The following is a 122,149-nucleotide window of genomic DNA, read 5'->3' on the forward strand; positions in this document are numbered from 1 at the left end:
ATTCATATAATTGATAACAAAGTTGAATAGGGCAGGTAGAGGCAGATGCCTTTGTGACATCACTCAAAATCGTTCTCCTAGGTTTAGTCATATTCATTAATAATGGTTTCACGTAGCCTATTTCTATTTATTTTGCCCACAAAAACATATTAGAGAACTTTGAAATGCCTTTCTCAAGCATACTATGATGTTTCTTAGATTTATTGCCTAGTACTCCTTAACCCTCAATGAAAAAAGAAAATTTTGTTTTCCTGATTTGTTCTTAGTGAGCTACCCAAACAACTTTTTGCCAAGACATTTTGAATACTACCCTTATTTCTTAAGACCTAAAAATACATAATAAATAAATAAATAAAACTACCTACTAAGAGTATATGAAGTGATTTATTGATATTTAGATCCATTATATACAGGTAGAAACTTTCCAAATTGTACAAAGAACCATTAAGCATATTGATAAAGACAGTTTTATAGACAAAACAACTGGAAAATAGTTTTAACATACACAATATATAATTATGAAAAAAAAAGTAGAACACATATTGCTCTACCAGATAAATCCCAAGGTTATTAAAAGTCTGCTATGCAAACCTTAAGTTGAAAAATGTGTTCAATGGAGTTACATGGTCTTAAAAAATTAGGTATAATGTAAAAATTAAGCTTTTTTTTTTTTTTTCTCATTGCAATTGGGAGAGGAACTGAGACAACTTTTTACCCCAAATCTATACAGTTTGAGAAATAATTTATATGTCTAGCACAAAGAAAGAAAATTGAGAATGTTTATGGTTCTGTAAACTTTGCCTTTTATGAAATGCAAACCACATCAGTTTTAAAAATTAGAAACTGTGCAATCAGAAACAGACTGTTCCCTTTATGGTACCATTGTACCTAAATTGGCTTTTTATACCTGAGCACCAAAGCTGAAGTTCTAAATGCCATCTCTTCTTGAAAAGTTATTCTGAAAATGAGCAAGAAATCAAAACTAGCCTATTATCATCTAGAAAATTAGGCACCAAGAAGGAGGTTATCTCCTTAGAAATGCAACATCAGTGACAGAAGTTTCAATTAATTAAGCAGCTGACAGATCTCCTTGTGAACACAACAAAGGAAATCCACATAAGAAGAGCCTCCATAAAGTCCTTTGTCTTCTACCAGGAACTGTCGGAAAACCATTTCTGGCTGTTCTCGCTGTTTTACAATTGTGAGCTAGGGAAAAAAACAAACAGTAACAGCACCTGGTTATAAACATTATTTGAAAATGGCTCAATTTTGTCTATTTCAATTTTGGCAAACATTATTGAATGTCTATTATGTGTGAGGCTATGGAGGATTATGGGAAAGTGCCTAATATCTAGAGTGGAAAGAGGCATGGACCCCGAAACCCCGAAACCCAAGACATACAATTTTAAGTGGCAAAAATGAAACCTAAGCAGAGTGTTATGGGAAAGCTTCACAATGATAGTAACTGTCACCTGAGCCTTAAAGGATAGGGGTAGGGCTAGAGAGTATTCCATACTGGAATACATGTACCATGTACCAGAGATACAATTATGGCTGGCATGTAAATTATCACAGGCTTCTAAAAGGGACAAATTATCATAATAATGAGTTTGGGCTTCTGTAGGAAATGTGATCCAGTGAAGGTGCAGAAGAATGAAATGAGACAATTAAGTGGCAGCAGTATGTACAATACAGTCGTGAGACAGGGACAGTAGATAGGAAGTGGTTTGAAGTGTCTGGGTGGGAGATGATCAGGTTCTGAATTAGAGCAGTGGAGGTGGAAAGGGGGTGGATTGGGGAGATGCTAGAGAGGTTAACATGCAGGGAGAATTGGGAGAACTTCTGTCCTTTGCTCATCATGATTCTCTAGACCTGTGCTGTCCAGTACAACAGCCAGCCACACATACTATTGAGCACTTAAAAAATGTGGCTCATCCAAATTGAGATGTACTGTAAATATAAGACACACAATGAATTTCTAGACTTAGTATGAAAAATAAAATGTAAAAATATCTCAATAATTGATACAGATTACATTAGAAATTATATTTTGGATATACTGGGTTAAATTAATTATTTAAATGATTTTTTTCTTTTTAAATGTGGTTGTCAGAAAACATAGAATTGCATATGCATTTGCATTACTGGAGAGTGCCGTTCTAGAAGCAGCCCACAGGGAAGAAGCCCAGAAGAGAGCCAGTTTTGTCATGAACACTTTGAGCCCTTCTTTCTACACCTGTATTCCTATTTGAGGAAGTCAAGGTAGATGATCTGAATGGTCAGAATTTCATATTTATTGCACCACAAGTGGGGTTAACTGATCTATACATGCACAAGAGTGCTTCTCCACCTGCGTCCTATATAATTAAGAGGAGCCAGCGTACTTCTCACTTCTTCCTCTCAGGAGGTAAACCCACCAGAAAGGCCTGCAATAGGGAAGCACATGCAGTTAGCCCCTTCACCAGCTGCAGCAGGGAAGGTATGTGCAATTTTGGCTAGGAGGGCAGGGCCCTCCCTACTTTTGCATTCTATGCTTTTTAGTTATGAAGTAGAATAATTCTGTCACCACCACTTGCTTTTTTCTTTTATAACATTTTGGCCTGGATCCAAGTCTGTTAAGTTTTAAATTGCTCCTGACCTAGTAAAAATAATCATACATAAGAACAACTGCTGCTGCCACAACTCAGCTAATTCCATGTGGATGCAGATATGTGTGATGCCTTGGCTTTTGGATGTCAGCTCTAGGTACTGGGAGTTGGCATTGGAATAGCTGTGTGCATAGGCAGATTCCACTCCTACACGCTCCAAAGTTTAAGATTTGCCTCCTGATGAACCTGAAGTCAGGATTCTTTTCATTTTATGTTTTATCCACCCTCTCCCACATGCCACTACAACTTTACTATTGTCCACGATTGGTAGGGGCAGTGTGGGTCTAGCCTCTGACACAACTCGGGCTGAGACTGGGCAGGATAAGACACTGAAGGAGGAAAGACTTGAAGTTCCAATTTCTTTAGAATTTACTTTCTTTATGGAAATTAATAGAAATAAGTTCAGGTTGCTCATCTGAGGTATTTTCTATTGCTGCCATTCACTTGGGTTTGTTTTTGTTTTTGTGTGGTGCTCATTGTACAACTTCCTCTGACAAAGTGTCTGGCTATGAGCTGAGGTGGTAAGTAGAACAGGGACTGGATTTCAGCCTTGGGAGAAACTTAGCTTTAAACTACAGTGATTAATATCCTACCCCACCATTTGACTGTCTACAGATGTCTGGATGACACAGAAAGTATAGTGGAAGGTCTCAGGGGAGTGGAGTCATGGAAGTGGTGTTGGCCTGTCTTCACACAGTGATGGTCTCTTCAAGGGGCACACCCACACCAATAAAAGGAAAGCATGCTGGTATGGATTGGTAGATCCGTCTTTATGTCCCCGCTTTACATTTCCGAAGGGGGGGATGGCCCTATAGAGTAAGGAGGAGAGCATTAAAATAATCACTGCTTGTCACCTCCTTGCTTCTTGTGTGTCCTCTCCAAGGGAAGACTGGCTAACTCTGAATGTGACATTCTCTGGGTCACCTTACCAGAAGTCTTAAAGAATTAATGTGCTTCAAAAGCCAATCTCATCTTTCATTGGCTGACTCACAGGGAATCGCTAAAGCATGGCAGTGATTAGGAAGGCCCAGGTAGAACATGTTCAGCGAGAAAAGAGCCATGGTACAACCTTCGGGGAATACCAACTCTTAAGTGGCAGATGAATGAAGAGAAGCCAATGAAAAAGAGTCACTGAGAAAGAAGAATCAGGAGCAGGAGATGTTTTAAAAGCTGACAGGAGAGCATTTGAGGAAGTAGTCAACCTTGTACATGCTGTAAAAGGATTGAGAATCAATTGTCTTTAGCAAGTTGGCAGTGTACTGAGAACTGGAGAGATGGGAAGGAAAGAGCAGTTAATAGAGACTTTTTCAAGGAGCTTGGTTGTAGAATGTTTGGGGTGTTGCCAGTGTTCAATAAATACTTGTAGAATGAATGAGGAAAGGGAAGCAGAATCTTGGAGAAGTGGCAACTTCTATGAAGGTAGATTTGAACAGCTTGTAAACTGTGGAGAAGGGCCAATGGTAAAGGAATACTCTAGGCAATACAAGTGAAAGGAGAGAGAATAAAAAACATTTGCAGAGAACCGTGCAGGGCAGGACTAGAATTTATCAGGAAGGCACTTGGTTTCGGTCATCTGTAGACATACTGTGGTAGAAATCTTTTTTTTTTTTGTTCCCCCACATGTATGAGAATAATCAGACAATAAGGTCTAAGAGGACTGAGTTTTTGGAAAAGTAATTAGCATAATCTGGAAGGTAGCAGTTCCTTCTAGATTTGATTTTATTATTCTTGATCCTTCCATACCAACTCTTTCCTCCTACTTAATCTTAACGCTTTAAAAATATGTTTTCATTTCCTTTGTTGAGTCAGTTTTCAAGTGTCAGAGAAAAGATGGAATGCTAAGCGCCCTGGGACTAAGCAGAGAGTACAAGCCCTGTATCTGCTATGATCCAGCTGTGAGACCCTGACCAAGCTAGTCAGCTCCTTTGAGCCTCACTTTCATGTCTGTGATGTGCAGGTAGGTATAGGAAGCCAGGTAATCTCCCAGATTCCTTTCAACTCTGACGTCTGTGGATTTTAAATATTTCAAATTCTTTATAGAGATAGCACTCTATGAACAGATGGATACATTTGCAGGTAGTACATAAGAAAATATGATTCTTTAAGTATTCAAGCTAATAATTGTTTTATCACACAGGTGTTTAATATTTTATTCACATGTAATATTTGAAGCTCATCCCCAGATGGTTTTATAACCAAAGCTGACATAACTTTGGTAAGAGGTTGGAACAGGTGGGAGAAAGCAGAAGAAAGTTTAATGTTTTTCCCTGAAGGAGGAACTACTGAGCACAAGGATGATCTCCATGCTCAGTCCTGCCTCTTCTCTGCAAATGGCCAGTTGGAGGGATGCAGTTGCTGCAGCTGGGATGAAGGTGAATCATTATTGCTGTGCATTCTAAATACTAGTGGCTTTCAATTTGCATTTCATTGGACTCAAGATCTGGTTACATGTTTCTAGGCTTAAACTGAACCCACATAGGTGCTGTGTGGTATGAAAACTGTTCTAGAAAAGTTGTATATTCATCCAGATTTACCTAAGTTCAATTTACCTAAGCTCTACCTAAAGTTGATGTTTGCATGCATGAGTTACTTTCACAGTTACGAATGTTGGTTTAGATTGACATCACATTTACATTTCAGGAGACAATTGGCCCCATAAATACCCTGGCACTTGTAGACACGTGCCTCCAGGTGAGTGTCTTATAGCTCTTCAGTAAGCAGTGTTACACAGCACATCATCATCTATACATTCTAGATCCCAGGAGACTCTAATATTGAGCTTGGGAAGGAAAACAAGTAAGTATCTGGAAGGTGGCAACAAGATATAATTTTTCTTGGGTTCTAGACATATTAAATTTTTTTACTCAAACTCAGAAAAGGCTAGAAGGGCTTGGAAGGACAGGAATAACAAAACTTTTCAGAGATCATAAATTAAACATTGTAATAAATCAAATTTTACAAATATTCTAAATGATACTTCCATAATTAAGTAATTTTAGGCACCAGAAGAAAAGTCATTTCCAAGTCTGTTAATGATACCAAGTGCTATTAAATCATGAAGTTAATACTGACTAAGATACCCCATAGTTAACCCATGGTAATAGCTGTTTATGTTTGTGACTGATAAGTAGGTAGATATACTTAGAGGTTAATGTGAGGGTTTTTTTAACTTTTATTTTAGATTTGTGATGGTGTGAGTTTTTAAAATCAAAGATCACTTCATAAAAACATGGGGTGTGCATTTTACATCTTTAATGAAATTTTTAACACTTGAATAAAGGGAAAAATAAAATCGCTTTCTTACCTTCATTGAATATGGCCTCTTTTGTTGGATAATACCCATTATCATTCTGAGTTGTTGAGAGTATGGGTTTCCCACTTCAGGCAGCAATGTCTTAAATTTAAGAAAATCAAAGTTTTAGTACAGTTTATAACATTTAGATAGAAGTAGCAATATGAGATTAGCATAATGTTACAAACATCCTTCTAAAACCATGTACTTGAATATTGGTGTGGTTCATTACCTGAAAACCAAAACTGTGGGGAAAATGCAGTAAAAATTATTATTGGCACCCATTACCATAAATGACAGAAGACAATTTCTGTCTTTTGAAAAAAACTCTTCCTCTGGAATTTGACACATGCACATCACTGAAGTGACACAGCACAGACGTAGTCAGCCCTCTGTATCCATAGGTTCTGCATCCATGGATTCAACCAACAACAGACAAAAATAATATTTGGAAAAAATGCATCTGTACTGAAAAGGCATGGATATTGGGTTTTTTTTTTGTCATTATGCTGTAAATAATATAGTTCAACAAGTATTTACATAGCATTTTACATTGTATTAGGTGTTACAAGTAATCTTTTTTTTTTTTTTTTTTTTTTTAATAGAGGGTCTCACTATGTTGCCTAGGCTGGTCTCGGACGCCTGAGCTCAAGCAATCCTCCCTCGTCAGCCTCCCAAAGTGCTGGGATTATAGGCGTGAGCCACTGTGCCCAGCTGGTGTTATAAGTAATGTAGAGATGATTTAAAATATATGGGGGTATATGCACAAGTTATATGCAAATACCATGCCATTTTATATCAGGAACTTCAGCATCTGTGGATTTTGGTACCTATAGAGAGTTCTGGAACCAATTCCCCATGGATACCAAGAGACAATAGTATATGTTTTATGCAAACAACTTCCTGTGAAAGTTTTATCCCTTTTCAAGATTCAAGGCTATGTTGTGAGAGAAAAGAATGTACTTTATTCCTTCAGTGGATGGAAAATTCCATCCAAGTACTACTGTTCCAGCATTAAAACAAACTACCAAATGTTGATTTCTCAAAGGGAATGCAGCCTCTTAGATATCCCAGAAATCTGGTTAGTGGTCTACAGGCCAATCCAGCTGCACATGGCATCCAGGAGATATGAAGGATTTTGACTTACATTTCTTCCATTAAGACAGAGTAAAATGCTAATGTTTGCTTCTCAGCAAGATGCCAAGAGCCAATGCATCATCGTGAGTTAGCCAGAGAACATGTGAGTTAGAATGTTTCACCATAAACCTCAAGTTTCAGGAAAAGTTTATGGTCAATATTTTTCACAGGAGTAAGGAAAACAAAAAATTCATTATTTATATTCACACTCCCATCCCCTATATGCATTATGTAGCATATTATGGTAGATCTATTTATTCAACAAACAATATAAGTATTCTTCATGTATATGTTTTAAAGTGCCAACTGCCTCTAAAAAGAAAGTAGCTTACATTTGGTTTTTAACTTTGTTTCATTTTGTTGATGAAAGTCAAGGAAATACCGGTATACTGATATAAGCGCAGACCTACCAATCTGCTGCCTTGTGATAGAGACACTGGCTATTTCCTGTGGATGTTCAGTTCAGCAACTATGCATTCAGCATTTACTATGTCAATATATTACAAGAGGAAGCTTCCTTAACTTTTATATAAAAATTCTTCATAGTTCTTTGCCTACTGAATTTTTTTAAAGTTGCATTTATAATCATTTCTTAATTTTAAATATATGCAGATATCAATTTCCAAATCTTCATCTTAAAACCAATCTCTAACTGGAATATGGATACCCTTGAATTCTCTTCAAAATACACTTTTGACATCCCTAATGAATATGCAGCTCTCTAAACTGATCACCTGTCATGGCCTTGAATTTTAATCCTGCCTCTTCTGTGAGAAAATTTATATATTGATAAACCGTACTTCATACAATTGGGTTCAACAACTAGACTTAAGCCATCTTGCCACAACGTAAGTGAGGCTTCAGGAAACTATCTGCTGAGCTCTACTGGAATCCACTATCAGGGTCAGACAACGGCCGTCTGGCAGTGATGCTCACACAACAATGGTCTACAAATAAGGTTTGCAATAAATGTTGACTCTTGTACAAATTATAAGCTGGGTTTTCCTAAGATACTTTAAAATGGTCATTTGTATTAATTTAACATCAAACTCACAATTTCTTTTGTTATTGCAACAAAGGGGTGTATAGTCTGTTTTTATGGAATTATTATTTGTTAACTCAGTAATCTGATTTAGTCTGTAGCCAAACACCTATGAAAGATTTCTACATTCTTTTGAGTATGCAGTTCAGCACCAGGGGTGAGTCCAGAGCATAAGAACTGAATTCAGTTCCCACCTCTGCCATTTTATTACCTGAAGGAACTTGTCTCCAAGCCTCAACTGATTCCTCTGTAAAATGTTGAGATCATATCCATCTCACTAATTTGTTACGACAATTAACTGAAATGGTATATTTAAGTATTTAGAGTACAGAGACTGGCACACAGTTAATGATCTGGAAGTATTAGCATTTTCTATTAAAGTCACATATTTTAGTTGTTTGAAAGTATACAAATAACCTTATACAAGCTAATTGATATTGATCAAAACATGAAATTCTTTCATATACAGAAATATATGCCTTATTATTTTTCTTTCTATAATACTTCACTGCACATAAATAAAAACACTTGTGGTAATATGAAAAATAATTTTATAAAATAAAATATAAATATAATATAAAAATAAAATATAAAAAAAATGAAAAATTAAAAAAATTATTTTTCATATTACCACAAGTGTTTTTATTTATGTGCAGTGAATAAAAATACTGCAAAAGTATTTTTAAAAAGCAATGAAAAAAATACTTACCATATCTGTGTTGATATGTGCAAAAGATGGCACATTAAATATTCCTTGGATCAGTTCTGGTGGGCTGCTTACTCCCAACCATAGGAACATGTGTAGGCCATTAGCCAGTAAGAATATTCCTTCTTCTGAAAGACGGGACTCAGAGCAACGAACAGCAGCAGGTAACATTGTACTCTTGACATCTAACGTGTGCTGGGCAGGCACAGACGAGAGTTAGAAACTCCTTTCTTCCCCTTCTTTTCCCTCCTTCCTATCTCTTTTCCTTTCCTTTTTTCTCCCCCCACTCCCTCAGTGCATATTTAGTGAGTACCTATTATGTGCCAGACTTTATTCCAGTCATTAGACAATAATCCCCACCTTGGGCAGCAAATGGTTTTGTGCAGGAAGAGACAACACATAAAATAAGTAAAATATACAGAATATAGATGGTGTTAAGAGTTATGAAGAAAAGATGCAGGAAAGTGGGATGGGGTGTGTCACTGGTAAAGGTGGGGACAATTTTAACTAGGGTAGTCCAGGGAGCCCAAGAACTTTTAAGAAGGTAACCTGAGGAGGTAAGAGAAGGAGCCATGGGGACAACTAGAGAAGACCATTTCAGATGGAAGGAAAAGCTAGTGCACAGGTCCTAAAGCAAGGGCCCGACTGGAGTGCTTGAGGATCAGCACGAAGCCCAGCGTGGCTGAAGTGGGATGGGGAAAGGGAGAGTAATAGAGGATTTCTAGAAGCGAGGGGAGGGGAGGACACACAGCACTGGGCCAGAATGGTAGGAACTTTGGCTTTTACTGAGATGAGAAATCCTGGAGTGTTTTGAGTGGAGGAGTGATACGAGCTGACAATTTTTTTTTTTTTTTTTTTTTTTGAGACGGAGTCTTGTTGTGTCGCCCAGGCTGGAGGCACTATCTTAGCTCACTGCAACCTCTACCACCCTGGTTCAAGCAATTCCCCTGCTCAGCCCCCACGAGTAGCTAGGATTACAGGCGCATGGCACCATGCCTGGCTACTTTTTTTGTATTTTTAGTAGAGATAGGGTTTCACCATGTTGGCCAGAATGGTCTCAAACTCCTGACCTCAGGCAATCTGCCTGCCTTGGCCTCCCAAAGTGCTGGGATTACAGACGTGAGCCACTGCACCCGGCCAGAGCTGATAATTATTTTAACAGGATGCCCTAACTTCTGTGCTGAAAACAGACTGAAGGAGATGCAGAACTCCTCAGATTCCCTCCCCTCACCATAATGAGCACATACTGATGCACATAAGCAACTTACAGAAAGAGCCCCTGCTCGAAATCCCACACCATATATTTTGAAGGCATTTGTGACTTTAACTTTCCTCTTAAGAACAACATGTTTCAGATATAACATATGGGAAAGCACAAAATATGATTCCCTTCCAGCCTCCTCTAGGAAATGCACCACCCCAGCATGCTTACTATGGGCAGAAGTTGTGGGTAGAAGAAAAGCTGAGAGTCAGCCACACCCATGGTCATGACCAGCTGTCTCTGGTATGCTCGTTCATCGGTTGAGATCTCTGGTCTGCTGAGTAGCACACAGTTTTTCAACAAGCAATTCATGTACACTGGCAATACTTTCATGGAATCTGGTAGAATAAGCTGAAAAAGACAGTTTTTTGTTTCATATGCTTGATCTTTACTGAGAATAATCCCCTGAGCTTCATCTGTAAGACTGAAACATCATTTGCTTTTGAACTTGTAAGGATGTAAGGATTAACTGGTAAACCATGTAAAGCACCTAGAGCACACAGTAACTGGCAGAGAGTGGGCATTCAAAGAGCAGCAGTTGTTTTTATTTTATCTAGTGTAGGTGTAGGTGTTATCAGCACTACCCGCTCACTGCTTAGGATGCAGTCCCAGCTCTGTCTTTTAGCAGGTGTGAGACCCTGGGCAAATTACTTACCCTGTCTTTTTCTCTTTTTTTTTTTTTTTTAGCTGAATATGGAATAGTATAGCTACTTCATGATAATTGAGTTATGCGAATTAAATGATCTGTAAAGCACAATAGTGCCTAGCACATAGGATGTACCATATATATATATATATTTAGATGTATACATGTTTAATAAAATTTTTTAAAAAGTTACTTCCTAACCTATGTTTCCACTTCAAGAATAGCATTTCTAACTGCCCACAGGATATCTCTTCCTTTATGCTTTTCATGCATCTTAAACTCATCAAACAAATATTAAATGCCATTGTGTCATAGGTTCTGTTCAAAATGTCAAGGATATAAAAAGGAATAAGGCATAGTCCATGTTGTAAGATGCTTGAAGTTCGCTGGGGATAGACATAAATACATAAAACATAATAAAGAGATTGCAGTATTATAGATTAAAAAAGGAAATGCTTCATGCATTTGGATATGTCACTACCGAATGATAACCTGCAAAATCAAACTCCTACAATTCCACAAACATGTTCTTCCTCCCATATTTCCTATTCAGTGTAGAACTTCCAGATGAACCCTAATTCATGTATTTCTTTACCCTCAATTAATAAACAAATCCTTTTAACCACCTTCATAATCTACCTGTACCTTCTCTCCATCCTAACTTTGGCTCACATGACCTCATCTAACTGCCCCAAAGTATATGCCCTTGTGAGATACTACAACCTAACACAATGCAGCAATTCTAGGAACACAACCTGATGATTTAAGAAATTATAGATATGTCCTGATAATGTCCTATATTGTTTAACTTTCTCCTTAATCAATATTGTAAGAATAGCTAATAATCAAGTTTGATCTGAGTGTCACTTCCTTCCACTTAATAGCACAAGTCAGTGAACAAGGACATATCCAAAAGAAAAATTATACATACGAGATAATAATAACTTGCAAACAGATAAATGAAATATCTGATCTATAACCAAATGGTTTCTTTTTAGCTTTCTCTTTTTTTTTTATTTTTATTTTTTGAGATGGAGTCTCGCTCTGTCACCCAGGCTGGAGTGCAGCGGCACAATCTTGGCTCACTGCAACCTCGCCTCCTAAGTTCAAGTGATTCTCCTGCCTCAGCCTCCTGAGTAGTTGGGATTACAGGCATGCACCACCACCCCTGGCTAACTTTTGTTTATTTAGTAGAGATGGGGTTTTGCCATGTTGGCCAGGCTGGTCTCAAACTCCTGATCTCAAGCAATCCGCCCGCCTCAGCCTCCCAAACTGCTGGGATTACAGGCATGAGCCACCATCCCTGGCTTAGCTTTCTATCTTAATGATCAAAATGGATATACAGTTATCAGAATCCACACTGAAAAGAAAATGTCCTTGAGGGCTCTGTGAGAATTTATTCTGCAACTTAAATTTATATCATAAGTCTCTTCTCATGGTGTACTAAGTAAGGAATGTGTGGGACAGAACTTTCTAACTGGCTCAGGCAGACGTATTTCAGAATGATTCTACTTTGCAGTTTGTTTCCCCTATCAACTTCTAATCTCCTTTCAAAGAACCAAGGACAGTTAAATGTATGTTTATTCTTAAAAGTAGAACACTCTCTTCTTCTAATTTTTTCTCTAGCATAATATATCTTCACTTAACAACATTTGGTACTGGATTACTTTCTCAGCCAAGGAAAACTATGATAAAAAGATGTAGGAACAAGATCATGGTCATATTCCAGAGCCATGTGGCCCCGATGCTATTTCTGATCTAGTTACTAGTTAGGCATTTTACATGTTATAAAGATCAAGGATCAAGAATGTTCTTAGATTCCTGTATAAAGCATGTCCATTTGGTTTTAAAATATCAGATTGAAATGTCACTGGTTGCTTCTAATTAATGAGGTCATATTAAACGAGTTCAGAAATCTGTGATCCTAAATACCACAAAGGGGGGAGGTTGGCCCACAATGACACTATTACAACTAAAAAGTCTAATCAGAGGAGGTTGGATTGTAGGAGGCAGAGGGAAGAAAAACAGGTGGTAAATGAGAAGGAAAATCTAATCATGAAAACAAAAAAAAATGGAGTTAAAGAATGAAAGAAAACAAGAAGACAGTCTTATTCAATGTTTTTGAGGTGAGGAAGAAAATGTGCCACGGATTACCACTATAAAATCTCCCTACCCCACCGACCCCCTCCATAAATAACTAAATTATTCTTTGGGAGTAAGGTATGAGTGAGGTGGGAGCAGTAATTCATGTAAGTTGAGCTTGCTTGAATTTGGAAAATTCTCTTCTTCTTTAGGTTCTGAAGTGACAGAAGTGGTAATAAGGTTTTTTTTTTTTTTTTTTGAAAAGCTTATTTTGCAGTTAAGGTCATTTGACTTGCCTTTTGAAATCAATGCACTCCCATACGATATTAATATATTTAAGCTAGAACAGTGAGCTATTAGATTTACTAAAAATAATCTACATTGCTTATGTAAGCCTTATAAGCCTTAAAGTTTGCTTTTTTTGTTTGTTTGTTAAAGATACAGGGTCTCACTTTGTCATCCAGGCTAGAGTATGGTGGCACAATCATACCTTGCTGCATCCTCGAGCTCCTGGGCTCCAGGGTTCCTCTTGCCTCAGCCTCCTGAGTGGCTGGGATTATAGGCATGTACCACTACACCTGGATAAGTTTTTATTTTTAGTAGAGGTAGAGGTTTTGATATGTTGCCCAGGCTGGCCTTCAACTGCTGGCCTCAAGCAATCCTCCTGTCTTGGCCTCCCAAAGTGCTGGGATTACAGGTGTGAGCCACTGCACCCAGCCTAATTTATCTTGTTTCTAGTTTCTAGTTATATGTCTTTTTTTTTTTTTGCCCAGGCTGGAGTGGAGTGGCATGATCTTGGCTCACTGCAATGTCCGCCTCCTGGGTTCAAGCTATTCTCCTGCCACAGCCTCCTGAGTAGCTGGGATTAGAGGTCCGCGCCACCATGCCCAGCTAATTTTTTGTAGTTTTAGTAGATGCGGGGTTTCACCATGTTGCCCAGGCAGGTCTTGAACTCCTGACCTCAAGTGATCCACCTGCCTTGGCCTCTCAAAGGGTTGGGATTACAGGCATCAGCCACCATGCCCAGCCATATGTCTTAACCCAGCATCTATCATATGATCCTCAGAGTGACAGTTTCCTTAGATTTTGTACCCTAATTGCCTTTTCTTGCTGCAGCCTAGTTTTGGCTTCAGCAATTCAGTAAAAGTAGTTCTACTGAGGTCCAGTATCACATAATCCAAATAGCTCCTTGATGGTCTTGCTTGGGTCAAAGAAACTTTGGGCGCTATGGTAAAATACTGGAATTCCTTTAGGAATCTCTCCATCTTCATAGATACTATTTTTCACAAGTGAACTGTAGGAAAGTACCAAGTTTACAGTTAGATTTTCTGAACAGAATAAGTCCAACTATTCTATGTTTTCAGACAATACTGTTTTAGAATCTCCACATTTTCTAGACTCCATGATGGTTAATCATAAGGTACTTAAGTTACATTATTTTTTTAAAACATACCATTGGTTGAAAGGCACACTTGAAAAGTACTAATGGAAACACCTTATTATAAGAACAGGAATAATCTCTATCAACTTATTCAGAGAAAATTTAACATCATAATGTTTTTACTCCAGAAATAATTTAATTTTGCAAACAGGTTATCCAGTGGTAGAGACAATGCTTTTAACTTTTAAACCAGAATAAAATGACAGGTTTTATTTTCTTCCATAAATAGGCAGTAAGTTTGTTTTTAACTTAAGGTCTTTGAATCCAGTTGTTTCAAAGTTAACAAATGAATGTCCAGAGAGGACACTAACTGTATCTGCACTGCTTCAACTAATGCTCCTGAAGTGTGAGATACTCCAGAAACAGAATCATGTTTCTGTAGCTCTAAGACAAACAGTAAAATGAGGTCAATGTTTACAGTGCTCATGATTGGACTACCTTCTGGCTAGACTCCAGGTGTACCTGGTGGGTTTTGTGTAATTTGAACAAGCATGCTATGAAATAGTACTGATATCTGAGTTGACTAAAATGGCAAATCTTCTGAATAATAAAGAAGACTGAACACTTATATAGATTCAGGAGTTGCTTATATGATTATCAACACAGGAGATAAAAGAATGGATGACTAATTTAATCACTTTGGACAGCGTGGAAAGGAACTTTTATGAAAAGTCCATCTGGTAAATGTGTTTGTTTTGTTTTCCTTCTTTGCCCAGATTGCGCATTTGGGCCCAAAATTTATCTGTATTCTTTTCTGCTGAGGATTTACTTTTAGGTGGGGCTTCCGATGTCCTCTCAGCACTCACTTTTGACAATGAATGAACTAGAAAATTTTCCCATCTGTTGCTGTTTTAGTTGAAATTCTATATTCACATATTTGATACACAGCTATAAAAACGCCATCTAACTTTTATTGACATAGACAAGAATGTGAACAAGAGAGCAAATGCAAAAATAAATGTGGACTTGAGGTTCTGCTTTTCCTTTTATAGGAGAGAGACTAAATGAGGTTTATTCAAAGAATCTTCTAAAATTTCAAATTACTAAATGATGGAGTCAATTCTTTGAAAACTCTTCACACCTATTAATAACTTTTAAATGTAAAGAATTCCAGTATTTATAAATTATATTTGTTTATAAAATATGTTATTACTGCCATCAGCTCATGTCAACTTTGTCAATATGCCTAAAATACATTTAAGCATACACATTTCATAACAAAATACCCATCTCTGGATACAAAAGAGAATCCTGTTTATATTAGGACACTTCTTACATATAACATTCTTTTGTTTATACATACCGCAGTGACTGTCAACTAAATATGTACATCCATTTTTTTGTTCAAATTTTTAAATGTTGGCTATAAAAAAAAAACCCACAGCCCCCCAAATTGCATTCTTAATCTTCTCAGCTACACGGTTTACTATAACAGCATCGAAGTGCCTGCAACATCATAAGCCTTCAATAGCTACGTGCTGAAGAAATGAGTAGTCGTTTGTAACACTTTAACATCTATGTACAATAGGTGCTCACCTGGCTTGCTGCAGAAGGACTCGCGCAGTTCTTCCGGTAACATGCCAACATATGGGCAGTCTGATTAACTAGAATTTCCCGGATGACCTTCAAAGGCTGGTGGAGAACTGCTTTAAAAGCTATGTGCACAAAACAATGAAAAGGACACGAGTTTTAGCTCAGACACTGGTCTCTTCAAATAATCAAATAAAAAAGAACAAGTTGCTATTATCTTCAGACCACCCAGCAAGAATAATAGCATTTAAATCTGTTCAAGTCATTTGTTAATGGTCTCCTCTTGACTAAATATGATGATCTAACTAATGGAGAACACTGGTCTACCTACAGCAAAAGGTTATATTGGCCAGATTTATCTTCAGAATATTAGAATTGTACACACAGAAAAAAAAAAAGACAGGCCAATTAGTCATTTTTTGACGTCCTGACTTCTTACAGGCTGGATTGCTATGTTTTCCAAACCTTAGTGTAGAATTTCTCAAGGAAAGCCAAAGAAAATTCCACCTTGGGCCCATTCTATTTCATAGTTATCATGGTATAGATAAGCAAGTTGAGTCTAACATTAGAGACGGTCTCCATCCATTAACCCAATGTGTCAGACGGCATGATCACATACCATAATAAGGGTCTAAGCATAATATTCCTAAATTTCAATTCAGACTGCCACTCCACAAGTTAACTTTAAGTAAGTCTGTATAGCCTGGCCCTGAACTGAGTTATCTCACTTATTAGAGTTAGGAATGCTGACTATTCTCTCTCAACCTTTGCTTTTATTAGTTCTGAATTTACCCACCAAAAGGTTGCAAAACTACAGTGCTTTTCAGCTACTGACATATCTTGACTGAATTACTAAGCAAGGTTTACTGAACCTCAGGATTGGCAGTGTTACCTGACTTGGCAAAGAAGTTGATAAGAGCATCTGTCTCACAGCTCTTATAAAGATCAGCTAGCTGGGAGCTGCAGCTTAAGCCAAGATTGTGAATCCGAAGTCTTCTTTGACCACTGATTGTTGTGTAAAGCACAGCACACTGTAGAAGCAACATTGAGGTCACATGTTTTTCTGATTAACATATCCACCCAAGCTAGCTTGATCTTATTTGCATTTACAAAACACTGTGTACAGATAGATAAAAGACCTCTAACTATTTTTCCACAGTTTTTTTTTTTTTTTTCTATTATTGTTAAAGAATGAACAACAGGAAGTATGGGAGAATAATGACCCATCCATTTGCTGGATTTCAATGTAGCACTTCACTGGTTTAAATTGTTGAGTGATTCACATGTAAATATCTATTCACATTTCTACAACTAGTCTGCATTTTTCATAGCTCATGTTTTATTACCAGGGATCCAGGTCCCCAAACAATACCTCCAGGTGCTCAGAGCCCTACTCAAGGCTCACTGTCTTAAAAACATACAACTAGCTTTCACAATGGACTTAGATCTTATGCTGATGATATACATTTGAAGAATGCATAGATAGAAGCACTTTCCCAAGTATCTGTGATTAAAAAATACTTTAATTAAAAGTTCTTCCTCAACCTAATGCCAGCCTCTCTTCATCCTTTAAAGATGATGCTAATGTTTGAAAACTATGACCATGTATATCTCGTGGTCATAGTTTTTCTTGTTTTAATTCAAAGTCTCCATGGCTTCTAGTTAGTTTCACTTTAAACAAAGCCAAATCCTATTCCACTTGCTTATAATATGACAATGTACTTAACATAGTATTATGGGCTGAACTGTGGCTCCTCAAATGTCCTAACCCCCTAGTATCTAAGTATTTGGAGATGAGGTCTTTAAAGTAGTAAATTAATTAAAACGAGTTCATTAGAGTGCACCCTAATTCATTATGACTGGTGTCCTCAAAGAGGAAAAACTTTGGATATAGACATGTAACAGAGGGAAGATGATGTGAAGACACAGGGAGAAGAAAACCATCTACAAACCAAGGACAGGGGCCTGGAACAGATCCTTCCCTCTAGGCCCTCAGAAACCTTGATCTTGGAATTCCAGCCTCCAGAACTGTGAGAAAATAAATCTCTGTTGTTTAAGCTGCTCACTCTATAGAAGCTCTAGCAAATTAATATACACATGGTAGACGTAAATAGGTGCTGAAGGCTAACAGAAATGAATCCTGTTGGAAGTCAGTTTGCTAATGCCTGTGATACTTACCACAAGTTTGCTGGACTTGCACGCAATGACACATAATTGTCACTTCATGTAAGTAGCAAATATGAATGAGTACGGAGAATCCTCACAACTGAGTGCTTTAATCTACTGACTTTTGACTTTGGAGAAAGATAGCTGAGTTTTTATGAAGAGACTAACACATCTGATGGTATTTCAGTCTCCCCACTGATCACTGTCGGCAACAAACAAAAAAACGAAAGATGGGAATAAACTTTCAGTCACCTGGATTAAGGCTCCAGTGTCTTCACTGAGTTTGTCATCGTGCTTGAACTCCACGGTCACTGCCTTGTCACAATCGATGGCAGCCATTTCTACATCGGTGGTGTTGTTCATCAAGATTCCACCAAAGAAATCAGTGGCTCTGAAACCTAAAACGAGAAAAAGGGAAATTTTCTCTTTATTTTACTGTTATTTTCTTTGTTGGCCTGTTATTAATTTGAAAAAGAAACAATTATACAAGAGAGACTTGAAGAATTGTATAAACGATAATTACCTGTGCTGGTACGAACCCTCATAATAGCATCAAAGCCTATTTTCTTTTCAATATCATTTCTGAGGTCGTTCAAAAATTGTTGTCTATCCAAGTGCATCTAAAAAATAAAGTCTGATCAATGTCCACCAGATGGCAGTAAAATACTTAAAATAACAGTTCTCATTTTAATCCTGAGGTATTTTTTAAATCCTGATTTGGCATATTTTTGTATATATCTTATGCTTCTTTGGTTAAAGAAAATATAGCATCTTTGGAGACTGTTTCTTAACTTTTGAAACTACAATCTCATCTATTATTTTCTTTCATTTTAAAATTTGGATGAGAAAATCGATTATTAATTGCAAATGGGAAAATTAAGACAGCATAAGTGATCCACTCAGTGGCTTAGGGTTAGAGACAAGGTTAAGACCCAATGTATAATACCCGTTTAATGAGGCTGGGGAAAGGCCTTGCAATTGGGGCTTTTAAAAACTCTGACCACATTCAGAGCTTTGTGAAGCTATGTCAGGAAAAGTAGAAACCCTTTCTCCTAGCCCTGTTAACTACTCTACAATCACCATATTTCTGAAAACTGTCCACATTCCACAACTAAGCAACATTTATATAATATGCACATGTGCACAGTACTGAGCTCAGAGGTCACCCAAGAGAGTAAACAAATTAGCTGAGCTTCTAAAGCTTCTCATCTGACCTTGTCAGTGAAGCTCTTTAGGAAATTCTCACTACTATTTGACACTGACACATGCATCTCATCCTTTCCCCCCAGTCCCAAACACGAAGGGAATGAAGGAGGAAGGGAAAGATGGAGATTACAGACACAATCTTTATAATAATCCCTGTAGTTGCTTACATACAACTGGGTGCTGCCTGCACAGTTCTTGATCATCATTTTTATCTTATAATGTTATTGAATGAAAAAGACTATTAAGGTTTGTGTTGTTGAAGATGAGAAAGAAATGCTATGTAGGATTCAGTTTTGCAACAATTGGAGTAAATATAAACAACTGAATAGCAGCATAGGCAACATTAACACTCTTTTATTATAAAATATTTTACTGCCTGTTTACATCTTATAGGCTTTTCCTCTGCTGGATTATAACATTTCTTTTTTAGTAAGATTGAAGGAATCAGTAATAATTATGAATACATTGAGGTACAAGTAAATATTCCTTATTATATCAGAAAGTACATGGAGTTGGCACGTAACTCAAAAACGTAAAGAAATAGGAAAAAAAAAAAGTAATAAGCTTGGATGATTACACTGCAGAGCACCCCCTGCCTACACATCACTTGGTAGGCTGCTCTTTGAAGCCAAGTCACTACCAGGTAGATGATCACACCAGTACATAGCAAACAACCTAGCAAGAACCCCAGTACAATTCACATATGCCAGGAATGGAAGATGATCAAGTCCTTTTTGGAAAAGTGGGAAGAAAAAGCTTCTATGAAATTTATCCCCCTAGCTGGAAAAGGAGCTAAAATTGATCAGCACGAGAGGCTTCATGTACCTCAATACCCAGAATGTGGGTAGAATGAGTAAGGGTTAGAATTCTGTATGATTATTAAGAGTTTATTTTGTAGAGTGTGCCTGAAAAAACATACTTTTATCCAGAAGTCTTAGAAAGAGTTGTTAAAGCTTTTTCAATTTCATTTCATTTACAATCTTTGGTCTTATCAAGTCCCTTAGTTTATAATATAAATAGGTAACTGGTCTCTATTAATAATTTTATTGATGATTAATAAAAATAGATGATGACTAACATTTGTCATTTATGTTGGAGAACACACCTTCCCAGTCCATGCCTCCATGTCTGCCCAGCCACACACATTAGAGGCACACCCCTGACCCCTTCTCCTTAGGTGAGGGGGAGTGACTCATCCGATTAATAAGTTTGGGAAAAGGAACTGAGTGGGCACAGCTGAGCCTCTTCTGGGTCCTCTTCATAGGAAGGCAGCTTGCCTGCAGGAGGCACATATTTTCTGTCCCTCAATACAGTACGTTTTCAAGGCACATGGATCCACAGGAGAAACTCAAATTGTGCCCACTGTGTGCCTGGGTGTATAAGTTTGTCAAATTCAGGGGTGAATCAGCAAGCCCACCTGCCTGCAGACTCAGGTCCATTACAGTGCTGACATTTTGATTATCTCTTGAATCTCTCTCAATTCAGGCTTGGAAAAGAGAAGTGTAATGAATTGATCCCTAAAATCCCAATAATTTAAAACAAATATGCAGTCACTTCAAAAAATATTATCTTAAGTATATTTTACATAAAATATATTTTCCCCATTATGAAAGCTCATATTGATATTTAACTCTGAGGACGAATGAGCTCATTCTATCACCAAATACTTAGGAAGTATGGAATTGCTGAACCATAAATATATATGGTTCATACACACACACACACACACACACACACGCACAGTCGTCTCTCGTTATCTGTGGGGGACTGGTTCCAGAACCTCCCACAGATACCAAAATCTACCAGATGCTTAAGTCCCTGACATAAAATGGCATATTTGCATATAACCTACACACATTTTACATATCCCTTAAATCACCTCTAGATTAGTTATTTTTAAATTTTTTGTAGAGACAGGGTCTTGCTATATATATAGCCCAAGCTGATTTTGAACTCCTGGCCTCACGTGATCTTCCCACCTCAACCTCTCAAAGCACTGGGATTATAGGCATTGGGCCACTGCACTCAGCTTACATTACTTATAATACCCAATATAATGTGAATGTTATGTAAATAATTGTTATACTACAGGGGATAATGACAAGAAAAAAGTCTGTACATATTCCGTATAATGCAATATTTTGTTCTGAGTATTTTTGATCCGAGGTTGGTTGAAGCCAAGACACAGAACTCTCCTGATAAGAAGGACCAACAGTATACCTTGTTTTCCATCTGCTCTTGAATTTGTATGTGTCATCTACCAGGGAACACAGCTTTTTAAACCCATAATCTAAACAACTAAAATTAAAACGGGAGTACAAGACCAAGGTGAACAAATTGCTGGCATTTACCTGGAAATTGTTATATTTATAAAGGGTTCCTCCAGTGAGCTGAGGAACCAGCCCCAGCGAGGCCACATCCACATACTGACTAGGAAAGAGGAAGAGTGTCACAGAGCAGCCGTGAGCCACGCAGTCCTTGGCCAATGAGTCATAGACGTTTGTTTGGGGCTGGAAAAGTATCTGGAAAAAAGATGCAAAAAAATAAAAAATAAAAAATAAAAATTACAAAATGTTTTTGGTTTAAATTTTAAATTTCTATTGAATTCTTACTGAATTTTCAAAATGGAGAAATAGACATTTTCCCATTAAGTGAACTGGGCTAAAGAAACACACTGTGGTCATCATCAGTGCAGTGGCCACCTGCTGAGCACCCAGTCTGTGCCAGGTCCATGCTGTGTGAAATAATTGTGTGTTCAATTTTATTTGATACTCCATCAATCCTAATGGAGCTGATACTGCAGCTCTTACTTTACAGACTTAGATGAGGCAACTTGTGTGTTGTCACGTAAGCACTAGCTGGATCCCTAGAGCCGTAACCTTATCTTTCCCACAGACGTTCCCCTACACAGTCAGGGGTTTTAGGTGAAGGCATATTTTGAGATCCCCACACCTGTGCTTCATGCCTCAGGCCTCTGCCTCCAAAGGGTATTGTCAGATGGTACAGTCTAGATTCTTCTTCCACCCTTTATCTTCAATCTGCTGTTTCCCCCACTTCCTCCATTTCTATAATAGTCTCATCATTCAGTCTCTCTTACACTGATTATCCATGAAAAAGTTTGGGACCCTTTATTTTTTTAGATGGAGTCTCACTCTATCACCCAGGCTAGGAGTGCAGTGGCACGATCTTGGCTCACTGCAACCTCCACTTCACGGGTTCAAGGAATTCTCCTGCCTCAGCCTCCCAAGTAGCTGGGATTACAGGCACTCGCCACCGTGCCAGGCTAATTTTTGTATTTTTAGTAGAGACGGGATTTCACCATGTTGGCCAGGATGTTCTCGAACTCCTGACCTCATAATCCACTCGCCTTGGCCTCCCAAAGTGCTGGGATTACAGGCATGAGCCACTGTGCCTGGCCTGGGGCATTATTTTAATTTACATATTTCAGACATGGTTTTTCTAGGAATATAAAATATTTTAAGTTGTTTGTAATCCAAAATATTCCTTACATGAAGAACACATTGCCTCTTTAACATCTCTTAATAACTGACATATGGATACTCAAAGAGTAACTGTTTACAAAGTACCTTCTCTTTGTCTGTATTAACCAGTTTTTTGTCATCTCTGTTTTTGAGCTTCCCTGGTGCTTCAGCAGTTGGCAAGGAAGAATGGAAGATGAACAGCTTCCCAGGACAGTCTGCTGCCTAAAAAAAACCCAAAAACCCACAGAAAATGGCTTGAGTAGGAACATTTTAAGAGAATCGGAAAACAAAATATAAGTTATTTCTATGAGCTAAGCACTATATTCATTTAATTTAACCCTCATAATAACCTTTGTGTCCTTGGGCAGGCACTATTCTATTTTATAGATTAGAAAACTGAAGCTGAGAGAGGACAAGCCAAAAGTCATACAATTTGTAAATGAAACAGAGCCAACATTTAAAGATAGGTCTGTGTATCATGACGCTTTAAGAAAACTATTAAAATGATGTATTACAATGACATACTTTCTTATTTAGCCTACAGTACAGTCTTTCAGGACCAGGTAAATCCCATAATATAAAGTAGATGGTAGAAATCCCAGGATGATGATGTAAGAGAAGCTCTTATTTCAAATCTTCAGTAAACACGGATTAAAGCTACAGTGGTATTCTGAGGAAGAATGCATAAGAACGTAGTGGTGGTGTGGCAACAGTAGACACCAGGAACCAGCTACGAGGCAGGATGCCAAAAGGAAAAGTGTGGGATCAAGATTATATACCTGCAGTCTCTGGGAAGCAACAAAAAGAAGAATCAAGCTCCATGACAGTCAAGTCAGCATTAAGAATCAAGATTTAAAATCTTATTTAAGGAGTTAAGAAGTAACCTACTAAGCAAAATTTCCTGGAATTAAGTATGATTCAATATATTGTCCTTCCAACCCCTGCCTTTCACCAAACCACACTGCACACTGCTCCAGAGGGCTGCCTCTGAAGTGGAGACAATGGCTCTGATCAGATATGTGGCTTTTATCCTTACGAATCCTGAAGAGCTGAGCACAGTAGCTCATGCTTGTAATCCCAACACCTTGGGAGGTCAATGCTGAAGGACTGCTTGAACTCAGGAGTTTGAGACCAGCCCAGGCAACATAGTGAGACTCTGGTCTCTACAAAAATAAAAAGATTAGCTGAGCATGGTGGTGCATTCTTGTAGTCTCAGCTACTCAGGAGGCTGAGGTGAGAAGATTGCTTAAGCCTAGGAGTTTGAGGCTGCAGTAAGCTATGATCGTGCTACTGCACTCCAGCCTAGGTGACTGAGCAAGACCCTGTCTCAAACAAAGGAAGGAAGGAAGGAAGGAAGGAAGGAAGGAAGGAAGGAAGGAAGGAAGGAAGGAAGGAAGGGAGGGAGGGAGGGAGGGAGGGAGGGAGGGAGGGAGGAAGGAAGGAAGGCAGGAAGGGAGGGAGGGAGGGAGGGAGGGAGGGAGGGAGGGAGGAAGGGAGGGAGGGAGGGAGGGAGGGAGGGAGGAAGGGAGGGAGGAAGGGAGGAAGGAAGGAAGGAAGGGAGGAAGGGAGGAAGGGAGGGAGGGAGGGAGGAAGGAAGGGAGGGAGGGAGGGAGGGAGGGGAAGGGGAAAGGGGAAAAGAATCTTGAAGGTTTTCTAGTACAGGATAATGTCCACAGTCCTTTATCTGGGTGGGAGCAGGAAGGGTGAGAAACAGTGAGATGAGCTGCTACCAACATTTACTGCATGCAGCTCTGTGCCACGCTCTTCACACGTATTTTCTTTAACACCCACAACCTTGTTCAGCAGGTACTATTGTTTGCATTTTAAGAATAGGAAAACTGAGACTCATCCAATTTGCCCCAGGTCACACAATCAGTAAATGATAGCTTTAAAGGCCCTTTGAAGTTGAGTCTGAATCTATCTTTCCAGTCTTATTTCCAACATGTCCTTACCCCTGACATCTGCTTGCACTGGAAGTTTTAGCCATACAAGCTTCTTGCTTTCCTGGGATACACCACATGCTTTACACACCTCCATATCTGTGCACATTCTGTTCCCTTGGCCTGGAATCCATTTCTCCAGCTCTCTGCCTGCAGCTGTTATTTGCAAAGGCACAGTTGCAAGATGTGCAGTAAGTGCTACTAATAATAAGGTATTTAGGTTTGTGAATAGCTCTCTTAAAAACAAAGAGCGAGAATTCAAGGTCAGAATTCAAGGTCAGAATCCCAGTGTCTCTCTCAGTGAGTGACATTCTAAACTCTGTGGAGTGGGTCAGAGAGGTGAAGACCCAGCTGACACACTGAGAAGGGGTGTAACCTGGGGCCTGCTGTCTTGTCTCTGCTATGGCCAGTAGTGAGCAAAAATGTGTGTGCTTTGATCTTATTGTTGCATGTATCTTTTACTGAAAATTACTGATAGATGCAGCATTAATAAGAACATAAGGATAAATGAAGAAGCATATGTACGAATCTACAGGTATATATACTGCATAGGAGAAAGAGACTAGCAAGGTTTTGGCCAGTAAAGACATATTAGCTCCAATGACCAAATCAGAGTAAAATTTACAATAATATTGATTATAAAATGTTAAGCATGTTGAAAACTCTGAAATTCTATGACTGTGAATTTATCATTTCTGTAGCTTTTGTTTGTTTGCTTGAGATGAAGTTTCACTCTTGTTGCCCAGGCTGGAATGCAATGGTGTGCTCTTGGCTCACCACAACCTCTGCCTCCTAGGTTCAAGTGATTCTTCTGCCTCGGCCTCCTGAAAAACTGGGATTACAGACAAGTGCCACCATGCCCGGCTAATTTTGTATTTTTAGTAGAGATGAGGTTTCTCTATGTTGGTCAGGTTGATCTTGAACTCCCAACCTCAGGTGATCTGCCCACCTCGGCCTCCCAAAGGGCTGGGATTACAGGCATGAGCCACCATGCCCAGGCCTGCAGCTTTTATTATTATAAAAATACTTTTTAAAAAAATTCAAATATCAAAGAGGGTATAAAGCTTTAAACAAGTCTACCTTCTCCTCAACTTTTCTTGCCTGGCCTACCCAATTCCTGTAAGGCATTCACTGTCAAAAATAATATTCATTTAGATATTCTCTACTCATATTAATATTGCCATTTTATACTACAGCAGTAAAGAACATGGGTCCCACCTGCCACGATCAGAATCAGCTATTTTATTATCTGAATGACATTGGACAAATTACTTAACTTCTCTAATTCTCAGTTATCCCACGACACAGGCAATACATTAAACTATACAAAATATTGTTGGGATAATTCCATCATCCAGTACACGGTATTAATCATAATTAAACATACTTGATTATCTTGTTAATATTACCTACAGTAGGCTGGGCATGGTGGCTCACACCTGTAATCCCAGCACTTTGGGAGGCCCAGGCTGTCAGATCACGAGGTCAGGAGATCGAGACCATCCTGGCTAACACAGTGAAACACCGTCTCTACTAAAAATACAAAAAATTAGCCAGGCGTGGGGCGGACATCTGTAGTCCCAGCTACGTGGGAGGCTGAGGCAGGAGAATCGCTTGAATCTGGGAGGCGGTGGTTGCAGTGAGCTGAGATCATGCCACTGCACTCCAGCCTGAGTGACAGAATGAGACTCTGTCTCAAAAAAAAAAAAAAAAAAAAATTACGTATAGTAAAACTCTGAGGGGAAAAAAAAAATTCAGGGCCCACAAGGAAAAAAGGTCTATATTGTTTAAAAAACAGTCATATTTATTTATTTTTTCCTTATAAAATGGTTAATTTTAGATCCATAATTTCATAAACACACCACTATATAGTCTTTTAAGTAGCAAATTAATAAAAGATAAAGCTCCTATGTGTTAAATGTTTTATTCCCTACAAAAATTTGTGTTTTCACCAAAGCCTGACTTTGCCTATAGGAGCGACTCATACAGAATTAATGAATACCACATATCATTCTTACCATGGCAGAAAATAGGTTGAGAGAAGCTGGCCTGGAGAACTCATAGTTTGAAATTCAGCTCTGACACCCTTTCCTCTGAGAGACATGTTATTAACACCCTCGACAGAGCTTATTATCTCCATCTGCTCTTCTTTATAGAAAAGACTATTCTAGAATTAATTAAAGGCATTTGTATCACAACTTTAAGTATTCTACTGTCTTCTCTTGTAGATCAAGGGCTCCCTGAACAGGAAGGACCTTGATTTTGTGTTTCTCCAACCCCCATTGAGACTACCACTTTCCATTCTATGGTGCTCCATAAACCATTGTGCAAGGAGCACTGTTTGTGATGCATTCCCCTGCAATCACATTTAGTATGTATTATGGATAATTGAAAGATAAATTCCCCCCAACTCGTCATGTATTTTAAGCATAACCACTGAAGGTCATTTTCCTATCATTTTTTTTTCTTCTTTTTTTTGGCCAAATCTTACCCCCAGCTTTATGGTGGAAATAATAGCTAACTCAGAAAACGGTTCTTTGGCCAAGTTAAATGACAATGCCAGCACTTCATGTATAGTTGAGTTATGAAGGTCAGATTTTGAAATAAATGCAGATTTTGAAAGACTATGTGGGGAAAAAAGTGCTATGAGTACAAGATGTTATGGATATGGAAGCATTTACAACAGAAAAGAGTACACTGAAGCCTTTAGCTGGATATTTCAAGGACTTTTTGAAAAGACACATAAGAACTTTCCAAACAGTTGCTGTTTATCTTCATGACAAATTAGCAGTTTTTGTCTACTCTGTTTGCTTCAAGAAGTTTACTACTCCTGATTATATATAGATTTTACTTGGCATCTAGCTGATAGAAAATAAAGCTATAATTCAAATAGGGGAGTACAGTTCTGAGATGTTTTCACTTGAATACACAATAAGAAAGCTTTCACTTTATGTTCTTTCTATTTCTACTCCCTGTGCACAGGGGATGAGACTCTCATCTCTGGTCTTCCGGGCAGAATATCCTGAGTTAGTTGGCTGACCAGCCACAGTCCTGGGCTTTCCAAAGTTACTCTTTGCCCTTCTCCCACCCCCATTTAAAAAAATATAACCAACGAACATTACGTTTTGTATTACAGAGTTACATCTCTTCCAGCACACTGTGAGCAGCCTCGGGGCAGGGACAGCGGAGCATCACGCAGCCTCTGCATGAAACTGGCACTGGGGAGAACAATGTTTACTTTGCCAGCAGGGACGGTAGTAACTGCCATTGACATTACGTCCAACAGTGTCGCTTTGTAAAGGCAGTTCCTTATCTATTTAAAAAGAGTTACGTACCTTTTATAAAGATAGTTCATTCTACTTTGTAAGAACACTATTATACTACACATTAACTTTGTATTTATGAAGTTATCATGAGTTGTTATATATTTAGATATGTTTATTCTCATTTTTAAATGTCAAGGTAAAAATATACATTACTATAACAATAAAATTGCAGATATAACAAAAAATAAGATGCAAAAGATATGAAGAAACATCACATCGGCTGAAAAGAGCTGGACTCTAGTAAACTGGCTGATAGCTGACTATACTGATTGCTGCAGTCGTTGGACCGCAAGAGCAACCTTGGAGAACATGGCTATTAAGAACATAGTGCTTTTCATAATGTATCATAATTAGTATCAAATTTCAGATACATAGAATGCATGTACACAATGTGCTTTATATATTTTTCCTTGTAAGCTGTCAAGCAGCCTCTAGACCTCTTGTGGACTACCAGTGTGGAAACCATTGTTGTAAGACAGCATTGTTCCCTTTTAGAAATGAAATATGGGGTTGAGCTGGGACTCTACATTCAGATCCTCTGGCAGCCTGGGCTGTACAATTCTACTTTACTATGCTCTCTTAATTGGTGAAATAGTAGCTAATGAATATCTACTCATCCTTCCTTTCACACACTAATCCATGAACGTAATATTATTCCCAGTCCTGACTTCTTAGAGTAGAAAGACTTGTATGGTGATGTATGACTTATTGTGTACAGGAACATTTACATATGCATTTCTAGATAACTTACTGGAGGAGAGAAGAACAACAAAAACAACCCTTTCAAACTGAAACAGAAGGTACTTGTTTGTAGTAACGTGGAATAAAACAAATTCCCTTCTTTCTGAAGACCAACCAATTATTTGTTTGCTTCTGTTAGGTGAGCCCTAATATCTTCAAGTTGCTTTATGATATAATATTTGTTATTAATTTTTATGTTAAATTAACATATATTCTGAGACTTTTTGAGTGATACCCACAATAGCCTTTGATCCCATAAATGAATACTCTTGCAGATTAAAAAAACCCAACAAGAATCACTGTCTTAGAACCAAGTTATGCATTTAGATAAAAAATTATGTGGGAAGTGTTTCATAAACTCAGTTCTGTAATACAGTCGTTGCTGTTTATTTTAAAAGTTAATTTAAATTTAGCTTTAACAACAACATTTTAAAATTAATTTTAGAAACTAGCTGTCATGGCCAAAGTGGTTTGACTCTTGTGTTAAGGTAATAATGATGATTTAGAGTGAGGGTTTTTTTTTTTTTTGAGATGGAGTTTCACTCTTGTTGCCCAGGGTGGAGTACAGTGGCACGATCTTGGCTCACCACAACCTCCGCCTCCCGGGTTCAAGTGATTCTCCCACCTCAGCCTCCTAAGTAGCTGGGATTACAGGCATGTGCCACCACGCATGACTAATTTTGTATTTGTAGTAGAGACAGGGTTTCTCCATGTTGGTCAGGCTGGTCTCGAACTCTCAACCTCAGGGATCCACCTACCTCGGCCTCCCAAAGTGCTGGGATTACAGGCGCGAGAGTGAGTGCTTTTTAATCATTATGGCTTCTTCAGTTTACTGTCTTCATTACTATGAGAATGATCAGAGTCATTTTGGGCTCCGCTTCCCAACTGAAGACATGGCCAACCTCTCATCTGCTTCTGGCAATCAGCATGCACATCTCTGTCATTGGCTGTCACAAGACCTTGGCCTGGCATGTTTGCAAATTCCATGGCTGTGGAGGGTGATATGGTAATCTGGTAGATCTGATACTGTTGGACTAACTTTAAAATAGACCATATAAAGTTCATATAAAAGCCAGAGGGAGGAGCTAAACTGGAAATCCTGGCAAAATGAGTTGCTCAGATGCTAACAGTGCTGGAATGGACACGCTGGGGGCAATCTGTGGTTTTGGCCGTTTCCTCCTGAGATTTGAGTGGAAGTTTGGAATAGCCTCTAGTGACCCACGTGTTTTAATGAAGACTGTATTTTCTTTCATAAATGAAACTTTCTTTCTTTTTGTCTCTCTGTTTTTAAAATTTATTTACTAGTAATCGGAAGTGGCTTCTTCTCACCTTTAGTGCTTCCATGCCAGCCTGGATGACAGGAGCGAAGACAGTCTCATTTTCATTAGAGTCTGCAAACATGTCTGGAATCTGGTCCAACAAACTAAAAGACATGAGTAAGCAAAAGGTTTGAAATGTTTAGCATATTTTAATACATTTCAAGCATTAAATCACTGACATTTCAAGCCTCAACACATATGGTATTTATTTGACACCAACACCTATAGGTAATTTTCCTTAGGAAATGATATCTTAGCATGGCTTGGCACCAAAATCTATGATTTGAATGGAACATTTACAAAATCACTCTTTGTAGATATTTTTTCTATTCACTGCATTACTGATCTCTTAGACCATAAATTCTTGGAACAGTGGCTATATCTTCAGTTATGACCATCATCATTAATACATTCATCCACATACAGGAAGTAGCTCCCTTGCAATACCTTTCCAGAAAAAGAGGAAGAACCGATAGGGTTGAATGTGAGTATTTAAAAAATTCTTTCTCTTAGATACTGGTCTATATTTTAAAAAGACGGACTTAACACAAATGATAGAGTTTAATAATCCATGTCTTAAAACCCCCTTGCTAATGATAAAACAATGTATGATTGAATCAAAACACGGTGCAATTAAAGACAGACACCTGATTCACTTTTAAATTATAATACACTTGATATTTACTTATGAATCACAGATTGAGATTCTTGATAGTTGACAAGGAAACCATCCAACAAAGGAACAAAGACTTCTCCAACATCAGTCACCACCATCATCTGAGGCTGGGCCAGATTACTCTTCACATTAAAGAAATGGAGAACTTTGTTATACGTGATAAAACCCACTCGAATTGCAGACATCTCTTCTTGCTCTTCCCTGTAAGGAAAAAAAAAAAGTTTTTGAGATGCTTTATAAATTTAGAATGAAAAGGAGGTTTCTATCTGAAATTCAGTAAGTGTGTCTTCTATAAAATACATAAAGACATGTTTAAAGTTTTTGTCTTACTTTCTGTTACCGGGTGTAAACAATACTAGTCATGGCAATAGGGGATAGGAGTTACTACAAAAATAAACTGATAAGGAAAAAAATCCTCAAAATTCTAGGTAAAAATCAAGTAAACACTTGTTCATATTTCTGTAACATATTTATTTTCAATCTATAGAAAACAATAATGCTTTTTTCATGAATAAGCTAGGCTTATTATATTCCTTATAAACAAGGCTGTCTCAAAAGTCACCAGAAGGTCAGAAGAACAAATGGAATATTTGAAGCAAGGGATGAGGAAGCCACACTCATATTACTAAGAGGACAGCTGCTTTTACTGAGAAAACACTTGCTCCTCTTCTCTGATTCTTTTCTTACACATCAGAGAATCTCAACAGAAAACAGGATAGATTTGGGGAACTATATAAACTTATAAACACATAGTATAAATATATAAAGTAAGTTACATTTATAAAATGATAGTGTAATTGTTATTAGGTGACCATTTATGATGGTCATGGCAAAGCACTTTTAAAAAGCTCCAAAGCTCCAAAACTTTAACAAAAAGTAGATTTTCTTTTTTAAGGAATTCCAAAATGAGGCCTTAGTATTCTAAGTGTAAAGGCATGAATGCTGTCATTCCAGTCTATAGTCTATAGTAAGTACATTCAGAATTTCATGGTCTGAACTTCAGTTTCATGCTTGCTGAGTGCATTGTACAGTCTATTTTTCTCTCCTCTAAAAGAAAACACCTAGATACTATTGATGCCCTTACTAATTTTCAATGGAGAATATTATGCAGTGCTCAATGGTTAAGGGAAAGACACAAAACATACATGCCACTTTCTTTGACCATTAGATGTCAGCATAATTTATTTTGATTAAAGGACAACTTTCTTGAAAAGGAACCTGGTTTGCCCAGCTTCTAAATTTTCTACATGGCCTAAAGAGTTACTCGAGTACAAGGGAGAGGAAAATGGAAGTATCTAGATGGAAGTATCTCAAGTTCAAATTGCTGATTCTGCTGCAGACTTACCAATTTCTTTGATATGTCAACAGAGTACAGGCTGATAAGGTACTGGCTCTGAACTGTGTTTTCTTCTCTATTTCCTTCACTAACTGAGGGTATTTGTTCTTCACTGGGCAGTTTAAATAGATTCTCATAATCCCTTCCAAAAGCACTTGGAAACTGTTTATATTCTGGACACTTGCAAAGCTTTCAGAAATGAGAATTCCCTATTCTTTCTAACTACACATATACAGCCACTCACACACACCTCAATATCCTAAATGGTGCAACTTTATGCAACTAACCACTATGCTATACTGCATCCATGCTTGCCCCAACCCCCACCCGATTCATTTGAACCTTACTCTTCAAAACCAAGTGCAAATTCTTCCTCCTCTGTGAAATCTCCCCTGATGCTACCAATTAGAAGTCATTTCCTCTTCTAAACACCTATAAATCATTCTCATTGGGCTCTTAGCATAAGGTACCTTTTAGTAAACATTTCATGAATCCCTGACTACACGCTAATAAAGGGCAGGACCCAAAGCTTATGTTTTCTGTCCCCTGAGGGTCGAGTACAATGTGGGGAATTCGACATTTTATTGAGGATGATTATAATGATGGTGAAAAACTGGACTTGGGATGGCAAGTTAGAGCCCCAACTGATAACCCAATAGTATACATTTTTTCCCAACTCCAGTTTAGTGATGTCACCCTGATAGTTTAGAACCAGCCTGGCTAGAAGCACTGACACCATGGATTGAGCTAACACTACAAGTCAAGGCTTTATTTATTTATTTATTTATTTTTTTGAGAGCTTTTTTTTTTTTTTTTTTACCAGCACTCCACTAGTTAAGCTCCCATTTCCCAGTAAAACTTTTTATGACATTAGGTGAAAAATATCCCAGCAAATCACAAAGGGCTTTTATTCTCTTTTAATAGTTAATTTAGAATCAACTAAGGCAAAAGACACAAAAGAAAATCTACAGAGGAAAATCTAGATTACTATTTCCCATTGGATTTGGACATTTTCAAGTGACGGGAAAGGAGTATCCTGGGATTCACCGGGTTCACTTAAGATCGAAATTAATGTCTTTTAAAAGCATCTAATCAGAACATCCTACATTATTGCAAAATATTAGTCCTGGTCTCCATGGGAATTTTTTTTTTAATTTGTTTGAGAAACAGAACTGTCCTAAAATTTTCTTCAACAGTATCACTGCCTTATTAAATCATATCCAGAAGAAAACTAATTTTCAGCCTCTCCTTTATATTAATTCTAGACAAGTTTTGTGAAGTTATAAGAGATTTCATAAAGACTAATACGTTGATGTTCTTTTTTTCAATGATTACTTCTCTCAATGCTTGCCCCATCATGGAATGAACCTGACACAGCAATACGGAAGACATTAGTAACTAGATGAACCAGAAAATTTTAAGATCTAGCATTGGGAACATTTTAGTTACAGCAGCATTAAAAACAGACAGACAAAAAAAAAAAAAGCCAAATTAACTAAAGAGTTTGAGCTGAGTAACAGATGAAACATTTCAAATCTTCTCTTTCCTGTTCCAGAGAAGTCAGAAAAGTCTGGCGACCTTGAGAGGCCAAAGGTATAAATTCAAAGTTAAATAGTAAAGAATGAGGCCTTCCTTTTTCCAAAGATCACCTAATAGATTAACACACCCTAAAATGTTAATCAAGACTTCTGACTGTGCTTTTCAAAAAGCTGTTTGGCAAGTAGATCAAATTGATGACAATCTTACCATTAAAAAAACAAAGTTACACATATGCACAGCCCAAAATAAATTTCAGGGGATAAGAAACAACCAGATTTGTTTTAAAAGATAAAGGAGAAAAAGGTAATTGGCTTGAATAAAATCTTTTAAAAGAGAGATCGGAATAGTGGCAGAGAATAACCAACAGTATCCTTTTATTTTTTTTCTCCTATCTTTACAAAGTCACACATCTCTGCTCCAATGGGACATAAAGTTATAATGACACCAAAGGAAAGAGTGTGATTTCATAACTTATATCAAAGGCTATTAGCTTCATATCGCCAGCGTTGATAAGGAACAAGGGACTGGTGAAGTAACTGTCTAGGATAATGGATTCATTTGAGAGAAGGAAAAGAGAGAAAGACCATTTCCAGAAATTAGAGTAGTTTTCTTTCATGCTAATCAAGTTCAAAATTCAGATTAAACCAGCCCCATGAGAGAGTTCTGTAATAAAATATATCATATTCAGTAGAAAATCCATACTTCTCAAGTTTCCTTAAGAATAGGGTAAGGGAAACTACAGTCGCAAACACATCTGCAGGCATCAGATGCCTTTCTTATGCCACCATCTTCAACTTGCTCCCAGCTCGTTCTTCATTTTATAATTTAGTTTGAAATTAACTCGGTGTTTTTTAAACATCCCCACTGCTTTCCCAAACCATCTTTGAAAATATTATGACTTCAGCTTCACAGATACAAACAAAACTACTCCTGGGAGGTCCAGAGTTCATTTATCTGAGCCTCACATCTCCCAAAGCACCAGTCATACGTGTAAAGAATATAGAGGGGTGGGGACCCAAAGATTCATGGAGCTCTAAGGGCTGAAGCCAACATCCCACCCTCCAGAAAAACATCCTTTTCCAGAACAAAGATTGCTGATGTTCAGGGAGGGGATGGGACACGTAGGGACTAAGTTACAGACAACATTTCCCAGCCTGTTCATATTTCCTCGCATGAGGGATGGCATTCTCCCTGCCCATGAATCTCCTTACTAGATGTTATTCCTCATCCTAAACAACTAGCTTTTATAATAAGATAATTTTAAAATAGCCATGTTTGATATTAGTTTTAATATTAGTAATAAGACAGAAAAATAAAAGGATAGTGCTAGTTATTCCCTGCTAGTTTCTAAGTATCTGTCTTAAAAGCTTTTATTCAAGCCAAGATACATTTTTTCCTCTTTATCTTTCAAAACAAATCTGGTTGTTTTTTCTCCCCTGAAATTTGTTTTGGGCTGTGCATGTGTGTAACTCTATATTTCTTATGGTAAGATTGCCATCAGTTTGATTTACTTCTTTGTATTAAAGCAGGTAATATGCCAAATAGCCTTTTTAAAACACGGTCTGAAGTCTTGACTAAGGTCGAGGGTATGTTCATCTGTTAGCTATTAGAATTAGTTTCCCACCTTTCCTTGCTGCCCTCTTGCAATGGCAAGGAATGTGGTGCATCTCAGGCTGTTAACTTACAGGACACAGAGGCAGTAAAGCTGCAAATGGGTTGGACAGCTTATCATAAGGGCAAAAGGAAACTGCTTAAAAATCCACCATCTCTGCCATAAGACAACAGTTCAGTTTCCTGTCATCCCTTCGAACTCTGCCATGCTCAGCAACTACTAGTTTCCACTGGAAAATCAATGCTTTGAAAAGTGAGTAACACCTCCAAAGTCTTTTCCATCACACTGTTGGGATTCTTCTCATAATTTATAATGTACTTTGAATGTTTTTTACCATAGCATTTTTTTTTTACCAGTTTGTTTCCTTTGCTTTGTACAAAAGATCACTCTAACTTTCTAAGGACTCAAAACAATGGTGTTGTTTGATTTATGACTAATTACCCAATGTCCTCATTAGCAAAAAATATCAATTGGTCATTCAGCACTTATCTTCTGGCCAATAAATTAATGAGGCAATAATGTATAAGTTGTAAAAAGAATGACAGTTCCCTTACTTTGGAAGTTTTTCCAGCATGGTCTTCAGTTCTTCACATATGAGCTTGACAAGTCCATTCTTTATGTTACTATATGAAACATCAATCATGAAGATAAAGGCTGGTGGATTGGGAGGCTTATTCTTCTATATAGGAAAGCAAACACATCACATAAATAGATATAAAGTAAATACATTGCATAATCAAATGTCAATACTCATCAGAAATTCTTGAAAGTTATCAGATGTTTCATTTAATATTTAGGATATAGCATCTGTGGAATTAAATCATTTTTCCAGAATATCTAGAGCATCTGGTTTCAGATGCTATTAAAAAGATAAAAGAAGTTGTTTATTTTTCAGGGTATGACTTGGGTCAGTATTGAATTAGACACTATTATGACATCTAGCACAGAAGGTTCACTTTTGCAAAGCTTTATTATTACAGTTGCTGAAGGGAAAGTACAGAATTATGGCCAGACTTGCTTGTAACTCTCTGCCTTACAGGTCGAAATATGTTTGGCACACTAACAAATTATGCTAAAAAAGAGTACACATAATAGTGTTTGTTTTTGAAACTGTAATAAAACTTCATTAACTTGGATGTCACTATTTTAGACTCTCTTCTTCTATCAGCTCTTTCCATTTTAAAGATATGAAATTGTTTAGGAAAATATAACTGTATACTTTTAAAAACTGTGCTATATTTTTAAGCACTGACCTAGTTTTTTACATATTTGTGGTAACATAGAATGTTAGCCTTTTATCTGTTTAAAACAATCACTGTGACATAAAGCAGCTGCTATGAAAATGTTTTTTAGTTGCTGCTCCCTTTACTGGCTGGTGTTCAAACAGCTTTTAGGAAGTGATCCTTCAGTTGCATCTTACAAAATATTTAGAAAAGAGAGCCACAGGCAAACAACTCTAGTGACCTACACTACAGAATAAAGAATTTAGACCAACTTAATTTTTAACTTTATAATAAATAAGCAAAAATGTTCTAAAATTGTATTGTAATTATTTTAAAATTAGACAACAATGTCTGTAAATTATCTTACTGATTTATTCTATATCCACTACAAGGCTAGATATAACTTTTTAAAACAAAATCCTTCATTTTAAATAAAAACAAATTATAGGACTTAAAAATCATCATCCTGAAAACTTTTACCAAAATCAGACCAACAAAGAAATGAAGGAACTCTGCGGTCTATGTGAATAATTTTTATTGCAAATCATTCCTGATTCACACCTACTTTAATTCACAGCATAGACTTATGCTGATTTATATCAGCATATATAACGGATGAAAATAACAGCCATTTCCATTAGTTAAACCAAAACCTCTTTGTGACAAACCCAAGTGTGCTGTACCATTCTTGTAATCTCTTCTATCAGCATTACCAATTCCTCATGGAATATTTTCCATATCTCCAATTTGCACATTTCTACAGAAATGCTTCACTATAACTGGTTTTTGAAATATTCAAAATTAGTTCATCATTCCTCTAAATCACATTCTCTTCCCATTTCTCTATATGGGAATAACATCACTATATGCCAACTCAAGGCTTGAAAGTGTGAAATTAGATTTGGCTGTTCCTTTTCCTTCAATAACTGAGTCCCATTGTTTTCAGTTTCAGAATGATTCTTTAACGATGTTTTGGCCCATCCCTACTCATAACCATCTGAAAGCTTGTCATCTTGCGCCTAGGTAACTGTCAGGGCTTTATCATTAGCTTTCTTAATCTATTACCCTACCCATTCAATCCAGCTGGCTTTGTCCAGCCAAGCTTAACATGTATGTACTCTATAAAATGCTGGTTTTCCATGCCAACTTACTAAAACTGCTCTCTTTAAGGTCACTGAACCATCCAGACTGCAAACTACAGTGACTTGAAATAAAAATCCAGCTCTCATCCTAGATCTCTTCTATCTCTTTGCAACTTTAGGCACACCAGACCACTTTGGCTCTCTTAGCTGCCAGGACACTGGAACATCATTTCCTCTCCCAGTTCTCTAACTGTTGCTTCTGTTTTTCATTTTCTCATCTTTACCCAACTTCTCTCCTCCCACCCACGTCCATCACAGAAATCTTGTTCATTTGCTCAGTTTTAACCAGCACCTCTATATAGGCAACTCTTCAAATTCTCTCTCATCGTGATTCCCTTTGAGCTCAAGACCAGCATTCCAATTAACTACACATCCATATAAAAGTTCTGCCAGCACTGTAGACTCAAAATTTTAGAGATTATGACAACATTTCTCCCACTATACTGGTCTTTCCTATAAGAAACTTATAAAAAAACACAATAAGCTAAAATAACCTGGGCTTGAAATCTCTCTGTCTCCATGGACTTGTCCACCTCATTTAGCATCCACAACCAGTTAATTGTGAAGGCCCATGTGGCTCTTTTAGTTCCAGTAGCCAAATTTAGATCCTCAATTTCTCTCTTTTTCTATTATTTTTAATTGTGGCAAAGAAAACATAAAAATTGCCATCTTAACCATTTCAAGTGTACAGTTCAGTGGCATTAAGTACACTCACATTGCTGTGCAACCATTACCACCATCCATCACAGAATGCTTTTCAGCTTGCAAAACTGAAACTGTACCCATTAAACAACCTCTGTTTCCTTTCTGCAGCACCTGGCAATCACCATCCCATGTTCTATCTCTAGGAATTTGACTACTCTACATACCTCATATAGAATCATTCCATATTTATCCTTCTTGTGGCTGGCTTATTTTACTTAGTATAACATCCTCAACATTCATCCATGTTGTAGCATGGGTCAGACTTTCCTTCCTTTTTGAGGCTGAATAATATTCCATTATACGTATATACCACATTTTGCTTATGCATTCTTCTGTCGATAGACACCTGGTTGCTTCCTCCTTTTTGGCTATTGTGAATACTGCTACTATGAACATGGATATACAAATATCTTTTTGAGACTCTGCTTTCTATTATTTTGGGTATATACCCAGAAGTGAAACTGCTAGGTCATATGGTAATTCATTTTTTTTTTTTTTTTTTTTTTTCCAGATGGAGTCTTGCACTGTCACCCGGGCTGGAGTGCAGTGGTGCGATCTCGGCTCATTACAACCTCCACCTCCCGGGTTCAAGCGGTTCTCCTGCCTCAGCATCCCAAGTAGCTAGGATTACAGGTGCCCATCACTATGCCCAGGTAATTTTTGTATGTGTATGTGTGTATTTTTAGTAGAGATGGGGTTTCACTATGTTGGCCAGGCTGGTCTGAAACTCGTGACCTCGTGATCTTCCCGTCTTGGCCTCCCAAAATGCTGGGATTACAGACATGAGCCACTGTGCCCAGCCAGTAATTCTATTTTTAATTTTTTTGGGGAATTACCATACTACCCTCATTTTCTCTTAGTTGGACGACTACATTAATTTCTAATGCACCCTTGCCTCTAATATCTCCTCTCATTATACAGACTGCTGTCAGAATAAACTGTCTGAGGCTCAATACAGATCACAAATACTACCTTCTCTGAGAACAGGAAGTTTACTGAGTCCTCAGAGCCTAGCACAGAGCATGGCACCACAAAGAGTGCTCATCAACTGTTGACTGAGTTAATGGATGAATGAATGGAACAACTCCACCTTCACCTTTAATTGTTCTCATGGCCTATTGAATTAATGTAAGTTCTTCAATGGCCTGACATTCAAGACCTACCATGACACTCATTTAACAAACATGTATAAAAACCTAAGAAATCAAAGATACGATGCTGGACCCGGGGGAAAATAAAAAGATAGACTGTGTGTCTCAAAACAACGTCCCAGCTTTACTTCCCATTATTCCCAATACGCATTCTCCCAACAATTTAAGTGGCTGACATTTCCAAAATATCTCCTATCCAGAAGTCACAGACTAGTGGGCTTAAGCCAAGAATTTGGCTGGAAAGTGTTTTGCTTGGCACAGTGTTTCAAAATATATTTGAATTTGAATGTGTTTTGAGGGAAGGGGGAATATACTCTGTAATTATCCCGGTCCACGTCACTTCATCTACAATGTCTGCCTAGCCCCTAAAGAAATCTGAGTAAATTGTCAATATGTTTGTGAAATTGTTTCTGCTCACTGTTCTAGTTACCGTGTCCAGGCTCATAGTTTAATCAGCTCAAATGTTACTTCCTCTATGAAGCCTTCCCAATCCTGTTTTCTTATGGCACTATGATTGTTCTATTCTTACAGCATTTATCATATTTGAGTTTATATGAAAATTATTTACATTTCTTATCAGGTCTATACATTGTAAGTACCTTGAGAGCAGGTTTATCATCCTGCTAATTTTGTTATGCCTTACGGCACACAGACAAGTACCTCAGACATGTTAGGCATCTGGTAATGTCAAAGTGAATTAAGTGAAGAAACTACATTTTTGTTCAGGAGAAAAAAAAAAAAAAAAAGCTGACTTGGAAGGAGACTTCACATTTCAAGTACACTTTCCATGTAGCTATATTCCATAAACTTATTAATGACGAACTCTCAGTCATATGACAAAGCTGAGGCCTTTTTTTTCCCAAGGCAATTCCAGGATGATTGTGTTAATACTTGCTCACGTATACACAATGTACTGATTAGAAAATAGGGCTTCTGTGGTCACACAGATACGGTTTTCAGTCTGGCTCCACTACTTTCTGGATGTATGGCCTGAAGCTGGCACTTACGCAATCTCTAAGCCCAAGTTTCCTCAAATAATGATGGTACGCACCACATGCGTTCACCGTGAGGACTAAATGATACGATACATAGAAGGAATTTAGCCTACAGCTTGACACATGGTAAATGTTCAATAAATGTTAATTTTACTATCTAAAATCAACATTAAGATGAGCCAAGATGAATAGGAAAATGTGATTTTGTAATTCCTCTTTCCAAGTGCATGGTGTAAAAAATACACGTACAAATTAAATAAGCTTTTTCATTGTCTGAATAGCTAAGCCAACTCATCATTATACTTCATTTACATTTTAAATTATAATTAAATTTGAAGATGTTTACAGCATATTTATTATGAACTCTACTTGGAATAATAAAAGGAAGATTATGCTTACGAAAAGTTCTTCAAAATGTACAATTTTTATTTGGTTCCTTGCCTGGCTGGGCGAGATTTCCCATCAATTAGACTTCTGGAATATTTCCAGATAACAGAGTTTGAAGATACTAAGACTTTTGTTCCCAGAAACAGATTTGACTCTCTGCCTAAGTTTCTACTAAAAAAGCATATAATCAAGATCATGTCGCTTTTTTGGCAGAGAACTAGAAACTGAGAGCAGGGTTAGATTTATACTATGGTTGCAAAGATCAGCGAATAAATTTTCCATCATTAGTTACAATGACTTTCTTACATTTAATTAAAACATTAAATGTTTGTGTGTTGCCCAATGGTTCTCCTTCAGTTAACAGCAATTAGGAACACATAAACTGTCCAAAAGTCACTGTATTTTAGGACATGCTTCTTGCCTAAAATAAAGCATCTGTAGCAAAAATATTCCTAAATTTCCCCAAGTATGTTCAGATGTTGCAACATCTTAAACTAATAATGCATTACATTTTAACAACTAGTTCTGTGTAATATATTGCAAAATAATCATATGAAGCAGTAAAATCAATGCAATAAGTTATGTTAATGGAAAAAAATTTTAAGGCCCAGTCAATTGAAAAAATTCTAGTTAGGAAAAATGTTCATTATCATCTATACTCAATATGTGACTGCTCCCTCGCAGACATCTATGAAAGAAATCTGTGGGTCAGAAGCTGTTTTCTGGGAATTGGGCATTAGTAGGCACTCATTTTTAGAAGAGAAAATAAGAAAATAAGTTAGAATGACCCTGTTTCTTCAAGTCCACACATGGTGCTTCAGATATGTGCTGAAATCCGAACAATACCCAAGAAGATGTGATTTTCAAATCAGTGAAGAATTTTAAAGCCCTGCAAGGTACCCATAATGGTGTCATTGTGATACTGGACAAGGGAAATGGCTAGTCCTGGGAATAGTAATACCCACAAATTCATTCTTTTATTCATTCCACGTACACTGATCAACTCCTATCCTGTGGCAGATAGTGTGGTAAATGTCATAAAGATGACTAGGATATCAGAATCTATGAAGATGGCAGACATGTAAGAAGATTTAAATTCCATGGGGATAAATGCTAAAATAGAGATATAGACCAAATTCCATGAAAAAACAGAACCTATAGTAAATAATTACCATGATAAAGACAGAGAAAGTTGCATATGCATACACACAATAAAATTTCAGCCAGGCATTACAGAAAAGAGAGGGGTTTGCCAGTTGGGGTATGTATAGATGTGACAGGAGAATGGAAAGATATTCTGGTCAAATGAACATCTGGTATAAAGGCATGGAATTGTCAAAGGGGCTGAGTTCAGAGTACACTGTGCAAAGTTTTGTATAACTGAAGATACAGCTGAGGTGATAGTCTGGGGGCAATGCTTAACGGCCTTATAAAGAAAGCTAAATCTTTTTAAATTTAATTTTTTAGAAAAGAAATAACCAATAGAGGTTTATGGGAGGCAGTGAGTGTGGGGGCGTGTCTTATGGTCACATTATAGGGCAGAAAAATCAAAGGCAAGGATCTCAGCCTGCTGAGATAGACAGTGTAAGGGGGATTCTGAGAGCCCAAACCATTGTGGTAGCAACGGGAGTGAAGGGAGGTACAGAAACACGTCAATAGTCCTACTAACAAGTTTGGTTGAGCTCTTCTCTTGGATGGGAAGTTTTCTGAGACTCTTTACAGAATAAGGGAGGCAGAGGCACCGTATGGAACTATTGCATTAAGAACCAGCTGTATTCTGTCTGGCAGGGAAGAGAAATTATTATTTTCTATTTCTGACACCACATTTCAGTTTTTAAAAATAATCCCTCCAGTAGATGGTTTGGCAGATGAATCATGTTAACAACCTAGAAGATGGGATCTGTGTCTTATGCATTTCTACCACTCCACGGCACCACCAAAATGCTTTGTTTGCGAAGCAAGAGTCAGTTCTTTACATATGAAAGTTTTAACATCAATGTATAAACACTTGAAGTTCTGGGAACACTTACTCTGCAATAATCCAAAGTGGCAACATATTCATAAGATCCTAGAGATAACTCTGGTTTCTCATAGTGGTCCAGTCTTCTTCCAATGTGGTCCAGATGTTGGAAATAGAATGGTGGAACTAATAAAAACAAAATAGGAAAGAAAATATTTTGTTTTCATAAACAGACAATTTAGTAAGTTCTCAAAATTTATTATGGGAGGAAAGGAGTTAGCATCAGGAAAAATGTATTTTAAAGCTGGAATGTAGCATATCGTAAATACCTACTATTTTAAAAATATGTCTTGGAAAAGAGGAGGGTTCCTCTTCTATAAGTTATTGATGACAAAGAACGTTTATGATTTAGACCATCCTAGAGAAACAGGGTGCAAAAGTATTGGTGTTTCTAAGTTGTCACAACCCAAATTCAATTGTCCCCATTTTATTACCTCTTTTAAAAAGAATTCTGACTTTTCTATTTGAATTTTTAATATGCCTAACAGAAATAAACATTCGTTATTTGAACTATACTATGAACTACAATATTTATTATGCTTTAATTAAGAGACGTCTTCACCCATGTGGAGTTTGCACGGTAATCTTTAATGTTTGGGCTTAAGAGTGGAGAGGATTACTGTATTAGGGAAAGACTACACCACTAAGATCTCAGCTAAGGAACTTTAATTTGATTCAAATGTCTAAGAAGGTTAGTTCTGGCAAAGATCTGGAAGTCATCCAATAGCACGGGAACACTTATGAGTCACATACTGAACACTTGGACAAATATGGCCTGGTATCTCTGTAAAAACGAACTCCTGTTGCCTTGAGATTAATAGGGCTGGCTACTAAACCACTGCCAATAAAAGTATTCAGAAAAACTACCAATGCTCTGGTTTTAAGCTTTTTGTAAAGAACAACATTACCATTGTAAAAACTGTACAAATAATGCATCTCGTTTTTAAACCAACAATTCGGCATTATTTATTTTTAGCTGTGAAACTGACATAAGAATAACAAGACTGTTTTCTGAGGTTGTTCTTTTAAAAAAAAAAAAAAAAAACCACTGAAGCTTGATTTTTCTACGTTGTTACTGTATCATGGCCATTTCTTTTAAAGTAAGTTTTATAAGGTTCTTATGCACATATGGATCTCTGAATTTGGAAGATTCAACTTCTTGAAAAGATTACAGAAGTAGAAACTGACAGGCTCAGCTGAGCTAAGTAAGCTTTGAGGGTCTTCAATTGCTATTTTGCTACATTTAGATGAGATGGAGGATGCTGCCTTGGCTATCTTAGAATGCATAGTACAGTAGTTTCCACATAGTATAACATACAATTCATTCTCATCTACACACAGAAATGTAATATGTGAAATGTTTTCCTTTTAAATTTTCTTTTATATTCATTAGCATTTAATATTGTCTATCATCTTTTATAAGCCAACTTTCAAGTCATACCATAAATCATGCACTACCCTTTGGCCCCTGTCTTCCTGCATGTCTCTGACCACACATACTCCCCACTGGGCAATCTCTGGACACTTTGCAAGGAAATAAGAGTGGAACCACGAAAGCAAGCCTGCTGGGTCCTTTCTAACTCCAACAAACCTCTGTCTTTGTTAAACCTAAATGAAGAAGATAGGTGTCAGCATACATCTATGGGAGTCCGGCTTCCTTATAGGGACAAATATTTAAGCCTAGTATGAATAATTCTATTGGAAAATAAACATGGCAGCTTCCTAGGAATGGATACCTGAGGGAACATAATCTGCTGTGTTGAGACACAAGAATTCTGAGTCGTTTTTCTCTTCCTGGAAGTGGCTGGGCCTTTTAAGGCCCTGAGCCGACACTTTGGGTAGGAGGCCAAAGAGTCACAGCAAACTGAAGATCCTTGCTGCTCTTCATGGTGGGTATGATTTTGGTCACCTTTCTAAGAAAGCTGGGGGCTTGGGTGAAGACATCTGAGGAGCTGGTGGGCTCGCTGGAGGACTCTGTCCAAATGCTTTGGGAGAAGCCTCTGTCCCTTCTCAGGATTTTTTCCTCTAAAACTAAAGCACAGAGAAATGAATTGTCACAGGGTTCCTGAAATCCAGGTCCCAAGACTGAATGATAGCCATGAATTTGGATGCAGATTTCATCCAGGTTGAGAGAGGAAACAAGATCTTCCTTAGAAAGAGAAGTAAGGGTAGAGAACTAACAGAATCTGGTCTCAATGGGATATCCAATTTGCACTGAGTGGAAGCCACAGTTAATGCAAGGAGAGAGACGTACCAAGAGGCTTAGGCCATAGTCTGGGATGAGTCTAGAAGCCAATGATTCAACTCCACAGCAACGTGAATTTAAGAACTGACCAAAGGTCTGCATGAGAAGCACTTGCAAGGCCAGTCTCTGGCACCCTAAGTTGGGTAAAGTCGTGGACTGTGTGTGTGCGAGATAAGAGGGCAGGGAAACAAGAAGGCAAGCAGCACTCTCCCACCAGAGAATGCTCACAGCCAAGATGCCATGAATGCAATGATGTAGGAGGAATACTGTCCCCAGCTCAGTTGGCATTAGGGAGTAGCCAGCACCCATGGGTAGAACCATGTGTTCATGGGCAGACGGTGCTATATGTTCTTCAGATCTAATTACCTGCAGGGAAGCCTGTCTACAAAGATAAGAAAGAGAGAAGAAAACTCATAATAATCATCACATGGTTCAAAAAATGTCAATGAATATAAGAATGTTCTCAGCCTCAGTATGTACCTCATTTAACAACAAATAATGAAAAATACAAAGACATGTTACAAATGTAATAAATGTGAGAACACTTTCAGCAATGCTGCAGTTTTCTTCAACATCAGTAAATTCGTACTGGAATAAAACAAAATATAATGAATATGGGAAAGCCCTACATTCCTTCCTCCTTAAACAATCCAACATTTACATCAGCGTGAAAAAAAAAATCTACATAAGTGTTAAAGCCCTTGGTTATACCTAAGCTTTTCCTAAGTATCAATGAGATCATATTCAAGAATAACCTTGAGGAGTGAAAAAAGAGGAGACGTCTTCCAAGTTTATCATCTGTAATCACAGGAGGTAAAAATCTTATTTTCTTTCCCACTGAGGCTTTGTGGAAGGGGATTAAGAAATAAAAATTTTCCCCCTACAGTTAGTTTTCTAAGAAATATTTCAACTTCCATGTGGGGCTCATGTAATTACCTAAGGTTCAAAGGGGTTTAAATTTCCCAAACAGAGCCTGTCATAGTTGGTTTCCTTCTAGAGAAATTATAAAGAAGGTACTGCTATATAGAAAAAAGAATGTATGCTTTTCCTAAACTAAGAAGTACAACACATTTGACTTAATAAAGAATTTCACAAAGAGCTTTTAACAGCACTGCTTACCATCATTCACACAGTTGCAAAATCCACACTGATATCTCCTTCCTCCTTCAATGAACTGCATAAATGGGCACATGTAGGCCTTGCACCTGTTGCATCTGACTGGTCCACTCTCACCGTGATTTACCAAGTAAAGGGGACTCTATGGAGAAACAAGAAAAATTAAATGAACAGATGAGTGTAGGATTTCTAGGTATTATAATTTGGAAAGTCTTTTAATGGCAGGTTTTTTTTTTTTTTTTTTTTTTTTTTTTGAGACAGAGTCTTGCTCTGTCACCCAAGCTGGAGTGCAATGGCATGATCTTTGCTCACTGCAATCTCCGCCTCCAGGGTTCAAGCGAGTAGCCTCAGTCTCCCGAGTGGCTGTGATTACAGATGCCCATCACCACGACTGGCTAATTTTTGTAGTTTTAGTAGAGACGAGGTTTCACCATGTTGGCCAGGCTGGTCTCGAACTCCTGACCGCAGGTGATCCACCCACCTTGGCCTCCCAAAGTGCTGGGATTACAGGCGTGAACCACTGCACCTGGCCTAGTGGCAATTTTTAAGGAACTCAACTCTTAGCTTTTGCCCCAAGACAGTAAAAATGTCTTTTTGATAACACATGAATTCAAAGCTGTAAGATGTTGTCCAGAATATTCAAACAAAAGTTAATTTAAGTTTATCTCATTTATAAGGATATATCAATATATGCATATTTATGTCTATGTGTGTATGCATATTTGCCAATATGTGTGTGGAGACAAACATACAGTGATGGTAATAATACTTAATTATTCTTACGTTAAAAACATTCTAGACAACTTGTGTCACACATTTTGCTAAGTTTCTTCATAGATTATAAATAAAGAGAGTTAGGTCTGATTTTAGACATTCTAGTTTGCATAGCAGTATGCTGCCTACATAGTTCCCCCGAAGCACATCAATTATTTCTTCAAAAATGCAACTATTTGAAGAAATATGCAATAATGTTCATTTATTTAGGCAAGGAGGCTGATTCTACCTTTTCTGTTACTTTATTAGAAAGAAATGTTTCACAGAATACTCACAGTGTGGCTGGCCCTACTTTGCCAGAACTGAAAAAATAAATCATTCAATTGCTTCTTCCTCATAAACATACATAGAAGGCATGATACATCTTTTACAGTTTAGAAGTAAAAAAGTTCAGCATTAAGTCTGCTTTCCCAACACTTATGGCTTTCAGGAGAAAACCACAGAGATCCTTGTTTTTGTGAATCTCCTTAAAGATAACATTTAAAGAAAAACTTGAGAATTGCAGGCTTTGGCATGTCAATTTAATTTTTCTTTACTGAAAAAGATATAAATAAAGCAGACTGCTTTTGAATGGAGGCCTGAAGAGCAGGAGGTCAGTGGGGTGGGGGTATCAGGCTGTTTTCTGCTCCAGTCTTAGAAAACCGAGATCCCCCATTGTCCCTGCCCAGATGTTCAACGTGAAAGCTGAGGTTTCAGAAATCAGTTGGGAGGTCTCAGAGCAGGAAAAAAACAGGTTTAACACAATACTCAAAAGAATCAGGGGAAGGATTTAAATTTTTTCCTTAATCATTCCCTTCTATTTCTGCACTGCCCTCTTCCTCACTTCTTGCCCCAAGAAAGCCAGAAGACAGATTGGATTTTCTTGTTTATGGTCGCTTCTGATCCACAGCACGGGCCTGACTCTGGTGCCCCACAGGTAGGGGTTGTGACAAGGATTAGGTGAGTAATACATGTGCAGTTCACAGCATTGTGCCTGGCAAAAAGTAATTGGAAAATTTTTATCCGGAACAGTCTTTCCTCTCTCAAAACCACTCAGCTCAGGACAGAGTCATCTTTGACAGGAGGATAAGTATGAGATGGGCTTCAGGTCCTGAAGGCTACCTGGTCAGTTACTGTAAAACATTATTGTAAACATGATCTAGAAGACAGAGAATAAACTTTCAGGAGATTCTGATACACTCCAATGGTTAAAAGTTGAGAGGCAGAATGCATTTTTAAAACACTCTAGGAATTTTATTTAAATACATAGTCACACATACAAATTCAAATATCTGATGTATACACCACTCTTTCAGACAAACTTTTTGTTAGAAAGGCATATAGTGACAAATATTTGTTCTCTTCAGCTGGTAATAGGAAGAAATCATTTGAGGAGGCAATAGAGAAGCAAAAACATGCAAGTACAAAAAAAGATTCTTAGAACAATAAATGGAGAGCTAGAAGAATAACAAGTGGGAGAATAAGAACCTGCTGTTCAGGTAGCTTCCACTGGATTAAAAGTGCAATTACCAATCATGACTCCAGTTACTGCTCTGTTCCACAACTCCAACCTCTCAGATCAGGAGATGCTTTCGGAAGTTAAAATTGGGAGACATTCTGCAGTTTCCATTCACTCAGCCAAGTTTACTTTTCTCATCCTTTTATTTTCAAAAAGTTCAAAGGCTGTAACAAATCCCCTGATTTTAGAAACCAAATATGATCTAATTATTTGCTAGACAAGCCAAAAGTAATGGAAGGAAATTTGACCTTATTATCACTGATATGATTTGCTCAAAGCCAGGCCCAGCCCAAAGTTACTGTGAAATTGTCGGCAATGAACACCTATGCATTCCAGTCCTGGCAGATTCAAACTTGCAGGACTGAAAATGAATGTCTAACAAGAAACTGGAGTCAAGTCATGACTGTGTCTAGGCTATTAAATACACTTACAGTTTTTTCAATTTTCACTTTTTTAGAAACCAGATGATGGATAGGTAAGTAAGGTCTTCAGACAACTGAGGTGACAGTAAAGAATGTTAAAAGCTTTTTAACTGTTTACATTTTATTTTCAGGCAACAGGGCAAGGGCTTCTAAATTACACTGGCTTGTTTCATCTCTCTCAGGCTATGCTGAAAACCATCAGAGATTTCCCTTTGCACTCTCCAGATGTCGGCTTATCTGCACTATAGTAGTGTGCATGAGCTCATAAATAGCTAACCGTACTTTTCTTTTGAGTTCGATCTTGGTGTGTATGGCTTTTTAAAAAAATCAAATTACTTTTCAAAACATTGCCTAAGTTATCTTTTTTCCTTACCAAGGGAATTATATTTACCTCAGAAATATTTTCCGATTTTAAAAATTTTTGTTTACAAATGTACTTTAATATTTAGCTCTTAGTATATCCTTGTCTGCCCATTCTTTTCTGTTTTTCTCTTAAGTGGAAAAGAGAGAAGATAGAAAGACTGGCTATAAAAACCTCACCTGGCTATTGTTTGGTTCTGGCCTTGTGTGGCGTGAGTTTACACAACATGAAAGTGATAGGGAGGCTGAGGAAAAATGTGAATCTTTTCCTCGTATTTTTGGATTAACAGGGGTGTGCCAAATACTATGCTGATACTAATTTTACAAAAGTGCTTTAATTGAAAAAAATGCATCTCTTGTGTATGTATATAATACTGGTTGATTTTGGACCAGTGAGAATATCATTCTAAGAAATGAGGCTTAGTACTAAAATGATATCCAACAATTAAGAAACAAAACAAAACAACTTTTGATTATTTTTCCATATAAAAGTAGTAGACATCAAGATGTATCTACCAATACCTTCTTAATACCTCTAGTAAAATTTTAAGTCTTCTTATTTGAATACATTACCAGTTTTCCAAGTATTCCTGCCATTCTCTTGGGTAACTTTAACATTTGTACCACAGGTACCTTTGAGGGACTTACAGTGTAGCAGAGTAGAAAGACAGTAAACAAAAAAGTACATACAAATGCAATGAAAAAAAAACAGGATATGAGGAGAAACAATACTTGGGAGAACATCATAAACAGCTCTTTTTAAGGCTCTTTTCAGCTTAGAAAGGCAATGTTAAACTGTTCACAGATTGTATTTCCAAAACAAACACAGATGCTCAAAGAAAATAAAGTACAGTATAGAAAGACCCATCATGAAAAATCTGTATCAAGTTTGTAGGCTGTGTGTATTTTTGTTTTGGCATCTATATTATTAAGAAAAATCTGAATACCCAAGCCTGGCTACAGTATTTCTGTTTTAGGAAAATAATGAATTGCAGTGAGGAACTAAAGAAAGCAGCTAAATACCAAAGTGTTTTCATCCCATAGATCCAATAGGTGGCACTGTGCAACTAAAAATTAAATCTGTATACACCTTATCAGTAGGCAAGAAAACAACCAAGATAATCACGCTACATTTATTACATGTAACTCTAATAACTTTTAACTGAACATGCTTTTCTTGAAGAAACTTTTGATAATGGTTTAAAAATATTCTGGGCCAAACAAAATACAAATAAACATGGAATACAGGACTATTTTATGCATACATTGTATAGAAACTACAGAATGTGCCAAATTTACTAATAGCCAAGAAAAACTTATTTTTAAAGTTCCTAATCCTCTGCCGACTTTCCTTGAGTGTGTGTAGGGAAACAGAGGTGAGGTTGGGATAGGGAGCCACAGAGTGGAGCAGGCAACCTAATGACGGCCTGGGAAGCAGAGAGAACAAGGACACGAATGCCCTGCTGCCAGCGTCCATGCCCACTCCCCACATTAGCCATCATGGTACAAAATAACAAAGCAACAGTGACATCTGGTACGTCCTGGCACTCGGCAGTACACTGCGATGAAGAAAAATGATTTTCTAAAGCAAACGCCAGCTTCCTGTTGGAACATCCTATCACAGACATGGTGCTGGTAAAGGGCAGAGACAGAGTAGCCAAAGCCCAGATTTCAGGAATACTCTGAATGAGTAATGTCATACGTGCCCACACCCAGGACACTGCTGGATGAAACTGGGCCCATCTCTCCTTTCTTCTCTCATTTGCCCACTACCCACTCTCCTTATCTTTCAGCACCAGAGTTCATGTAAGTTCTAATATATACACACAAACTCTTCAACCACCTACTTTCCCCTCTAACACTTATTCACTAATTTTTAAAAAAAATTTATTTTACATTTTCAATGTATACTTCTTCCTCCCCTTCTTTTTTTTTTTTTTTTTTTTTTTTCTCTCTCTCTCTCTCTCTTTATTTCCTCCATTATAAGTCTTCAGGAAAGTAATCAACGTCCTGGGACTCTACAGTTGTCCCCACAGCACCAATATTCTACTTTACAAAGTGCCTGAAGGAAATACCTTGGCTAAGCAGTTACTGATCATGGGAAAGAAATTTTTACCTACAATGAGATCTAAATAAGATGAGAAGATTTAAAATAAGATCTGTCAAAATGTTACACAGTTTTCCAGCCTGATTAAGGATAATATTCAGCATCAACTTGTATTTCCCAGGAAATCACTATAAATGTATCTCTCTGGCAGCAGTGATTTCCTACCGGCAATGTAACTTTGACAAGCGGCTACTTCTTGGAATTGGAGCGCTGCTTCTGTTTTGGAGCTGTCTCAAGAGGAGGTCAGTTGGTAATTTGGATTAATTGGGGGATATAAGTAGAAGCATGGAAATGGTATGTGAAAAGATAATCCAGAACCTGTGATGAACAACTATCCTTTAAAAATGTTAAACATTCAGACTATTAGGCATGCTGGAAGATGAGCAGAGTCAGTCAGATTCCCAAAGGATTATGCCCAGAGGCTAAAAGGAAAAGAGTCTGTATCAACTGCATTTATTAAAGACATTTCCATGTGAAAGAGATATGAGAAGCAGCTTATATGTGCTTTCTACTTTTAGCTTTACCATATATGACATTCACTAGGCCTACATGGACAAAAAAGGTACAGTTCAATAGGCTATTTACTGTACAAGTGCTTTTGAGAGAGCAGTACTATTCTAGTTAGACTTTTAAAAATAAGTGTGAAATTAAAGAATATTTTCTGAATTAAAAAATAAAATCCTATCATGTGTCTTCTAAAAACAAACAGAGCTTGAGGATAAGACACTTAATACATTGTATTAGTTCTAAGAATATATTTATATTTTTAAAAATAATGTTTACTAAAAAAATCTAATGTTTTTAATTGGCTCTTCTTAACCTAAAACTTTGCTTTTTTTGCACTTTCAGAAGATTATAGTTTTGTTAGCTTGTTAGTGACACTTGGGAGATTGTTTTCCCTTTTTCCTTTGAACAATACTATTAGAGAGTCTATTTGTTCTAACTGTACCTACAGCTTGTATTAGATTTGGATACCTCTTTAATTTGGAAGTTAGTTTTTTATTTTTGGGTTTCTTTTCATTGAAAAATACTGAAAATTTTTACTGAATTAGACTTTTCATAATAAATGTAAGAGCATAACTATTATCTTTATGGTCTTATGGTCATTTGTAGTTTAAAACGCTCTCATTTATTGAGAGCATTTAAAATGCTCTCAATTTCAATTTGATATTGAGGAGCTAACAGCCCAGGGAGTGGGGAATTCCCATCCACATTGTTCAGAGGAATGCAAGGTCAGTGAGTGATAGGAAGTGACTTGTGCAACAAACTGCAGAGCTATAGCTTGAATTCTGATTTATTCCAACTATTTATGTCCTCTATGCTATATGTGCAAGAAACAGCTTGCAGACTGGATGTGCAGAAAAGCATACAGTTTCAGAGAAAGGTACCATTCTCACTGGCCTGTGACGTGAATGAAGCCCTTAAACCATGCTCCCTGGTAAGTATTCTAATTGTCTCTGGTCATTTGTCTCTCCCATTCTCTATAGGAGCTGCCACATACCTTTGCATCCTTATTAAGCTCCTCCCCATAAGCTCCTTCTCCACCTCCCTTGCAGGAGGTGTAAATGTAAACTTACATTCTTCTTCACAAAGAAAATAGAAAACCTCAGGTAAGAACTCTCTTGCCTTTCCCCACTAATTTACCAGCATCTCTCCAACATTTTCCTTTCTCTCCTCCTGTTACAATGGAAGCGGTATCCTCTCTCTTCTGACTTCTCAGAGGCTTTGTCTAATCCTGTACCATGTCTAAATCTGGCCCCTCAAGATCCTTTCATCCACAAGGGAGAATTATATTTTGTTGTCTAATTCCAGGCCACTTGCAGGTGACATATTTAATTGCTGTATGTTCCCATATAACCTTGTGCCTAAAAGCACTCATAACACTATTTTACTTTTCAAAACCACTACTACATTCTCAAATCCATGACTCACAGGTCCAGCCTGTTTACTGTTATATCTCCTGTAGCACAATACCTGAGTCAGTCAATGGTTTCTGAATGAACAAACACAATATCTCAGGTACCCACAAATACACGCTCAGGATAACTTGTGATAGGTATTAAAGGAAAAGGTCAAAAAAAAAAAAAAAAAAAAAAAAAAAGAAGAAATCTTCAGAGGGGTCAGGAAAGCCTTCATTCAAGGAAGATATGGGCACTTATGAGGAGCTATTTGTTCACTGAAAGAGAGAAGGTAAGAATTTCAACCAGTGAGAACAGCTTAACACAGGAAGAAAAACCCAGGGTTTGTTGGTGACCAGCAGGCAGGTAGCCTCGAACAGCTGGGCTGAAGGGAGATAAAGAGAAAGGCTGGAGTGATTTTGAGGAGAGCCTTCAAAGCCAGGTAGGGTAGCAGTACACTGACCCAGCAGGTTTCAGATAGACAGATGCACACACACCCCTACCTAAAATCAGTTGTTACTACATGGTAGGAATTCTGATAGACGTTGGTAAGATATTTCACCATTCATTAAAACGATATTCTTGGAAAAATAGTACATTTGGTATAAATTTTGAAACCTGCTTATAAATTAGCAAATTCTATCACATGTTTTAACATTATCATGAAGGGTTTTAAGAATTTCTGTTTGTTTCATTATCTCATATTTCACTCAATTCATTAAATTCTTGGGTTGATTTTTTTAAATAAACTCAAAATATGTTTGAATACTATGAACAATTTTTAAATTAAATTTCTAACTAAAAAACTTCACCCGTTAACAGCAGTATGTTAGCTTCACCTTCACCACTGATCCCAAGGGCCTACATTACAGAGTAAATTCTCAATAAATATTTGAGTGGATGACAAGGAAGAGAGATAGGAAAGGAGTGAGGGAGGGGAAAACTGAAGGAAGGGAAGCAGAGGGGAGGGGAGGGAAGGGGAGGGAAGGGGAGGGGAGGGGAGGGGAAGGGGAGGGAGACAGAGAAGTCTCCTTTGGAATTGAGGATACCTGCCAGCTCTTTTATCACAGAAGATCTGGGTGTAATGAACCCTAATGTGCTTTCATCCCAAAATATGCACTGATAACTACACTAGGAGCTTCATCTCTTGGAATGGCCAAAAATGCTTTAAAGCAAGCACAGCTGTGACCTTTCTACCCAGGCCTCTAACGCCAGGAGGGCTTTTTGGTGGGAAGGTCATGTTAAACTGTACACTGAAGTCTATGAAAGGGCAGCTCCTGGTGAGAGGGCATCCTTAGTTTCAGAAGGGAAAATAAATACCAATGCAGTTAAGAGAGCACCCTAATCCGGTTTCCTGTCCTAGTTCATAACTAAACTATCAATGGTAGGTAACGATTCTTAAGCAAAAAATGGTCTGTTTGGATCAGGTTATGCTGACATAGTATTGCAAGTTATGGGCATATTTGCAAAGATCAGCATTATTTCTCTTGCTAGAACAGATGTTTAAAACTTCCGAGTAAGATACTGTCTCTCCAGAATTTTACACTTGAGCAACATTTTGCCACATTTCTTACAATCTCTGACCTATTATAATTTATCTTTTATCTCTATGGGAAAATTACATGTTGTCTAGTTATAGGCCACTAGCAGAAAACATACTTCATTGTTACAACAATGTATAATGTTCTACGGAAGATTAATATATCTTAAACTAGAAACCCTTCTATATCTAGTGTTTTTTCTTCTATGACAGAACAATTGGCAGCTTTCTGCTCCTCAAAGGAAAGTTGTGAAATATTCTAAAGATAAAAGTGTTAAAAATAATAAGCCCAGAGGCAAACTATCTTTGTCTCTCTGGCACAATTATAAATTAGTCAAAGTATTCCCTCCATTAGTCTTACTTCCTTATAAGGCCATAAAAAGAGATTTCCCTCTATGTGAGGGTCTGAATTTATTTATTCATTTATTTTTTACTATACTTTAAGATCTAGGGTACATGTGCACAATGTGCAGGTTTGTTACATAGGTATACATGTGCCATGCTGGTTTGCTGCACCCATTAACTCGTTATTTACACTAGGTATTTCTCCTAATGCTATCCCTCCCCCAGTCCTCCACCCCTAACAGGCCCCAGTGTGTGATGTTCCCCAACCTGTGTCCAAGTGGTCTCATTGTTCAATTCCCACCTATGAGTGAGAACAGGCAGTGTTTGGCTTTCTGTACTTGTGATAGTTTGCTCAGAAGGATGGTTTCCAGCTTCATCCATGTCCCTGCAAAGGACATAAACTCATCCTTTTTTTATGGCTGCATAGTATTCCATGGTGTATATGTGTCACATTTTCTTAATCCAGTCTACCATTGATGGACATTTGGGTTGGTTCCAAGTCTTTGCTATTGTGAATAGTGCCGCAATAAACATATGTGTGCATGTGTCTTTATAGTACCATGATTTATACTCCTTTGGGTATATACCCAGTAATGGGATGGCTGGGTCAAATGGTATTTCTAGTTCTAGATCCTTGAGGAATCACCACACTGTCTTCCACAATGGTTGCTAGTTTACAGTCCCACCAACAGTGTAAAAGCATTCCTATTTCTCCACATCCTCTCCAGCACCTGTTGTTTCCTGAATTTTTCATGATCGCCATTCTAACTGGTGTGAGATGGTATCTCATTGTGGTTTTGATTTGCATTTCTCTGATGGTGAGTGATGATGAGCATTTTTTCATGTGTCTGTTGGCTGCATAAATGTCTTCTTTTGAGAAGTGTCTGTTCATATCCTTTGCGCACTTTTTGATGGGGTTGCTTTTTTCTTGTAAATTTGCTTAAGTTCTTTGTAGATTCTGGATGTTAGCCCTTTGTCAGATGAGTAGATTGCAAAAATTTTCTCCCATTCTATAGGTTGCCTGTTCGTTCTGATGGTAGTTTGTTTTGCTGTGCAGAAGCTCTTTAGTTTAACTAGTTCCCATTTGTCTATTTTGGCTTTCATTGCCACTGCTTTTGGTGTTTTAGACATGAAGTCCTTGCCCATGCCTGTGTCCTGAATGATATTGCCTAGGTTTTCTTCTAGGGATTTTATGGTTTTAGGTCTAACATTTAAGTCTCGAATCCATCTTGAATTAATTTTTGTATAAGGTGTAAGGAAGGGATCCAGTTTCAGCTTTCTACATATGGCTAGCCAGTTTTTCCGGTACCATTTGTTAATTAGGGAATCCTTTCCCCATTTCTTCTTTTTGTCAGGTTTGTAAAAGATCAGATAGTTGTAGATGTGTGGTATTATTTCTGAGGGCTCTGTTCTGTTCCATTGGTCTATATCTCTGTTTTGGTACCAGTACCATGCTGTTTTGGTTACTGTAGCCTTGTAGTATTGTTTGAATTCAGGTAGCATGATGCCTCCAGCTTTGTTCTTTTGGCTTAGGATTGTCTTGGCAATGCAGGGTCTTTTTTGGTTCCATATGAACTTTAAAGTAGTTTTTTTCCAATTCTGTGAAGAAAGTCATTGGTAGCTTATTGGGGATGGCATTGAATTTATAAATTACCTTGGGCAGTATTGTCATTTTCATAATATTGATTCTTCCTATCCATGAGCATGGAATGTTTTTCCATTTGTTTGTGTCCTCTTTTATTTCGTTGAGGGGTGGTCTGTAGTTCTCCTTGAAGAGGTCCTTCACATCCCTTGTAAGTTGGATTCCTAGTTATTTTATTCTCTTTGTAGCAATTGTGAATGGGAGTTCACTCATGATTTGGCTCTCTGTCTGTTATCGGTGTACAGAGATGCTTGTGATTGTTGCACATTGATTTTGTATCCTCAGACTTTGCTGAAGTTGCTTATCAGCTTAAGGAGTTTTGGGGCTGAGATGATGGGGTTTTCTAAATATACAATCATGTCATCTGCAAACAGGGACATCCAACTTCCTCTTTTCCTAATTGAATACCCTTTATTTCTTTCTCTTTCCTGATTGCCTTGGCCAGAACTTCCAACACTATGTTGAATAGGAGTGGTGAGAGAGGGCATCCCTGCTAGCTTTTGAATGTGTTTGCTCTTGCTTCTCTAGTTCTTTTAACTGTGATTTTGGGTGTCGATTTTAGATCTTTCCTCCTTTCTCTTGTGGGCATTTAGTGCTATAAATTTCCCTCTACATACTGCTTTAAATGTGTCCCAGAGATTATGGTATGTTGTGTTTTTGTTCTCATTGGTTTCAATGAACATCTTTATGTCTGCCTTCATTTCGTTATTCACCCAGTAGTCATTCAGGAGCCGGATCTTCAGTTTCCATGTAGTTGTGTGGTTTTTGAGTAAGTTTCTTAATCCTGAGTTCTAATATGATTGCATGTGGTCTGAGAGATAGTTTGCTGTGACTTCTGTTCATTTACATTTGCTGAGGAGTGCTTTACTTCCAAATATGTGGTCAATTTTAGAATAAGTGTGATGTGGTGCTGAGAAGAATGTATATTCTGTTGATTTGGGGTAGAGAGTTCTGTAGATGTCTATTAGATCTGCTTAGTGCAGAGCTGAGTTCAACTCCTGGATATCCTTGTTAACCTTCTGTCTCATTGATCTGTCTAATATTGACAGTGGGGTGTTAGGGGTTCTCCCATTATTATTGTGTGGGAGTCTAAGTCTCTTTGTAGGTCTCTAAGGACTTGCTTTATGAATCTGGGTGCTCCTGTATTGGGTGCATATGTATTTATGATAGTTAGTTCTTCTTGTTGAATTGATCCCTTTACCATTATGTAATGGCCTTCTTTGTCTCTTTTGATCTCTGTTGGTTTAAAGTCTGTTTTATCAGAGAGTAGGATGGCAACCCTTGCTTTTATTTGTTTTCCATTTACTTGGTAGATCTTCCTCCATCCCTTTATTTTGAGCCTATGTTTGTCTCTGCATGTGAGATGGGTCTCCTGAATACAGCACACTGATGGGTCTTGACTCTTTATTCAACTTGCCAGTCTGTGTCTTTTAATTGGGGACATTTAGTCCATTTACATTTAAGGTTAATATTGTTATGTGTGAATTTCATCCTGACATTATGATGTTAGCTGGTTATTTTGCCCATTAGTTGATGCAGTTTCTTCCTAGCATCGATGGTCTTTACAATTTGGCATGTTTTTGCAGTGGCTGGTACCAGTTGTTCCTTTCCATGTTTAGTGCTTCTTTCAGGAGCGCATGGAAGGCAGGCTGGCTGGTGACAATATCTCTCAGCATTTGCTTGTCTGTAAAGGACTTCATTTCTCCTTCACTTATGAAGCTTAGTTTGGCTGGATATGAAATTCTGGGTTGAAAATTCTTTTCTTTAAAAATGTTGAATATTGGCCCCCACTCTCTTCTGGCTTGTAGAGTTTCTGCTGAGAGATCTGCTGCTAGTCTGATGGGCTTCCCTTTGTGGGTAACATGACCTTTCTCTCTGGCTGCCCTTAACATTTTTTCCTTCATTTCAGCCTTGGTGAATCTGACAATTATGTGTCTTGGGGTTGCTCTTCTCGAGGAGTATCTTTGTGGTGTTCTCTGTATTTCCTGAATTTGAATGTTGGCCTGTCTTGCTAGGTTGGGGAAGTTCTCCTGGATAATATCTTGAAGAGTGTTTTCCAACTTGGTTCCATTCTCCCTGTCATTTTCAGGTACACCAATCAGATGCAGATTTGGTCTTTTCATATAATGAAAAGAGGGGGCTTTGTTCGTTTCTTTTTACTCTTTTTTCTCTAAACTTCTCTTCTTGCTTTATTTCATTAATTTGATCTTCAGTTACTGATATCCTTTCTCCAGAAGTGGAGAAAACAGCGGCAGCAGGCCTTGTTGAGCTGTGGGGGGCTCCGCCCAATTCAAGTTTCCCTGGCTGCTTTGTTTACCTACTCAAGCCTCAGCAATGGTGTACGCCCCTCCCCCTGCCAGGCTGCTGCCTCGCAGGTCGATCTCAGACTGCTGCACTAGCAGTGACCAAGGCTCCTTGGGCGTGAGACCCGCCAAGCCAGGCACGGGATATAATCTCCTGGTGTGCCGTTTGCTAAAACTGTTGGAAAAGCGCAGTATTTTGGTGGGAATGTCTCGTTTTTTCCAGGTACAGTCTGTCACGGCTTCCCTTGGCTAGGAAAGGGAAATCCTCCAACCCCTTGCGCTTCCCAGGTAAGACGATGCCCTACCCAGCTTCGGCTCACCCTCCATGGGCTGCACCCACTGTCCAACCAGACCCAGTGAGATGAACCGGGTACCTCCGTTGGAAATGCAGAAATCACCCGTCTTCTGCATCGATCACACTGGGAGCTGCAGACCAGAGCTGTTCCTATTCGGCCATCTTGGAACGGACCCCTGAGGGTCTGAATTTAAATGACACCTTCTCAATAAGGCCTGCCCTGAACACCCTATTTAATCTACAAAACCCACACTCCACCTCCTCCCAGGCAGATGTCATCCCCCAAGTCTGCTCTACTTTTTCCTTCCTCCATAGCCTCAGATAACCTTACCAGTTTCACTGTCTAGTCTCCATTAGAATGTAAGCTCCATGAGGGCAGAGATCTTTGTCCACTCTGTTCACTGACATATCTCAAGTGCCAAGAACAGTATCCGGCACATACTGGGAGAACAATAAGTATTCACTGAATTGAATTGGTTATTCTTAAATTCTTTTTGAAATAAGGTGACATAAACAAAGTATTTCATAAAAATGGTCATAGTTTATAAACTATCATATCAAATAACCATGGATTATTGTATAGATTAAGGTATATGAGGTGACTGAAAACATCACTAAAATCCCAGGAGTGATTATACAAGTGACATAAACAAAGTCCTTCATAAAAATGGTCACGCTTTATAAACTATCATATCAAATAACAATGCATTATTGTCCAGATTATGGTATATGAGATGACTGAAAACATCACTAAAATCCCAGGAGTGATTATACAATTATAAATACAAATATAAAACTGTTTCCGTAAAGAAGCTTAACAGAACTCAAACCAAATGATCAACTGCCTTTAGAGTAGACATCTATAGAAGCTATGCATTTGTCCAAATATGTCTAAAACTTTCTCTACAAATTCCTTTCAGAGTGGAAAAAAATACAGGACTCTAAGGGTCACGCAGTTCAATCTGTTATCGATGTAAACACTGGAGACTGGCCAGGCATAGTAGTTCATGCCTGTAATCCCAGCAATTTGGGAGGCTGAGGCGGGCAGATCACTTGAGCCCAGGAGATCAAGACCAGCCTGGCCAACATGGCGAAACCTCATCTCTATTTAAACAGAAGAAAACATTGGTGATTAATCATCCTCCGTGCTCTGGCTGGGCTACTTCCAGTAATACAGCAAATCATCTTTGGTGAGTTAATTTGATTTGAGCATACAGCCAAAAATCATTTGAAGGAGAGCATTTTTGAAAACAGGGTTAAAAAAAGTTGAGAAAAAATTTTAATTTAAAAAACAGATGACCAGTTCAAAAGCATTTTGAGAAATAAATACATTTATATATTTATTCTATATCAATAAACTGAAATAAGAGGAAAGATGACTTCTTATCAGAAATAGAAGTTGATAAATATGAAACATTTTCTATTCTTTTCTGTAAGAAAGAAGAAATATAGACAAAATTATGTCTGAACTACTTAAAGAATTTTTCAAAACTTTTCAAACCATAGAGGACAAGGGAGTACAGGATGTAGTAAACCAAAAAAACTTAAATCTCATTCCATGTTAGACTACAATGTACTTTAATTTACAGTTCAGGATAAAGGAAAGTAGTCTCTGTGGTAGGTGAACTCCAGGATATCTACAGACACTAGATTTGATAATTACACTTCTTCTCTTTCACCTGCATTTTACAGAAATATTTTTCAAGAAAGTAAATGATAGTTGTATTTTCCCAAACAACAAATAACATTTTAACGATTTTTACATGCTCTTTTTTGTTACACATACTGTTCATAAGATCCTTCCCTGCCTCCGCCCCGCCCACCAAATACACACACAGACACACTCACGAATACTATATACCTTCCTCTGTGAGATGATATTGACAGAAACACTGCAGTGGAGGGGAATAAAAGTGAAACCTAAGCTAAACTTTATGGAGAATTTTACTGTCCTGCAAATTCCTTATGCAACTGTTATTCTAGTCAGCGCAGCTGTTTTTATCTGCTGGCAATACTAAAGCAATAATCATTTGTAGTGGGTCCCCAAAGGGCTGTTTTTTATAAGAACATATGTGTGGGAAATAAAATATTTTCATTGCTATAGACCATGGAAACTGAACTCAAGCAGACAGCTGGATAAAGAGATGACTCCTGAATACAAGATCCTGGCCTTAGTTTGGCATTTAAATTGTCGATTCCTTTCTTACCTACTTTGTAACACTTTCAGTACCAAATATGGCATTTGTATACAACAAGCTCAATAAATGTTTGAGCACAGGCAGATCTCTATGGTAAAAATGTCACCAAATTACTTGGCATCAAAATTCTGTACTTCTATATATAAATGATATTGTATGACTAAAATATCATAGTTAAATATTAGTTAGCTAAAAATGTGCCATATACTGTTTTAGGTCCTAGAAATGCAATAGTGAGAAAAATCAGATGTGGTCCCTACCCCTGTGAACCCAGCAGGAAAAAGATGTTAGTCAAATCTACATCTCAAAATTACAAACTGGGATTCATGGTATGAGTTGAGCTACAGGGGAGAATGGGGCTGGAGAAGTATCCCAAAAGCTCTCCTCAGGAAGTGACTAAAAGGACAGAATAGTGTGAAGGAGTTGAGGAAAAATCATTCCAGCAAATGTTTGTGAAACACCTTATGAAAAAATAAAGTCTAGGGCCGGGCGCGGTGGCTCAAGCCTGTAATCCCAGCACTTTGGGAGGCCGAGACGGGCGGATCACGAGGTCAGGAGATCGAGACCATCCTGGCTGACACGGTGAAACCCCGTCTCTACTAAAAAATACAAACAACTAGCCGGGCGAGGTGGCCGGCGCCTGTAGTCCCAGCTACTCTGGAGGCTGAGGCAGGAGAATGGCGTGAACCTGGGAGGCGGAGCTTGCAGTGAGCTGAGATCCGGCCACTGCACTCCAGTCTGGGTGGCAGAGCTAGACTCCGTCTCAAAAAAAAAAAAATAATAAGGCCGGGCACTGTGGCTCACGCCTGTAATCCCAGCACTTTGGGAGGCCGAGGCGGGCGGATCACAAGGTCAGGAGATCGAGACCACGGTGAAACCCCGTCTCTACTAAAAATACAAAAAATTAGCCGGGCGCGGTTGTGGGCGCCTGTAGTCCCAGCTACTCCGGAGGCTGAGGCAGGAGAATGGCGTGAACCCGGGAGGCGGAGCTTGCAGTGAGCTGAGATCCGGCCACTGCACTCCAGCCTGGGCGACAGAGCGAGACTCCGTCTCAAAAAAATAATAATAATAATAATAATAATAAATAAATAAAATAAAGTCTATATAAATGTTTATGTTATGGTGATGCTTATCATTCGAATAGTAAGAAACAGAGAAAATGGTGATCTAATATCAAATGACAGATACCATGCAGCATTCCTTCAAAATCAGAGTAATTAAGCCTCTTTCCCATTTACATATGAATATAAATTGTGGAGTGTAACTCAGTTTAGACTTATATAATAATATGTAGCTAGAACCACTGAAGGGGTTTGATAACATCCCTCTTAAATGTATACACTTTAAGTCAATATAAATTGCCTGAAGTTTTCATACTTCTCTTTCTTGTATATAGCAGACACCCAAAATCAAGATTATAAGACTAAAATAAAATTTTCCATGGTGAAATTTAATATTGTACAGCAAATAATCATAATATTGATGAAGATAAGACTGGTTTATTTTTAAACAACTACAGGTTAAGGGGTATTATTGTAATTTTACTTACAAAAGAAATAAGGCTCAAAAAAGTAAATGTTTCAAGGTCATTCTGCTAAAATAGAGTCAAGTTATGCACCTAACTCCATCTAACTCCCAAATTCCTGCCCTAGCCACCACATTCATGACAATGCTGTATTCCTCACAAAAAAAATCACTTCAAAAATAATCTGTGCTTTCAAACATTTCAAGATACAATGTCAAATTAAAAGTTTAGACAGGGTTTTCTTTTCCTACATTTTTCTTTCTTCTTTCTTAAAAGTATAATTTTGTTTATTAATTTTTTTAGCATTTTATTCAATGGGAACTTGATTCCTATGAAGCTTTTTAATACAAACATTAAAATATTTGACTTTCTTGTACTTGATCAGCAAAGATGCACAGCTGCACACATTGTAGATCCTGGTATTCTTGAATTATCTAAATATCCACAAAATTTGACAGAAGTTAGAAGCATGAAGCAAGGTATAGATAGTATATTTCATTGATTCTAAAATCCCTTCAATTCTAAGAGACATCAAACCTTCCAGGTCAACATGACACATTGCTAAGAAGCCTTTGTTAATAAGGCATATTTCTATTTTTAAAATGTTAAAATATGAGAAAATATAGGTCTTCGAATTGACAGAAATCGCAGCAAAAAGGCTCTAACTCAGTTCCTCGTCTGTGGTGGCTTCTCAATTCTCCCCACTGTTTCATAGCCAGGAAGGCTGATCTGGGTCCTCAACCACTAGGGCACGGAAGGTAGTCAAACCCACACTTACATCCACTGAAAACTAAACCATGACAATGTTTTCTTTGTATTGTTTCTCCCGAAGTTGTTCCCCATTTAATAAAAGAATAAAGATTTACAGGAATCATTCTGTGATTAAGAAAACAAGCTTCGTGCATTTAGCTTCTAAAATGTAACTTCAAAAGAATTCAAATGACCTTTGCCCTGACAAATGTGACTCTCCCTACACATGTGCTATAAGGCTAGAACACTGTTCTAAAAGGGGATGATATTCTGTTCTTCAGCTGCCAAACTTTTTCATAGTACTTTTTCGTAGCACTATATAAACAGTGACCAAAAATCTTAAGAGATGAGATTCAGTTTCAAAACTTACTTGATAAAACGGAGGTATTTTACATGTTATATTCATCATTTTATTTCTAAATATATGCATTTTATATTTCCAAGTTTTTATGTTGATACTTTAAAAATACTTCATTAAAGCAGACAAGATTATGATACACAACTTAAAAAATAAATTCTGGTTTTTGAAGTTTTCATTTAAAAACAAGTAAGTTAAGTCTTCTTTAAGTTCTTTATAGGCCATGATATACAGTAATCAGTTTAATTTCAGAGCACACTTATCACTAAACTAGCTAAATTTAGGCTATATGTGAAAATGTATAGTCTCCCAGCCTTCATGTGTTCTCTTTATTTTTAAAGTTGAGGCTGGATGTGGTGACACAAGCCTGTAATCCCAGCACTTTGAGAGACCAAGGCAGGTGGTTTGCTTGAGCTAGGAGTTTGAGACCAGCCTGGGCAATATAGCGAGACCCTGTCTTTACAAAAAAATACAAAAATTAGCCAGGCGTGGTGCGCGTGGTGCATGTGGCTGTGGGCCCTATTTGGGAGGCTGAGGTGTGAGGACCGCTTGACCCTGGGAGGTATAGGTTGCAGTGAACAGAGGTTGCACACTGTACTCCAGCCTGGGTCACAGAGTGAAACTCTATCTGTTTATAAAGAAATAAATAATGAAATAAAAAAATTAAAGTCGAAGTCTCACTCTGTCACCAGGCTAGAGTGAACACTATCATAGCTCACTGCAGTCTCATACTCCTGAGCTCAAGTGATTCTCCTGCCTCAGCCTCCTGAGTAGCTGGGACTACAGGCATGCATCACTGCACCTGGCTACTTAAAAACATTTTTTTTTTGGTAGATATCGGGTCTCACTTTGTTGCCCAGGCTGGTCACAATCTCCTGGCCTCAAGTGATTATCTGACCTCAGCCTCCCAAGGAGCTGGGATTACAAGTGTCAGTCACCATGCCTAGCCATTTGTTTCTTTTTAAATGAATAATATAATACACTCCAGACTTATACTGAAAGTGCTATACATATGAAATCACTTTGGGTTGGGCTGTGAAATTTGTTCACATTAATTTCTAATAACATACAGGACTTCATAAATGGCATCCATGGTGAATGTCCAATAAAACTGGAAAAGTAAGACAGACACTATCAGCTTTCCGGATTTATGAGATAACAGAACCAGACTTCTCCCTCTTAGAAATGGAGCCCCAAGGTCACAATACAAGGTACAGTGGAGACCTGAAATCATTTCCTGGCTCCTAATCCAGTGTTCCACCATTTGGCTACTGTGCTTTGGAAAAAGTAGCCAGTTTTTATTGGTTCCTAAAATATCTTGGTCCAAAATTCATCCAATTGTTTTACTGTTCTGTCCTTTATAATGAAACAGAACCTTTCTCATGAATATGCGATAGAAGAAACTGAGTTAATTCTCCCACAGTGTTGAGGAACTTGTAAAAAACACATTGTCTTTCAAATGATTTTTTTTTACCCACCGAGTTTGTTAGAGAGGTGAACAGGGTTATAAAATACTTTATTCATGTCTTACTTTTAAATGTAGTCATTTAAAAGTAAGACATGAAATATCCAAAGTAGGATGAAAAAAATGTTTATTTCATTAGCAACATGTTTATCAGTAGACCCAACTACTACCAAGGAACAACTAAGATTCACTGTGCTAAAAAAAAAATTAGAGGCCTAAAATACCTACAAATCAACCACCATTCTGTGATACGGTTTATTTTTTGTCTTTTAAATGTCTCTACAACCCTGAGGAGAGTGCATTTATTCAACTAAGACCTCTATGCCCAGCCCACTGCTGAACTCTGGAGAGCCTTTGCCTTCAAGGCATACTAAGCAGAGGCTTAAAGTCAAAAAGACTTTAAGAACTTAAAATGGTTATTTCAAGATAACTTGTAAGCTTCTAGAAAGAGCAAGAGGCTCATTGCTAAAACTTTAGCCAGGAAGAAAAATAAATACTGTTTTTTATTGAAATTTGGAATTGCAGCAGTATCACTTACCAGCGAGTAACTTTTAATAGCCCCAGAACCTGTGGAGCTTCATCATCTATAAAAGTGGGATTACACCTACCACACAAGCTGCTATCTTCCTAAAAGAAGGAGACATAGTCATCGTGAATAAACTACTATAGTGAGGCACTATAAATTCTGCTAAAACTATGTCAACCCATGCAAGCAAGATTAGCTGAAAAGTCAAATGTATAACCAGCAATTCGTTTTGCAGGTGACAGATGTAAAGACCATCATTGACATAATGCACTGGTGTTGGGCTTATTCTCTAACAGAATTTTCCTTTCTTGTTAATTCCATTAATTAGTTCCTTGACATCCATTCCTTTTTCCCCTACAATGGTACCTTCTTTAGACCTACAGAATCAATATATAAACAATCATTAACAAGAAAGATTTAAACAGTATGTATGTATTTATTTATTTATTTACTTATTGAGATGGAGTCTTACTCTGTTGCCCAGGTTGGAGTGCAGTGGCTCAAACTCACTCACTGCAACCTCCCACTCCCGAGTTCAAGTGATTCTCCTGCCTCAGCTTCCCGAGTAGCTGGGACTACAGGCACGTGCCACCATGCCCAGCTAATTTTTTTGTATTTTTAGTAGAGATGGGGTTTCACGTGTTTGCCAGGATGGTCTTGATCTGACCTCGAGATCCACCCGCCTCAGCCTCCCAAAGTGCTGGGATTACAGGCGTGAGCCACCACACCCAGCCTAAACAGCATTTATTAATAGGACAAAGTCCTTATTTATTTGTTAAGTCATAATTCAGGTAAAACTTTCCCTAAAACTAAGCTCCATATAACAATGAAGCTATCCCCATCAGAGCCTTTTTCACATTGTACGAAAGCTAGCTGCATACGGGAAAATTTTTTATAAGTCCTACGCAAGAGTAACCGGTCTTGTTTTTCTCGTTTTCCAAATCCCTAAAGTTCAGCAGAGTTCCTAGCACAGAGTAAGTAGGGGATTAAAACTCAACTGAAATGTTGAGTCTTGGATGACAGTTTATCCTTGCTAATTCAATAAGCAAGGAAATTACTTTGACTATTATATCCATTTATAACCAAAAACTACACACAGATATTCCTGAATCTAGTCACAGATGGAGTACAAGCTTCTACCATCTGTTATATAGGTGAAATTACTTAATTGTATGTATAATTAGACTATGCACTTGTCCAAAAGATAAACATTTCCTATTTTAGAGAAAAAAATGCAAAATTAAATTAGTTATAATCTTCAATCCTTTTGCACTGAACTTCTATACCATACTACCTCAGTTCCTAAAATACAGCATCAAAAATTAAAACACAGTTTACTAAACAAAAGAGTTTACAGCATAACCAATTACTTTTGCTAAAAATATATACCTTACAGTTAATTATACTGACTGTAGGGATGGGTTTCACTTAAAAGACATAAAAAATTAAAACATATGGTAAGGAATATGAAATTTAAACAGTGACAGCACAGATATGCCCCTGGAAATAGCAAACATCTCCAAAGCAAATGTTCATAAGGAGCATCCTCTCGTCCAAACTGCTTGGGTTAGGTTTATTTTTATAGGCTGTTGCTAACACAATAGCACAGTTATAAATGTTGGAACCTGTCAAACAATGGAACCAACTTTAAAAAACACTGTACTAAATAAATACTTTGGTAGATGCCAAAGCAGATTATCTCTAAAAAAAGATTTTAAAATTGCAGTAATGATGGCAATACTGGATAAGCAAACATATCCTAAAATTTTACTAACCCCAAAATAAATCATTTATAGTAGAGGAAAATAATTAAGGATGATTTTATATGTAGAATAACAGTGTTCATGTAATACATTTGCTTAGAAAAGATACTTTTAAACTGTTATTTCCCTGATTATGGATTATAAATATCTAAAATCAGCATATCCCTCATTTTCTATTATTACTTAACTATAACCGTTTAGTTTTTGATATTTGCCTCACACAATTAAACGATAGTGCCACTTTCTGATATGTGGAAAAATAAACAGGTTTGGGGTGCAGAGATCAGAAAATCATTTTTGGACATGTTAAGTTTGAGGTTTCTATGAGGCATCCAAGGAGAGATTTCAGAGAGGCGTTTGGATATGTGAGTATGGGACTGAAAATGTAAAAACGAATGAATGAAAGTAACAGCGCAGTGCTTTAGAGTACTTTAGACAACAGAGTCTGTGTGGGTTTGCATCCTAGCTCTGCTATTTAGCAGCTGTTGACCTTAAGTTTGTTATCTAACTCTGTGCCTCAGTTTACTTATATGTAAAATGGGGATAATAAGTAGGTTAATGTGAGAATTAAGTAAATAAATATTTTTAAAACTTATAATTTTGCTTGTTATACATTTTGACTGTTATTATGCCCATCAGTAGCAGCAGCAGCTGTTACAGATATTTAGTCTTTGGAGAGGACAGGGTATCTAAGGAGAGCAGAAAGAAGATCCCAAGTTCAAGCCTTGATGAACTCCCAAATTAGAGATCAGGAAAACAATAAAGGGAACTTAAATGTTCCCTGCCTGTGACGTAGGAAAAATTACACCAAGATGGTATCATGGAAGCCAAAAGAGGAAAGAATCTGTCAAGAAGGCCAAACACTTGGTAGCATACAGACTTGTATCTAGCTAGCTGGTGTAGTAGGGCAGCAATAATTCCCTTATGTTGGTAGCTCTCCAAGTTTAGGTCCAGCTACATGCCCAAAAAGGAAGACATTTTTGAGCACATGCCCCTGAGGAACTTTCTGGTGTGGCAGTATCCCTTTCACAGTCCTTATTTTTTGACTTCTAAGTCTATTTTGACAAATAAATATAAAAGTACTCCTTTAAATAGAGAGTGTCTTCATTCAAACCAGGAGGCACTGCTATATAAGGGAAAGTAATTCTTAAATATATTCAGAGTAATTCTATTCTTGAATGTCTAGGGGAAAAGAAAGGGCTTTGTGTAGAGAGAGCCTGAGTGGAGAAAACAGTACTGTCAAGTACATTTACATGGTCAGTATTCAGAGTCTCCAACAATGTTAAAGGTATAGAGTGTGTTATTTTCACAAGTAGAGCTTCTCCCTAAGTCAGATTCCAGAAATAAGCTACCACTCTAACCTCTTCTGTTTAATACTTTGGAAAGCACAGAGATGAAAATGCAGCACAAGTCCTTACTAAAAAAAAGATCTTATGTTGGTGGGTAGGTAGTATTTGGTTAAAACAAACAACTTTGGAAAATAGAAACCATGCCCACTCAGTTTATGTTTAAAATGCATATATGCATTTTTGAGGAAGCTTAAACTAATGTTTGAAAGATGTTTTTCAACAGCGACAAAAACATGAAATGCCAGGCTTTATTTTCCAGAAGATATTAGTGAATAATTTTATTGTTAATACTAAGTGACAATAACAAGAAGAAGGTTCCAAACTCTGAGTTTTTTTCTGTTTCATGCACATTTGACCCAGGTCAGCTTTATCACGAGGAAGGGGCATGGAGGGGGGTTTTGCTAGTAGATAGCTGAAAACCATGCAAACTTATTGCCACTAATGAGGTGCAGCCAAAACTGACACTATTCATGGGCAGAAATCCCATGTATCCACAATACAGATATACAACAGAATTGCTTCCTATGATATTTTGCTATTTAGATATGCTGCAGGTTTCTGTCAAGGTAGAAATATTATCTTCTGTTTATGAAAATAAAAGATGTCTTTGATAAGGTTCAGACAGCAAAGGAATAAATAAGTCAGAGGCTGCACATGTGTAGCAATCCCATCCCCCTGAGAGAAGCTGTGGGGATAGTTCTTCTAGGCACACTGATGGCAATACATTTCCTCAATTTTAGGATTCATAATGGTTTCACATTTTTGACATCTGTATGCATCTCAAAATTGATTTTGTATGTATAGTTATAATAATGTTTCTCATATTAATATATTACCCAGCTGTTTTAAAAGAGGTAGCTCTGTAGGCAATAATATGAAATCAGTGCCAGAGATATTAATTTTAAAAAGTACAGAACAATGTGTGTACCATTCTATCATTTACATTTACATACCTTTTTTTTTAAAAGGATAGATACTTTTATGTTGTTATATGCATATTTTATTTCTAGAGAAATCACAAAGAACAGGCAAGGGTTATATGAAAGGGGAGGAGGCAGAGGTAGGCAGAGGCCTATTTTTCATTGTATACCCTTTTCATCTTTTGATTGTTTATGTTTTACTTATTTAAAAGTACAGTATTTGACTCTTTCAAAAGAAAAGACCAATACCACATACTGTTATGGATACCTGCACATGAAGTCAGCCTATAAAAACTCTTTTTTTATTTTGAGACAGAGTCTCCCTCTCTCACCAGTCTTGTGAGCCAAGATTGTCGCGTAATCTTGGTCAGGCTGGTCTCAAACTCCTGACCTCAGGTGATCCACCCTCCTTCGCCTTCCAAAGTGCTGGGATTACAGGTGCGAGCCACTGCACCCAGCCTAAGACCTCTTAAAGGAGGCCAGGGTGTAACACTATATTCACACAATGAATTACTATTCAGCAATAAAAAAGAAACAGACTATTGATACGTGCAACATCATAATGGCTCTTAAAACATTATGTTGAGTAAGAGAACCTTCGTACAATAGTGCATACGTTATGATTCTATTTACATGAAGTGCTAGAATAGGCTAAACAAATCTATCACAGAAAACAATCATAATTGTGGCTGCCAGGGAAAGAAGGTTACATGAAGGGGTGGGGGTTGCCTAGGAAATGGCATGAGATAACTTTCTGGGGTGGCAATTATGTTCTATGTTTTGATAAGTGTCTGGGCTACATAGGTATATACAGTTGTCAAAACTCAATAAATGTTCACTTAAGACGTACATTTTTATTGTAAATGAATTTTGCCTCAAATGAGAAAATAATCTGTAAGCAAATTTTGAACACTAGTTAATGATGTTCATTCTGGAGTATTTAGAGTGAAGTGTCTAAATGTCTGTAATTTACTTTAAAATGCATCAGAAGAAAAAAGATGGGTTGATGGACAGATGAACATCATGATATGTGACAAAACAAGTATAGTTACATGCTAATGGTAATATCTAGGTGGCAGGGATGTAGGTGTTCACTATGAAATCCTTTTAGATTTTCTGTATGTTTGAAAATTTTCAAAACAAAATGTTGAAAATAGCTTTGAAAATATTTCTAGTTAAGTTATTCTTTAAAACGCATTCATTGTACATAGTGGCATTTCTTTGTCAATACATATTGGTCTACCACATTCATACTAAGCATAGTGAGTTTAATGAGGTATTTATAAATATTATATTAAATTTCTAGAACCATCATGGAAGAGATTGTGGTTAAAATATGTAAAGGAAACACTGAATGCACATCTTGATTTACAAATATGAAACCATACCACATGTAAGTCTGGCTTCTAAAAACAGTTCAATGCCTCTCCCATGACCTACTCCAAGCCAGGTCACTCTACTCCCAAAAAGAAGTGTCAGCAGGACTACACTACATTCATAAAGACAGTGAGTGGAGATCCCAAAGGGTATGAAAGCCACGGCACACATCACACATCTCTCTTTTCTCTCTTCTTTCCCTCACAGGATATAAAGTAAGCCCCACTCACCACAGCTTCCTCCTCCCCTTTCCCACACTGCTTTACTCTCCATAGCAGCTGGTGTGGTGAGCCCAAGAAAGGGAACGAATCTGTTTTCTCTTGCAGATGCTCTGCCTCTTGCTCAGATGCTGCTAGGTGTGCATGAGATCAGCCTACTTCATTAGATCCAAGACTGAGGTTTATGCTGGGAGGGAATACTGGGGCTCCAGCCTTTAGTGCAGCAAGAGGAATCTGTGGTTTGCCCTAGCTTACTGGGATACTGCAATGGGTAATGGTCACAGCTCCAGCTGGAAGTCAAGCTTTTCTTCCCCTGTGTGACTTGCTCTGCTACAGTGCCTGTGTTTCTGTGCGCATGTGGGCATCCACCATTCAGGGGCATCAAAAGAAGGAATGGCAGCAGTGTAGGTTGGAACTGGGTTATTTCTGGAAGCCTAGATCAAATACCCACTGGCAACAAAACTGCAGATTTTCAATGTAAACCACTTATCTTTTTTTCCCACTCAACTATATGTTGCACACATATTTTCAAACCAATATATACAGATTTATCTACCCCGTGCTTTCTAACGTTTAAGTAGGAGTTGATGAGTATCCTGGCCCAGTGATAATTAAAGCAGATGTAGTAAGATCTGCTCTAATAGATCAAGGACTATAGGATCTATCATCTTCCCTCAACAGAACACTCACAATGTAAGGGCTCTAAACTAGGGTATCAGGGCCTCATGACAAGTCATGATACTTTTACTGTGGGACACTCTATATTTTCTGTATACATGTGCATTACCACAATAAGCCAAAAACTGACTTAGTCCATCTGTATTTGGTGTACAGGAGGCCAAAAACCATAGCTTTTTGGACTATTTGTTTTCCTGATGAATTCAATCACTAGATGTTTTGCATTATAAAAATATATTCCAGTTTCCTGATTATATGATGGAATAACATACAAGAAAACTGTAAGAAAAGAGTAATTTTGGAATTGATAAATTGTTGAATTGCTATTATATATCATTCTTACCTCATTTGAAGGAATGGTGGCAAAGGGTTTGATGACAGCAGCTAATGGAATCTGAGCTTGCTTAGCCATATCTGATGTGCATGGAAAACAGTATGTTGTACAACGGATGAATCGAGGACTGGCATTTCCTGAAACATTCAAAAGGATACAGTTAAAATTTGTTTAGAAAAAAACTTTCCCTAAGATATTCAAATATTTATAAAGGTACTTCTAGATAACGCATTGCATTATTTCTTATTTGTAAAACTCTCTTCAAGATTTGTTTTTTTAAAAAGTAGTATTGTGCAATTCTACAATCTACATTCTAGGTACACTGTAATTTCTTACAAAATAAAAATACTCTGAATCCTACTGCAAAGATATAAGTATCTTAGTTATTATTATTTTCTATAAGCAGTCTTAATATAGTATTACTATAGATTTGAGAGGTATTTAGATCCAACGGAAAAAATTAAACAAAGAGACACACAAATATGAAAGAACAAAATTTTTGAATCACAGTCATTTCTTCTTCATCCTCTTCTATCTGCTTATGGGAAAGGTAAGCATTTCTATACCATTTCATATTAGCAAGTGATACTTTGTCAAATATGATTCCATTTGACTATTTTTTTCTAAATTTGGAAATTGAATTTAGAAATGAAAATTCTACTTGTAATAGAAGTATTATTTTCAAAAACACCCTAATCTATTTTTAATAGATGTTAGGCTTCTTGACCAAATATCTTTACTTCGTGGCATATCCGAGTGTTAAAACAATATCTATGACATAAAGAATATTTTTATCACTAGAATAACTTGTCTAAAATAAATTTTGAAATAAAATATTATGACTAAAAAAATGTAATTATTAATCAAACGTTCACTGAGTGTCTACGACATTTCAGGCCCTGTCCTAGGTGCTTGCAGAGCTTATGTTCTTGCAGAGGACACAGATAATGAATATTACGCCTAATAAAAGTAAATTATATAGGACATTAGAAGGTGATAAATGCTGTGAAAAAAGCATATCTAGTGAAGGGGTACCAGGAAGTGGGAGGCAGATTGCAATTTTAAATACTTACAAGGTAGACCTTATTTAAAAGGTAACATCCAAGCAAAGAGTCGCAGGAGGCAAGCGATTTACCCAAGCGGGTATCTGGGGAAGGACACGCCCGGAGTAGAGGGACAGCAGGAAGCCCATGGAGCTGGAATGGAGCCACTGTGGTGGGCACCAATGGGTGTGGAGTTCAGCGAAGCAACAGGTCAGATGAGGTAGACTCTTGAGACCATTTTAAGCCCTCTGGCTTTTCTCCCAAAGAAATGAGGAGCCACTGATGGTTTTAGAGCAGAGGAGTGTCATGCTGTAATGTAGGTTCCTCTGCCTGCATTTTCAGAATGGATTGCAGTGGGAAAGAGTAGAACCAGGGAGACCATGTGGAGGCTGCTGCAGTACTAGCCCGACAGCAGTAGAAGTGTTGAGATGTGGCTAAATTCTGGATATATTTCGAAGGTACAGTGACTTATTTGTTAAAGGGCATATAAGGTGTGAAGATGTGAGGTGTGAGAGAGCGTGATGGTCAAGAATGACTAAGGTTGCTGGCCTGAGAAACCAGAAGCATAAAATTGCCATCAACTGACAAAGGAAAGGCTGCAGGAAGGGAAGGGATGTTTTAACAGGTGTGTGGATGGAGATAAGGAATCTAGTCTGGGACATGTCCAATATGGGAAATCTATTACACAGTCGAACAGCAATGCTGAATAGACAATTAGATATGTACATCTAGAGACTGGGCTGAAGTCTGGGCTGGAGATACACATTTGGGAATTCTTAGCATATAGAGATGGTATCTGAAACCATGAAACCAGGTTAAAACTACCACGGGAATAATTATGGCCAAAGAAGAAAAGATGATCAAGTACTGAACTCTGGGGTCCTCCAAGATAAGGAGGTTAGAGAAGGAGGAGAAAGCAGCCAAAGGACTGAGAAGGATGAAACGAGGAGCCTAGCGTCCTGAAGTGAAGTGTAGGATGTATTTCATGCGGAGGCACAATCATCTGTGCCAGATGGTGCTGCTGGAGATCCGAAAGAGGCAGTTTTGGTGGAATGCTGGGGGAAAATCTGCTCAGAGTGAGTTTAAGAGATAACAGAAGGAGAAGAATTGGCAATAGTCCTTTTAAGTTTTGCTGTAGAGGGGTGGAAAGAAAAGAGTGCTAGCTGGTAAGGGAAGTGGACCAAGAAAACATTTTTATATTTTAAGATGGGAGAAGGGTTTTTTTTAAAAAAGATGGGAATCATTCTGTAGAAAGAAATATACTGATGATTTAAGAGGAAGAGGGGAGACGTACTGTGGAAATGTATACTTGAGTAGTACACACGGAGAGAGACTGGCTTTCCGCTGGAGCATAGATTGCTCACCGAGGGCCAAATGCAGGCGGGCACAGTGGGAGGATGCATTGAGATTGGTGGTCCATGTGGTGGTGGGGTGCACAGAATTTCCTTTCTGAAAGGAGGATGTAAAGCAGCTAAAAGAAAGATGTGAGAGAAGGTAATGCAGGTTTGAAAAAGTGTGAAATAGTCACTAAGGAGACTGGAAAAGTGAAAAGACTTGGGAAATAGAGTGTGTTGGGAAGTTTATGGTACTGAGTTTAAATAGAGGTTGTGGCGGGGTTGTGAGCCTTTCTCTGGCCATGTTTTGCTGCACAGATGCAGGCCTGAAATGAATGGAAGGTTGGACTTAAGAAAGCTTTTATTCTGCTCATTTCCAAGCTACTAGTGCCAGATTTCACAGTTTTTAGGACAAACTGGAAATCTGGATTTTTATATAATGTATTCTGATTTTTAAATAATGACAATTAATTCAAATAGAAACAAAAGAAATTACTGTGTAGGACAAATTAACATGACTGCAGGCTGAATCCAGTCCTTGGGCTGGACTGCAGAGCATCTGAGAGAAGGGGAAGATATAGTACTAACAACAAGGATAATAATAATAATAGCAGTCAATGTGCTAGACATCATTCTAAGACTGTTACATGTAAACTCATTTAGCCCCACAATAACTCTATGGATTAATATATTTATAATCCACTTTACTGTGGAGGAAACTGAGACACCGGGAGGTTGTGTGACTTTCCAAAAGTCAGAGTTAGTAAGTGGCAAAAGTGGGATTAGAACAAATTATAATTTTCTACAACATACCGGAAAAATTAAGTTCAGGTCGCCAAGGCCTGGAATGCTGGATGAGGAGTTGAGACCAACCCTGTCTGCCCATGGGCAACAGTGACATTTTTTTAGCAAGGGAGGAAAAAAAAAAAACAACCACCACCAACAACCAACCAACCAACCAACCAGAACTTTTTTTTTTTTGGCAAGGGTAAAATGATCAAATAAGTAATTGAAGAAAATCAATCTGCCCAAAGTTAGATAGCTTCTAGGAACAGAAAAAGAATAGAGACAGGTAAATTGGTCCATTGCTTTAAGAGCCCAGGTTAGCAGTAATAGAGGAGGAAACCAGATTTTTGGCAGCAGGAATAAAAGTAAAGGATCCCTTAGGTAATATTAATAAATGTAAATACACTTGAACGCTTAATAGTGTTTGTTTCATATTTAAACAAAACTTTCCTTATCATCATTACACAATATTATAGAGATGATGAACTAAGAATTTTTAAAGTATTTTAAAGTTTATTTTAATTTTCCATTGCACTCAATTATATTCCTTAAAATTACCAATAAAATATTGAAGCTGGATATTTGTTACCCTTAAAGGGTTTATTTTTTGACAGTGAAATATGCATAAATGAATGAGCTCTGAAGGTGACTAAACAAATGCTTCGTTCAGGAAGATAATGTACATAAAGAATAAAATTTGAAAAAGCAATTGAGAATTTGTTTTTATAAACAGGTATAACGACAGTGGGGCATAAACAGTCTGGCTACCGTGGATAATTTAGCAACCTCAGGAACTACGATTTGAAACTTTTTAAGATGCTTAATAAAGAGCATTATAGGATAATTTTACTGAAAACATTCAACAAATTCATTCCACAAACATTTACTAAGCTAAACTCCAGGCAAGGGCTTAGAAACAGAATAGAGTCAAGTCTCTGGCTTCGCAATCTAGTTGGAAAGAGTGACAGTAAAAATAGATCATTGCAACATAGCATGGTAAGTATCACAGAAGAGCAAACAGATTAAGAAATAGAAGAAGGGAGACAATGACTCTGTCACTTAGACCAGCACTGACTACACAAAGGATGAGGTCATTGAACAGGGTCTTAAAGGATGGGAACCAAAGGACAAGTGGAATCTTAAAATAAGATTTTATTTTAAGGCATTATTTAAAGGCAAAGGAGTAAGGCCTCATATTTAAAGGCAAAGGAGTAATATTTTAAAGTTTAAGAATATTTTAAACTTTTCTTTATTGGCTCTGATCCTAACCAGCTGTATGGCCTTGGGCAAGCCACTTAACCTCCCTGGCCCTTACCCTTACATCTGTAAAGTGAGAGAGCTGAGCAAAGAAAGTCCAAGGTTCCTTCCAACTCTATGTTCTACTTACATCTGTGAATGTCTGTACATGTCTGAGAATCTTGAGCTACATCCTAAAAAGCTTATTACTATTGGCAAATAAGCCAGGTCAGACAAAGGGGCTTCATAGCAAAAGGGTATGACTGGGCCAATTTTGGGGCTCCATACCAGGGCCGCTCTCTCCTCTTGCCAAGGGTTAGACTGCAGGCTAAGGAGAGAGGACAATGATTGAGACCCTGCCACCTTACTAGTCCTGCCTGCTCACCCACTCCTTCCCTCGTACTCTTTCCATACTGTATGATCCAGCAATTTCACTTCTAGGTACGGTATATACTCCAAAGAAATGAAAGCAGGGGCTCGCATAGATACTTGTACATAAATATTCACAGCAGCATTACTCACAATAGCCAAAAGGTGGAAACAACCCAAATGTCCTTCCACAGATGAATGGAAAACAAAATGTGGTATGCATAAAAAATGGAATGTTATGTAGCCTTAAAAAGGAATGAAATTCTGATATACGCTACAAGGTAGATGAACCCTGAAAATATTATGTTAAGTAAAATAAACCAGACAGAAAAGGACAAATACTGTATGATTCACTCAAATGACGCGCCTAGAGTAGGCAAACTCATAGACACAGAACGTAGAATAGAGTCTTCCAGGGGATGGGTAGGGTGGAAGAATGGGGAGTTATCGTTTAATGGGTACAGAGTTTCAGGGTGGGATGATTTGTTTTTAAAGTTCTAGAAACAAGTAATAAGAATGATTTGGTTGCACATTGTGAATGTAATTAAGGCCACTGAATTGTACACTTAAAAATGGTTAAAATAATAAATTTTATGTTATATAGATATAGATTTGACCACAATTTAAAAACTACCCACGAGTCCCTCAAAAAACAAAAACCTATGCACATGCTGTTACTTGACATGTACTATGCTCTCTCCCACTAACGATACTTTAGCACATTCACCTCCTCTGCCTGGCAACCCTCCTCTCCCCCACCTCCCTAGTCTTGTGGGTTATACTTGCTTGCTGAGGACACAGTTTGGGTGTCCCTGCCTCAAGCAAGACAGGCTGGGTCAGTTATCTGGTTGGTGACTTCACATTTAAGTTCCCATGGCAACATGTTGTTTATCTTTCTATTATAACATTTATCTCACTGAATTAATATTTAGTTATTTCTTTTTCCTTGCCAGATTGTTCACTCATTTAAAAAAAGAGCCGTGTCTTTTATTTCTGAATAGAGGCAGTGAAGTTAAGAACATAGGCACTTGCATCAGAATGCTTGAGTTCAAATTCTAGCTTTTCCTCCTGCTAGCTACATTTCTTAGGTAAATTACCTAAGCATTCTGTGCCTCAGTTTTCCACTCTGTAATACGAGAATGATATTAATGCCTATCTCATAACATTACAGGGGGATTAAATGAATTATTCCATATAAAGTGGCTAGAAAATTGTCTTGATACATACTAAGTACCTGCAATTATTAGCTATAATAATATTATTTTGTATATTTTGATTATATTATTAACCTCAGGTTTAGTATAGAGGCCTGGCACATAATAGGCACTGAACAAACATTTTCTAGATGTACGCATGAATGAGTGAAGTTCTGAACAAGTGGAATTCTGATCCCAGATAGCTCAAAGATTTGTGGGAGAGACTTATCTAAACCACAGTAAAATTTAATGTGATAGGGGTGAAATACATATGAAGTATTACGGGAAAAGACACTGGAGAAGACTTCAAAAAGAAAATTTAAATTGAGTTTGGAAGTTTGGAAGAACTAAATGTTTCCCAAATAAAGGGGTAAAAGTCATATATTCCAAGTACATGGGTCCGATAAATATTTATTGGTCAACTAGTATGTTCTAGATACCAGATGAATTTCTAAGGATACAGTGGTAAACAAAAAACCATCCTCAGGCTGCTGCACAGAAAACAGTACAATGTGAAAATCAGAGGCATGAGGAGAAAGAGGATGAGTTTGCTATATGAAGGCAGTTGTAAAGAAAGAAATAGGTGGGAGATGAGCCTGGTCAGGAAAATTCTTTAGGTTAGAAAAAGCCCCAAATAATGTTTTATATTTATTTTAAATATTAAATAAAATAAATAGATATTAAAACACTTATATAACACTTATCATTAGGTTGAAATGAAATTGCCACTTTTATAGGTCACAGCGATGGGGAAAAAATCAACAATTTCATATAGCTCAACCTATTATCTACCAAGCCCTAATTGCTTTACAAATATAAACTCATCTAACTAGTTGGAATGGGTTCTGTAAGTAATGAGGAAGAAACAAATTATTTTTACACTTGATCTTAGCCAAAAGGCCGAGAAGGACAAATTATTTTTAGAATAATAAATGAAGTCATCTGCATTGTTTTCATATCACTATCTACAACACCTATAATTTACATGAAACCCTTCTGTGTATTGAGCCCTCTAAACACATATAAGCATACTTATGTGTGTGCGTGCATACACACACACACACACACAAAGACTCATGCACACAGTCACCTCTAATTCTCACATTGGCTCTGCAGGGCCAGTCTGAGTCTCCACATGTTACTGAGGGTGATGCTATGGTTGAGAGAGAGGTGAAATGGACAAAGCTCACTTGGGCAGTAAGGAGTGGAGTCTGAATTCTCCCAATCAAATCTCTTTCTACCTCACTGTACTATCTGCTCTATAAGGTTAGCTCCGAAGGCGGCACAGAGGATAGAGAGAGGATCCCCAACTAGAGCTTGGCTAGCTCAACAACTCTGGGATGAGACAAAATACTTGTTTGTATATTGATGTTACGCTTCTAGGATTGAGTACACGATTCATTAAAATGGTATATTCAGAATCTCAGACATCAGATTTCATCGAGTTATATTTTTAACTTGTCATGAACAATACGGTAATATATTCTTGAGCTGAGAGGTATGGAACAGTAGAGATGCAGCTCAGCTTCTCCTCTTCCCAGTTTACATGTGGGAAAACAGAACCCAAAATGTTAAAAAGATCTGCTTAGAAAATGTTGTTGGGGCTAGAACCAGGTCTGCTGACATCTCAAAGAGTCTAATTCCTTACTGCTCTGCTTGTGCCAGCTTTCCAACATAGTGAATAAATTAAACCAAAGCAGGGTATAAACTAATTTAAACCCATAAATTAAAATAAATAATTGTTTTAAGCAGATATATTGCTCTGTACCTCACTGGAAACTCTCCAGACTTCTATACGCAGAGAATAAAATTCAGTTGATAGCATCCTCTTAGTATTTGAGGGATTAATGGAGAACTGGTTCATTATTAGCTATAATGGGGTTTTCCATTATTAAGAGCATTATTGAAGGGTGTCAGTGTATTTGCTTTAGAAACGGTGAGAAGCTTTAAAACCTTAATAAACGGCATAATTAAAAACAAATACCTTGGTCTTGTATTATACAATCTGTAGTGACCAGCGGAGGGATCTGGCCTCTGGTGTTGGTGGCATAAACTTGTCCTCCTCTGCTGGCTCTATCATTCTCGATCACCTGGATCTGATAAATAAGACATCAAGAGCTCGTTAAAGTAGATTCAGGTCCTTCTCAACATTCCATTTAGAGAGTACTCTTGCCCTCTCCTCCCTCCTTTTCCCCTCCCTTTCCATATTCACACACACAGAGACACACATACACACAGTCTCACACACTCGCACAAACTGGCATTTTCTAAATCCTTTCTGTTCATTTCAGATCAAATTGTCATGGAAAAACCTACCGTGTCTTCAGTCAAAATGGTTACAATTTTAGAATAGTAATTTCCAATTATATTCTGTAATTCTTTAGCTTCAAATCTGACAATGTGACCCTTCAGAGAACTTTATTTTTATCTAATGTGTTTGTTAGGAACATAGGTAAGCATTTTCTTTCTGGAATGCTGTGGCACAATCATGGCTCACTGCAGCCTTCACCTCCCTGACTCAAGCCATTCCGAGTAGCTGGGACCACAGGTGGGTGCCACCACACCTGGCTAATTTTCTTTTTCTTCATCTTTTTGCAGAGACAGGGCCTCCTCTCCCTATGTTGCCCTGGTCTCAAACTCCTGGGCTCAAGCAATCCTCCTGCCTTGGCCTCTCAAAGTGTTGGTGTTACAGGTGTGAGCCGCTGCACCTGGTCAGCATTTTCTTAAAAAAAAAAAAAAAAAAATCTGGTAACAAAAGAAATTGAAAATAACTATTTAAAGGAAATACCGGCCTGGTACAATGGCTCATGTCTATAATCCCAGCACTTTGGGAGGCCAAGGTGGGAGGACCACTTGAGCTCAGGAGTTCAAGAACAGCCTGGGCAACAGAGTGAGGCCTCATCTTTACTAAAAAGGTTTTAAAAATTAGCCAGGCATGGTGGCATCTGCCTGTAGTCCCAGCTACTCTGGAGGCTGAAGTAGGAGGATTGCTTAAGCTCAGGAGTTCAAGGCTGCAATAAGCTATGATCGTGCCACTGCATTCCAGCCTGGGCAACAGAGGAAGATCCTATCTCAAAATAAATAAACAAAGGAAATACTTTTTCAAATAAAAGAAACTTCCAAAAGGCTAAAAATTATCTCAGAAGAAATGATTTATAATATACAACCTATAAAAAACCTTAACGTTCTCCTCAAATGTCTTTTGATCTTCAATTTGCTTTTCAAGTTTCCCCAACTGCATCCCCGGCTCCTTGAGATGTAAGACACAAACGGTATAAAGCAATCCCATGTGGTTTTTGCCCACTGTAGAGAAGTCAACAGGAGCAAAAGTCTCTAAGTTCTGTCATCGAATGTGGAAGCATCTGATATTTCTCTGTTAAAAACAATTGTTATTGATGAATATTATAAGAGATACAAAATGTCTTTCTGTTCTAATTGTTTAGGAGTGAAAATTATGAGCAAAATCTAGTAGTATGCAGTTAAAAAGAGAACAAGAAAGAATCCCAATAATTATGTTCCTCTTTATCTTCTCCCTTCCCTCACTTCTTTCTTCATAGGAGAAACAAGGAGGAATAAAAGGAAAAAAAAATGGAGAGGGTGTAAGAAGAGGAAGAAAAAAATGGAGAAACATGAAGTGTGTCCAGACTGGAACAGTGTGTCCAAACTGCACCAAGGGTGCAGTTTTTAATATTCCTAAAACCATTAACGATATGAAAACTGCCTTCTGCAAACTCTGAAATGTTGCTTTCTCTACTCTTCCCTCCCATTCCATCCAATCCAGTCCCCAGCTGGTACTGACAACATTGGTTTTATGAAATGTTGATGACAGATTTAGCCTGCCTTTAAGTCTACAGGTCTTCCCTCCTAATTTCATAGGATCTGAACTGTTATTAGATTAAAACATAAAATGGCTCCAAACGTAACTGCTGTCAGACACAGACAAGACTAAAGCTACCATGAGCAGAGACAAGAAGCAGAGAAACTGAAACACTGTAATTATATTCTGTATTTTGACCACAAGGTTAACCGAATTCATTAAAAATAGAGTTGATTTTTATTTTTTTGAGACAGGGTCTTGCTCTGATGCTCAGGCTGAAGTACAGTGGCATGAAGAGGGCTCACTGCAGCCTCAATCTCCTGGGCTCAAGCCATTCTCTTGCCTCAGCCTGCCAAGTAACTGGGACTACAGGTGTGCACCACTATGCCCAGTTAATTTTTAAATTTTTTGTAGAAATGAGGTCTAACTTTGTTGCCCAGGCTTGTCTCAAATTCTTGGGCTCAAGTTTTCCTCCTACCTTAGCCACCAAAAGTGCTTGGATTATAGGCATGAGCCACTGCACCTGGCTTAGAGTCGTTTTTATATTATCAATATTTATTGCAATCATTTCAACCAACAAAGAGTCCAATATGAAAGTGAAGTAAAAACCATGATAATGTATTAGTGTGCATAATATACAGAACATATTGAATATAGTCTTCAATAGACTATGTTTCCAAAAAGTTTATTTTTAAATTATCCATTTGCAATTTACAAAGCCCTGCCTCCAAAGAAACAATGTTATCAGTAGTAATTACATTTCTAAATTAATTCATATCTTGGATGGAATACTACAAAGAAAAGAGTGGGAGATATTAAAGTAGTTCTGATAATTGCTAAAAAATACTATGCCTTTTTTTATTTACCTCAAATGCATGTTCTTGAAAAACAGGCTTAGAGATAAAGAAGCATCAACAGCAATTTTGACTGTGACTCAGTACTTGAAGGGTTTAGATTTAATGACAGTGATTCTTGATAATTCCAAAACTACTTCAAAAGGTATAGACTTATTTTTCCTTCAGAAGATGTGCTGCTAGAATTACGATTATATTTATCTGCTATGAGTGGAGCATTCTGAGTTCATAAAACAGAATTGGAAAAGAGAAAAAAAGAAAGTGATTATCTTGAGATAAGTGAACAAGGATAAGGGAAAAACAGGAAGATGTGTGTGCCACGCAAGAAAGGCTGCTTAGCAGGATCATGTGAATTTTGGAGTGGTAAGATAAGGGGAGTAGAAAGCACCCAACTACTGAATAATCCTCTTATGGACACAGAAAAGGAGGGAGGAAGAGTTTTGATGACGATATATTTCCTTACTTTCAAAATTTATTTAAAACCACCACCCAAAAGGGTTGTAATAAGCACCTACGCACCTAGCTCAGGACTGGAGTATAGCAGAAGTTCAGTAAATGTGACTTTACATCTTTCTTTCCAGAAGGAAAAATTTATTTTGTTAGCAAAAGCATATTCCTTTGGTAATAGGAACACAAACAGGCTCCATCTGACCATCACGATTTCATTAGTTTTAAGATAAAAATAAATACTGGACTGATTTGTCTGTATGTATTGTAAGGGTCCTGGATGAGTCACAGCATCTACTCCTTCTTGCTTTTGTTGCCTATTTATTTATTAATTAATTCATTCAAGGAATATGTGGACATATACTATGTATCAGGCTCTGTTCTAAGTGTTAGAGACACAGCAGTGAACAAAACCAAATCCTTGCCCTCATGGAGTGGACATTCTTTTGCGGAAGAAAGGCAGTAAGTAAACAAATGTACAAGTAATACACCCGACATCAGGCAGTAATCAGTGCTGTGGATATGGAGTAATATGGATGGGGTGCCAGGGAGACTAAGGATGAGCAATGAGGACATTAAGGAAATGAGGACATGAGTCATGCCCTGCATACATCTAGGGGAAGAGCATCAAAGCAGAATAAAGGCAAAGGCCTTGAGTTAGGGCCATGCTTGGCCTGCCAAGGAACAATAAGGAGGCTGCTGGTGTTGGTCAAAGCAGGTGGAGAAGAGTGGTAAGAGACAAGGTCAGGGGTAGGAGGTGTGTGTGTGTGTGTGTGTGTGTGTGTGTGCGTGCGTGTGTGTGGAGGGGGTGAGGGGAGCCAGGGGTGGCAAATAATGTAGGATCCTGTAGACTACTGTAAGAACTTTAGTTTTTAACTAGAGTATTGGTTTCCTTAGCCATGACATGATCTGACTTAGAATTGGAATGGACGACTGAAAGGGCAGGGAGACCAATTAGGAGACTCTTATAAAAACCTAGGTAGGTAGATAGTAGAGGCTTGGAACAGGATGAATAGACAAGGTAGGACCAAGAGAACTAGCTAAAGAACTAAATGTGAGATGTGCAAGAAAGGAAGAATCAGAGATGATTCCCAGGTTTTTGGCCTGAGGAGGTAGAAGAATGGAATTGGATCTGGATTTCAGGGAAAACGTCTTTACTAGGAATATCTGCACTTATTCGAAGCCACGAAAATAGATGGAATTATCTAGAGTGGTGCTTTGCACACTTTGGTGTGCCCAGGAATCATCTGAAGAGCTTGTTGAAACACAGATTCCAGGGCCTTACCCTTAGAGATTCTGATTCCATAGGTTTGTGCTGAGGCTTGAGAACATGAATTTTTAATAAGCTCCCAGATGATGCTGATGGTGCTGTCCTGGGAGCACATTTTGAGAAGTGTTATCCAGAGAGTAAATGTCAATGGAGAAAGGGACAGCTCCAAAGACTAAGCCTTAGGACGCTTCTAACACTAGGTGGTCAGAGAGATTGGGAGACATTAACAAAGGAGACAGAGCCTCCAGTGGGGTAGACAGAGATGTAAGCAAATGGGAGGAATCCCAGAAGGCAAATGTAAAAGTTTCATTTCAAGGAGAACGGAGTAAACAGATGTGTCAAATTGCTGCTGATGTCAAGTCACATGAAAGCTGAGGATTGACCATTAGATTTGGCAACAGGAAGTCATCGGTAATTGGACTAGCACAGTATTGTGGGGTTGTGGTGATGAAATCTAAACTGGAATAGGATCAGGACAGAGTGGGAGGAGATGAACTGAAAACGACAGATATAGGCAACTCTTTGGGAGATTTCTGGCTATAAAAGAAAGCCAAGAGATGGGAGGAAACTGAATCCAGGTTTGGGGAGAGGCCAAGGAAAGCTTCTTTTATTAATGATGGGAGGCATCATAGGATATTTATATTCTGACGAGAATGAACTAGACAGAGAAAAACTTAAGTTCATTTTCAAAGAAGTATAGATGATGCAAGAGAAAGGGGATGTGATGGTTAATTTTATGTGTCAACTTGGCTAGGCCATTTTTGGGACAAATACCAGTCAAAGTCTAGATGGTGCTGTGAAGGTATTTTTAAAGTATTTTTTAAGATCGAATTAACATTTGAACAGGCAGGCTTTGAGTAAAGCAGATTACTTTCCATAATGTGGATGGGCTTCATCTAATCAGCGGACCACCTTAGGAGAAACAGGTTTCCTGAGAAAGAGGAAAATTCTGCCTCCAGATGCCTTCAGACTTGAGCTGCAATATCAACTCTTCCCTAGGTCTCCAGCCTACTGTCCTAACTTTCCAACTCAGTCCCCATAATGAAGTGAAACCATTAATTAAAATAAATCTCCCTCCTTCTTTCTTTTAAGCCATAAAAGTAATGACTGGGAATATGATTATCAATAACGGCACTAAGAATTGTCAAAATTTAATTTCTAACATGTTATAGCAGTAGACAGTATTACAAATCTTCAACTTTAAATTCAAATAAATATAGAATAAGTAACAGATTACAAAAACAGTCAAAATTATCTGCGCTTCCTTATATCAATGCTCTTTTCAACGTTGCCTTGCCCCTCCTCCCATCAAGAGGCAAAGTCCATTTTTGAATCTAAGGCAGTCTTGTGACTTGCATTGGCCAAGAGAATGTAGCAGAAGTAGCGATGTGCCCGTTCCAAGCCTAAGCCTCAAAAGGCCATGCAAACTCCTACCTTCCCTCTTAGATGTCTGCAACCCCATGAACAAACCCAGTGTACCTTGCTTGACAACGTGGCCTGTTCATCCCCCATCAACAGATGGGTACCAAACACAAGACACACAAATGACACTACCTATGATGGGAAGAGCAGTGCCCCTCAGAAAGACACGTCCATGTCCTAATCTCTGAAATCTGTGAATATTACTGATACGGGAGGGGGGCAGGGAAGTGCTGGGTAGAGAAAGGTGGGTCCCCGGGTAGGGCTCTACTACCGCGGACATAGGTGAGGACAGGCACTCTTGCTTCCATGCCCAAATGTTGCATTTTCCAAGACCACCCTGGCCCGCCATGCCCCCATCCTGGGCCTATAAAAACCCAAGTCCCTAGCGGGCAGACACACAGACAGCCAGATGTGGAAAGGAGCACATCAGCAGATAAAGATACAAGCAGCTGGACGGCGAGAGGACGTGGAGGGAGAACACCGGTGGAAGAGCACACTGACAGACACGGGCAGATGCGGAGTTTGGCCGGGGCAGTCAGAGGAGGCCCGGGCCACTGAGTGGTAGGACTCCAGGTTCCCTCTGGTTCCCCCAACTGCTGAGAGCTACTTCTACTCAATAAAACCTTGCACTCATTCTCCAAGCCCACGTGTGATCCAATTCTTCCAGTACACCAAGGCAAAAACCTGGGATACAGAAATCCCTCTGTCCTTGTGATAAGGAAGGGGTCTAACTGAGCTGGTTAATACAAGTCGCCTATAGACGGCAAACTAAAAGAGCACCCTGTAACACATGTCCACTGGGGCTTCAACTGTAAACATTCATTCCTAGACACTGCCATGGGAGATGGAGCCCCACAGCCTGCCCATCTGTATGCTCCCCTAGAGATTTGAGCATTGGGGCACTGAAGAAGCGAGCCACATCCCCATCGCATGTCCTGCAAAAGGGATAAGGGAACCTTTTCCATTTCATTACCTCAAATGGCAAAAGAATATTATTAAGGATCTTGAGAGGAGGAGCTTATCCTGGCCCTGAATGGAATCACATGTATAAGAAAGAGGTAGAGGAATTTTGAGACAGACACCCAGAGAAGAAGACACAAAGAAAAGGAGGACTCAATGTGACCACAGAAGCAGAGCTTGGAGTCATATGGTCACAAGTCAAGGAAGACCTGAAGCCACCAGAAGCTGAAAGAGCCTATGAATAGATTCTCCTCTATAGCCTTCAGAGGCAGCACAGCCCTGCTTAGAATAAATTTCTATTGTTTTAAGTCACCTGATTTGTGGTAATTTGTTACAAATTTGTTACAGCAGCCACAGGAAACTAATACATTATCCTAAACCATCCACACCCTAGCCAAGCCTCCAGCTGACCCCAGATGCGTGAGCAAGCCCAGCCAAAATCAGGTGAGCCTGGCCCAGATTAGCAAAGCTGCCCAGGGAATCCACTGGGTCATGAATATTAATAAATAGTAGTGCTAAAGCTACAGTAACCAAAACAACATGGTACTGGTACCAAAACAGAGATATAGACCAATGGAACAGAACAGAGCCCTCAGAAATAATACCACACATCTACAACCATCTGATCTTTGACAAACCTGACAAAAAGAAGAAATGGGGAAAGGATTCCCTATTTAATAAATGGTGCTGGGAAAACTGCCTAGCCATATGTAGAAAGTTGAAACTGGATCCCTTCCTTACACCTTATACAAAAATTAATTCGAGATGGATTAGAGACTTAAATGTTAGACCTAAAACCATAAAAACCCTAGAAGAAAACCTAGGCAATATCATTCAGGACACAGGCATGGGCAAGGACTTCATGTCTAAAACACCAAAAGCAATGGCAACAAAAGCCAAAATTGACAAATGGGATCTAATCAAACTAAAGAGCTTCTGCACAGCAAAAGAAACTACCATCAGAGAGAACAGGCAACCTACAGAATGGGAGAAAATTTTTGCAATCTACTCATCTGACAAAGGGCTAATATCCAGAACCTACAAAGAACTCAAATTTACAAGAAAAAAACAAACAACCCCATCAAAAAGTGGGCAAAGGATATGAACAGACACTTCTCAAAAGAAGACATTTATGCAGCCAACAGACACATGAAAAAATGCTCATCATCACTCACCATCAGAGAAATGCAAATCAAAACCACAATGAGATACCATCTCACACCAGTTAGAATGGCAATCATGAAAGTCAGGAAACACCAGGTGCTAGAGAAATAGGAACACTTTTACACTGTTGGTGGGACTATAAACTAGTTCAACCATTGTGGAAGACAGTGTGGCGATTCCTCAAGGATCTAGAACTAGAAATACCATTTGACCCAGCCATTCCATTACTGGGTATATACCCAAAGGACTATAAATCATGCTGCTATAAAGACACATGCACATGTATGCTTATTGCGGCACTATTCACAATAGCAAAGACTTGGAACCAACCCAAATGTCCATCAATGACAGACTGGATTAAGAAAATGTGGCACATATACACCATGGAATACTATGCAGCCATAAAAAAGGATGAGTTCCTGCCCTTTGTAGGGACATGGATGCAGCTGGAAACCATCATTCTCAGCAAACTATTGCAAGAACAGAAAACCAAACACCGCATTTCTCGCTCATAGGTGGGAATTGAACAATGAGAACACTTGGACACAGGAAGAGGAACATCACACACCAGGGCCTGTTGTGGGGTTGTGGGAGGGGAGAGGGATACCATTAGGAGATATACGTAATGCAAATGACAAGTTAATGGGTGCAGCACACCAACATGGCACATGTATACATATGTAACAAACCTGCACGTTGTACACATGTACCCTAGAACTTAAAGTATAATAACAAATTAATTAATTAATTAAATAGTAGTGCTAAGCTACTGTTTTGTAGCAGTTTGTTACACAGCAAAAGTTAGCTAATATGGTAGCTTTTTGTGCTCCTTAGTTTATTTCTAACTTCTTCTACTTATGTTTACAGAATCTATTCAAAGACACAAAACTAACTGTAGCCAATTTCATTATTATTCCAAAAGGATTTTATATCCCAATGCCATAAAATTGGCAGCTTCCCTGCCCCATTGACATTGGGCTTTGTTTTATGACTTGCTTCAGCCAAGGGCACATGAGTGGTTATAACACATGCCACACATGAGTGGAAGCTTTAAGAGCTGTTGCACATTTTGGCCAGCTGTTTCCTCCCTCTGCCACAAAATAGCATGTCCTCAGTAGTGGATGCCTCTTCACTCTGGATTCTGGAATAAGGACGGATGAAGCAAAGCCTAAAGCCAATCTGCAGTTGCTGCGGCCTACATGTAAGCTGAGTGAATAATACATCTTTGCAGTTGTAAGCAAAGTTGGGGATTGTTTGCTATGCAGAATAGCCTTGTAAAGCTTGACTGATAAAATTATTCAAGAGTAACCCTACAAAAAAATCACCTGAGTGAAGAGTTTAGTTCTAACTTTACATAAACAAATTTTGTTTTTTTTAATGTGCAAGATGTAAAATATACTTTCAGTCTCTATGGGTTTCTCTTATTGAAAAGGATCCTTTAGTTATCTAAAATAGCATGTTTCTACAGGATATAGTCTATTAATTACTCATTACATAGCAATAGATACTGGCAAAATATGTCAATGTAAACATTATAGACACTGCCCAGTTTATACGACACCAAAAAAAAAAAAAGCCAACATAGGCTGCTCTTTCATGGAGACCTTTAGTATGCCCATAACCCTAGCATACCTCCCCCCATACACACATATAAGGAAGGAAGCCTTCCCTCTATGTGATGAGTATCTCCTAACTTCTAAGATAATGAACAGGATAAATGCTAACAAACTGACGAGTTGCTGAGAAAAATGGATGCTTCCTTTGTGAGTGAGACTCTGAGAGTGAGTAGAACACTTACTGGGCTAGGGATAGAATCAGGATCCAGCTTCTTCTGGGGCTGTGGCGGACCAGCCAGCTGTGCAGGACCTCCGGGGAAGCCTCCCGGGTAAGAAAGTTGGGCGCCTGCCATCTGGGGGCCAGAGTTGGCTGCTTGGAAAAAATTTAAAGAGAAATGACTATCATCCCAAATCCAGCATGTAAGACTTGTGACAATATTATGCTGTTCAGTCAAGCATGTTGTATTTTTCATCTTATTAAAAAAGGCAAGGAGTCAATTATGAATGTGGTTCCCCATTTCTTTGCTCTTGCCAAAACTCTTCAAACACTACCATTTCTTTTTTTTTTTTTTTTTTTTTTTTTTTTTTTTTTTTGAGACGGAGTCTCACGCTGTTGCCCAGGCTGGAGTGCAGTGGCGCGATCTCGGCTCACTGCAAGCTCCGCCTCCCGGGTTCCCGCCATTCTCCTGCCTCAGCCTCCTGAGTAGCTGGGACTACAGGCGCCCGCCACCGCGCCCGGCTAATTTTTTGTATTTTTAGTAGAGACGGGGTTTCACTGTGGTCTCGATCTCCTGACCTTGTGATCCGCCCGCCTCGGCCTCCCAAAGTGCTGGGATTACAGGCTTGAGCCACCGCGCCCGGCCTAACACTACCATTTCTTAAAAGTAAGTGATAAATACCTAGTAACATAGGAACAAAGCTGATTTTCAGTTAAGGGTTCCCCCGGGTAACCCAAAGCATTTCCCTGCACCCTGTCTACCTTACCCTGCTGTGGAGGATATCCAGCACCCAGGGTCTGGCCTGGAAGAGGTGGGGGCTGGTACTGAGAATTTGGAGGAGGAGGCCCAGAGAGCCCGTCTGGCCTGTACATTGGTGGAAGCAAAGGTGAGGCACCAGGACCATTGAGTGTGGTGGGTGGTGGTGGAAGAACTTGAGATCCAGGTTGCAAAATGGACGGCTGTGGAGGTCGTGGAGGAGTCTGCAATGATGTGGCTGACAGAGGGCCAGGGGGTCCCTGGCTTGGAGGAGCCATGCCTGAACCTGCGTGAGCCATGCCTGAACCTGCGTGAGAAAGAAGACCAGCCCACTTAAATACCACATTTCTCAACTCTCTGACTTCTGCAAAGTACACGACAGAGATGCTTGTTTTCCTGACATAAAGCAAGAGGACACCCTTAGAAATACATGTTTGGGTTTTTTTTTTTTTTGCCACAAATTGAAATCTTCATTCAGAAAACAGAACAAATACTATTTTACACAACTGGGATTTTTTTTTTAGGACAGGGTCTTGCTCTGTCACTGAGGCTGCAATGCAATGGCAAGATAATGGATCACTGTAGCCTCAACATCCAGGGCTCCAGTGATCCTCCCACCTCAGCCTCCCAAGTAGCTAAGACTACAGGCACACACCACCATGCCAAGTTCATTTTCTTTTTTTTTTGTGTGTGTGTGTGTGGAGATGGGGTCTCATGATGTTGCTCAGGCTGGTCTCAAACTCCTGGGCTCAAGCAGTACTTCCTCCTTGGCCTCCTGAAGTGCTGGGATTATAGGTGTGAGCCACCATGCCTGGTCTGGAAAATTTTTAAAAGGTAAAAGCAACATTTATAATTTAAGTGAGGGAATTCATAGGATAAATTTTAACTCAGTTGTGTAATTACATGATATACACATTAATTTAAGAATTTGTATCTGGTACAAAAATCTAGAAAATCATATAAAAATTCTATTACATAACAAGCATTACTCAGGTAAATTGCACATTCAATAAATTATTTGCATCCTGTGCGTGACCTGACCAAACAAATTTCAGAATTAGGTAGAAATAACCAGAGAGAAGAGAAGGGCCACCAACATACTCTCCAATCATATTGGAAACAGCTGTAAAACCAGATTATGTTTCCTTTCTCTGATTATGGGAAACTGGGTTGCTTCTTTGGAGACTTACCCATTTTGAAATGAGTAAAAGACAGAAAATAGAGGGGTTTTAATCACACTTCAGAAAACTAATTTTAAGTAACATGAAAATATTCTTCATCTAGATAAATGGCCAACTGTGCTGTCATTACAGTGGAGCTTTCCACGACTCATAGGATATACAGCATTTCTGTTGATGTAAATCTCAGTACTGTGACTCTTTCCTCTCTTATTCTTCTCTTTTCTGCCTCACAACATCTGAGCTTCCATTCTTTCCATGATCTAAACACATAATTAAAATGCACTGTGAAACAATGAATACTATATTTCTGATTTGGGGGCCCCATCACAAACAATACAAGGTTTAAATTATCCTTATTTTATTTCTTAAAATAATTTCACTGTTCTAATGCTTATTTGTTAAGTCAGGATTTTTTGTCTTTTTTTATTGTTCAATCATTGAATGGAAGGTATTCTGAGGGTCCTTCAATTACCTTGAAATAAGTGGCAGCATGATCAAGAAAACAATTAACTATAGCCCTACATAAGATAGATGCTTTATTATTAAAATGTCCAAACACTACTTCAACACAGTATGCCCTAGTTACATCTATTTTAAAAATGAAGAAAACCTCTCTCATTAAAAATAACCAGGACACAAGGCAGTCAATAAACACTAACAATAAAACTATTACCATAGCTGTTGATCTGCATAGCACTGAGCTGGCTGCCCAGCTGGGTGACAGATGAAGTGGACATAGGACTTGGGTAAGATGATTGTGCAGAGGGTTGGTATGGTGCATATGAGGATGCCACATTGTTGACAGGTGGAGGGCCTGGAAATCTGAGCAAGGAAAACAGGATGTTAAACAGTATCACAGCATCTCAAGCAAATGACATACAACAATGTAATTAAATAAGCCTGTCTAGTGGGCCTAGGAAAATGACTGATATTATACACTAAATCTTTAATTAAGCTTGACATGAGCTCAATATGATCATGTAGCATCATCTTATATTTATGCTCACATGCTGAACATACCGAGATAGAAAAAAAAATCCTACTGTGAGCATAAAACCAGTTCTGGAAATCAGTTTGGGAAACTGAGCCCACCAGAGCCTTATCTATACTAAAGTTAACCATCAGAAAAACGAAAATCAAGAAAACAATACAGCCAGAAGCAGTGGCTCACGCCTATAATCCTAGCACTTTGGGAGGCTGAGGTGGGAGGACAACTTGAGCCCAGGAATTCAAGACCAGCCTGGGCAACATAGTGAGACCCTGTCTCTACGAAAAATAAAACAAAATAAAATAAAAAGTTAACCAGGAGTGGTGGCACTACTTGGACAGTTGAAGTAAGAGGATCACTTGAGCCCAGGAGGTCAAGGCTACAGTGAGCTGAGACTGCGCCACTGCACTCTAGCCTGGCAACAGAGCCAGACCCTGTTCCAAAGAGAAAAAAAAAATATCTAAAAAGTACATCATGCTTTACCTTTGATTTAGCTTGAACTTATTAGACATTTATTTTTTTCTTGTTCTGCATTAAACAATGGCTGCTATCTGGACAGTGTACCTAGCATGGTTAATCTGCCAAATGAGATTAAAGCCTGCCTGAGAGTCACATTATAAATTCTTATGAATTTTAAATAAAATTGAATTTTCCCAAATGGTATACTCTTCTTTCGATTTCTCTGTAAACTGGAAACTATTTCCCCATGGCCCATGTCTTGCCTTCTGCCTCCTACTGCCATTGAGAGGTTAGGAGCAGAGCCTGAGGGAAGCCACTGCTTGCCTAAAGTCTCACAATTTATTTGTGACAACACTAGGACCAGCGTTCTTCCAGGTCTTCAGTGAGTGCACTTTTCAAAGCATCACACTAATTTTATGTTGTCATTTTTCTCCATATGTTTAAATTGATTATTACAAACAAAACAGAAAATTAACCTTCCAACCATTACTCTGAGTGAACGACATTTAGCATATTTGCAGAATAATATCTCACACTTTGAGATAAATAGGTGAGTGATGAAAACGCTCTTTTCCACTCATACCTCTGAACAGCTTATTTCTGCAGTCTATGTTTCATAGGAAGCCGGAATTGACTTTGTAATTTAGGACTCTTCTGTAATGATGCAGAAAAGCCTGCCTAATAAAATCCATGTTGCAAGAAAAAAAAAGAAAGAAAGAAAATGCTCTTTCCATTGTACCCACAAGTACAAGCTATCCTATAGCAGAAAATTATCTAGAAATGATTGAATGAATAACACTGTAACCCAAAAATATTGTTAAACAAAACTATCCAATTTCTCTCCTGTCAAATTTTCCAAAAACCCCAACACAGTTAGACTAAGCACCGTTTGACTTAAATACTTTTTGGAAGAAAATGAATAAAAGATAGAAAATACAAACATTAACTTTTCACAGTAAAAGTGTTCTTTATATCTCTAATCAATTAATGATACTGGTGACACACAAGCACAAAAAATCTAATTCTAGTCTCACATGACACATTTAAAATATGTTGTGATCACTAAAAAAATGATTTCAAGAATTATATTAAAGGTCTGTTTTGTAAATCCATTGTTTCCTAAGATGAAAACATTTCTTCTTTTTAAGAAATAATACTTTGTCATCTTTTAAAAAAACTTTATCTGCCAGGCACGGTGGCTCACACTTGTAATCCCAGCCCTTTGGGAGGCTGAGGCAGGTGGATCACGAGGTCAGGAGATCGAGATCATTCTGGTTAACACGGTGGAACCCCATCTCTACTAAAAATACAAAAAATTAGCCGGGCGTGGTGGCGGGTGCCTGTAACCCCAGCTGCTCGGGAGGCTGAGGCAGGAGAATGGCGTGAACCCCAGAGGTGGAGCTTGCAGTGAGCCAAGATCACATCGCTGCACTCCAGCCTGGGCGACAGAGCGAGACTCCGTCTCAAAACAAACCAACAGCCAAAAAACTTTGTCATAGGGAATAAATGAAGTAATTACACACAGGCAGAATACACATGTACTACAGAATATATTCATGGATGCAGTGAGGTACGGTTACACACTTTGGATTTGATAAGCAGAAACTGGGGATGCTGCATTTATATGGAGAAAAAAGCCCCCCAAAACAATGTCAAAGGTGTTTCATAAATGGACAAAATATATTTCAAACAGGAGTTATAACACAAGCAGCTTCAAGTATTTTTTTTTAACTTAACAAAAGTTAAGGATTTAAGGATTTAAAATAGAGAATGAGAGACTGTATAACCATCAGTTATTACTTTCAATCCATAAATGCCTACTTATCATTCAGTGCCTAACATATAGCCCAGGAGTTAGGTTTCAGAAATTCACAAATATATTATTTCTTTCTGACCAACTTAAATATGGTAAGTTTTAAATAGATTTGGTTTTTAAAAGCAATTATTATCAATTTTAAAATAAACAGAATAGTATTAAATAGCTAACAAAACCCTCATATAAACGAGGAAAGCGATGAAAGAACATCTTAAATATACAAATTTAATTTAATTTTTTTTTTTTTTTTGAGATGGAGTTTCATTCTTGTCGCCCAGGCTGGAATGCAATGGCAAGATCTCAGCTGCAACCTCCGCCTCCCGGGTTCAAGTGATTTTCCTACCTCAGCCTTCCGAGTAGCTGGAATTACAGGCACGCACCACCACGCCCAGCTAATTTTTGTACTTTTAGTAGAGACAGGGGAGACAGGGTTTCACCATGTTGGCTAGGATGGTCTCAATCTCTGGACCTCGTGATCCGCCCACCTCAGCCTCCCAAAGTGCTGGGATTACAGGCGTGAGCCACAGCGCCCCGCCCATATTTTTTAACTTCATTGCTTTATTCAAAATCACATAGCATGTCGTACAAAGCAGAGGTGGGAATCCAAGTCCTCCTGCCATAGCACAGAAACCTGGTGTACCACTATAGCTAAGCCACTTAATCTCTGTAGCTCGAAGCTTTCAAATTCTGAAAAAGAGCAAGTAAAATGGAATGATCCCTTTTTTTTTTTTTTTGCTATAATGTTAAAATGAAGAACCATACAGAGTTAAATAAATGTTTCTCATGTTGACTGCCTTTATTTAACACGGCTCTAGACTGAAAAACATTCAATTATATATTTTAATTTACGGTTTCATTGAATGTCAAGTATGTATTTTAATTTACTGTTTCACTGAATGTCAGAGAAGGGCAGATTCACCATCAGAAAGAATTCAATAAATAATTACTACCAGATTATTAATAAAACCTGAAAATTTAGCCTCGATTTAATCCTAATCCTCTGTAGAGTTGACTCCGTTTTCTGTGGCCTGTTCAACTTCAAACACTTCCCATTTTCAAGTTTGCAACAAATTGCTCAAGAAATGAGATTTATGCTGAAGTTTGTATGCGGAATTAAGATGCCAAATTTTTCAAAATCTGATTGAAACAAAATCAGAATTTTGAATACCTAGCCCATAGAGTAGAAAAAATGAAAGTTCCACCACATCCTAGCATCGTTTCCCACGTTAAATAAAATTGAAGAAAAAACAACTACTTCTCATATTTTTATTGCTCCTTCATCTTTTGTTGCAATCAATTTCTTAGTAGATTCACACATATCAGCTTCAATTTGGGAAGATGGGTCCCCTGTTCCCTCAAATTCACTGTTTCTTCATCAGAATACATCACTTACAATTGATTGATTGAATTTTTATCTTATAATTTAAAACACTGATTTTTAGGTTGCAGATTTTATTTAATATCCTACCCAGTAGTAACTCTATGTAGATAACGTTAGCACTGCTTGCCAAGTTTAAGACATTTATTCTTCCTCAGTCAAATCAAAAAGACAAATAACTAGGTATGACTTTTAAATTTTATAAAACATTATATTTAAAATAGCAGTATTTTAAACATAACAATTTTACATGTTAAACTCAAATCAACGTAGTAACTTTTTTATATCTTGTTTCTATTTGATAATTTAGAAACAGTAAAATTAAAATATTTCTTTGGTATACTAAGTACAAATGACACAGATAAAATGCTGGAATTCCCATTGAAAAGTCATATGCCATCTATGCTCTTTGACAGCCTCTGTCATCAGACTGGTGTGATTCACCTGCACAATCACGGTGCACTTTACCCTTGCATTGCGCTACATTCACAGAATCGTGTCCCATGAGGGCAAGGCAGCAGAAAGGCTCAGCCTGAAATACTACACTTTTCCCTGACTTTTTCACTTTTTAACCCCAATTCTAACCTTCAATCCAGTATGCAAGTTGTAGTAAGTGAACAGTAGAAGACAGGGAGTAAAATCTGTCAGTACTTCCCTAGGAATCACCATAAAAGCAGCTTCTTTAAGCTGTCAAGAGATTCCTGAGCTGTCATGAGTAACTACATTGAGCTCTAAGGATGGACATGTTATAAACAGTGGACTTTTCAGCCAATGGAAATGATACTGACAAATGCTAAGGTGTTGAGTCCATGGGCACTGTGCACTGGGAAAGGTACTCTGCATGCGTTAATCATTAAAATCCTCAAAACCATGTATTATTGTTAAAATCGTCATGAGCAAACCGAGGCACATAGAGGTTAGGTAACTTATCTAGCTAGTAACCGTCTAGGCCAAGATAAGCAAACATGTCCTGACTCTAGAGTCCTCCGCTCTTCACTGGGCCAGACCCTGTGCTGGGCTCACAATCACAAAGTTAGGGCCTGCTTGATGGCAAAGTCTATGGTTTACTCACTCCTAAGCAACCTACTCAAGTGAAATAAATGGCAATAAACAAAACAAAATCAATTCCAGGCTAATACCAGTGACCAAAACATTTTTCTAAACTTGAAACCAGCTGTTCAATCTCTGTATTTCTTTTTAAAAAAAAAAAAAAATCTGAGATGCCTGGAAGTTCACAACAATAATTTTTTTTTTTTTTTTTTTTTCATTCCTTGAGACAGGGTCTCCCTCTGTCGCCCAGGCTGGAGTATAATAGCACAAACACAGTTCACTTCAGCCTTGACCTCCTGGCCTCAAGCTATCCTCTCACCTCAGCCTCTGAAGTAGCTGGGACCACAGGTGCATGCCACCATGCTTGGCTAATTTTTTAAATTTTTTGTAGTGATGGGGTCTCATCATGTTGCCCAGGCTGTCTCGAACTCCTGGGCTCAGGCGATCCTCTCGTGTCAGCCTCCCAGAGTGTTGGGATTACAGACGTGAACCACCACACCCAGTAATGATGAATTTTTCTAGGTCTTCTCCCCTTTACTTCTGGACTGAGAGTTCTATATTCTCATTTTACAAGTGAGGAAAATGAGGACGGGCATGGCCAAGGAACTTCACCAGTGTCCACAGGTGGTAAACTGCTTGAACCAGAAGAGGCGTCTTGCTTCTCCGTCTCTTTGCTCTTCCTCTCTTGCCTTTCTATCACTCTTCTGAGACTCAGGGCAGTAGGGTCAAGTCCCGAGTAAGGCCCTTTGACTTCTTGCTCCAAGCTTAAACTACTATCACACTTAATGACCTACCCTCTGCATCCCATAGCTACCATTTCAACCGGCAAATGTTATCATGACAAACAAGAGCCAGCAAGTGCCAAACTCACAAATGCCCTGTAGGAGAATTAACCTGATGACTTAAAAAAATCCCGGAGGGAGTTTTCCTATTATGGAGGACTATAGGCTTCATGAAAGACCATGACTAAAAGGCTTCACCATTAGGAGGGTCTAGAGTCACATCTAGGGGTTACTGCCCACCCCTCCCCACCCCCAAACCTTGCTACCTGAGAAGGAATCTGAGAAATGAAGCCTCTGGGTAATCCTTGGAGAAACTCCAAAGCAAACACTGCCTGTGGCTTGGCACTGGCGTGGCACAGGTTCTCGGCAGCTACACCTCACCGGATAAACAATAATGGGATTTCTAACAAGGAAGGTTTGATGCTGGCTTCTTTCCCAGGGACTAGTCCCTAGTGGGCTGCAGGCTCTAAATATTTCATACATCTTGGCTTCTCCAGGCCTGCTTCCAACTTTTCTCTCCCTCAATTTATTATAAACACAAACACAAGATTTATTTCCTGTGTTGTTTTTACTACAGCTCTGCCTTTTGAGAATCCCTCACTGGCATCTGTGTGCCTTCCACATCAAGCTCCTAGACTTTACCATTGGCAACAATCTGATTTAATTTTAAAACATTTATTAAGCACCCATTGGCACTAAGCTCAGTTCTGTGAAGGATCCAAGAAAATAGAATGATTTAAAATTTTATTCAAGAATATAGGCCGTGGGCATCTAAAGGAATTAGAAATTGACATGAAATTCTAAAACAAACTGAACATAACTCAAAACTAAAATGTATGGTACTGACACAAGTACTTTTTGATACATTTTAAAATACCTACTAATATTGTCTTTTTCCTTCATAACTTTTCTTGTTTTTTTTTTTGAGACAGGGTCTCACTGTGTTGCCCAGGCTGGAGTGCAATGGCACAGTCATAGCTCACTGCAGCCTTGACTTCCCGGGCTTACAGGATCCTCCCATCTCAACCTCTCCAGTAGCTAGGACTACAAGCATGCGCCACCAGGCCGGCTAATTTTTTCTATTTTTGTAGACACGGGGTCTCACTATGTTGCCTAGGCTGGTCTCAAACTCCTGGGCTCAAGCCATCTGCCCAACTCAACCCCTCAAAGTGCTGGGATTACAGCCGTGAACCACCATGCCCAGCCATAACTTTTCCTATTGCTTTGTTTCCTAGGGCAGTTATCTAATAGATCCTTTCAGGGATGTAGACATTTTAGTCAAACTTTCAACCAATAAACATATAAGCTTAGAAGGTATTTCTGAAATCATATTAGTTGAATATACAAACGAAGGCTGGAATCTACCTAGCTCACCTTTGTTGAGGGTGACCAGCAGCATGAGCTCCATTCTGACCAAACTGATGGGGCCCAGGAGGTGGAGGACCCGGAGGCAACATTCCCCCAGTGGCAGTGACCCCCAAAGGCCCTGCTGGCTTCATCATACCTGCAAGAGAGGGGCATGAATTTAGAAGTGCATTAAAGTACAAAGAGAGATGAAGCAAAGTCATTAGGTTAAAAATGAAAACTAGGTGGAGGAGGAGGGAAATAAATGGATTAGAACAAAATCTCTTTCAAGCTTAACCATCACCTACAGACCTGTCAATACCAGGCTCTGGCATGAGTATTTGACTATCATAATGATGAAAGAGCAGAAAAGAAGGGAACCATTTTATCACTAAACAGAAACTAAAACAGAAAAAAATAAATTTGCATATGACAGAGGCATTTGATAAAGCACACTATCACGCAAAGAATACTAGAACGCGCAATGAAAAACGGCAGTTAGATATCAGAAATAAACCTGGAAAAAGCAGGAAGGGTCATGGTAGAGCATTCTAACTATAACTAAATGGGACATGGGGGAGAACACTAGAAATGCCTTTGACTTACAGCACAACAAAAGCAGATGGGGAGTAGGGTCTATCTTTCTAAAAATCCTGAGCACTTCCTTCAGAGCTTAATAATTTTTCCAGGATCCTAAATAGCTGGATGATAAACAGCTGGGGGACTGCTCACTGAGAGTCAGACTCATCATGCTTGCTCAGACAAAATATGGGACCACATGCAATTAATGAATGCTTCTGGGAATGACTCTTTTCATTTATTAGCAGCTCTTCTCAAATAGAGACCTTTAAAGACTTCTCTTTGGAACTGTCTTCAGACATTTCTGTCTATTCTTCTCGAGAAATTGCAATAGAGGAGAGAAATCACTAGGCTTGGATTAGAGCAGTTCAAGGCCCCACATGGTTACTTATTAGTTGTATGACCCTGGGCAAGAAGCTTATCTTTAAGGACCTCAGTTTTCTTCCTGCAAAATGAAAGTCTTAGACTAGATTACCTGAGACCTCTTCTAGCTTCTAGAAAGAAAAAAAGAGAAAAACTTCAATTCTTCTATCTGCTCTCTCCACTTGCTTGTTTTCACTTATTCAATTTACTTTTGACCATACCCTGCTCTCTGGCAAGGTCTTCGATGACCACCTAGCTGCCTGCTGTGCACTCCCCGCTTTCACTTCGTCGTGGTATTTCATATTAACGTTTCCTTTATTCCCTCAGATAGAAAGTTTATTCCCTTGGATAGAAAGGAATTGACTGATGACGTGTAGTCACCCAGGAAGAGTTTCTTATATTGTCATAATTGCTTTCGAGAGAATGCTTTCAGATGTTTGCATAATCTAAAATGACAGGTATCCACAGAAGTGCCAGTCTTCATGAATAATACTGAAACTTTTACAAGGTTTCTTCTCTTAAAATAGGATTCCTTAAACTGAGGACATTTTTATATTAATTCTACATAGTTTTACTTAGCAAATTCATATACCATTATTTTCAATAAATACTATCCTTATAACACTACATTTTAATACAAAGTTCTAAACCCCAAACCCAGCAAAGTTAGAAAAACATGAGACTTGCAGTCACAGACAACTTTGAATTTATGACTCTGATAAAATATTTTATTTTTCAGAGCTTCAACTTGTAATCCCATGTCATGGCAATAATATTCCCTAGCTCCAAGGATTGTTCTGAAAATTAAATGAAGCAATGGATATGACAGTTTTCAAAACAGCTGTTTCATCTTCCCTGGCCATAGCCCCTGCTCTCTTTTCTTAAGCATTTTTATTCTAACAAAGCATATGCACCATAATTACAAACACATTTATATTTTCATTTTAAAAACATTATTTTGGACAAATGTAGGCAATTCACAACAGTAGCATTAATATATTTTCAACTTCGGTCTTCTTTTTTTTTTTTTTTCTTTCTTTTTCTTATTTGCCTCCCGGCTCTCCAAAAATATTTCCCCCTTTTAAAAAAATAAGTAGGATAATAGCAATTTTCACGAAAACCCCTATAAACATGTCTAGAGAATTAAAAAAAAAACAGCTCTGATAGATGCAAGCAGAATTTATACATCAATCTTACTGTGCTCTCTCTTTTGTTTGGGAATCAACTCTATGACAATGATTCAAATCATTCTGTGGCATTCTCAAATCATTCTCATTATTATTCAACATACACTTAAGGTGCCTTTGAGCCATTTGAGAGAAGAGACAACCATGTAAACAAATCATTACAATGTCTTGTGATGACTGTTACAATATGCAGAGAGACTACCTAACTCTTCCTGGGGGAATTGAGAAGAGTTCAAAGAAGGACTGCTTGAGCTGAATCTTGAAGGAGAAGCAGTTTTCTTCATATAGAAGACAGGATAAGAAGGGATTCTAGTTAGAAGGCAAAGCTTGAGCAAAGACATGACAGAGATGGCACAATCAGGACAGGGGAAAGGCTTGGTGTGGAGAGGCTGGGAGGGAAAGTAGCCAGAGTGGAGGCTGTCCAGGTTGGCTGGGGTCAGACTGCAAAGTCCTATGTGTCACTTGCACTCCACCCCCAGGGCAAAGGGAAGTCAGTATCATTGATATCTGCAAAGTCATAGTCTTCCCCCAGCCATGTTATTGGCATTTTCAAAAGTACTCAAACACAAAGAGAATCAGGTTCTTTATAGAGCAGTATGAGAATTTTAATAGGAAAGGAACACCATGCAATGAGAGTAAGCTGTTCTTAGACAAACTCCACCAAAAAAAAAAATCTAAGATCACAAGTTGGTCTCTAATACAGTGGCAGATACTATAGACCAGTAAACTCAACAATTCCAATCCCCTTCTTACTTGCTTTTCTATTAATATTAATACACCGTCTTGAGGTGGAAAAGTGAAAATTCCTAGACTGCCTTACAATTTGTTTTGCCTTGTGCTCTAAATTCAGCAAAGCAGCACACCTCTGGGAGACTCTGGTCAGCCTGGTGGCAGAGATGATTCTCCTGGGGGAGAAAGGTGGTGACTTCTGGTGGAATGGTCCTGCATGGGGAATGTTCACCTTCATGGACCACATACTCCCAAGTCTGGTTCTCTGCCTTTTTCTGATGTTTTGTTTCCTTCCTGATACCCTTTAACAAATCCCTTTCCACTAAAGGGTACTGTTATCAGCAAAGGAACACTGACCAAACCACATCACAGAAAAGCATGCCTTGAATTTGGTCCTGGACCTGACAAACTAAAACAAAAGTAAAAGCCATTTGTTGGGGGCAAAAATGTTTATCTAAAATAAACAAAGATAAGCTCCCTATTATATGGGTAGAATTGTAATGGCTATGGTCCCTAAAGCACCGTGCTGGATGGTGCACCTATATCAGCTCACTATTAGGAGCCCTATCACCACCCCACAGCCCCTGTCCTTGTTATAGGACATTAATAATTCTTAACTCTCTGTCTCCAGACCAGTGTCCTCAACCAAGGGCGATTTTGTCCCTAAAATAGGACATCTGGCAATGTCTGGGACATTTTTGGTTGCCACAACTCCCAGAAGGTTGGGGGAGGTACTACTGGCATCCAGTGGATAGAGACCAAGGATGCTACCAAATATCCCACAAGGCACAGGATGGCACCCTGCTACCCTCCCCCAACAAAGAATTCGTTGGCCTCAAATGTCAATAGTGCTGAAGTTGAAAAACCCTGCTGCAGAGAGCAGTACGCCCAGCTGTAACTACTTCTCCACACTTACTAATGTGCTATGTAGCTTTCTAAAATGTACATACATTGGATTGTGACCCTTCCCAGATTAAATCACTTCAGTGGCACTCTACTGCCCTTACAATAAAGTCTAAATTCCTTAAAATGATCCCACATTTCCCCACCAGTGGCATCTCTCACGGTTCCCATGCTACTCCCCAGCCATGCCAAATGTCTTGCAGGTCCTGAAAAGTACCGCCTTCCAATCCCAGCAAACTGCCTCCTGACCTGGCCAATTCTCACTCATGTTTCAAGGCATTCCCTCCAGGAAGGAGCCCTTCCACCCTACGTCTTGTTCAGGCGCCCCTGCCGCGTGTTTCCATACCACCCTCTACTTCCTTTACAATAGTACTTCCCCCCAAAATTGTCATTGTTAATTTATTTAGTGCATTTCTCACTAAGTAAACACTATGAGGACTGAGATTAGGCTTATTTTATTCAATGTCATATTACCACAATTATTTTGTTCATCAAATAAATCTGTTAAATTTGTGGCTGGGTGCAGTGGCTCATGTCTGTAATTTCAGCACTTTGGGAGGCCAAGGCAGGAGGATGCCTTGAGGCCATGAGATCGAGACAGCACTTGGCAACATAGTGAGACCCCATCTTTACAAAAAAAAATTTAAAATTAGCTCGGCATGGTGGAGCACACCTATAGTAATAGCCACTTTGGAATCTGGGGCAGGAGGATCATTTGAGCCCGGGAGTTCAAGGCTGCAGTGAGCTATAATCTCGTCACTGTAATCCAGCCTGAGTAACAAAGCAAGACCCTGTCCCTTAAAAAAAAAAAGTGTTAGTATACAGCACTAGCTTTACAAAACCACAATGAATAGGCATAAATGGAGATATGATAATGTGAGCAACACAAAGCAAGAGTTAGCACTGGCCAGATCTACAGTAGAACAGATATTTCAAGGAATCACAACAAGTTTGCTTGTGTCTGTCAGGAGACCAATAAAAGGATCACTAAAAGGTTAGACAAGACACATGAAGACTGAAGATTAAGGTATCTAAGGTTATTCAGCACAGTATAATCAGAGATACAAGAGATGGGGTAATTTAGTGAAAGTCTTAAATAATTAAACCAAAACACCATAATATGCATAGAAAGGTATATTTGCAGAGAGTATAATAGCCTGGTTATTCACCTGATATTTAATATCCATTAAGTAAGGAGAAATCAGTTTAAATTAAAGTGTGAAGGATTTAATCCAACAAAGACAGCTTTTAAAAATACTGGTAAGGCCAGGTGCCGAGGCTAACTCCTATAATATCAGCACTTTGCGAGGCCAAGGCGAGAGGATCACTTGAGCTGAGGAGTTCAAGACCAGCCTGAGAAACACAGGGAGACCTCATCTCTACCAGCTACTCGGAAACTCGGCAAGAGAGCAAAACCCTGTCTCAAATAAATAAATTAATTTAATTTAATTAAATATTGGTAAATACCAGAGTGTTTTGCTAATGAGTGCTACAGTTTGTCATTCACTTCATTGAATAAACATTTATAATTAGCTCAATTTAACCATTCCACTGTATACATATTTCAAAACAATATGTTGTATATAATATGTATGTATATATAGTTTTTTATTTGCCAATTAAAAAAAATTTTTTTAAAGCAGTCATGAGTGCCTTCTCTGCTCCAGGAACATCTACTATAGGAACATCTATTATAACACAGTATGGCAAATAGTATAGAGGCCTACAAAAGTATTAGAACACAAAAGTAGAATTCAAATTAGATTTGCATGGTATAAAAAAATCCCTCTGGCTCAGGAGTTGATGGTTTGGAAAAAGGCAGTATTGGAGACAGGGATAATAGTTACAAGATCATTTTAGTAATCCATGTGAGAGATGGATGGATTGAACAAAAAGAGTAACAGGAGAATGGAAAGGAGAAAGCAGGTAGGAAACCTGTTTACAATCACTCCAAAAAGATTTGGGAGACCAATTGCATTGGAGGAGGTAAAAACGAGGGAGAGGTGTTTTTGTGTGTTTGTTTGTTTGAGTCTCACTCTGTTCCCCAGGCTAGAGTGCAGTGGCATGATCTTGGCTTACTGCAACCTCCTTCTCCCTGGTTCAAGAGATTCTCATGCCTTAGCCTCCCAAATAGCTGAGATTACAAGCATGTGCCACTACGCCTAGCAAATTTTTTTTTTCTATTTTTTTAGTAGAGACTGGGATTCACCATGTTGGCCAGGTCAGTCTCAAACTCCAGGCCTTAACTGATCCACTTGTCTTGGTCTCCCAAAGTGCTAGGATTACAGGCATGAGCCACCACGCCTTACCAAGTTTGTTTTTGTTTTTGTTTTTTTTTAAATAAAGTTTCTGGTGTAGATCACCAAATAAATGATGCTAATGAGTGAGATCTGAAATGCCAGAAAACATAGGCTTCCACGATGAATATGGAATTGTTTTGGGTATGGTGATTGTGACATGCCTCAACAAAGGTGGACAACTGGAAATATGGGTCTAGAGCAAGCTCTTCCAACCCATGGCCCACATGTGGCCAGGACAGTTTTGAATGTGGCCCAATACAAATTTGAAAACTTTCTTAAACCATTATGAGATCTTTTTGATTTTTTTTTTTTTCAGCTCATCAGCTATTGTTAGTGTACTTTATGTGTGGTCCATGACAATTCTTCTCCCAGTGTGGCCCAGGAAAGCCAAAAGACTGGATACCCCTGGCCTAGAGCTTAGGAGAGGCATCTGGGCTGGAGAAATAGATCTGAGAGACAAGCACTTTCCGTGAATGATCCAGCTTAGGGAAAAATCTACAGAGTGGGAGAACAGTGGTGAAGATGGAACATGGAGGGAGAAGCAGCAACACTTAAGGGTCATGTAGAACCCCTTCCAAAGAAATGTCCAGAAAGCGACCAAAAAAAACAGGCACAATGGTTTACACCTATAATCCCAGCACTTTGGGAGGCGGAGGCAGGTGGATCACTTGAGGTCAGGAGTTCAAGACAAGCCTGGCCAACATGGTGAAACCCCATCTCTACTAAAAATACAAAAATTACCCGGGCATGATGGTGGGTGCCTGTAATCCCAGCTACTCAGGAGGCTGAGGCAGGAGAATCACTAGAACCTAGGAGGCGGAGGTTGCAGTGAACTGAGATCGCACCACTGCACCCCAGCCTGGTGGACAGAGGGAGACTCCACCTCAAAAAACAACAAAAGGATAGTGTCGTTGAAACCAAAGGAGAAAAGAGTTTCATAAAAATGAGAGTGGTAAACAGTGTCAAATACAAAAGAGGACAGACAGCGCAATGTCTTCTGCTTGAGAAATAGGACACCGATAGTCCTGGTGAGGGAAGTGGAAGTGTGGATGGGGTGACAAACTATGGAGTATAAACTATGCTGAGCCATGGAGGGAAGGAGAGGTAAAGGTGGAGATCACCAAGCATAGTGAGTACTTTCTCAAGAAGATGCCTGTGAAGAGGGAAGGGTGAACAATACAAAGTGTTATACTTAGGTGTGTATGCAGTTTGTTTTTTGTCTTCTTGAGAGATGTGGGTATGAATCCTAGTGCTACTACTTGCTATCTGTGACCTTAGACAAGTCACATGACACCACGACACCAGACATTCAGTTTTTTTACCTGCAAAAATAACTTACTGCATAGCACTGTATGAGGATTAAATAAGACAGTACAGGGAAAGCTTTTAGGGCCAGACTTCGATATATCATAAAAAAAGAATAATTTATAATTATCTTCATAAATAAATGCTGAGGAGAAATGAACCACCAGATAGAAAGTGGAGGGGTTAATGGTTTCTACAGGATCCAGTAAGGCAAGATTATAAACCTTCTGGAGAGGACTGTCCTGAACAAGAAGAGGGAGGCTTCATCGGGACATCTTTAAAATCTGGGGAGGAATAAATCATAAGAGTGATTTTCCACAGGTAATTCACAATCTCAGAGCATCTTCTGTAGCATACTCTGTGTGGCTGCTAACATCAAGCCCCACTACAGGGAGTCCTTACCCCTTGCTGACTTTGCACTATATACATTCTACCTGGCACAGCCTGGATCCCAGATATCTGAGCTAGTTCCAGTGAGTCCTGAGAGTTACTCATTGATTTATACAAGGTCCATTTGTATAAAGAATTGTACAAAGAATTATCCTCACATATAACTGATGGGCAGATTAATCTAGGGCCAATCCTAGACAAGGATACATAAATTTAATTCATTTATAAATTTAATTCTTTTTTTTATTCAATGTTTACAATAACCTTACACCACTAATTAACAGCAAGAACAAGACTCACAGTAAAAATAAAACAGGAAGTGTTTGTTTTAGTCTATAGTTAAAAACCAAACTTGTATTCCATGCAATAACCAAACTAGTGATGTAGAGTTCTGCTATGAGAGCCTTTTCCAAATGATCCTGTAATCTCAAGCCATTTCATTATATAATGATCATGCAATGCTTTCAAATCTCCTCTTTCAGAACATCTTACATCTCTGAGCCTGAGAACTAAATAATCACATACAAGTCAAAATAACACACTTTACCTGTTGGAGATGCTGTGTGCGATGGATCCCCATAGTGCCCATAATGAGGTGGAGAAAGGCCTATTCCAGGCTGAGGCTGAGAATATGGGGGTGTAGCCACGTAACCTTGTTGACTCATTATGAAAATATCATTCCAAAGGATAAATCTACAAAAGAACTCTGCAACAGAGAAACAAGAAACATGTTACCAAGAGAGTTTGTCACTTAAAGCTATTAAAAATATAAACACTGTTAATACATGTTTATGATGGTTTGAAGAAAAGTACAATTATCAGGTACATGAGAAACCTTTGTATTATACAATGCATCATTATCCCCTAAAAAGAGTCTAACCATAGCTCTCTGAAATTCAGTAAATCACTTCAATAATTCTGGGCAAATTCTCAAGCATGAGACCTGAATAACAGCTCCCAACCACTTTTTTAAGGGTAGCCTGAAGCATTTTGCAGATAGTCTCTCATAAGTGTTCCTATGATTTTGTGCTTTTGGTTTCCATGGTCACATTTCAGCACAGAGCACACCATGCCATTCAACTGACTGACCACCATAACTGCCAGTAGTCTGCAATTAGATGTTTTATGACTTATGTCTTTTTAGTGCTCCTCTAATTAGTTATTTTAATCTAGTCATTAGGACAAAGAGAAATCATAGTCCAACAAACATAGCAACAGATAAAGTTGATAATAGGCTTATGAGTCATAATTAGACCAAGCCAGGTGGTCACTATATCCACTTGAGTATTGTCAGTGGTTTTTCAAAGGCGACAGAATTTCTTTCTAATTTAAATGATATCACATCTCTAAGAACATATGCACCTATATTTAAGGGACTAAGGAAAAAAAGTGTAATTTTGTAAGTGTGTAGGCACACACATCACAAATATAACAGACTCATCTTTATTCTTTTTTTTAATCTTGATTCTAATCAGAACCCAATTTTGCTTTAAATTTTCCATTTTTTCCAGGTTTTAACAAAAAAAGAGATTTTCATAGGACTGATGATTTAAAAAAAAAAAAATTTTAATACGGCAGAAAATGCTTTGAATCCTGGCAAGAGAAGTGGGTTTTCATTCTATATCTGCCATTTAACTGTGTGACATGGAATGAGCTGAAGAACCTCTCTAAGCCTCAGTTCCTTCTTTTAGGAAATGAAGCCTTTTCAGATTTCCACTGATTCTACAATTTATCTCCAGTTTATTTGCCCCATACAGGTATATTCTTCCTTTTGTTCTTTTATTTGCTACAATTGAAGATAAGAGATCGGTGGTACCTGCTAAGACTTAGAATCTGTCTATACTCAAGAAATAACATCTCAAATTTAAAATGTGAAGCCTAAAATTTGTGATTTGATTTTGTTTCCATATTAAACTATAAGTTTCCAAAATAAAAGCAACCATGTAAAAATACTGTGAGATCACTTCCTTCTGGGAAGAGGAGAACTGAAAAGGAGGAGAGAGGCAGGCAAAGGCCTTCTGGTCCACTTTGTTCCTGACAACCCTTTTTTCCTCCGCCCACTTAGCAGAGAGAGACGTGGCAGCCTGAGCTTTGGTCAAGCTCATCCAACCAAGCAAGAGCACTTAGGAAGTCGGCACGAACACACCTAAGTAGCAGCCTGTTGCTGAGTGACAGAAAAGAGAGGCTGAGATGGTCACTCCAAAGAACAGGAAGCAGCCAGGTCCCTCTGAACTGGTACTGAGAGGAATCAGCTTCCTCACGCTACCCAGTTTGCCACGTCAAACTTCCTCACACAGAGCACCAAGTTAAAGAAACCTGACTCAGCTTCAAGCGGCGACATGGCAGAAAGACACTTGGCATGAGCAGGCCTAGGATCAAAATCTGGGGAGCCCCAATCCCAGAACGGCCCCCTGGCTCACTGTCACCCAGCAACTCTAGCCAAGGTGCACTTCTAACCCTGGAACAAGTTCGTATTTGGCCAGATCAGTTTCACTATTCGGATGTCCCGAAGCTTCAAGATATAGTTGCCATTTTCACCATGAATACATCCAACATTCCCTTCCTTCAAAAAAGGAAATAAAGTTGATAAGGAGACGAGAAAACCGCTGGCAATGACATTCGAATGGTGGTCACTGAGGATCCTAACTAGGCAGTTCCTGCATCCCAAGGCAAAAGGTGGGGGCGGGTAAAAAATGCCCACGCCCACCTCCTTCTCCCCCATCCCGCCCGCCTCACTATTAAACTGCACTAAAAGGCTAAAGGAAAAAAGAATGAGGTCTTCTCCCGCCGCCCCTGCCTCAGGTGGGCACCCGGTCTCCCGCCTTGTCCCCGGGCCGGGCGCGGCAACCCGCTCCGCTGTGCCTGGGCAGGGGCTGTCCCGCCTGAGCGCGTCCGCGGGTGCGAGGCTTTACCTGCTCCCGCTCCCGCACCCCGCGGGCTTCGGAGCGCCGGCGGCTCTGCGTCTACTGCCGGCAGCCCTCGGTGGCCCGGCTCCCGCTGCGGCCGCTTCTCCCCCGAGCCTCTTACCCGGCCGGCGTCCCCTCAGCCTGGTCTCACGCTCGGAGTTGCAGCTGGGCTGGGAACTGCCACGTCAAACCCTCTCCCGGCTGCGCGCCCCCAGCGCCGGGCTTGGACCCGCCGCCGCGCTCCCGCCTGCGCACGCGCACAGCTACCGGCCGCTGCGGGGCGGGGCCACCGGACTGGCCCAGCGAGAGGCCGAGCGACCTCCCCCTTTTCGCTTTTTGCCTTTTTCCGGTTTTTTTGTTTTTTGGTTTTCTTTTTCCCGTCTTTTCTTTCCTTCCCCTCCCCCTACAGGTCAAAGCCTTTAACGTCGTGGCTAAATCAGAACCGTATTTTCTCCGCGCAGCCGGGTAGGAAGGAGGGGAGCGCGTTCATTCATTCTTCCATCAACAGGTTGCAGTTTTTTAAGCTCTTCATTCATTACGTATTACTTAAATAACTAATAGTTCAGGTACTGCACTACCGTTACATACAGGAAAGTACACGATCTGGACCTAGAGGAAATTACCGTTTAAAGGCGAATCTGGCACGTGTACACGCACATTTGATGACGTATCCGTGCAATGCACTACAGAGGAAGGAACGCTCAAAGCAGCCTGGCAACGTGTAACACGGGAGGAGTGGGGGATGGGGGAGATGTCCCAAAGGAAAAGTTTGGGAAGTGGGGTTTCCATTGATATTGGGGTTGTTAGCGTTCTGTATACTCCTTCGTCCGCATATTCCTTGTTTGTGAAGTAGGATGGCTGATCCCAGCCCCAAACAGGAATCTCTGCCTGTAAAAGCACCCAGTGTTTAGCTCACCGTCCTGAGACAACCCGCTCAGAAATAAAGGCAACCTATATGAGATCTGGAGCTTACCTCTCTATTTCACCCTAAAATCAGGACCATCTGGCTGGTTTCCCATCATCTTTCACTGCTAAATAGACATTCAGCCACCCCCGGGTTTGGTATAGCTACCACTTTGCTCAAACTTACAAAGTAAAAACCAGCCCGGTGTTGTTGTTTTTAACATGTACTTTCTTCTGAGCTACAAGAAAGCTATTTGACAAATACCTTTACTGATGAACTGCCTAGGTAAAAGCGTTCGTGGGGATGTTGCTACTCCTGAAATGCTACTTGAATTGTGCAGGAATTTTAAGTCATTCTAGCCATAAAAATTTATGGTCCCTTTTTCACGCTCTTATAAGTTTTTAAGGCATGTGGCAAGGCACAGTGGCTCACACCTGTCATCCGAGCACTTTGGGTGGCAAAGCAGGGAGGATTGCTTGAGGCCAGGAGGCAGTGAGCTATGATCACACCACTGCATTCCAGCCTGAGCAACAGAGTGAGACCCTGTCTCAAGAAAAAGAAAAAAAGATTTTAAGGTGAGATATCCTGCCTACATCCAGCTTCAACACTGATCAGGTTTGAAAAACCACACTGAAAATTTTGTTTCAAATTGTTTCTTGTATTCTCAATGTGATGAAAATGTTTGGTGGAAGTTTAGGAAGTTTTGGCCAGTGTTGAAGCAGTACAGCTTGTAAAAGCAGTGAAAGAAGTTGTCATATAACAGCTATATTACAAGGAGCGAGTGAAGCTATGATACAAAGATAGGAGAGAGTAAAGTCAGAAACAGTCACACCATGTGATGACCTGCCTGACTTGTTACTCCTATAAAACCACTACATTTGAATTGTAAATACTTCCTTACCTCCTGCCCAGGTACCAAACTTGTCTGAAACCAGGACAATTTGTGGTTTCAATTCTAAAACAGTTTTTAATTCCTCAATGTTAAAGCTGGAAGGGACTTTAGAGATATGAGTATTCAACTCAATATTCAGTGAGAACTGAATTCAATTTAATCATCTAATAGATTAATAGACAGGTTTATTGAGAAAATTTAAATGACTTACTAGTCATTTATAGCTAGTTGGAAGTCATCCCTTCCAATTCCAAAGCTCTTTTCACCTCCCTATGCTTTTTTTTTTTGAGACGAAGTCTCGCTCTGTCACCAGACTGGAGTGCAGTGGCGCAATCTTGGCTCACTGCAACCTCCACCTCCCGGGTTCAAATGATTCTCCTGCCTCAGCCTCCTGAGTAGCTGGGATTACAGGCGTGCACCACCACGCCCGGCTAATTTTTTGTATTTTTAAATAGAGACAGGATTTCACCATGTTGGTTAGGCTGATCTTGAACTCCTGACCTCGTGATCTGCCCACCTCGGCCTCCCAAAGTGCTGGGGTTACAGGCATGAGCCACCGTGCCTGGCCAAACCTCCCTATGCTTTTTACCTTCTGATACTCTGATTTGCTGTTCTCTTTTAACTGGTTCTGCCTTTTTCTCCTGTGACTGCCTTATATTCAAGTTCTCAAATAACTATTAACTGACTGCATAGTTCCACCAACAGTTGGAGTTACTTGTCACCAATCTCTTTTTTAAATGAAATGGGCTTCTGGTTTGCGTCCTGCTTCTCTTGTCCTGTCCCCAAGTGCCCATGCCTTAGGTGATGAACTCCTAACCTTTTCCTGTGATTGGGTCCCTGGCCTTCACCAGCCCTGAGGGTTGGCGCAGAGTCTCAGTCTTCCTTGATCTGACCCATCCTGTTGCCACCTGAGCTTAACCTCTGATGTTCCATATGTAATTAACTTAGTTTCCCAGGTAACCATATCCTGTTTGAAAGATGAGGTCACAAGGACCTCACAATGCCCATGTACTGGAGTTCTATGTTCTATGTTCCAACTTTTAAAGGGAAAAAAAGCAGAGAGTCAACTATGCATAAGACTGTATATAGAGAGAAGGAATTTCCTGACAATGCTTAAGATTTCTTCTAATTGGCAACCTTTTGAAGGTTATGATGCTCTAAGCATTTATGTAACTTACAAAGTTTGGAGGTTTCTGCTTCTAAAGCTGAAAACAGTTGGAAGAAGCTTTATTTAAAAAAAAAAAAATTTTAAGTGGCCGAATCCTGGACTATTTTAAATACCTGGAAATGGAGTAAATAAGGTCAAGTTACATGGGGGTGATGCAAAGGGCACATGGTAAGGTAGGCTGAGTAGCAGCTAATAACAGTAATGAAAGAGTTCAAGTAATACCCCAGGTGCTTCTAGAATTACTTTTTTGATATCTCAAATATCATGCTCTAAGTATGCTACGTCACATACAGCTTCAATCACAAAGTGGACAGTGAGACATCACACTGCTAACTCAAATTGACTCAGGTTTAAATCCTGACACTATCACTTACTACTAGCTGTGCAAGTTTTACTTATTCAACAAATGTTTATTAAGCACCTACTATAAACTGGATACTGTACTAAGAACTGTGAATACAGAGTCAGATGAGACACTGCCCTGGCTGTCAGAAGCTCATGGAATAGTGCAACGATCAGCCAGTGGCAGCCTATACACTATATTTGGCCCACCCACCTGTTTTTGTACAGCCTTCGAGCTAAGAATGGCATTTTTAGTTTTGCATAGTTGAAGTTTTTTTAATATTTTGTGACACATGAAAATTATGTGAAATTCAAATTTCAGTGGCCATAAATGAGTTCTCTTGGAACACAGCCATGCTTTTCTATTATCATATATTCTGTGGTTGTTTCTGTACTGTAAATGTTAAAGTAGTTATGACAGAGACCACAAGGCCTGCAAAACCTAAAATACATATTATCTGGCCATTTACAGAAAAAAGTTTGCTGCCCCCTGGTCTGGCAGGATGTACAATTACAATATAGTTCATTTTCATTCTATGAGGAGACACAGGTTGCCATGAGAACATGTAAGAAGGGACACTTAACCCAGATTTGGAAAATGAGTGACATCTCCCTGGTGGAGGTGGCACCTGAGCTGAGGACCCGAGGACAGTAATAAGGCCAAAAAAAAGGGTGAAGAGCAGCAGGGAATAGCATGAGTGAGTTGAGGAAGATGAGGAACATAGGGCATTTAGAGGTGCTAAAATTCCCGTACAGCTTGGATGTGGGTTTCTAAAGGAAATGAGATTAGGCAGGTAGGCTAGGGTAGCTCATGGATCCCTCAAAGGCACTGGAAAGGGAATGAAACAATTTAAGCATAGGAATGACACAGTGGATTATTATTTTTTCAATGACTGCACTTGGTGGAGTTAATGAAGTCAGCATTTTTGCCTAACAGGGGACACCTCTAGAGGGAAATCTTTTCTCTGGGGTTCCCTTTGTCCTGGCCATGCTTTCTCAGAGCTGCACTGCAATCTGAGATTCATCCTACCTCGTCCTCCTTCCTGCCCTTTCTTTGTCTTGGGTGTCAGATCTGCATGCACCAGAAGGCTTTCTCTCTTCCTCTTACTCCCTAACTCATCTGTTCTTATAGGTGTTTCTCCCAATAAATCTCTTACATATCTCGTTCCATGTTGCTGTGTGCTTTTCATCTGACCTGGCCTGACAGCCTCATCGAGAAGGTGAGATTTGAACAAAGCATTGGAGGAGATAAAGGAGTTAGCAACACAGATCATCTGGCGTGGGGAAGGGAATTCAGGCAGAAGAGAGAGCCCCTAAAAGTTCCTATGTCAGGAAGTAGGTGCTTGGCGTGTTTCAGGAGTAGAAGGATGCCACACAGACTGGAGCAGAGGAAATGAGGGGAAGGTTGTAGGAGAGGAGGGCCTAGAGGTAAGGGGGCAGGCAGATAGTATAGGATCCTTAGGCTATTTTAAAGTTTGGTTTTTAATTTGAATGAAAAAGGAATCCTTACAGGTTTTGAACTGAGGAATGATGTGATTTGACTCACTTTCCAATATTTTTTTTACTGATATGGGAGGCAGGTGTTCAGAACAATATTTATTTTTATAGTCTCAGTGAGATTTCAGCCCTCAGAAATGTATTCTCTAATCATTTGGTTTCACACAGGTTTTCTTGGTCATGGCCAAGATTTGAGAAGAACAGGAAGTGTTTTGGAGCCTACTGCACTATGAAAGCAGGTGGTAAACTGAATTCTGACTGCTGCACGACCACAGTTCTATATTCATAGCTCACCCCTCACTCCCATTTGAATTTCACATAATCACATTCCTGGTGATTTGAAAGATTTTCCAGTTGATGAAGTGAGTAAGATGTGATTCAATGTTTTCATTGCACTGATTTTCTTGAGTGATCTAAGGAGACCTCAGGCAAGCTAGTAGTATTGAACTGAGAAATTAAAAGCCCCTAAGTCACCATAATAATAGGAAGAGGTAAAAATGGTACTAACGATTTAATCGAAGTCAGTGCCTGAATGTGTGATCATTAGTAGAAAGAAATGATGTTCCTTCGATTTTTTCCTCAAATCTACTTATGCGATTACCTAGAAAAATAATGCAATACTATATTGTTGCATAAATAAGAAATATCAGAAATTTGGATTTTGGAATATTGTATATGTGGCAGAGACTGGACATTTTTCTGGAATATCCATTATTCTGAGTGTGTGGCTGGTGTGTGGATGCCGGGCCTCTGCTGTAGCTGGTTGTAGCTTTATGGCTCACAGAGTACAGTGGGCATAATATGTGCAACTTCTTTGTCTCATCTTTAAAAGTCACTTCCTGAGTCTTTCATTTTCTGCAAGCTAGAATGGAGACATAGTAGCAGTAAAGCCAAATTAACCCTCCAGGTAAGGATAATCCTCTAGGGTTGATGGCACGAAATAAGGAACCCTGGTCTCTGGTTGTCTTCATAACCAGGGCCACCTACCCCTCTTGAACCCTGTGTCTACCTCTGAGCTGGTACATGAGAGAAAAAGAAACTGTATGGAGTTTGAACCACTTATTAGCATATTTTAAAAATTAAGTGAGATACTTGTAAATTGTACCAGTCAGAGTGAATCTACCACAAGAAACAATCAAATAACACATCATAATCTACTAGAGTAAGAAAAGGACTATGGATAAAACTGAATTAGCCACAAAGAGGGGAATACATAGACTGGTGATTTTATTGTTTTAATGGAGCTGTTCAGTAAAAACATACCCTGATGTTTAAGGGTGGAGTTCTCTTTTGAAGAGAGTTGATGTTCCCATTGTTAATCACAATGGATACTGTTTCACTGGCCAAGAATGAAGGTGACTTGTTGGATTGAGAAAGGAGAGGCTCCCCTTCCTCTTCCCCAAGGTCTAAACATTGAGTCTAGACTGAGAGACACTGAGAAGTCTGCAACTGTGCCACTTGAGAGAGTTACATCTCGAGAGTTAATCTCCGCCACAGGAAGACAGGTCTCAAGCCAGTGCTTGTGTTAGCGGCAGCAGTGAGGCTGGGAGGCCATTTCTGGGCCAGCCCCATGTGTCAGCGCTCTTCAGCCCCACAGGGGCAGTTCTGAGTTCCATCACCACTAACAAGAGTCAAGAGCAACTCTTTGATCCCGAGGGGCAGGGGTCTCTCTGGTTTTAGACCTGAAGAGTGGAGGAGATGCAGATGGCAGAGCACGGTGGTAAGATCTGGCTAGAGTGGACAAATCTGAGGACTGCACTCAGAAATAGCTATAATTCAGTCCCTGGAGAACCTTCAGAAATCACTGTGTCACCCTTAAGTGGGGACTGAATTCAGTGAAAAGACAGGAGCTTGTCCCATTATATATATATATCACTAGCAGATAGTATCATATTGTCTTCTGAGAACACACTTTTTAGATTTCAGTTTTCAAGATTTATTTCCAGGTTGAAATTGTTCTCATTTAGTGCAATAGAAGAGTCAACATTTGTTCTGGTAACTACTATAAAGAAAAGCTACAAAAGTCAAATCAATATAGTATTGCCATTGAGATAAAAATATTAGGAAAATAGGTTAGCATGATAGAAATAGATCCACATATATATAAATTGATTTTTAGCACAGGTATAGACAGACTTTTCTTGTCTCTTTAACAAATTGTGCTGGAACAATTAGGTATACACAGGCAAAAAAGGAAAAAAAAAGAATCTCAATCCCTACCTTGCACCATATAAAACCTAGAACTTTAAAATCAAGATCACATCACAAAGATTTTCTCCTTTTTCCCTGGATACTTCTAAGTTCCAAGAGGATCAAAAGTATATGTCCATAAATAGGCCAGGCATGGGGGCTCATGCCTGTAATCCTAGCACTTTGGGAGGCCAAGGTGGGTGGATCACCTGAGGTCAGAAGTTCGAGACCAGCCTGGCCAATGTGGTGAAACCCTGTCTCTACTAAAACTACAAAAATCAGCCAGCCATGGTGGTGCACACCTGTAATCCCAGCTACTCAGGAGGCTGAGGCAGGAGAATCACTTGAATCCAAAAGGTGGAGGTTGCAAGTGAGCCAATATCGCACATATCACTCTAGCCTAGGCAACAGAGTGAGTGAGACTCCATCTCAAAAAAAAAAAAAGAAAGTTTATGTTCATAAGTAGATTCATATACAAATGGTTACAATAGCTTTATTTATAACAACTGAAAACTGAAATTAACCCTAATGTCTATGGACAGGTGAACAAACAAATTGTGGTATATCCTTACAAAGGAATACTCAGCAATGAAAAAAATGAACTACTGGTACATGCAGCAAATAAATAAATCTCACAATAATGTTGAATGAAAGAAGCCAGACATACAAATAATATATGATTTTATTTACATAAATTTCAAGAAAATGCAAACCGATCTATAGTGACATAAGGTAGATCAGTAGTTGCGTGGAACATGGAACCGAGAAGAGGGCAGAGAGAGGTGGGTGAGGGGCACTAGAAAGGAGAATGGGATACTTTGGAGTGATGGATATGTTCATTATCTAGATTGGTTTTACAGGTGTGTATATGTATATTTACATATATCAAAATGTATCAAATTGTATATTTTAAATATGTATAGTTCATTGTATTTTAATAGACTTCAATAAAGTTGTTAACATTTTTTCATTGAATTTATGATTTTTTCTAAAGTCTTGATATTTTGTGATATTAAGATTTCTGGACCCAGAACATAACCTGTTTTTTTGTTTTGTTTTGTTTTGTTTTGTTTTGTTTTGTTTTTTGCCTTTGGACCCTTCAATAAGTTCGGTGTTTTTTTGTTTTTTTGTTTTTTGGAGACGGAGTCTCCCTCTGTCGCCCAGGCTGGAGTGCAGTGGTGCTATCTCCACTCACTGCAAGCTCCGCCTCCCGGGTTCACGCCATTCTCCTGCCTCAGCCTGCCATGTAGCTGGAACTACAGGCGCCCGCCACCGCGCCCGGCTAATTTTTTGTATTTTTAGTAGAGACGGGGCTTCACAGTGTTAGGCAGGATGGTCTCGATTTCCTGACCTCGTGATCCGCCCGTCTCAGCCTCCCAAAGTGCTGGGATTACAGGTGTGAGCCACCGCGCCCGGCCGTGTTTTTGTTTTTTAATGTATAGGTCCTGTATATTTTAACCTATTTTTTTACTATTATGTTTTATGTGAATTTGCTTTTTTCCATTTCTATTTCTAGTGTTTGTTACCAGTAAAGAAATTTCTAAATATATATGAGTAATCAAATTATCAAATTATCTTTCTTATATTATTACTTTAAAATTGCAATTTTGGGGTTTTCTAGATATGCAGCAACCTTATCAGCATTTTTTTCTTATTGCACTTGCAAGAAACTCCAAAATAATATTGATAAATAATATTGATTAATAAACTTGCTGTTGAACATTTCTCTCTGGTTGTGCTTTTAAAGGAAATGACTTTAGCATATGCATTTAGAATAATATTTTAATGTATCAGCCCTACTGTGCCATGATATCTGATTAAACACAATTTCTGGGTTTGTTTGTGATTGTCTTTGGAAGAGAATAGCATTTGAATTGATGGAATGAGTAAAGCAGATATCCTTCCCCAATGTGGGTGGGCCTCATCCAATCAGTTGAGAGCCTGAATAGAACAAAAAGGTAGAGGAAAGTTTAATTCCCTCTCTAACTGACTACTGAGCTGAAACATTAATCTGCCATCCGCACTTTTGTTCCCAGGAGAACCCTGACTAGTGTAAGTAGAGGGCATGGCAAATACAGAAACACCCGTTCTGGCTTGCTTGCTTTCCTTTAGCAGAGAGTAGAAAGCTAAAACTATATTTTCCAGAATTCTTTGCATTAAGGCTTTTAAAACTTCACTGATTTTTTTCTGTATTTTCCAGATTTTCTACAATTAACCCATAATTCACTTACATATTGCTGGCAAGTGGCCAAGCCAAGTATACCCAACCAGATCTGTTGACCCCTTAATCCCTAAACTACTGCAATGCTCCAGTGAGAGTGTTGGCTTCGCACTGGATTTATTTCCATATTGCAACTGCATTAAATTTCTAAATTTTATTTGCATCATCTATTTTATCTGGAAATTCTGGTGAAAAGGGCAGCCCAGCACGCATGCTGGTTCTTGTCTTTTGGTGAACTTCTGTACGTACCCTTGGCTTTGCTACTTTTAGCCCTATTTACTTATGAGAAATACTACATGTTGCTATTACCATGATCTCTTTTGTTCCTGTCTGTTATGAAGCAAGCTACTCGTTTGTTGAGGAGAGTAATTTCAATATTTCAGAAGCTGATTTTGCTTCTCCCTACTCTTACTCTTTTAGGTGTACCTCTTTACCAGGTGCTAATGCACCATGCAAGAGTGGCTGTCTACTTAACATCACCTAGAATTCACAAGATAATCAAGTGTCAGAGCTGTATCCTCAAAGATCATTCTAGCCCAGTACTTTCATTCCCCAGATAGGAAAGCTGAGGTTCAGATAGTCAGGCTCATAGTGCCATGAATTTTGGAAGAGCTGGGACTAGAACCTAAATCTCAATTTGCACTCCAGTGTCTTTTTTATGATTCCAAACTTTCTCCACATTTTCTGTACTTTACTTTCATTCAAAAGCCTCTTTTAAGAGTTTAATTTCAAATTATAACTGCATGTTAAGCAGATACTTTGAAACCAACTTTAAAAAACAGAATAAGCTTCTTAAAAAATTATACACACACACACGTATAAATGCCCCCACCTCCACCCACGCACAGGGGGACACACAGACACAACTCAGGGAGGGGAGGGGAGAGAAGGGAAGGGAAATGAAGGGAAAGTCTTCCATTTATGGCTTGCTTTACCCAACACTGTACAGTCCTTGATAACCTGAGGATTTGGCTCTCAGCTTCTGCCTTTCTAGGCTCTATGCCTTCTTTCTGTGGCTGGGAGCCACTGTTTCCAAGTAATCCAAAGGAAGGTGCAAAACTGCTTTTGTAGCCTGATGCTTTAACTATAAAAGCCAGTTCTTCTGCCCCCAGATTTCAGCTTTAACATCTCATCTTTGCATAAAGCAGGAACAAAGTGTCTCTGAGTGGGGAGTAGAAGTTGGAAAACCAAACTGTTCTCCTTAGATAGGATGATTTTACCATTTACACCTTCAGAGAGGCGAGACAGCCTCCTTCCTCCTGTTCCTGAGGCTGAGAGCTATCTTTCCTATTTAAATGTATTGCTAATACCTTTTCCTCTACTCTCCCTACCATACTTTTGAACCATTTGTTACTCCCACTAAACTGACCATACAGCTTACAATAAAACAATATTTTAAACAGAAAAATAAGTGGAAGAAAATCTAGTTTATTGAAGATCTCATCACTCCTACATAAAACTTTGCTTCAAAAAGTTTGTTTGTTTGTTTTTTGAGACAGGTCTCACTCTATTGCCCAGGCTGGAGTGCAGTGGGGAGATCATGGTTCACTGTAGCTTCAAACTCCCAGGCTCAAGCTGAAGCAGATGGGACTACAGGTGCACGCCACCCTGCCTGGCTAATTTTTATTTTTATTTTTATTTTTTTTGTAGAGACGGAGGGTCTCACTATGTTGCCCAGGCTGGTCTCAAACTCCTGGGCTCAAATAATCCTCCTGCCTCGGTCTCCCAAAATGCTGGAATTACAGGCATGAATCACCACACCCAGACTTCAATAAGTCTTGATTTTTTTCATTCTTAATATTAAGGACCCTAACTTTTATATTCCTATATAGTCCCCACAAATGTTGACTAATTTCTCAGATGATTTTCACATCTTTTTTTCTTCTGTAATTTCTGTCTTGTTTTCTTATTTCTTGTCTTCCTCTACTAGTCCTTTTAAAAAAATCAGCTCCCTGCCTTCACTAATATAGTGCTTACAAGTTACCAAAAAGCATCACCCCCATAACAAGCTTACTACAAATCCAATGTCACTGAATCCCCCCAGTAGCAAATAAGTGATGCCTCCCCTGCCCTTTGTGATTATTGTTTCT

At 38.7% G+C, this 122,149-nt stretch overlaps 1 protein-coding gene across 13 annotated transcripts; it reads right to left on the reverse strand.

Moving 5' to 3' along the window:
* Nucleotides 1–365: 365 nt before the first annotated feature.
* On the reverse strand, nt 366–111,058 carry SEC24D (SEC24 homolog D, COPII coat complex component). 13 transcript variants are annotated; one of them, XM_074040370.1, is made up of 23 exons: nt 110,967–111,058; nt 108,487–108,645; nt 100,214–100,343; nt 93,040–93,188; nt 91,196–91,471; nt 90,454–90,581; nt 80,706–80,817; nt 72,767–72,894; nt 46,116–46,254; nt 42,762–42,877; nt 35,683–35,807; nt 30,651–30,842; nt 29,976–30,069; nt 22,745–22,861; nt 21,509–21,679; nt 18,475–18,571; nt 18,204–18,349; nt 16,678–16,816; nt 15,792–15,910; nt 10,258–10,437; nt 8,829–9,020; nt 5,953–6,042; nt 366–1,206 (listed from the first exon to the last, which is right to left on the reverse strand). In XM_074040370.1, exons 2-23 carry the CDS (start codon nt 108,602–108,604, stop codon nt 1,066–1,068), a joined length of 3,099 nt encoding a protein of 1,032 aa, XP_073896471.1. In that variant the 5' UTR covers nt 108,605–108,645; nt 110,967–111,058; the 3' UTR covers nt 366–1,065. The 13 variants fall into 13 exon arrangements, with proteins under 13 accessions (XP_073896471.1, XP_073896470.1, XP_073896469.1 ...); XM_074040369.1 differs by having other exon boundaries at nt 90,454–90,584; XM_074040368.1 differs by having other exon boundaries at nt 91,196–91,492.
* Between the last annotated feature and the right edge of the window lie 11,091 nt (nt 111,059–122,149).

The sequence above is a fragment of the Macaca fascicularis genome, chromosome 5, assembly GCF_037993035.2.
Source record: "Macaca fascicularis isolate 582-1 chromosome 5, T2T-MFA8v1.1".
NCBI classification, from domain to species: domain Eukaryota; kingdom Metazoa; phylum Chordata; class Mammalia; order Primates; family Cercopithecidae; genus Macaca; species Macaca fascicularis.

Coding starts and splice junctions, on each gene's coding strand:
- SEC24D (XM_045392813.2), bottom strand. CDS start 108,604: ATGAGTCAACAAGGTTACGTGGCTACACCCCCATATTCTCAGCCTCAG. Junction 93,189..100,213: donor GCTGGTCACCCTCAACAAAG/GTGAGCTAGGTA, acceptor TTCCTTGCTCAG/ATTTCCAGGCCCTCCACCTG. Junction 18,572..21,508: donor ATAAATATAACAATTTCCAG/GTAAATGCCAGC, acceptor TTTATTTTTTAG/ATGCACTTGGATAGACAACA.